Source organism: Columba livia, chromosome 11, assembly GCF_036013475.1.
Source record: "Columba livia isolate bColLiv1 breed racing homer chromosome 11, bColLiv1.pat.W.v2, whole genome shotgun sequence".
NCBI lineage: Eukaryota > Metazoa > Chordata > Aves > Columbiformes > Columbidae > Columba > Columba livia.
The window spans coordinates 21,880,237-22,015,180 of NC_088612.1; the positions used below are offsets into that span (position 1 = coordinate 21,880,237).

Below are 134,944 nucleotides of genomic sequence, written 5' to 3' on the forward strand. Positions count from 1 at the left end.
GGGTGACAATAAAACCCTGGCAGATGTATTGTTAACCCCCTCTCCCCCCCACTTCCCCCTTTTTGCCCCTCCCTCTCTCCCCCTTCCCACTCAGGACAGGTGATTGAGAGGGAAAGAAGGACAGAGAGAAGAGAGTTGGAAAAAATAACAACGTTTTACTAATGCTACTAATAAGAATAGAGAAAATAATACAAAATATACAAAACCAATCTTGAAAGTCTCAGCAACTGCAGAGCCGGCAACCAAAGTCCTGGATCGGACTCTGCAGCCAATCGGAGCTGGATTCAGTCTCTCACTAGGCCTCAGTTTGCAGGAACGACTAGCAAGGTCCTCTCCTAATGTTGGCCATAAGGAAAGAGGGAAAAGGGACGAGATCCTCGTGATCTCCCACTTTTATATGAAGTATGCTCGTGAATGGAATGTTATACACAGTTGTTCAGTTTCTTGGTCACTTGTTTCTCGTCGCCCCTCTCATGAGATGTGCATCCGTGCTTATCAATAAGTTTGCATTCTGTTGCTAGGTTTACCAAAACATGTGTCTGGTTCTCCAGGAAAATGCAGTTAATATGAAGGCTTTAGCTGACAGGCAAAATTCACTAAAAGAGAAACTTGTTTTTAACAAAACCAGGACATCAGTCCACCTGTCTTCCCTCTCGAAAGAGAGGAGAGAAGCAAAAGGGAAAGGGGAAACTCATGGATTGGCATAAAAACAGCATAATAAAATAACAAAATAAACTAATATACTCTTACTGCTATTAATTATAATGTGTCTAAAATAAAAATGAGATGGAAATCCTCTGTGAGTTTTTCTTCAACTGATTCATCAGTGAATAGAAAGGAAGGGCCCTCTAGCCAGAGGAAGACTCCATGCTGACGCCCTTTTTGTTGCTGTTGGAAGGGAGGGCAGCCTGTAAATGACAAAGTGCTGTTTCTGCACAGCTTCAAAGCACAACCCTGTGTTATTTACACCTGCTGGCCTAACATGGTAATTCCTGAAAGTCATGTGACTCTGACTTAACTTGTAAAGAACCAACATCACCTTCAATGCCCTAAGAAAATGATAAATTACAAGCACCTCCAGACACCAATCATCATGTACGAAGTATTTTCTGAGACAACTGGGATGGCACTGGGAAGTGCCTCTATTTTTCTGTCTTTTATAGAGGCAGTCTAGGTGTTAGACTATAGGTGTAGCCATATGGTTTAGACCATATGGAGTGTCCCAGTTGGGCTCTAAATAACATCACAAAGTTATAAGGGATCATCTTAAGTTCTGTGCCACATCCATCATCCTAGGATACCTTATCTTGTCAAGAATTGTACTACAGATCAAAGTTACCTTATCTTGTCAAGAATTGCACTACAGATCAAAGTTTACACAACAGTATCCAGTCCCTGTGCTGAAGACAGATAAGTTTGGAGATCTCAGTGTGGGGTTGAGTACAGACTGTGGAGCTTTCACTAAGCAGAAAGATACACTGGAAATCCTCTTTTTTCTCTTTAGTATTTATACATTGTAACAAGTCATAAATTGGGACTTATCTGTTGGCCAAAAAGTTATCTACATCTATCAGGCTTCACCTATAAGAGACGTTTGGCACCCATGTTCCTGACTTTTTCACTATTGTTTAGTTTAGCATGGTATGAAGAATTCAATTCAGCTCTTCTATCCATTTATCGTAATCCTGTCATTTAGATTTCCCATCTTTTTTACACTTCTTCTTTTTTTCTTTTGCAAAGTGGTAGGCAATGCATGTGTTCTACCTTGTGTATACTCTTGGTTTGGGGATCCATTATATATTGGCATGATGGTTTGAGGATCCATTATATATTTATTGTAACTAGAATATCCCTCTTCTGAAATACTGGTGTCATACAGAGAATTCTTTCCCCTCACCCCTGAATTCATAGCACTACTTTTTGGCAAACAGTTAGAGAATAGGGTTACAACCTGTATATCCTGTTTCTGAGGTTTTTTAGCTTTACCTTTCATACCTAACTACATGCACCACTATTTGTGTTGATACCATCTTTCACTAACAGCTGCATCCTGTACTACTTGTAAAAATCTGGAAATCATTTAATTTCTCAAGCAGACTACTTCCTCTCCTTTCACCTCCGTTCCCCTCTTCTCCTTCCTTACCTCTCTTCTCCTCTCTTAGCAGTATCCTTCAGGTCTTACCAGTGAAGTTCAAGTCACAGCACTCAGTCTCACCTGTAAGGCCTGTCTGTCAGCCTCAGCTATTTTCAGTGGCATGTAGCTGCGAGTACGCGGCTGAGGAAAACATGCAGGCTGACTCAATGTGAGTGATAAAGCATGATTCAACTTTATTGCCCGAAATAGCGCATATTTATACCAAACGCAATAATTATGCATACTTGTCTCTACCTAATAGGCTTAGCACTAAAAAGGTTACATTTACTTACTCCACCTACTTGGGTTTAGTTAACTATGCACATTCCGCATTTCTCTGACCCTTATCTCTTCAAGAACAATCCGCATTCCTCTGACCCTTATCTCTTCAGGAACAGACCCCATTCCTCTGACCCTTATCTCTTCAAGGATATGCAGACCCTGCCTTAGTCAGTACTTTTCCATTTCCCCCTTCACCACGGCCTAATATTCAAGCTAACTAAGGCCTACTTATGTCAACTAAAATGGGCTCTGCTCGTACAGTTGCTCAGTGGACTCATGTCCACGGTCCCTGAGTCAATCCCTGACATGTAGCCCCTCTGGATCCCACTGCTAGTGGGATTCTAAGTGGAAAAGGACCATAAAGACCTGGCCCACTGTTCACAAATGGCCTGTGGAGTTATCGCATGCATGTAACCCACCAACCTTTATCCTGTCCACCCCTATTTTCTCTCACTTGACAGGAACAGGATTACCCCAGTTCTTCCAGTTGCCGATGTAATGACATAGACAGGCGGATCGAGTGCACCCTCAGCAAATTTGCAGATGACACCAAGCTGAGAGGTGCACATGACATGCTGAGGGACGAAATTCCATCCAGAGGGACCTGGACAAGCTCAAGAAGTGGGCCCATGTGAACCTCATGAGGTTTAACAAGGCCAAGTGCAAGGTCCTGCATCTGGGTTGCAGAAACCCACGGTATCACTACAGGCTGGGGATGAAGGCATTGAGAGCAGCCCTGAGGAAAAGACCTTGGGGGTACTGGGGTATGAAAGGTGACACACAAGGCACCAATGTGCGTTTGCAGCCCGGACCAATTATATCTTGCGTTGCATCAAAAGCAGCATGGCCAGCAGGTCAATGGAGGTGATTCTGCACTCTGGTGAGAACTCCATGCAGTGCTGCATCCAGCTCTGGAGCCCTCAGCACAGAAAAGATGTGGACCCGTTGGAGAGGGGCCAGAGGAGCCACAGAAATGATGAGAGGGATGGAGCACCTCTCCTGTGAGGAAAGGCTTGGAGAGTTTAGGGTGTTCAGCCTGGAGACAGTTCCAGTGAGACCTTATTGTGGCCTTTCAGTACCTAAAGGGGCCAATAAGAAAGACAGGGATAGACTTTTTAGCAGAACCCTTTGCGATTCAACAAGGGGTGATAGTTTTAAACTAGAGGAGAAGAGATTCAGGCTGGACATGAGGAAGACATTTTTTACTGTGAGGGTGGTGAGAGCCTGGTTGGCCAGAGAGGTGGTGGATGCCCCATACCTGGAAACATCTCAGGCCAGGCTGGACGGTGCTCTGAGCAACCTGAGCTGGTGAAGATGTCCCTGCTCATGGCAGGGGTGGCACTGGGGGAGCTGGTAAGGTCCCTTCAACCCAAACTGCTCTGTGATTCTATGATTCCATGCTGGTAGACATGAAAACCTCCATCTAGGTTTGAAGGAGGCACTTGTGCCTTTACCTCTTGCTTCCTAGGACCCTCAGCATTGTCAGTGTATTTGCGTACTACAGTGTCTCTTTGAAGCTCTGTGTGGTGGTTTGACTGAAAATGAGTTATTTTTCTCCATGCAGTTAGAAACCTTTCTTTTTCAGTCTTTTTCTTTCTTTTTCTTTCTTTTTCAGTCGTTGTTTGAATTTAGTTTGAGAACAAGAGAAATCGCTCCAGGACAGAGTTACAGTTTTTAATTGCTCTGGTCTGTGAGTCAAGGACGTTCTGAGCTCTGCCTACAGGTGTGAGGTGACTAGTAAGGGGGGCATATGTCATTCTGCCATTTTGCATAGGCTTCTGACTCTTTCTGTTTTTTTTCTCTTTTCTCTCTCCGGGATTGCCTCTTCTGGACCAGGGTGCTGCTTCCTGGGACAGGCTTCTCAGTGCAGATGGAGTCTGCAAGTAATTACACTATCTTTTATTTTATATTCTGTTTCTATTCTAAATACATATATTTACTAGTAGTGTATTAATGTTTTGTTATTTTATTAAACTGTGTTTATCTCAGTCCAAGTTTCTCCTTTCCCTTTGAATTCTCTCCTGGGTTTCTGCAGGGATTCATCTTTTTTTGGAAGGAGGACTGGGGGTTGGTTGGTTTGGTTGATTTTAGGAACATTTTTGTTATAAGTTAATCTCTGTGGGAAACTTCTTTTTTTCTTTTCTGTTTTCTAGGGGGTCATCTACTCATTATGTTCATGCAACAATTTGTTGCTCTGCAACTCACCATTGATTCACAAATCTCCTCTCAGGAGACTGATGAAAGCAATAGGAAATTTTATTCCCACAAGGTGTTGATATTTTGCATGTTATGGACATGAAAAAAAGACTTTGTCCTCCTCTAACTAGGTCATCAGAGATTTCTGGTAGCATTTGCAAAGCTTCCTCCATGCATCCTACCTGAATAACTAGAAGCCCCTGAGAACTCATAGTAGTCATTGTCATCACAGTTGCAGTATTGATCTCTCAGATACAAGAATGCCAAGGAGATACCACAGAAATAAAGACAATAGAAATTCTCTTAATTCCATAAAATACATTGTTTTGTCCTCAGCTTTGCTTTCTGGCTCTCAATCAAAGGGTCCTACTGCAATGAGAAAAGTGCTGATTGATAGTGAAGTGAGGATTGTGAAGAACTAATTATTTTATATTATGCGATTTATATAGCTGGAAAAATAGGAAAACTCAGCATGAAAAATCTTGTCTTTGCATTTGTATTTAAGGAACAGTCTTAAAAACAAAGACTGGGAGAACTATTTTCTTTGGAACTGATGCACTCATCAGTTAATCAGAGAAAATATTAATCAGCATCTGGGAAACAGAAAGGAAGTGTTTAGAGAGAGAAGAAAAACAGATGTTCAGAAGGAAGAGAGGAAAGGGATTAGATCACCTGTGGTTGTCTGAGAAAAACAGGCAGAACCAGAGGAGGTAGTGGAACACACCTGAAGGAAATGCACTCTTTCTGCAGATGCATTTCAATGAGGAGGGCTTTGGAGCCTAAAGGTGGCAAATCACACGGAAGAAACCGAAGCATTAGTATTGCACAGAGAATGACATCTCTAACTCTTGCAGTGCAGGTGACACACTAAAATGTTGATAAGGCCGTAATATTATCAAATCTAATGTTTCCAATAGAGCTTGTTCAAAGATCAGACTAAAAGTATTTTCAGAGGAATATGGTCCGTGCACTCATATGTGTATAAATTACCTTTAGGTTATGTGCTTGTGTTCTTATATTGTGAAATCAGTTTAGATGTTCTGTGTTTGTTTCCTGTTTTCATGCTGAAAAACAAAGCTAAGGAAGTATGAGAAAAAAAGTGATTGGGCTGGACATCTCTCATAACGTCTTTCAAAAGTCACCTATTTTCAATAGAGGTATATAGTATGACAGAATAGATAAGACTGTGAAATGTATCTATATATGTGTTCTAACCTCTTTTCAAGACATACGTTTGAAGCAATTATGTTTTCATTAGTTGGATTCATCAATCTTAATCATCACTGCCTTGAACATACAGAAAAAACTACTCATTTTGTAGGATTTGCAGTGTCTGTTGTAAGCTAGAAATAGCTGTGCCTGCCTGCTCTAGTAAAATAACGTCAGGACTTTGTTCTTTGTTCTATAGGAAAAAAAAACGTGAAAGCAAGTGTGTACTCATCTGCATTTCAGAAGACGAACGATGGTGACAGAACTGACCGTGTTGTCTCAGTGGGCAGTATGACCGACTTTCAGTGGGATGAGCCCGTTCGTCTGGAACTTCCACCAAGTAAATCGTCTCTTGCAAGTTCAGTCTTGCTCCATCACAGTATTGTGGGAGATGACATCTTGGCTTTTGTCTCATTCATCTGCTGCTGAGCAACCTAGAGACATTCTTTAGGCAAAGTATACATTCCAGTAGCAAAACCAGTTTGTGATAATAAGCTCTTTCTTTATTCTCATCAGCATCCGTAAGAAATGCTGATGACTGTATGGTACCTTGGGGCACCTTCTCCTGGCTGTTGATACAAAATTGGAACGTGTGCAATTTTTCAGATCTCAGAACTGTCTGGAAGAGATGGTAACCATTAGAAATGTGAAAGATGAAATTGGCCTAATGAAATGTAGGGACAATAGTGGAAAGAAAGCATCAGAGTGATTTACATGATGAGTTAGAATTCATTGACGAGTTCACAGGTTTTAGCAGGAAGTTACAGATGAGCACAATTGAAATATGAATGTGGCTGAGGGTGAGGAAGCAGTCCTTTTTTACATCTTACATATTCTACTGTTAGGGATAGGTGGAATGCTTTATTTTAATATTCTCTTCTCTGTAATATTTTACTCTTTTATTGGTTCCAGACAGAAAGAAGAACTACATGAAATTTATTTTTGTACATGTTAATTTCTGAAGTTTGTACGCACCTTTTGTGTTTGGTTACGTGTGTTTCGTTTTGCTCTTTTCTGCATACGTCTGCATGAAAATTGCAGACAAAGAAATCATTTTTTTAATGCTATCACTACTCACAACTGTGGAACCTTGACATTTTGTTTTTGCTTCTTATTGTTCTAGCAGTGATGAACCAGACAGAGCTCAGCGAGTTCATTCTCTTGGGTCTCACTGATATCCAGGGGCTGCAGCATTTTTAATTTGTTTTCTTCCTGTTGCTCTACTTGACCAGTCTTCTGGGAAATGGTGCCATTGTGACCATGGTGATAGCTGAGCCCCGTCTTCACACACCAATGTACTTCTTCCTGGGGAACCTGTCCTGCCTTGACATCATCTACTCCACAGTCACTGGTCCCAAGATGTTGACTGGCCTTCTCTTTGGGCACCAGCCCATCTCTTTTGGTGGGTGATTGGCCCAGCTTCACTTCTGCCACTTCCTGGGCAGTACTGAGGTTGTGCTACTGGCCACCATGGCCTATGACCGTTACGTGGCCATCTGCAATCCTTTGCACTACACCCTTGTCATGAGCCCTCAGACTTGTCTGCTGTTGGCTGCAGCCAGCTGGTCCATTGGTTTTGTGCATGCCATGATACACTCAGTCATGACCTCTCAGCTGACTTTCTGTGGCCACAACCACATTCATCACTTCTTCTGTGACATCAAGCCACTGTTGAATTTGGCTTGCAGTAGTACCAGCCTCAGAATGACCCTCCTCAATGTCATTGCCACATCTGTTGCTCTAGGCCCCTTTGCCCTCACAGTCCTCTCCTACCTCTACATCATCTGCTTCATCTTCCATAAAGTCCAGTCCCAGGAAGGAAGATGGAAGTCCTTCTCCACCTGTGCCTCCCACCTCCCTGTTGTGGCACTGTTGTACATACCAGTGCTCTTCAATTACACACCACCCTCCTCAGGAAGCTCCCTTCAAAGGGATGTGCAAGTGTCTCTCCTGTACAGTGCTGTCACCCCAGCTCTGAACCCCTTGATCTACACTCTTAGGAACCAGGACATGAGATCTGCCCTGAAAAAAATGCTAGGGAAAAATTCATGTTCCTGGAGGAATGTGACTAAAACAAGGACAAGGCTCAGAATGTAGTTTACTCCACCTCTCCTGTTTCTAAGGAGAAAGCTCAGAAGGACACTGTATTGCAAGAGACTTCAAAACAACTGATTCTCTCATATATAATTTAACACAATTACAAGTTAATTGTGTAGGTCTAAATCAGGGGAGATATTCAAGGGCTTGGTGCTTCTTCCATCATATTTAGTTGCCACGTATATGGTAGCGTAAGTGGTCTCCGACTTCCAGTACAGAAGCATTTGTGTCTCTTGCAGGACTTGAGGCAGAGCTGACAGCCCCATGCAGGTGTCCTGGATGATCTAAGATAAGGCATGATTACTTGATGGCTCTGTTTAGGCAACTGAATGACCCTCTGGTCATTCAGAGCTCCTGTATAGCTGAAGAGAGCATGTGGTACATTTTGGTGGGCATAACTTGAGCATGATATTGTCAACATTTGACTTGAGTCAGCCCACTGGAGGGATGTGTTTCTTTCCTTTAAGTAGAAGGGGAACCTTACTCATGAACCTAGGTGTAAAATTTAAACATAAAAATGGATGGGAGCTTCACCTCCATGAGCTTCAGTAGCATGGCTTAACTTGCCTACATTTACATACTTAAACATTTTTATGTGCCTGGCTACTTTTCCAGACCTGAAGTACAGTGAATGATTAAACAATTGGTATTTACATGGACTACTACAGACTTGTTAAACGTCCTCGAGTATTGTACCCTGACTTTGCCAGTGAATCCAAAACCGAACACATTTTTTGCGGGTCCTTTGTCACACTTCATGCTTTTGCATTAAGGACGGTTCTAAGAGCACTAGATAACTACTTATACTTGGGCACCAGATCCCAACATTAATGTGGAGTGCAGCAGTTTATAAGTGCTTCATTTTGTGGTGCTGTGTGTCTTTACACAGACATGCAGCACCTTCAGTCTTAGCCTGGACTGCAGTTCCATATGGAGTTTGATGCAAAGAACTGCTGTGTCTTCCTTTTGGATTAATGAGAACAGAATAAAGGTGTACTCTGATCTGTCCACATAATGGCCTAGATGTAGAGAACGGAGTGAAACTCCTGGCTACAGGTGCAATTTCTGCAGGTAGTGCTGTGCATTGGCACTCTAGAGATTGTAGGAAGATTTTACCCTTTCCAGCATGACAATTCAGGTCCACACAATAGCATTAAGCATGGGATAGTGAGGCATTTAAAACAATAGTAGCTGTAAGAGCACAAATGTGACTTGGCTTCCTATGAAAAGGTGTCTCTAGGCATCATATGAGAGATTTGTGTGTTCTCCACTCGATGTTCTAGAAAGATGCAGGAATCCTGTTTCATATGTTGCAATCCTGTGGAACACGCAAGGTAGCAATGTAAGATGTGAACAGACTCCTGAATGCTGGCAACAGACCCTGAAGAAACCCATGGCTATACCTAGCTAAGCATCTAATTTCCATCAGGGTACAAATACCTCAGTGTAAGAGCTTGTTGCCACTTGAGAGGCAGCACACAGGAGATGGAAACAAATCAGGGATTTAGAAATTACATAGCAGGGAGTTAGAAGCACTTTCCGGCAATTTAGTTATCGAGTTAGGAAAGCCAAAGCTCAGGTAGAGTTTAGAGCAACAAAGGACATTGATGGCAACAAGAGCTTCTACTGCTTCCTTATTAGCCCTGGAGGTGAAAGGGAAAAATATTGGTGCCCAAGTAATCTTTTCCTCCATTCTACCAGTTGAATGAAAGAGGGAATCCAGAAATAGACCCATAATGCACATTAAATTCTGGCTTCGAGTCTGGTGCCGTCGTGAGGGTTTTGGCTGTTATGTCAATGAGACCTTCTTTTATGACTAGAATCTGCTAGGGAGGGATGTAATCCACCTGTCTAGAAGAGGGAAGGGAATCTTTGGCAGTAGGCTGGCCAACTTGGTGAAGCAGGCTTTACACCGAAGGACTTGTGGGGCAGGGTCCAAAGTGGTGATGCTCACGCCATCACATCCAACTGGGGAATAAGCCAGGCCAACCATAGCAGTGACAAATATTCCTTAGCTGCCTCCCAAGATGAGAACCAGAAGGTCAACCACCTCAACTGTATGTATGGCTATTGTGGATCCTTCTGCACCCCTCATGGGAAAACATGCTCGGGTACTTGTCTGAAGTGCCTGTGCACCAACATGCATAGCATGGGGAAAAAATAGGAAGAATTAGAGATCTATGTGCCATTGCAGGGCCATTATCTCATTGCTATTATGGAGACATTGTGGGACAGCTCATACGACTGGAATATTGTCACAGAAGGCTCTGTACTTTTTGGAAAGATAGGCCAACAAGGTGAGGTGGAGGAGTTGCACTTTATGTGAGAGAGCAACTCCAATGTATTGAACTCTGTCTAGTGGGGGAATGATGAACGAGTTGAGTCCTTATGGGTAAAAATTAAGAGAAAAGGGGCAAGGGGGAAATTCTCAGCCATACTGCTGTATCCCAGCAGAACAGCCCCGTGTCTTGGAAGCTCTGCTGTGCAACCAGGGGTTGATCATAGTAGCACAGAGGCAGGTGCTTTCCTGTCTCTGTAATGCAGGGTCACAGGTAACAGCCTCTACTCTGGTCCTTTGTTCCCTGCTTTTCCTGGGCAGACTCTCCATCCCTGGTGCTCCCCACTTTCTTTCCGAGGCATCCCAGATGAGGATTAGTGAGAAATGCTGGTACAGCATCAGGGTCTGTATGACTTGGACAACACCCACTGAGACCAGTGTATTCTTCCTGCTGAGATGGCTCTAGGCTGGGCTCAGGAGCAAGGAGACAGGGATTTTTGGACCAAACCAGAGCTCAACCTGTTGCTGCTGGTTGCACCTGGCAAGAAAAGCATGATGTTATGTCAGGGTAAAGATGAGGATCAGGAATGCCATGGTGGGGCCAAGGCATGTGCTGTATTTCATGAAACCAGGTTTGCCATTTGAGGGCACAGTGGGAGGATGACTGTTCTTTATATAATGTCTCATAGTCACACTGGAGTGAATTGTCCTCCATTTTTTCCATTTCTTCAGAGATGTCTTCAGCTGTCTGGTCAGCTGTGGGATTGCATTCACTTCAGAGGGAATGCTGCTATGTACAAGGCCTGTGTTCAGAGCATGATGTTATTTCATCTACAGCACATTTCCTGACAACAGATCCTGGTATGCACTGTAACTTGGTTTGAAATACTCTGTTTAACCATCAAGACTGTGTATCTTGGAGACCCTATGTCCCCAGCACCTGTGCAGAGCCACTGACCTACCTTGTCCAGAGACCTCCTGAAGTTTACTAGAAGTGGCTGTAACAATGTTCTTGTTAATTAAAAACTGAGACACCTCATTTCTCTTGCAACGTATAGCCCGTGAGCCAAGGGAAACACAAGGAGTCTCTCACAACTAGACTTCACATCAAGAATGTGAAGCTTCTCAAGTCTATGCTTACAGGGTTGCTCAAAGCAAAAAAAAACAAACGTATGGAGGCTTTAGGTTGGCACAGTGTTTTCAGACTCCCACTCTGTTATTCCTTCCAATTCAGGACATTCTATGATTCTGTGATGAGCAGTGCTACAAGAAGATGCAGTTACAAAGAGCAGGATCATGATGGCCCACACTTTCCTCCTTTCCAGTCCATTCCCGTCCCCTGGAGTTTATTTCCACAACACCAATGAATGAGAGAATCACAATGGCTGTTCTTCATTTGAAGTTTGCAAAAAACAGTGGAGAAGACCTGTCACAAGACCTGTATTGACATTCACATGTGGTCAATATGAACACTGGTCTTCCGCCACCCTCACAGAAAAACACAGTTTGTATGTGTGACATTTCCTTTATTTCCACCTCTGTCCATTTCTTCTTGCCCTCTCACTGGGCATGTTTGATAAAAGCTTGTTCTTATTAGTCTGCCTCTCCATCCTCCCACCCCAGCTGTTTGGAGAAATACATAAGGTGTCCCCTCAGCCTTCTCTTTCCCAAGCTACCCAACCCCAGCTCTCCCACCTTGTCATTTATGGCAAAAGCGCAGAATCCTTAATCACATCAGTGTCCCTGTGGCAGGGCTGATAGATCCTCTAGCTGTGCAGAAACGGCAATCAGCCACATGATGACACCAGTGGAGTCCCTGTAAGGGCACCTGGCATACATATGTCAGAGTCTCCTATTACAGAGGAAGGACACCTTGCAGAAACATTTCCACTTGCTGCTGGGAGCAGGTAGGAGAAAGAGAGAGAAAGCAGAAGCAATAGCGTTCAGTCAGGAGAAGACATGCACCTGCTACAATACTCATGCACCGGGAGAAGCAATGACTGCTGAGGGGGTTTCCTGAAGCAGCACCTAGGACAGAAATGCATCATCTGAAAGATTAAACAGACACACTGAATATTGCTTTGTTCTTGGGTACCTGCTTGCGTGCAGGAGGCCTTGGTTTGCTGCTGAGCACCTTATGTGCCTTATTCCTCCAAAACATCAGTGACTAGCAAGGTGAATCAGCAAAAGGAAAGAAGGAATAAACCTGGTTTCCAGACGCCAGGACTCAAGCTGAGATTCAGGCTCAGAAAGGCAAATTCTCCCCACCTGATTCTGAAGACGCCCTGCACAACTCATCTGAGAACATATCTGTTTTTTCCTGCCACTGCAGGAAGCATTGTCATCTCAGCACTGTTTATCAACAGGTTTCTGTTCTGTGCCAGGAGGTACTCAGGGCAGACTGTGATAAGTCGCTGCTTCCTGAGCACATGAGCAAGATGCACTGGGTACACTGGCAGAAGACATGAGATCAGCTCTTGAATGCTTTCAGTGCCACAGTCAAGACTGACCCTGAGAATAATCAAAAGGCTTGATAAGGAGGTTAAAGACTCACACTTCACTTCCCTGAGGCTTTTTCATTTTCCTCGCACCCGTTTACTTATTTTTGGTTCTCTAGTATGAGCCTAGCGACTGTTATCCACAACTAGTGTTAAGATAAGGAGAGAAGCCAATGCTCTTCCTTGCAGAGCAGATGAAAGTGTGAGGTAGAAAGAGAACAAACCACCATGATACTGCATCAGTGCTGCACAGAGTCTTTAATGAGAAGGAGCAAAAACAGTGGCACAGAACAAAGACCAAGAAACACAACTGCAGGGTTCAGGGAGACGCAGAGAACAGCCCATTTCCCAAGGACAAGGTCGAAACACAAAGTGCTTGCCATTCCCCGTTCTGCTCCAACTGCTGGCCATCCCAGCCCAGCAAGAGCAGTCCCTAACTCCAGCACCCTCCCCCAGCAAAGCAGAAGAGAACGAGCCCTTTCTCAAGGAGCTCAGAGCAAAGCAGAGCCAGAGGAGGCACAGCGAGGCCTGACGTGCAGCCAGGAGCCATGGGCACAGGTCCCTCCTGCCAGCTGGCATGAGGACACCCAGCCCATCTGCAAGGCCTGGCCACACTCCTGCTGTGCAGTCCCCATCATTCTTCCTGCTCCAGAAGGGACGATGCACCAGGTTCAGCAGTTCAGATGGCAGCGGGGGGGAGGCAGGCACAGCCCTGACCCCCCCCCAGACCAAGGGAGCCCCCAGAAGAGATGGGAACCCCCCCAGTGCTGAGGGAGCTCCCAACAGCAGCTGACAGAGAGGATCCCACAACTGTGTTCTGAGGGAAAGAAGTAAGGATGGGGCCCGGCAGGGTCACCACCTCTGGAGCCGCCTCAACGGCCACCGTCAAGTCACCACAGCGGGCGACACAGGGCTCACTGCAGCTGCTTGCAAGTGGGGTTGGGCCAGAGGAACCACAAGGTGGTGGGATACAGGGTCTGAAGCAAGACATCTCCAGGGGGGGAGGTAAAGCTGAAACATAGAGCACAGAGACAACACAGAACCCCAATTTCTGTTTTTCTTGTCCTCATTTCTCTCTGCAGATACACTTTATTGGCCTCCATCTCCATTTGGAGGTTCATATCTAGGAAGGGCCTGAAATTGATCTTGCTGACAGGTACAACAGGTGTGACATCTCAGCTTAGAGCTAGATTTGAATGCCTAGGACCAAAGAAGTGCCTAACTGATTGCTGATGTCACAAGGACCTCCTTATACATTACCCAGTGATATAGCACAGGTGAAGGCTCATACAACTAGTCCACCACAAATAGGCTGCGTGGAACAAGTGTCTCAGAAATGAGCTCTGGAGAACACACAGTGTGCACAGAGCTGCCATGGCCCTCACTGTGCTCTCTGAGCTGTATGGTCCAGAAAGGCTGAACCACTTTTGAGACAGGACCCAGCTGAGTGGATTTAAAGCCCCTGTGGAGAGCCTGATCATACCCCATCTCCAGAACAGGCAGTGCTGCATGGAAGGAGGCACTGGATGCACTTGGCCATTTGGTTAGAGGCCATCTGTCTAAAGCAGAAATTCTGCTGAACAGACCTCCCTGCAGCTGAGCCCCATTCATCCCCTTGTGCTTGAAAGAACTTCACTCTTCCCAGCTCTCCCCAACCAGCCCCATCAGAAGGGAAAGAGGTGGCAGTCCTTCAACAGTTCTAGTGCAGGGTCAAGCTGAGGCAGCCCAAGGATCCACCTGAGTAGCCACCATGACAGCAGTTTAGCCCATGGCGAGAGATGGAGTGCACAGAGGCTTAACTCCTTCCTGGAGGAAAGGGAGGCAAGAGAGGAGGATGCAGAGCCTGGAGCAGTGCAGGCTTTTATGCTGTGTCCTAGTGCTCTGTGGGGCCACAAACATTTCTCACTCATGAAGTATCTAAATTTAGAGTAGCTGTGTCTTGATGAGTCTTTGTTGGTGCTTGATTACTTGCTCCTTTTATCCCAAATACTGTGTTCCTGTTTCATACTGCTGGACACCAAAGTAATTAATCTGTGTCCCAGCTTCAAAAGGCAACTTACGTCTGAGGTCTAAGGCTAGTACTCAGGTAGATTGTTTGGGATTTTTTTGTGTGATATGGATTGTCACATTGCCTTCTTCATGGTGAAGTTCAGCTTTAAAGGACACCTCAAGTCAAGTCTCCAGTGTAGTCAGTGCAGACACACCATTTAACCTTTAGAGACATTCCTCTCCACAGTTCATTGTAGACACAAAGGACGCTGTGGGTAAGTTGTAACAGAACGTTAAGACTGTGCAAGCTCATACAGGATAACAGATGCACCTCAAAAAGGATGTGGGAAAGCTGAACAACAATGAAAGCCTGTTGTGGGCTGGAGGGAAGTCCCTTGTGGTCTGGAGTGACAGCCATGAGGGCCTTGTTCACATTCATCAGGCTCTACCATAACCAGGTTTTCTGATCAAAGAGGTGCCCTGTCCTTTCCTGAAAGAGACCCAGACTCAAATGGACATGTTTTGCCCCACAAGGGAACCCCAGAGCCCAAAGGCTTGCATCGCCTGCTTATGAGGACAGGTGCAGGGCAGGGAGCCAAATGCTCATGGCCATTTTTCTTGAGTCAGTAACGGCATGACCCATTCCATGCATTTCAGACTACAAAGGGACATTTGATCAGCCTTCCAGAGCACTGGGAAAAACCCTGAACTCCTGGAAAGGGTGAGCCAACCTGCTGTGAATTTCAGTGGACATGTTGTCCTGGCCTCAGGTGCACCAGCGATACCACAGCTGATAGCCTCATGAAAACACTGGTGCTTCTACGTGATCTTGAACTGTTGCTGTGTTCCAAGGCATGACTTTTGCTGGCTGCTCAAGGACTCCTGTGACAGTGTTAGGTTAACAGCTGGCTTGATTATCCTGAGATTGTCTTCCAACCAAAATGACTCTTTGATTCAGCATACCTGAGAAGTACAACAGTTGGAATGGGTGTCTGGAGGTCCTCTGCCCCAATGAACTGCTCCGAGCAGACTAAATTCCCTGATAACAGCTTCTGACCTCCTATCCTTTTGCAGTTACATTCATCTCCTGCTCCCCACCTTGCTCATTTTCACTAGACTCCACAACCCTAGTGGCATGAGCCTTACCCTATGCGCCATCTGCTCCATCCCTCATGTTCTGCCTTTTCCTCTGCCAGTACTTCTCTCCAGAAGATCCCAGGGTTATGGGGTGAGGTCTGACAGTGGATGGGAAGTAAAAACCATGATTAGGAGTGAAGGCTCCTTCCAGGCTTTTCAGTGAAAGTTCTGCTTCTACAGACTTTCCCTCTTCTTCCTGTCGCACCTGCTGCCCAGAAGGGGCTTCTATTCAATGACATGAAAGTGAAATGCGGATAAGGTGGCATTCACACATCCAGCAGTCATGGTCCTCATGGAGCACATTCACGTCTCTTGGTTCATTCAGATCTAACCTCTATATGGGTGGGTTTCAAAAGTGGGATGAAACAACCAGACTGAGAAGGAGAAAGAGAAGTGGTCATCCCTGAGGTGTCTTTATACTGGCCACATGAAAAAATCTATTCATCTCCCCAGACCTTTCTGTGTAACTGTTAAACAATGCTGGTACCCTCACTGCCATCTCCTGGTGGCCCGCAAGGGGCACATTGCAGCCCTGGATGTGCTGTCCTAGAGACAGTGACTTCTCCAATGGTGGCAGAGTTCCGAAGTCAATAGGACAATACCTCAGAGCTTCCTGAGGTTGTTATAGTTGAATTGAATTTTGTGGGCTGTGTTTTGATTGTGTAGACCGTATCCAAGATTCTTAGCTTTGATACTGTATCCAGGTTCAGAATGTGCATTCAAGCATGATTTTATATAGCCATACCCTATTCCTGAAATTGACATAGATTTATGACATATTCTTTAGAACAGGTAACTTAAAACATACCCTATTCTTAAGATTGATATAGATTTATGATATATTCTTTAAAACAGGTAACTTAGAAATAACTGATAAACATGCGAATGTTACTTAGCATTGCTTAGATAGATAATTTGTGTTAGAATAGGTGTGGAATATGCTAATGGTTGTCAAGAATTGTAATGCATATGTATGTGATCAAATTGTATAAATATGGTGTAAACTGAATCAGTGGCTGAAGCCAGCTTTGGGTGCGAACCCCTGGTTTCCCAGCGCTGAAATAAAGCACCGCATATAACTGCACCTGTGGTTATGTGTCTTGAATGCTAACATTTTTGGCGACCCAGATGAGACCTCGCGAGCATTGCTGAGGCGGATCGCGTCTTGATCCTGCTCCAGCTAGCACCGAGGTATTCTTGGGGAGCGCATCGGACGCGACCGACCCTCTGCTGCTCACGACGGACCTCTGACTGGTAAGAAGGTGCTTTATCTGGATTGTTGGGTACCCACTTGGTCTGGTTCTGGTCTGGTAGCCTGCTGGTCAGGCATCTGGTAGCCTGCCGGTCAGACGCGGCGAAAGCCACGCTCGGTTAGGCAGGGAGCTCCCGTGGTATTGCCTAGGCAGCCGTCCGTCAGACAGAGGGAAACCTCTGCAGGTTCGGCATCTGGTCTGGTTATTTGTGCCGCAGGCTCGGCACCTGGTCTGGTTATTTGTGCCGCAGGCTCGGCACCTGGTCTGGTTATTTGTGCTACTCAGCACCTGGTCTGTAGTTCTGGTGATTTAATCTGTATTTACTGTTGAAACCGGTGATTTGATCCTGTTTACTGTTGTTCTGGTAAAGTTACTGTGTTATCTTTCTGTGTTAGTTATCTGTATCCTTCTCTGTTGATATGTCCAATTCAAACGTATCGCCGTCAAATTGCTTTCTGAAACATTAGAAGAAGGCTGGGTTTGGACAGTTTATGCATAAAAGAAGTGTGATTGTGATCTGTTTTCATATTTGAACTCGGTATTCGGTTTGCATGTCTGAGCTCAGTATTTTAGTTTGTATGTTTGTATTTGGTACCAAAAGGATTTGTTTGGGGAAATAATTACAAAATAAGAACCGTTTCTGTTACTAAAGTGCCACCTTGCTCCCCCTTCAGATGCATCTTTACACATGAAAGTAAATTGAGTTAGCTGTATTGCAGTTAGTGTTGTTTTGTGGATAGACTGATTTGGATTTGGATCTAAAATTAATGTCAGGGATTGATGTTTAGTATGCTGTTTATTGACATCTGTAAGAAGTTACAAAAGGCAGGAGCTGAGGGATGTAACTATTGTTCAGCTAATTGGAATTACATATAAAGTTTATAATCACAGGAATTAAATGAAGAGAGAAAAAGGGCAAAAGGAGCCCAAACCTGTGCCCGGCAGCTTCTCCTTGATAAGCTGCAGAGAGAAGAAAAAAAAAAAAAAAAAAAAAAAAAAAAAAGAAAAAAAAAAAGGTGAAAAGCTGACTGTCTGCTAAAGCGGTGGGAAAGGGGGGGGGAGCGGCGGCTGCTAAGGCTGAAGCTGCAGCTCCTCTCCTCCGGGCTCGCCGCCCGCGGGGGATCATCAAACGTAATAGCACCCCTGCGGCAGGCAGTAGGTGTTGGGGGGGGGAACCAGTCTATGTAAAAGTCCCGTTTTCGCCGGGGGATTTAGTGATCTGGAAGCAAAAGTGACTAAGGTTGCAAAAGTGATTAAGATGATAATTAAGACGCAGAATCCTGATTGGGATAATTTACAAGTCATTTTAGATACATTAATGGACTCTACAGAAAATATGTGGTTATACAGGTTGCGAGGGATAAGGTGAGAGAAGATATTTGGAATGGGAAAGTAGAGGCTAACGTTGATGAGAACTTTCCAAAAGAAGATCCCCGATAATACAGGAGATACAGACAATACAGGAGGCGGGTTAAGCCGTCTCCGGAAGTATCAGGATTGGTTATTGATTGTTGTTCAAACTGCTATGCCGAAGCAAATGAATTGGTCGAAATTGTATAATGTAAGGCAGGAAAGGAATGAGTCTCCCTCAGCCTTTTTAGAAAGATTAAAAGAAGCTGCCAAAAGATATACGGATTTAGACGTAGAAACGGAACAAGCAAAAATTCAGTTGGCTCTAATTTTCTTAGGGCAATCTCAAGATGATATTCGAAAGAAGCTGCAGAAATTAGAGGGTGCACAATTAAGGGATCTGGACGTAATGTTGGAAACAGCTTGGAAAGTTTATAATAATAGAGAAAAAGAACAATCGAGACGCCACCAGCAAAATTTGTTGGCTTTGATCCAGGGACAAGGCAGGGGAATAGGGGTCCGGGGTAGGGGAGCTGGAAATAGTCGAGGAGGTGGTCGGGGACGTGGTTCGTGGAGTGCCCGAGGAACTCCCCTGAGACCCCTCATGAGGCTTGGTATAAATCAATGTGCTTATTGTAAGCAAGAAGGACACTGGAACAATGAATGCCCGGCTAGGAGCCCCGTGGGTCAGATGTCCGATGCGACGGGAAATGCGGTACAGACTATGGTGTTAGGGGAATACAGTAACAACAGCTGACTATATGAAGGCACGGAAGTGAAAACCCAGAATAAGGAGCCCTTAGTGACAATACAAGTGGGAGACCGGGATGTAAGATTTTTAGTAGATACGGGGGCTACTTACTCTGTATTAAATTCCTTACAGGGGGCGGTAGGTCACAGAGCTACAACAATTGTTGGTGCCACAGGGAAGGAGGAAGTACGGCCATTCCTGCAACCTTTGGATTTGTGTTTTGGAGAAAAGGAGCTAACCCACGAGTTCTTATATGTTCCAGATTGTCCAGTTTCTCTTTTAGGACGAGATTTGCTGACCAAATTAGATGCCACAATAACATTTGAGGATGGAAATTTGGTAATGAAAGTTCCGGAGTCAAAGGTAGGACAAATTTTACTATTAAAGGAAAATCCAATTGTGAAAATACCACAGGCAATAGAGGATGCAGTGATTCCCACGGTATGGGAAACTGACATACCTGGGAAGTCAAAGGCAGCTAAACCTGTGAAAGTAGAGCTGAAGGAAGGTGCTGAACCGGTACGATTAAGACAGTACCCATTGAAATTGGAAGCCAGATTAGGAATAGTATCTTTAATTGAGAAATTTTTGAAATATGGAATTCTAGAAGAATGTGAATCAGAATACAATACTCCAATTTTTCCAGTAAAGAAACCTGATGGTAGCTATCGACTAGTCCAAGACTTATGAGCAATAAACCAGATCACTAAGGACATACATCCAGTAGCTGCAAATCCGTATACCTTGTTAACATCTGTGAAAGAGAAATATAAATGGTTTACAGTACTTGATTTAAAAGATGCCTTCTTCTGCATACCCCTTGACCAGGAAAGCAAAAGCTATTCGCTTTTGAATGGGAGAACACACACAACGGGAGAAAAGCCCAATTAACCTGGACACGCCTTCCACAAGGATTTAAGAATAGTCCAACTATCTTCGGAAATCAACTAGCCAAAGAACCTGAGGAGTGGGCTACGAGAGGCTATATCGGAATTCCTCGACAATGGTATTTGTTGCTGCAATATGTGGATGATATTCTGATTGCTGCTGAGACCCAAGAACTTTGCATTCAGGTAACAATTGAAATATTGAATCAATTAGGAATGAATAGATATAAAGTGTCAAAAAAATAAAGCTCAGATTGCATCCACAACTGTGACCTATCTAGGATGCGAGCTTTCTCAAGGATAGCGAAGACTAAGTATAAACTGTGTACATGCTATCTGTGCGATCTCAGAACCGCGTAACTTACATGAATTAAGATCTTTTCTAGGAATGGCAGGATGGTGCAGGCTCTGGATCATGGACTATGGACTTATTGCCAAACCTTTATACGAGGCACAGAAGAATAAGACCTTGGTGTGGGAAAGACCACAACAAGAAGCTTTCCAAAAATTGAAACAGGCCTTAATGCAAGCGCCTGCTTTGGGCCTACCTGACCTGAGTAAAGACTTTCAGTTGTTTGTACATGAATGACAGAGACTTGCTCTAGGGGTATTAACCCAACGGCTGGGATCTTGGAAAAGGCCCGTCAGTTATTTCTCTAAACAACTTGACCCGGTAAGTGCTGGATGGCCGGCGTGCTTGCGGGCGGTGGCTGCTACCGTGACATTAATTCAGGAAGTCCGGAAACTGACTATGGGGAAAAGGATCGAAGTGTTTGTATCCCATATGGTGACTACTGTATTGGAACAAAAGGGGGGCCATTGGCTTTCCCCAAGTAGGATGATGAAATATCAGGCAATTTTAACAGAGCAGGATGATGTTATCCTAAAAACAACTAACCTAATGAATCCAGCTGTGTTTTTAAGCGCAGAGACTGAAGAAGAAAATCTGGAACATAATTGTGTGGAGGTCATTGAATATACCCACGCAAGTCGACCTGACCTGAAAGATACCCCATTGGAGAAGACGGATTGGGAGCTTTTTACTGACGGCAGTAGTTTTGTGGAAAGCGGAGTGCGGTATGCAGGATACGCGATTACTACTGCCAAAACAGTAATTGAAGCTAAATCCCTACCACCAAACACATCAGCACAGAAAGCTGAGTTGATAGCCCTAACTAGGGCATTAGAGCTCAGTGAGGACAAAAGGGTCAATGTTTGGACTGACTCAAAATATGCATTCAGGGTTGTTCATGTACATGGAGCTCTTTGGAAAGAGCGTGGACTACTCTCCTCCCAAGGAACAAACATCAAGTACCAAAAAGAAATATTGAACTTGATTAATGCCGTTCAAAAGCCATCACTAGTTGCCATCATGCACTGTAAAGCTCATCAGAGTGGGACATCAACAATTATTGAAGGAAACCGACTTGCTGATCAAACAGCCTGATCAGTGGCACGACGAGTCTGGATGATGGTGGGTCATGTCTCCCAAAAGGTAAGAGCAATTGATTTATTACCTACACCTTCAGAGGCACCTGAATATTCTACAGAAGATGAGAAATTGGCAAGACTAGTAAAAGCCGTCAAGGATAATTCTGGATGGTATGTAACCACCAACGGACAAATTGTGGTCCCGATCACAATTATGAGAGGGATACTTCAGGCGGAGCACCAGAAGTGTCATTGGGGTGCAGAAGCATTGGTAACTTATCTAAGAAAACAAATTATCTCGGTCCAGATGTTAACAATGGCAAAATCTTTCACAGCTAAGTGTGAAATTTGCTTGAGAAATAAGCCTTTAGTTCGAAGAAAAGTAGATATGGGAAAAATTAGGACAGGTGTACAACCAGGGGATTGTTGGCAGATAGATTATGTGGAACTCCCCAAAACTCGAGGATTCAGATATCTGCTAGTTGAGGTATGCACCTTTTCAGGATGGCCAGAAGCCTTCCCTTGTCGCACCAACCAGGCACAAGAAACTGTAAAATGGTTACTGAAGGAAATAATTCCTAGATTTGGAGTACCATTGGGAATATCATCTGATAGGGGACCGCATTTTGTTGCTCAAGTGGTAAAGGAAGTCAGTAGATGTTTGGGAATTAAATGGGAATTACATACCCCATGGAGACCCCAGTCTAGTGGCCAGGTGGAGAAAATGAATCAGACGTTAAAACGACAACTTAGCAAAATTTGCCAGGAAGCAAAAATTCAGTGGCCCCAGGCCTTACCAATAGCGTTATTGCGAATTAGGATTAAACCTAGGAGTGGAATGTCCGTAAGCCCATACGAAATTCTGTATGGCAGACCATATGAAGCACCTGATCCGAATCCAAGTGTACATGTAAAAGGTAATCAGGATGTGTACAATTATGTGTTGTCTCTCGGCAGGACATTGAATCGACTCAGATCTGTACTAGTGTGGAATCGCCCACTAGCACTTGAGAATCCGGTACATGATATAGAACCTGGAGACACAGTGTATATAAAGACTTGGAGAGAAGATCCTTTAAAAGAACGTTGGGACGGACCTTATCAAGTACTTTTAACTACATTTACCGCAATCAAGGTTGCTGAAATAGACTCCTGGATACATTACACCCGAGTGAAGAAAGTCCCAAAACTGTGGCAATCACGATTAGTGGGTCCAACCACACTTAAAATCACAACGCAGGATGTCTAACTTTTGTTACCGTTTTGTTTTTATAGTAGTTTATGTACCCAGACTGTATGCCACACTGATTTGCAAAGTCACTGGAGAACAATTATGTAAAACACGAAGGGCTATAGGAGATAGTGACGATACTCAAATGCCACAAGTAGTACAGAGTGTACAGAATCAGGCAGAGAATCTGATGATAGGACTAATTCGAGATTTTGCACAAACCCAAAATGTCAGTAGCATCACTGCTTGTCTTCCCATCCCGAAATCAGCTGAAGATCCGGTACAGTGGGGAATAATATCTACGACCTTACCAGAAGTAAATAAGACTGGTAAGATAGTGTGTGAGTCCCATACTAAAATAGAGCAAGTACCAATTGAACAACGGACAAAAGAGCTTGTTAAGAATGCCATGATAAAAAGAGGTGACTGCTTAAAGTTGCCAGGAGCAGAATTTGTAAAGATATGATGATTTCATAATATTGGGTATTGCACGTATGAAAAGTGGACCACCAAAACAGTATATGAAAAGGTTGAGCGAGCCTATTGGGAATGTAAAGATCAGGATAATCAGAACATAACTGAATCATGGGATAACATGTGGACGTTGAGTATAGTACAGCAATATCAATATAGCGAAGCATTTCCATGGTGTATACGATTGACCAATGTAACAAGAGGAGTAACAGTACCGTGGTGGAATTGCTCTCAAGTAATGACCTGCCAGACAGATGTGAAAGAAATACCTCTGTCCATCATTAAAGTTGCAGTAATCGCAGGTTGCATTTGTCAGAAACAATTGGATCCAAAGGAAGCAATCAAAATAGGCATTGATGGAGATAAGATAGATTGTAGAGGAACTATAGGTAGTGTGGGACATTTGGTTTGGGCCTTAAGTGATGGAACCTGGACAACACATTTACCGATAGCAGGACCAGTAAGGGAGGTTACTTTGGGGTTACCAACCCTATGTCCCATTTGGAAAAGGTCACCCTTGAAGAATAGGCAAGAACTCCTACAAGTTAGGTACAAACGAGAGATAGATGAAGATGATGTGTGGCATGAACCATTGGGTAGTGTTAAATTCGGCTGGGCATTAGAATCTTTCTTTGCACCAATCGCAGCCTATAGAAACAGAGAAATGATTGACAGATTAATTGGACAGATGGATCGATTGGCAAGGGTAACCAAAAAGGGTTTTCGAGAATTCAATATACAATTGCAAGCTACGACCAAAATGACTTTGCAGAACAGAATGGCACTTGACATAATGTTGCTAAAAGAAAATGGGGTTTGTGGATATTTAAAAGATAGGGTTGATCATTGCTGCATTCATATCCCAAACGTAACCTCTGAAGTGGAAAAAGATATTTCCCAATTAACCCAAACAGAAAAAGAACTGCAAGCGGAAAAACAAGATGTAGAGCAGAGCTGGGTTGGGGCCTTGCTAGGCAAATTGAACCTGAACCTGGGAGGATGGGTACATTAGTTATTGGAGAGTTTATTTTTGCTTGCCATTATAGTTGCTCTTTTCTTTTTGCTTTATGCTTGTATTAAGCATCAAATAAGTCAATCAAAGGCAAGGAACGACCGCATCTTTACTGTCCTTAGCAGATCCACTTTTGACAACCCTCCAGCTTATAAGGAAAATATAATGTAGTGAAAATGCATTGTCTAGGAATAGAAAAGCATTTTCAAAGGGGGGAAATGTTATAGTTGAATTGAATTTTGTGGGCTGTGTTTTGATTGTGTAGACCGTATCCAAGATTCTTAGCTTTGATACTGTATCCAGGTTCAGAATGTGCATTCAAGCATGATTTTATATAACCATACCCTATTCCTGAAATTGACATAGATTTATGACATATTCTTTAGAACAGGTAACTTAAAACATACCCTATTCTTAAGATTGATATAGATTTATGATATATTCTTTAAAACAGGTAACTTAGAAATAACTGATAAACATGCGAATGTTACTTAGCATTGCTTAGATAGATAATTTGTGTTAGAATAGGTGTGGAATATGCTAATGGTTGTCAAGAATTGTAATGCATATGTATGTGATCAAATTGTATAAATATGGTGTAAACTGAATCAGTGGCTGAAGCCAGCTTTGGGTGCGAACCCCTGGTTTCCCAGCGCTGAAATAAAGCACCGCATATAACTGCACCTGTGGTTATGTGTCTTGAATGCTAACAAGGTAAGTGGGAAGCTTTGTCTGCTCAGAGCAGGAGATTGGTCCAGGTGACCTCCTCAGGTCCCTTCTAACTATCATTATTTGGAAGAGCATGGAGTCTCAAGAGCCCTTGAGCAGCAAACGAATGGAAATGCCTTGAAAATGGCAGCAACACAGGGCTGCATAGAAGTACCAGCTGATGCAGGAATGATGTTAAAAGGTGTGGAAATTTCTTTGAGGAAAGCAGAACTTTCAGAGGAATGAAGCTATGACTCTGGTATCTCTGACATGCCTGAGGCTGGGGCACTTTGCCCACTGGAATCCACAGCATGATGACTCACATTTCCCTGGAGCTCAGGGTTTTTCCCAACTCTTTCACATCATGATGACTCCCAGGTGCCCTGTGAGACTGATCCAATGTCCCTTTGTAGTCTGAAATGTATGGAATGGGTCACCCTATCTGTCACCAAGAAAAAAGGCCATGAGTTTTTGGTTCCTTGCCCTTCGTCTCTCCTTAAAATCAGGCCATGCAGGCCTCTAGCCTCCGGGATGAAATTACTGAGCAAAACAGGTCAATTTGGATGTGCATCTCTTTCAGAGGTGAATGCGGGCATGTCTTTGAGCATCCTCTTATGCGCTGATATGCTTGTTTCCAGCAGGTTCTCCACTTCTGAAGCTCAACCCAGACCCCTGGTTGGAAGAAACATGAGGGCCTGGGCCAGTCATCAGGGGGCATAGCTGTGAAGATCCCATGGAGAGGTTACTTGAAAGAGACTTGCCTCACCCCTTCGTCTGCCCTTCATCATTATGAATCTGCCTTTGTTCCCTGGGCTCATGGGAAGAATAAACAGGCTGTGGCAGAGCCTGATAAGCATATTTGAGGACCTTGTGGTCCTCAGTCCTGATTGCAAGTGACTTCCCTCCAGCCCACAACGATCCTTCTCTGCCACTGAGCTTTGCCACATCCCTGGAGAAGTGGGTCTATGCAGACTTGAACCTTCCTGCTCTCTCCTGTGTGTCTATGGTGACCCACTGAAGAAAGTATCACACTCACAAGGCCCTCATCCTGATAGAGAACTTCAACCACCCAGATATCTGGTGCCAAAGCAGCACAGCAAACTGCAAGCAGTCCAGGAAACTACTCAATCTATTGAGGACAACTTATTGTTACCAATGATGGAGAGTTCATCCAGAGGAGAGGCACTGCTTGACACATTCTGGGGAGATTATACGGAAAAAGCCCAGAACTGCAAGGAGGGGATCAGGAAACCAAGGACACTATCTTCATGAGGGACATGAAAAATTACAAAATGGGTTTCTTCAGGTACATAGGACAACAAGGGTAGATGAAAGATACTGTACTCTCCTGATGAGTGAAAGGGGATACCTGGCTATATCTGACATGGAGATGACATGGAGTGGAGGCGCTAAACAACTTTTTCACTCCATCTTAACCACACATGCTTTAGTCATGATACATAGTTCAAAGAATGCAAAGGCATGGGCTGCAAGAATGAAGTATCAATAATAGCAATAACTGAAATGAAAAAATAAATATTTTTTAATAACCACATAAGAACAAACAAAAACTGAAGAAACAAACCAAACACACAAAAAAACCACCATACCAAATCCACATTTCAGCATCAGTGGATAATAGAAGAGTGTTCGAGGTCATCTACTTGTCTGGAACATTTATTACTGTTCCACACAGCATCCTTGATTCTATAATGGAGAGGCATGGATTTGACAGGTGGACCACTCGTTATATAAGGACTTGTCTGGATGGTCACACTCAAAGAGTTGCCGTCAATGTCTAGAAGTCCAGGTGGAGACCCGTGATGAGTTGTGTCACTCAGGGGTTTGTATTGGTACTTGTATTATTCAACATATTTGTCGGGGACATGGACAGTGAGATCCACAGTGAGTTTCATGATGAAACCAAGTTGAGTGATGTGCTTGGTACACCGGAGAAAAGGGATGTGATCCAGAGGGATGTTGAAAGAATAGAGAGAAGGGTTGTGTAACTGACATAAAATTCAAGAAGGCCAAGTGTAAGGTCCTGCACCTGGGTAAGTGGAATTAAAAAAAAACGAGTACAAGCTGATCCATGATGGGATAGAGAGCAGCCATATGGAGTAAGAAATTTCAGGTAAAGAGGTAAGGGCATCATCACCACAAAAACTTTGGAATGCAATAACTACTAGGTGATCAGATGCTTCATGAGTAAGGAATGTTTGTGGCCCCACGGGGCTCTGAGACACAGCACAAGAGCCTGGGCTGCTCCAGGCTCTGCATCCTCCTCTCTTGCCTCCCTTTACTCCAGGAACGAGGTAAGCCTCTGTGCAGTCCATCTCTCGCCATGGGCTGAACTGCTGTCATGGTGGCTACTCAGGTGGATCCTTGGGCTTCCTCAATGTGCACAGAAACAGAACTGTTGAAGGGCTGTCACCTCTTTCCCTTTTGATGGGACTTTCTGGGGAGAGCTGGAAAGAGGGGGATTCTTTCAAGCACAAGAGGATGAATGGGGCTCAGCTGCAGGGAGGTCTGTTTAGCAAAATTTCTGCTTTAGACAGATGGTCTCTAACCAAATGGACAAGTGCATCCAGTGCCTCCTTCCATGCTCTCCACAGGCTCTCCACAGGGGCTTTAAATCCACTCAGCTGGGTCCTGTCTCAAAAGTGGTTCTGGACCATGCAACTCAGAGAGCACAGTGAGGGCCATGGCAGCTCTGTGCACACTGTGTGTTCTCAAGAGCTGATTTCTGAGACACTTGTTCCACGCAGCCTATTTGTGCTGGAATAGTTGCATCAATCTTCATCTGGGCTTTTGCACTGGGTAATGTATGAGGAGGTCCTTGTGACATCAACAATCAGTTAGGCACTTCTTTGGTCCTAGGCATTCAAATCTAGCTCTAAGCTGAGATGTCACACCTGTTGTACCTGTCAGCAAGATCAATTTCAGGCCCTTCCTAGTCATGGACCTCCAAATGGAGATGGAAGCCAATAAAGTGTATCTGCAGAGAGAAATGAGGACAAGAAAGACAGACTGAAGTTGGGGTTCTTTGTTGCCTCTATGCTCTGTGTTTCAGCTTTACCTCAGTCACCGAGAGATGTCTTGCTTCAGACCGTGTATCCCACCACCTTGTGGTTCCTCTGGCCCAACCCCACTTGCAAGCAGCTGCAGTGAGCCCTGTGTCGCCCGCTGTGGTGACTCGACGGTGGCCATTGAGGCCTCTCCAGTGGTGGTGACCCTGCCAGGCCCCATCCTCATTTCTTTCCCTCAGAACACAGTTGTGGGATCCTCTCTGTCAGCTGCTGTTGGGAGCTCCCTCAGCACTGGGGGGGTTCCCATCTCTTCTGGGGGCTCCCTTGGTCTGGGGGGGTCAGGGCTGTGCCTGCCTCCCCCCCACTGCCGTCTGAACTGCTGAACCTGGTGCATTGTCCCTTCTGGAGCAGGAAGAATGATGGGGACTGCACAGCAGGAGTGTGGCCAGGCCTTGCAGATGGGCTGGGTGTCCTCATGCCAGCTGGCAGGAGAGACCTGTGCCCACGGCTTCTGGCTGCACGTCAGGCCTCCCTGTGCCTCCTCTGGCTCTGCTTTGCTCTGAGCTCCTTGAGAAAGGGCTCGTTCTCTTCTGCTTTGCTGAACCTCCTGGTGCTGGGGGAGGGTGCTGGAGTTAGGGACTGCTCTTGCTGGTCTGGGATGGCCAGCAGGTGGAGCAGAATGGGGAAAGGCAAGTGCTTTGTGTTTCAAGCTTGTCCTTGGGCAATGGGCTGTTCTCTGTCTTGCCCTGAACCCTGCAGATGTGTTTCTTTGTCTCTGTTCTGTGCTATTGCATATGCTCCTTCACTTTGTGCACAACATTTAATACTGCCCAACACAGCATTCTATTCTCTGAAATGGAGAAACAAGAATTTGAGATGTGTACCACTCGTATAATAATTGGCAGGACGGTCACACTCACAGAGTTGTGGTCAATGTCTTGAGGTCCAGGTGGAGACCCGTGATGAATGGTGTCCCTCAGAGGTCCATATTTGAATCAGTATATTTTAACACCTTTGTTGGGGAAATGGACAGTGGGAATGAGTGCACCCTCAACTGAGATTGCGGTTGACACCAAGCTGAGTGATACCATGCAGAGGGACCTTGGCAGGCTAGAGTGGTGGGGTGTGCAAGGATTATTAAGTTCAACAAGGCCAAGTGCAAGGTCCTAACCCTGGGTCAGGACAATCCCAAACATGGATACGGGCTGGGCCATGATGGGTTTGGGGCAACCCTGAAGAGGAGGACTTAGTAGTGCTGGTGGATGAAAAAAACAGACACAAGCTGCCATTGTGTTCTTGACGTCCAGAAAGCCAGTTTTATCGTGGGCTGTGTCAGCAGCAGTGTGACCAGAAGGTCAATGGAGGTGATTGTCCCCCTGTACTCCACTTTCTCCGCTTTTGTGAGACCCCACTTTGAGTAACAGACCTACTTGAGTGGCTCCAAGGAGAACACAAAGATTATCAGGGGCCTGGAGCAGTTCTGCTATGAGTATAGGGTGAGAGATTAATGGCCGAGGAGAGGACATGAGGATAAAGAGGGGGGAGGAGAGGTGCAGAGAGGAGAGGAGAGGAGTTAAATTTGGGAAGGAATATGGGATCTAATATGCTACCCTATAACTAACACCAGCCTTGGTTGTCTCCACAATGTTGCCTAGTCTTCTTCCCTGGAAGCAGCCAAGATGCTATCTGGGATGTGAAGTCAGCATCATCATGGTGGTACAGAAAACTAAGCAAAATACTCCATAACACTGTTTCAAAGTGTTAAAAATCAGGTATTTTATTGCAGTGCACCCGCTGCTCCAAGGATTGTTCCTCTAATCGAGCTCACCTGCAGGACTCACGCCTCTTGGTATTAATTGCACACATTAATTGCATATTCATTTGTTTCTACCGCTAAGCTAATATATTAAATGTAGATTATTTACATCATCAAGCCGTATGTCGGAAGTCCTTTTTTGGTATCTGAGGGTCTTCACCCGGGGTCTCTAGTGGCCCCCTGTGGTCTTCGCATCGTGGTACCCCTTAAATTACACGTGTCCACTTTTCGACCCAATTTCTTGAACACACGCATTGTCGTTTTGTTCTGCTACGCAGAAAGTACCACGTAGGTCTTCTTCATCTAGTGGAACATCCACTTGCTCACCTTGCAAACGAAGGGCTTTACCTCATGCCCACTCTCTACAGCCACTCAATTCTCTTTTAAGTTCCTGTTACATTATACCTGGACTTGCTACATTAGGCCTAGTGTTGTTACATTATGCCAAGCTGGGTTTCCAAAAGACTTTTGTTCCTTTCATCAATGGCAGGATATGCCAGAAGGCACTGGGGTGTCAGCCCTAGCCCCTGTGGTGACAGCTGTCGAGGCCTCTGGAAGCCTGCCACCTGTCCTGCTCAGTGAAGGGCCCAAATGCACGGCTTGGAGTGAAACCTGGCCCTGGAGCCCCCAGGGATCTGGGTGTCATTTCACGGGGCATGTGAGGAGCAGGGCAGAGAGGGCTGGAGCAGGTAGTTGTGGCCGAGTGGTGAAGGCGATGGACTAGAAATCCACTGGGGTTTCCCCGCGCAGGTTCGAATCCTGCCAACTACGGGCTGCAGTTCCCTTTTGGGCTGCCGGCAACTGACCATTCTGCAGCTGTGGGACTCAGCTCCACACTGGACCTGCTGCCCAGGGAGACAGTCATACCCCCTTGCCTACAGCACCTGTCCTCCTTCTCCACAGAACCTCCCAGGTGAAGGGGAAATCCTGCTCCCATTGCTAAGCTAGGCAAGCTGGGGGAAGGCAAAGGGCCAGTGCTGAGCAGGAGCCATAAAAGGGGCTCCATTGATGTCGGATCCTCAACAGAACCTTACAGCCTCATCTCACCTGACATCCCCAGCAGCACAGCCCCACTGGCTGTCTTCCCTACATCTGAAACTACAGCAGCTCATCTACAAAGAGAGCCTGCACACCATGGCCCTCACTGCTTTTAAAGAAGAGAAGACACCTCATGGTTCTGAGATCATACCGGCTCTCACAAGTGCTCCTTGCTTTAGGTGTCGTGAAGACAGACTGGTGTGACAGGTCGTACCTTGCATCCTGGGGGAATTCTGCCTGACACATCCCAGCGTTTGCACACATAGGCCGCTTTCCTAGGAGCTTTCCACATTGGCCCAAAGATGAGATGGGGAGTGGGAGTGGGTTTCTCCTGTCTCCTCGTCTTCTGGGAAAGACACAGAAGTGCAAAAGAGGATGCGGTGTGACTGTGGCATCAGGATACCCTCACTTTCCATTACAGACCCTGATGTGTGGATAAAAAAGAGCTGGAGGCTTCCCAGATGGCTTCTTTCAGACTCATTCAAGCTGCTACCAACAGAGCAGCAGTAGAGGAGGGGCTTCAGGTGTCCTGCCTGGGTGGGTTCTTGAAAGGAAAGGGATGCCCTGGGGGGCCCGTGCAGAGAGGGCCCAGAGAAGGAGGCAAAATCCCATTGCTGGTGCGTGGTCTGTTCAGCACAGCCATGAGAGTGAGGGTGGTGGAAGCAGCACAGGCCAAATGGAAGTTCAGGGAGGTTGGCAACATTGATGAAGAAGGAAAGGGGCAGTAGAAGAGCAATCTGGAGCTGAGCCAGGGACCTTTTGGTCTGCAGTCAACTGCTCTCCTCTGAGCAACAGCTCCTGCAGCAGGCAGGCTGCAGCTGCTCTCTCCATGCTCCCATCCACAGCCACACCCCAACCCTCTCCATCCTGCCATTATGTTTGTCTCCTCTGCCTGGGTGCTGTGTGCTCGTGTCAATGGATGGAAGAGGTAATGATCAAAAACATGCCCAAAGCTGCAGGTGTCAGCACTGCCACTCTGTCCCTCATCCTCCCCAACAGGTTCTACCAATTCACCCTGCCCAGAGCATTCCTGGGACAACTTGCAGCATCTAAGACTGGCTACCACCCAGTCCAGCTTTGCCAGCCCTGCCCTGGTGTGACTGGGAGCCACCTCCACACCCAACAGTGTTGTGAAAGAGCAGCTGAAGGCATGGAGAGGACAGCTTCCTCTGACTCCCTGGCTACCTGCAGTGTGAGGGAGCAGCAAGGGCAGGGCTGCACCAGGAGGGAGGACAAGGTGGGAGCTGTGCGACAGTGCAACACAGCATGGGCTGGGCAAGGCCCTGCAATCTAGTGTGAAAAACATGGCCCCAACTGCTATACAGCTTGGTTATAGGAGGCAACAGTGCCTAGGAGTAAGAGCTTTAACCTCAAGGTCTATGTGATCTTAAAAGCCAAACACAAACTTCTCTCAGTAGATGAGAACATCCCATACAGCACCTGTAGAGCCAGGTCAGGTGGTCAAAAATCAACTCCTAAAGAGGGGTTATAGGAAGGATATGTGGGGAGAAGTACAACACAAGGCCCTTGTCCTTGCCAGCCCTGGTGTGGGGGCACAGATGTTTCCAGGGAGAGCTTGTTCCTGCCTAGTGAAGGGTGCAGGGAAGAGGAGGGCAGGAGGCCAGAGCAGCAGCGCTGGTGCTGGCAGGCACAGGCAATATCAGGCAGGGCTGGGGAGGTCCCAGCAGAGCTGCTTGGGGGAGCAGAGTGGCGCAGCGGGAGCGTGCTGGGCCCATAACCCAGAGGTCGATGGATCGAAACCATCCTCTGCTACTTGCTTTTGGCCTCGCTCCAGCCCCACCAGACACTGCCTCTCCCTTGCAGCGTTCATCAGGTGCTCCCTGCACTGCTGCCCTCCTGCCCTCTGGACGCCCAGGGCTGTTCCACACCCTCATTCCACTGACACTTTCTCAGCAGAAACCACTCCCAAAATGCCCATCGATGGCCACTGTCGAGTCACCACAGCGGGTGACATAGGGCTCACTGCAGCTGCTTGCAAGTGGGGTTGGGCCAGAGGAACCACAAGGTGGTGGGATACAGGGTCTGAAGCAAGACATCTCTCGGTGAGGGAGGTAAAGCTGAAACGCAGAAAACAGAGACAACACAAAACCCAATTTCAGTCTTTCTTATCCTCATTTCTCTCTGCAGATACAATTTGCTCTCTGAGTTGCGTGGTCCAGAAAGGCTGAACCACTGTTGGGACAGGACCCATCTCAGTGGATTTAGAGGCCCTGTGGAGAGTCTGATCATACCCCATCTCCAGAACAGGTAGTGCTGCATTGAAGGAAGCACTGGATGCACTTGGCCATTTGGTTAGAGACCATCTGTCTGAAGCAGAAATTCTGCTGAGCAGACCTGCCTGCAGCGCAGGCATTTATGCTGTGTCCCAGAGCCCCATGGGGTCACAAACATTCCTTTCTCATGAAGCATCTGAGCTCCCATTAGTTTTTGCTTGCCAATGCCTTGCTGGTGTTTGAATCCGTGCCCCTTTCATCTGAAATATTTTACTCCCCCTTCATAACAACTGGAATGAGCTGTGAATCACAGAATGGGTTTTGATTCTAAAGGACTTTAAATATCACTTAGTTCTACCCTCCCTCATGTGGACAAGGACAACTTCCACGAGAAAATGTTTCTCAAAACCCCTTCCAACTGAGCCTTGAACACTTCCAAGGCTGGGGCAATCACAGCTTCTATGGACGGCCTGTTCCAGTGTCTCACCACCACCACAGGGAAGAGTTTCTTTCAAATATCTAATCTACATCTAACCTTTTTCATTTTAAAACATTACCTCTCTTCTTGTCACTGCACTCCCTGACAAAGTGTCTCTCCCCATCTTTCTTGAGGTCTCTGAAGAGTCTTCTATTCTCTAGCATAAAAACCCCCAAATCTGTCATCTTGTCCTCCTAGGAGAGGTGCCCAAACAGCTGATCATCTGTGTGTACTACTCTGGACCCAATTGAGCAGGTCCATGTATTTCCTATGTTGGAGGCCGTACATCTAAACACTGTACTCCAGGTGAAGTCTCATGGGGCTGAGTAGATGGACAGAATCACCTCCTCTGACTTTCAGGTCACCCTTCTTCTGACACAGCCCAGGATACAATTGGCTTTCTGGGCTGCAAGCATGCATTGGCAGCTCATATTCAGTTCTTCATCCACCAGTATGCCCAAATCCTCCACCACAGGGCTGCTCTCTATTCACTCATGGCACAGCCCATATCCATGTTTGGGATTGCCCTGACCCAGGTGCAGAACCTTGCATATGGCCTTGTTGAACTTCATGAGGTTCACCTGGACCCCCTTTCTAGCCTGTCAAGGTCCCTCTGGCTGGCATCCCTTCCCTTTAGAGTAACAACATCACTCAGCTTGGTCCCATCTGCAAGCTTTTTGAGGGTGAACTCAATCCCACTGTCTATGTTCTCAGCAAAGTTTTTAAATAATACCGGTCCTATTAGAGAACATTGATGGACATGACTGATCATTGGTCTTCCCCCGGACTTCAAGATGTTGACTGCAACTCTTTGAGTGTGACCACTCAGACAATGTGTAGAAGGCAGGTAAGTTTCTCAGGCACAGCTTGCCCCTGGGGAAACCATGTGTCGAGGGTTTAGATTTTGGCATGACAATAAAACCCTGGCAGATGTATTGTTAACCTCCTCTTCCCCCTCTTCCCCCTTTTGTCCCTCCCTCTCCCCGCTTCCTACTCAGGACAGGCGATCAGGAGGAAAAGAGTGACAGAGATAGAAGAGTTGCAAAAATTAAAAATGTTTTATTAATGCTACTAATAAGAATAGAGAAAATAATACAAAACATACAAAAACAATCTTGAAAGTCTCAGGAACTGCAGAGCCAGCACCCAAAGTCCTGGATTGGACTCTGCAGCCAACCAGAGCTGGATTCAGTCTCTCTCTAGGTCTCTAGTTTGCAGGGACGACTAGCAAGATCCTCTTCTAATGTCAGTCATAAGCAGAAGGGGCAAAAAAGGAAAAAGGACGAGATCCTCGTGATCTCCCACTTCTATATGAAGTATTCATGTGAATGGAATGTTATACACAGTTGGTCAGTTTCTTGGTCACCTGTTTCTCGTTGCTCCTCTCACGAGGTTTCCATCCATGCTTATGAATAATTTTGCATTCCATTGCTATGTTTACCAGAACATGTATCTGGTTCTCCCAGAAAATGCAGCTAATATGAAGCTTTAGCTGACAGGCAAATTCACTAAAAGAGAAATTTGTTTTTTAACAAAACCAGGACAACCATGTTGGCTGTCACCAATCACCTTTGTTTCCTTGTGCCTTAGACTAGTTTCCAGGAGGATCTGCCCCACGGTCTTGCTGGGTAAAGAGGTGAGACTGACCAGGCTGCAGTTCCCTCAGTCTTCTTTTCTACATTTTTTAAAAGTGGGGGTTATGTTTTCACTTTCCCAGAAATTTCACCAACCTGCCACAGCTCTTCAAATTTGATCACTATGGGCTTAGCAACTTCATCTCCCAATTCCTTCAGGATCCTTGGATTCATCTCATCAAGTCCCATGAACTTGTGCACATTCATGTTTGTTACATGGGCTTGAACCTGATCTTCTCCTGTGATGACTGGTACTTCATTCTCCCAGGCCCTGCCTTTGGATTCCATGAATTTGGCATCATGGCTAAAGCACGTGCTTACGAAGACAGTCCCAAAAACATTGTTAAGTACATTTACCTTTTGCATGTTACTTGTAGCCAGATGTCCCCTTTTGCTCATGAGGGGAGTACAGTTTCTTTTATCTTCCCTTGCTATCCTATGTACCTGAAGAAACCTGTCTTGTCATTTTTCATGATCCTCACCAAGTTCAGCTCCAGCTGTGCTGTGGCTTTCCTTATTCCCTCCTTGCACTGCCCCCACTGCAAAAAGCTTTTAGTTTTTTGTTTTAGTTTGACTAGGCAGTCTTGACTTGAATTGGGCAACATGGAGGTGTGGAGGCAGAGCTGCCACGAGCAGCAGGAGGAGCCGGGCTCTGTGGCTTTGACAAGGAGCATCTGAGCGGCTGCCAAACGCTCTGGCTCGCAGCGAAAGAAAAACGTCCTTGCGTTGGCCGGGAATCGAACCCGGGTCAACTGCTTGGAAGGCAGCTATGCTCACCACTATACCACCAACGCAGCTGGTTGCAATTGTGTCTACTGCTGCTGCACTTCACCACTTTGAAGTACACTGCAAGGGACAGGGTGGCAGTACTGAAACCTGCAACTTTGGGCAGGTTTTTGCTCATTGCCTCTTCCATCCATAGACAAGAGCACACAGTAACCAGGTAGAGCAGACAAATGTAAAAGCAGGATGGAGAGGGTTGGGGTGTGGCTGTGGAAGGGAGCATGGAGAGAGCAGCTGCAGCCTGCCTGCTGCAGGAGCTGTTGCTCAGGGGAGAGCAGTTGACTGCAGACCAAGAGGTCCCTGGCTCAGCTCCAGATTGCTCTTCTACTGCCCCTTTCCTTCTTCATCAATGCTGCCAACCTCCCTGAACTTCCCCTCGGCTTGCACATCTTCCACCACCCTCACCTTCATGGCTGTGCAGAACAAACCATGCACCAGCAATGGGATTTTCTCTCCTTCTCTGGGCCCTCTCTGCATGGGCCCCCCAGGGCATCCCTTTCCTTTCAAGAACCCACCCAGGCAGGCCATCTGCAGCCCCTCCTCTACTGCTTCTCAGTTGGGAGCAGCTTGCATGAGTCTGAAAGAAGCCATCTGGGAAGCCTCCAGCTCTTTTCTATCCACACATCAGGGTCTGTAATGGAAAGTGAGGGTATCCTGATGCCACAGTCACACCGCATCCTCTTTTGCACTTCTGTGTGTTTCCCAGAAGAGGAGGAGACAGGAGAAACCCACCCCCACTCCCCATCTGTTTTTGGGCCAATGTGGAAAGCTCCTAGGAAAGCTGCCTATGTGTGCAAAGGCTGGGATGTGTCGGGCAGAATTCCCCCAGGATGCAAGGTACGACCTGTCATACCAGTCTGTCTTCATGACACCTAAAGCAAGGAGCACTTTGTGAATGCTGGCATGATCTCAGAACCATGAGGTTTCTTCTCTTCTTTGATAGTAATGCGGGCCATGGTGTGCAGGCTCTCTTTGTAGATGACCTGCTGTAGTTTCAGGTGTAGGGAAGACAGCCGGTGGGGCTGTGCTGCTGGGGATGTCAGGTGAGATGAGGCTGTAAGGTTCTGTTGAGGATCCAACATCAATGGAGCCCCTTTTATGGCTCCTGCTCAGCACTGGCCCTTTGCCTTCCCCCAGCTTGCCTAGCTTAGCAATGGGAGCAGGATTTCCCCTTCATCCGGGTGGTTCTGAGGGGAAGGAGGACAGGTGCTGTAGTCAAGGGGGTATGACTGTCTCCCTGGGCAGCAGGTCCAGTGTGGAGCTGAGTCCCACAGCTGCAGAATGGTCAGTTGCCGGCAGCCCAAAAGGGAACTGCAGCCCGTAGTTGGCAGGATTCGAACCTGCGCGGGGAAACCCCAATGGATTTCTAGTCCATCGCCTTCACCACTCGGCCACAACTACCTGCTCCAGCCCTCTCTGCCCTGCTCCTCGCATGCCCTGTGCAATGACACCCGGCTCCTTGGAGCTTCAGGGCCAGACTTCACTTCTAGGCCAGCATTTGGGACCTCCCCTGAGCAGGACAGGTGGCAGGCTCCCAGAGGCCTTGACAGCTGTCACCACAGGGGCTAGGGCTGCACATCCCAGCACCTTCTCCTCACACAGGCTCCTGGCATATCCTGCCATGGAAAGATGGTTTCACTCCCCATATGGTGTTTGGTCTGCTTCCAGGGAAGAAGAGAAGGCGACTACGTAGGGACAGCCAGGGATGATGGTAGTTGTGGGGGTGGGCTTTTAGACACTGCTTTGCTTCTCTAATTTATCTGAGGGTGTCTCCAAGCCTCCTTTGATCACCAGGGTGTGGACATTCCTGCAGGGAATATGGTGACCTCCAGGCAGCACCTCCAGCCTCTTGGGGACATAGGGAGGTATCAGCTCTTGAACAAAGACTATGACATTTGCTGTGCAGGTTTCTGATGTGTAGGAGGAAAGGACAAGGGGCACCCTGGCTGAAAATAAGTGAGGTGGGTAAAAGTGAGAACAAAACAGTAGTTTGGTTCTCTGGGAGGGAGACAGGAGAGCTTGTTTTGGTGGAATAGCTGTGTCTCAAAATTATTTCTGGCACTGCAGGCTTTGTCAAATTCCTGAACATGGACCAAAATATTAAAAGATCCACAAAATCAATCATTTCCATCAGTATATGAAAAGAACCTCTATTCCCTTTCGGCTCTGTAGCAGGAAAACGGCATTAGGGACTCAGTGCTGAGATGGTCCACGTGGCAGTGCCTTTCTCCCCTTTCCCTTCCCCCAGCTTGCCTAGCTTAGCAATGGGAGCAGGATTTCCCCTTCATCCAGGAGGTTCTGTGGAAAAGGAGGACAGGTGCTGTAGTCAAGGGGATATGACTGTCTCCGTGGGCAGCAGGTGCAGTGTGGAGCTGTGGAGTCCCACAGCTGAAGCCTGTAGATTGGCAGGATTCGAACCTGTGTGGGGAAACCCCAGTGGATTTCTAGTCCATTGCCTTCACCACTCGGCCACAACTACTTGCTCACGCCCTCTCTGTCCTGCCCCTCGCATGCCTTGTGCAATGACACCCGTCTCCTTGGGAACTTCATGGTCAGGCTTCATTTCTAGCCCTGCATTTGGGACTCAATGCTGAGGTGATCCACGTAGCAGTGCCTGTCTGCACACAGAACACACGTGGGAGATGGTTGCAGTTGAGAGAGTGACCAGGAGGAGAGGCTTGAGAAAGTGTCTGGTGGGGGCTGGCAGGTGGAGGGTGGTCAGCCTGCTCAATGGAGGAGCAGGACAGACGCCAGGCTCTGATCTGGAGGAGCAGGAAGCTGATGAGGCTCTGATCTGGATGAGCAGGAGGCTGACGATTCTCTCATCTGGAGGAGCAGGCGACAGAACAGCCCACAGGTGGTGTAATGTTGAGCAGAGCTGCCTTCCAAGCAGTTGACCCAGCTTTGAGCCTGGCCAATGCTGACAAATGTCTCTTCAGCCTGGATCCAGGATGGGTGTCCTATGTGTTCTGCAGGCAGCCTCTTCTGCTTCAAACTAATCCCACCGCCTCCCTGCACTCTTGACACTGGGACTGGTATTTTCAGTATGCTGGGAAGACGCCAGGCTAGTACAGGGGCCAGGAGACAGGCATGTTTGGTCTGGCACAGAGCTGCACCTCCTGCGATGGTTGGTTGCACCTGGCAAGAAAAGCATCCTGCAATGGTGGGGGACAGATGAAAATTGACAACATCTAGGTGGTGGTCTAGGGACAGATGGTGCTCCATAAGCCCAGATATAAAACGGCAGAGTGTAGTTGGAGGACAAAGCTTCTCGAGTTCGGATTCCAGGCTTGCTTAAAGAAAAAAACCCAACTTCCTTTTCTGTGCTGTCAGTGTATGTGGGCTTGTGTTAGCACAGTATTTACCGACGCCAATTCTGGCATCTCCAACGCTACAAGAAGGTGGACTTATGAAGAGGGTATCATGACTGCGCATGCTATGTTCCCCACTGAAATGCCCAGTCTAACCCCACCTTGCAGTCACACTGCTTCTGCCTGGATCTGAAAAACAGATCGTTTCTCTATTACACTCCATACTCATCCCCTGGAGTTTATTCCAAAACACAAATAAAAGAGACAATTGAGATGATTGGTTTTCATACTAAGTTTGGAAACAGCAATTGAGAGGATGGAAAGTTAAGTCAAATATCTGTATGTTAATGTCAATCTGTATGTAACTACGAATCCACAACGAACAATTGGGAACTGATCCCGCAGAGCCGTGATCACCAGGTTATAGGCTCAGGGTCGATGTCTGAGTGTTTTCCGGGGGCTCTGGTATCAGTTCAGGGATCTCTTGCCACGATAGTGGTAAGATCAGGAAAGAAGCCAAGGCTCTTCCTTGTAGAGCAGATGGCTACGCCAGGGATGAGGAGAATAAACACCATCAGTCTCCAGCTATGCTGCAAAAAGTCTTTAATGAAAAGGAGCAAAAGCAGTGGCACAGAACAAAGACCAAGAAACACGTCTGCAGGGTTCAGGGCAAGACAGAGAACAGCCCATTTGCCAGGAACAAGCTCCACACAAAGCACTTGCCTTTCCCCATTCTGCTCCACCTGCTGGCCATCCCAGACCAGCAAGAGCAGTCCCTAACTCCAGCACCCTCCCCCAGCACCAGGAGGTTCAGCAAAGCAGAAGAGAATGAGCCCTTTCTCAAGGAGCTCAGAGTAAAGCAGAGCCAGAGGAGGCACAGTGAGGCCTGACGTGCAGCCAGGAGCCGTGGGCACAGGTCCCTCCTGCCAGCTGGCATGAGGACACCCAGCCCATCTGCAAGGCCTGGCCACACTCCTGCTGTGTATTCCCCATCATTCTTCCTGCTCATGAATGGACGATGCACCAGGTTCAGCAGTTCAGATGGCAGCGGGGGGTAGGCAGACACAGCCCTGACCCCCCCAGACCAAGGGAGCCCCCAGAAGAGATGGGAACCCCCCCAGTGCTGAGGGAGCTCCCAACAGCAGCTGACAGAGAGGATCCCACAAATGTGTTCTGAGGGAAAGAAGTGAGGATGGGGCCTGGCAGGGTCACCACCACTGGAGAGGCCACAATGGCCACCGTCGAGTCACCAAAGCGTGTGACACAGGGCTCACTGCAGCTGCTTGCAAGTGGGGTTGGGCCAGAGGAACCACAAGGTGGTGGGATACACGGTCTGAAGCAAGACATCTCTCAGGGAGGGAGGGAAAGCTGAAACACAGAGCATAGAGACAACACAGAACCCCAACTTCAGTCTGTCTTTCTTGTTCTCATTTCTCTCTGCAAATACACTTGACTCCCCTCCATCTCCTTTTGGAGGTCCATGTCTAGCAAGGGCCTGAATTTGATCTTGCTGGCATGTACAACAAACATCACATCTCAGCTTAGGGCTAGATTTGAACATCTATGACCAAAGAAGTGCCTAACTGATTGCTGATGTCACAAGGACCTCCTCATGCATTACCCAGTGCAAAAGCCTAGATGAAGGTTGATGCAACTATTCCAGCAGAAATAGGCTGCGTAGAACAAGTGGCTCAGAAATCAGCTTTTGAGAACACACAGTGTGCATAGAGCTGCCATGGCCCTCACCATGCTCTCTGAGTTGCATCGTTTAGAAGGGCTGAACCACTGTTGGGACAGGACCCAGCTGGGTGGATTTAAAGCCCCTGTGGAGAGCCTGATCATACCCCACCTCCAGAACAGGCAGTGCTGCATTGAAGGAGGCACTGGCTGCACTTGGCCATTTGGTTAAAGACCATCTATCTAAAGCAGAAATTCTGCTGAGCAGACCTCCCTGCAGCTGAGCCTCATTCATCCCCTTGTGCTTGAAAGAATCACCCTCTTCCCAGCTCTCCCCAGCCAGCTCCATCAAAAGGGAAAGAGGTGAGTAGTCACCATGACAACAGTTCAGCCCACAGGGAAAGATGCAGCACACAGAGGCTTACCTCGTTCCTTGAGGAAATGGAGGCAAAAGAAGAGGATGTAGAGCCTGGATCAGCCAGGCTTTTATACTGTGTGTCAGAGCCCCGTGAGGCCACAAGCGATCTTCACTCATGAAGCATCTGATCACCCAGTAGTTCCTGCTTTCCGAAGATTTTTTTGGTGGTTATGCCCTCACCTCTTTCATCTGAAATTTCCTGTTCCATAGGGCTGTCCTCATTTCCATCATATCTCAGCCTGTACCCATTTGCTGGAATTCCACTGACCCAGGTGCAGGATCTTACACTTGGCCTTCTTGGACTTCATGTCATTTGCACAACCATTCTCTCTATTGTTTCAAGGTTGCCCTGGATCGCATCCCTTCTCTCCGGTGTACCAAGCACATCACTCAGCTTGGTGTCATCTGCAAACTTCCTGTGGATCCCACTGTCCGTGTCCCTGACAAACATGTTAAATAATTCTGGTTCCAACACAAACCCCTGAGTGACATGACTCATCATGGGTCTCCAGCTGGACTTCAAGACGTTGATGGCAACCCTTGAGTGTGACCATCCAGACAATTCCTTATACAGTGAGTGGTCCTCCTGTCAAATGCATGCCTCTCCATTATAGAATCAAGATGTTGTGTGAGACAGTACTAAATATTCCAGACATGTAGATGACCTTAAACACTCTTCCGGTGTCCACTGATGTTAAAATGTGGGTTTGGTATGGTGTTCTTTTGTGTGTTTGGTTTGCCCCTTTTTTTGGGGTGTTTTTTTTTGTTTGTTTGTTTGTTTGTGGGTTTATATATATATATATATATTTTAATTTAATTTTTATTGTTATTGGTACTTCATTCTTTCACAGAATCACAGAATCACAGAATCGACTGGGTTGGAAAAGACCTCAGAGATCATCGAGTCCAACCCTTGGTCCCACTCTAGTTCGTTTACTAGATCATGGCACTAAGTGCCATGTCCAATCTCAGTTAAAAAACCTCTAGGGACGGTGAGTCCACTACCTCCCTGGGCAGGCCATTCCAATGCCTGACCACTCTCTCTGTAAAGAATTTCTTTCTAATATCCAGCCTAAATTTCCCCGGTAGAGTTTAAGCCCATGCCCCCTTGTCCTGTTGCTAACTGCCTGGGAGAAGAGACCAATCCCCACCTGGCTATAACTTCCCTTCAGGTAGTTATAGAGAGTGATGAGGTCACCTCTAAGCCTCCTCTTCTCTAGACTAAACAACCCCAGCTCCCTCAGCATCTCCTCATAGGTCTTACGCTCAAGTCCCTTCACCAGTCGTGTTGCTCTTCTCTGGACCCGCTCCAGCACTTCAATGTCTTTCCTGAACTAAGGGGCCCAGAACTGAACACAATACTCCAGGTGTGGCTTTCAGCCATGCCTTTGGATTCTGTGAACTATGTATCATGGCTAAAGCACACCATCTCCGTGTCAGTTGTAGCCAGGTATCCCCTTTCACTCATCAGGGGAGTACAGTTTCTTTCATCTTCCCTTGTTGTCCTATGTACCTGAAGAAACCCATCTTGTAATTTTTTACTTCCCTCACAAAGATAGTGTCCTTGGCTTCCTGATCCCCACCTTGCAGTCCTGCGCTGTTTCTGTATAGTCTCCCCAGAAGTGTATCCCTGCCTCCACTGCCTATGCATTTTAGTTTTGCCTCTTAGTTTGCCTAAGAGGTATTTGACAGGCTGGCCTCCTGCTTCCCCTGCACAACTTCTGGCACACCGAGACTGAGCGTTCCAGCAGTCTAAGAAAAATATCTTTCAATATCTGCCAGCTCTTGTTCACTTCTGTATCTCTGAGTGCAGTTTCCCAAGAGATCCCCTGCACAAGTGCCCCAAACAACTGAAAGATTTCCTTCCTGAGGTTTAGGGTCCTGACTCTACTTTTTACCCATCCTGCTGTATCTCTCAAGATGGAGAATCCCTCCAGGGCATGACTGCTGCAGCCTGGCCTAACTCCAGTCTTGACACCTTTGATAAGTTCTTCTACATTAGTACACAACAGATCAAGCAGTGCCTCTCCTCTGGATGAACTCTCCATCATTGGTAACAATAAGTTGTCCTCAATAGATTGAGTAGTTTCCTGGACTGCTTGCAGTTTGCTGTGCTGCTTTGGCACCAGATATCTGGGTGGTTGAAGAGAGAACTATCAGGATGAGGGCCTTGTGAGTGTGATACTTTCTCCAGTGGGTCACCATAGACACACAGGAGAGAGCAGGAAGGTTCAAGTCTGCATAGACCCACTTCTCCAGGGATGTGGCAAAGCTCAGTGGCAGAGAAGGATCGTTGTGGGCTGGAGGGAAGTCACTTGCAATCAGGACTGAGGACCACAAGGTCCTCAAATATGCTTATCAGGCTCTGCCACAGCCTGTTTATTCTTCCCATGAGCCCAGGGAACAAAGGCAGATTCATAATGATGAAGGGCAGACGAAGGGGTGAGGCAGGTCTCTTTCAAGTAACCTCTCCATGGGATCTTCACAGCTATGTCCCCTGATGACTGGCCCAGGCCCTCATGTTTCTTCCAACCAGGGGTCTGGGTTCAGCTTCAGAAGTGGAGAGCCTGCTGGAAACAAGCATATCAGCGCATAAGAGGATGCTCAAAGACATGCCCGCATTCACCTCTGAAAGAGATGCACATCCAAATTGACCTGTTTTGCTCAGTAATTTCATCCCGGAGGCTAGAGGCCTGCATGGCCTGATTTTAAGGAGAGACGAAGGGCAAGGAACCAAAAGCTCATGGCCTTTTTTCTTGGTCACAGGTGGGGTGACCCATTCCATACATTTCAGACTACAAAGGGACATTGGATCAGTCTCACAGGGCACCTGGGAGTCATCATGATGTGAAAGAGTTGGGAAAAACCCTGAGCTCCAGGGAAATGTGAGTCATCATGCTGTGGATTCCAGTGGGCAAAGTGCCCCAGCCTCAGGCATGTCAGAGATACCAGAGTCATAGCCTCATTCCTCTGAAAGCTCTGCTTTCCTCAAAGAAATTTCCACACCTTTTAACATCATTCCTGCATCAGCTGGTACTTCTATGCAGCCCTGTGTTGCTGCCATTTTCAAGGCATTTCCATTCGTTTGCTGCTCAAGGGCTCTTGAGACTCCATGCTCTTCCAAATAATGATAGTTAGAAGGGACCTGAGGAGGTCACCTGGACCAATCTCCTGCTCTGAGCAGACAAAGCTTCCCACTTACCTCAGGAAGCTCTGGGCCTTGTCCTGTTGACTTCTGAACTCTGCCACCATTGGAGAAGTCACTGTCTCTAGGACAGCACATCCAGGGCTGCACTGTGCCCCTTGCGGGCCACCAGGAGATGGCAGTGAGGGTGCCAGCACTGTTTAGCAGTTACACAGAAAGGTCTGGGGAGATGAGATGAATAGATTTTTTCATGTGGTCAGTATAATGACACCTCAGGGATGGCCACTTCTCTTTCTCCTTCTCAGTCTGGTTGTTTCATCTCACTTTTGAAACCCACCCATATAGAGGTTAGATCTGAATGAACCAAGAGACATGATTGTGCTCCATGAGGACCATGACTGCTGGATGTGTCAGTGCCACCTTATCCGCATTTCACTTTCATGTCATTGAATAGAAGCCCCTTCTGGGCAGAAGGTGTGACAGGAAGAAGAGGGAAAGTCTGTAGAAGCAGAACTTTCACTGTAAATCCTGGAAGGAGCCTTCACTCCTAATCGTGGTTTTTACTTCCCATCTGCTGTCAGACCTCATCCCGTAACCCTGGGACCTTCTGGAGAGAAGTACTGGCAGAGGAAAAGACAGAACGTGAGGGGTGGAGCACGTGGTGTATAGGGTAGGGCTCGGGCCACTAGGGTTATGGAGTCTAGTGAAAATGAGCAAGGTGGGGAGCAGGAAATGAATGTAACTGCAAAGAATAGGAGGTCAGAAGCTGTTATCAGGGAATTTAGTCTGCTCGGAGCAGTTCATTGGGGCAGAGGACCTCCAGACACCCATTCCAACTGTTGTACTTCTCAGGTATGCTGAATCAAAGAGTCATTTTGTTTGGAAGACAATCTCAGGATAATCAAGCCACTGTCACATGAGTCCTTGAGCAGACAGCAAAAGTCATGCCTTGGAACACAGCAACAGGTCAAGATCACGTAGAAGCACCAGTGTTTTCATGAGGCTATCAGCTGTGATATCGCTGGTGCACCTGAGGCCAGGACATGTCCACTAAAATTCACAGCAGGTTGGCTCACCCTTGCCAGGAGTTCAGGCTTTTTCCCAGTGCTCTGGGAGGCTGATCCAACGTCCCTTTGTAGTCTGAAATGCATGGAATGGGCCATGCCACTCCTGACCCAAGAAACATGGCCATGAGCATTTGGCTCCCTGCCCTGCACCTGTCCTCATAAGCAGGCCATGCAAGACTCTGGACTATGGGATTCCCTTGCGGGGCAAAACAGGTCCATTTGAGTGTGGGTCTCTTTCAGGAGAGGACAAGGGCATCTCTTTGATCACAAAACCTGGGTGTGGTAGAGCCACATGAGTGTTAACAAGGTCCTCATGGCTGTCACTCCAGACCACAAGGGACTTCCCTCCAGCCCACAACAGGCTTTCATTGTTGTTCAGCTTTCCCACACCCTTTTAGAGGTGCATCTGTTATCCTGTATGAGATCGCACAGTCTTGACGTTCTATTACAACTTACCCACAGCGTCCTTTGTGTCTACAATGACCTGTGGAGAGGAATGCCTCTAAGGGTTAAACGGTGTGTCTGCACTGACTACACTGGAGAGTTGACCTGAGGTGTTGACCTTTAAAGCTGGACTTTACCATGACTGGTGTTTGTGCTCACCATTAAGAAGGCAATGTGACAATCTGTATCACACACAAAAAAAAAAACCAACAAAAAATCTACCTGAGTACTAGCCTTGGACCTTGGACATTATTTGCCTTATGAAGGTGGGGCACAGATTAATTACTTTGGTGTCCAGCAGTATGAAACAGGAGGACAATATTTGGGATGAAAGGAGCAAGTAATTAACCACAAGCGAGGACTCTTCAAGACACAACTACTCTAAGTTTAGATGCTTCATGAGTAAGGAATGATTGTGGACTCACAGATAACTAGGACACAGCTCCACATCCTGCATCCTCCTCTCTTGCCTGACTTTCCTCGACAAACAAGGTAAGACTCCGTGCACTCCATCTCTCCCTGTGGGCTGAAGTGCTGAAATGGTGGCTACTCAGGTGGATCCTTGGGCTGCTTCAGCTTGAACCTGCAATAGAACAGATGGTCTCTAAACAAAAGACCAAGTGCATCGAGTGCCTCCTTCAATGCAGAACTGTTTGTTCTGGAGATGGGGTATGAGGAGGTCTCCACGGGGATTTTAAAGACAAACTGAAATTGGGGTTTTGTGATGTCTCTGTGCTCTGTCTTTCAGCTTTGCCTCCCTCACCAAGAGATGTCTTGCTTCAGACCCTGTATCCCACCACCTTGTGGTTCCTCTGGCCCAACCCCACTTGCAAGCAGCTGCAGTGAGCCCTATGTTGCTCGTTGTGGTGATTTCATGGTGGCCATTGAGGCCTCCCCAGTGGTGGTGACCCTGCCGGGCCCCATCCTCACTTCTTTCCCTCAGAACACAGTTGTGGGATCCTCTCTGTCAGCTGCTGTTGGGAGCTCCCTCAGCACTGGGGGGGTTCCCATCTCTTCTGGGGGGTCCCTTGGTTTGGGGGGGTCAGGGCTGTGCCTGACACCCCCCCACTGCCGTCTGAACTGCTGAACCTGGTGCATGAGTTGTGCAAGGCATCTTCAGAATTAGGTGGGCAGAAGCTGCCTTTCTGAGCCTGAGTCTTGGCATCTGGAAGTCAGGTTTATCCCTCCTTTCCTTTTGCCAACGTACCTTACGAGTCACTGATGTTTTGGAGGAAAAAGGCACATAAGGTGCTCAGCAGCAAACCAAGGTCTCCTGCATGCAAGCAGGTACCCAAGAACAAGGGAATATCCGGTGTGTCTGTTTAGTTTTCCAGATGATGCATTTCTGTCCTCAGTGCTGCTCCAGCAAACCCCCTCAGCAGTCATTGCTTCTCCAGGTGCGTGAGTATTGTGGCAGGTACACATCTTCCTCTGACTCAGTGTTGTGGGAAACACTCCTGGAAAGGGAAGAGTGACCAATGTCATCTGTTTGTGTGCAACATTTAATACTGCCCAACACAGCATCCTGTTCTCTGAAGTGGAAAGACATGGATTTGAGATGTGGACCACTCGTTGTATAAGGAATTGGCAGGACGGTCACACTCACAGAGTTGTGGTCAATATCTTGAGGTCCCGGTGGAGATCAGTGATGAATGGTGTGCCTTGGGGGTCCATGTTGGTATCAGTATTTTTTAACATCCTTTTTGGGGACATGGACAGTGGGAATGAGTGCACCCTCAAGTGAGACCAATCTGAGTGATGCCATGCAGAGGGGCATTGACAGGCTAGAGTGGTGGGATGTGCAAAGATCATTAAGTTCAACAAGGCCAAGTGGGTTGCCTGGGTTGCAGTGACCACGAGATGGTGGAGTTCAGCATCTTGTGTGGCAGGAACAGAATAGCAAGTAGAATTGCAACCCTGGACTTTAGCAGGGCTAACTTTGGCCTTTTCAAGCAATTGCTGGGGGAAATCCCATGGGCAAGACTGTTTGAAGGAAAAGGGGCCCAAGATAGCTGGATTGCATTCAGAGATTGCTTCTTCCACGCTCAGGATCAGAGCATCCCCACACGTAGGAAGTCAAGGAAGGGAGCTAGGAGGCCTGCGTGGTTGAATAGGGATCTGTTGGGTATGCTCAAGCAGAAGAGGAGAGTTTGCAGGTCATGGAAGCAGGGGCTGGCCACTTGGGAAGAATATAATGCTGCTGTTTGAGCATGCAGGAAGGCAGCTAGGATAGCCAAGGCCTCCTTAGAATTACAGCTGGCGAGAGGGGTCAAGGACAGCAAAAAGAACTTTTTCAAATACATAGCAGACAAAACTAATACCAGAGGCAATGTAGGCCCACTGATGAATGGGGTGGGTGCCCTGGTGGCAGAAGATACAGAGAAGGCAGAATTACTTAATGCTTCTTTGTCTCTGTCTGCTCTGCCGGAGGCTGTCCTGGGGAGCCCTGTACCCCTGAGACCCCGGATGAAGCCAGGTCAATGGAGGAGTTTGCTTTAGTCGATGAGGACTGAGTTAGGGATCAATTAAATAGTCTGGACATCCATAAATCCATGGGTCCGGATGGGATGCATCCGCGGGTGCTGAGGGAGCTGGCAGAAGTCATTGCTGGACCGCTCTCCATCATCTTTGCCAAGTCTTGGGAAACGGGAGAGGTGCTCAAGGATTGGAGGAAAGCAAATGTCACTCCAGTCTTCAAAAAGGGCAAGAAGGAGGACCCGGGTAATTATAGACCGGTCAGCCCCACCTCTGTCCCTGGGGAAGTAATGGAACAGCTTCTCCTTGGTGCCATCTCAAGGCATATCAAGGATAAGAGGGTTAATAGGGGCAGTCAGCATGGGTTTACCAAGGGTAAGTCATGCTTGACCAACCTCATAGCCTTTTAAGAGAATGTAAAAAGGTGGATGGATGATGGCAGAGCGGTGGATGTGGTCTATACCTTGACTTCAGTAAATCCTTTGACACAGTCTCCCACAGCATCCTCACAGCTAAGTTGAGGAGGTGTGGTCTGGACAATAGAGTAGTGAGGTGGGTTGCAAACTGGCTTAAGGAGAGAAGCCAGAGAGTGGTAGTCAATGGTGCGGAGTCTAGTTGGAGGCCAGTATCTAGTGGAGTGCCTCAGGGGTCAGTACTGGGGCCAATATTATTCAATATATTCATTAACGATTTAGACGAAGGAATAGACTGTACTATCAGCAAGTTTGCTGATGACACCAAGCTGGGTGGAGTGGCTGACACGCCAGAAGGCTGTGCTGCCATCCAGCGGGACCTGGACAGGCTGGAGAGTTGGGAGGGAAATAACTTAATGAAATTTAACAAGTGCAAGTGTAGAGTCCTGCATCTGGGCAGGAACAACCCCAGGTTCCAGTATAGGTTGGGAAATTACATATTAGAGAGCAGTGTAGGTGAAAGGGACCTGGGGGTCCTGGTGGACAACAGGATGACCATGAGCCAGCACTGTGCCCTTGTGGCCAGGAAGGCCAATGGCATCCTTGGGTGTATTACAAGGGGAGTGGTTAGTAGATCGAGAGAGGTTCTCCTTCTCCTCTACTCCGCCCTGGTGAGACCACATCTGGAATATTGTGTCCAGTTCTGGGCCCCTCAGTTCAAGAAGGACAGGGAACTGCTGGAGAGGGTCCAGCGTAGGGCAACCAAGATGATTAAGGGAGTGGAGCACCTCCCTTATGAAGAAAGGCTGAGGGAGCTGGGGCTCTTTAGTTTGGAGAAGAGGAGACTAAGGGGGGACCTCATTAATGTTTATAAATATATAAAGGGTGAGTGCCATGAGGATGGAGCCAGGCTCTTCTCGGTGGCCAACAATGATAGGACAAGGGGTAATGGGATCAAGCTGGAACACAAGAGGTTTAACTTAAATTTGAGAAAAAACTTCTTCTCAGTAAGGGTGACAGAGCACTGTAACACGCTGCCCAGGGAGGTTGTGGAGTCTCCTTCTCTGGAGACATTCAAAACCTGCCTGGACATGTTCCTGTGCAACATCACCTAGACGTTCCTGCTCCAGCAGGAGGATTGGACTAGATGATCTTTTGAGGTCCCTTCCAATCCCAAACATACTGTGATACTGTGATAATGTGAAGTGCAAGGTCCTGCGCCCTGGTCAGGACAATCCCAAACATGGATACAGGCTGGGCCATGATGGGTTTGGGGCAACCCTGAAGAGGAGGACTTAGTAGTGCTGGTGGATGAAAAAAACAGACACAAGCTGCCATTGTGTTCTTGACGTCCAGAAAGCCAGTTGTATCGTGGGCTGTGTCAGCAGCAGTGTGACCAGAAGGTCAATGGAGGTGATTGTCCCCCTGTACTCCACTTTCTCCGCTTTTGTGAGACCCCACTTTGAGTAACAGACCTACTTGAGTGGCTCCAAGGAGAACACAAAGATTATCAGGGGCCTGGAGCAGTTCTGCTATGAGTATAGGGTGAGAGATTAATGGCCGAGGAGAGGACATGAGGATAAAGAGTGGGGAGGAGAGGTGCAGAGAGGAGAGGAGAGGAGTTAAATTTGAGAAGGAGTGTGGGATCTAATATGCTACCCTATAACTAACACCAGCCTTGGTTGTCTCCACAATGTTGTCTACTCTTCTTCCCTGGAAGCAGCCAAGATGCCATCAGGGATGTGAAATCAGCATCATCATGGTGGTACAGAAAACTCAGCAAAATACTCCGTAACACTGTTTTGAAAGTGTTAAAAAACATGTACTTTTATTGCAGTGCACCCGATGCTCCAAGGATCATACCTTGAATCGAGCATGCGTGCAGGACTCACACCTCTTGGTATTAATTGCACACATTAATTGCATATTCATTTGTTTCTACCGCTAAGCTAATATATTAAACGTAGATTATTTACATAATCAAGCCGGATGTTGGAAGTCCTTTTTTGGTATCTGAGGGTCTTCATCCAGGGTCTCTAGTGGCCCCCCGTTGTCTTCACATCCTGGTACCGCTTAAATTACACATGTCCACTTTTCAACCCAGTTTCTTGCACACACACACACACACAGACACCCACACACACTCACACACACACATTGTCGTTTTGTTCTGCTACACAGAAAATACCACCTAGCTCTTCTTCATCTAGTGGATCATTTCACTTGCTCACCTTGCAAACGAAGGGCTTTACCTCATGTCCACTCTCTACAGCTACTCAATTCTCTTTTAAGTTCCTGATATATGATACCTGGACTTGCTACATTAGGCCTAGTGTTGTTACATTATGCCAAGTTGGGTTTCCAAAAGACTTTTGTTCCTTTTATCAATGTCAGGATATGCCAGGAGCCTGTGAGAGGAGAAGGTGATGGGATGTGCAGCCTTGGCCCCTGTGGTGACAGCTGTCAAGGCCTCTGGAAGCCTGCCACCTGTCCTGCTCAGGGGAGGTCCCAAATGCAGGGCTTGGAGTGAAGCCTGGCCCTGAAGCTCCAAGGAGCCGGGTGTCATTGCACAGGGCATGCGAGGAGCGGGGCAGAGAGGGCTGGAGCAGGTAGTTGTGGCCGAGTGGTGAAGGCGATGGACTAGAAATCCATTGGGGTTTCCCCGCGCAGGTTCGAATCCTGCCAACTACGGGCTGCAGTTCCCTTTTGGGCTGCCGGCAGCTGACCATTCTGCAGCTGTGGGACTCAGCTCCACACTGGACCTGCTGCCCAGGCAGACAGTCATACCCCCTTGACTACAGCACTTGTCCTCCTTCTCCACAGAACCTCATGCCAACACTCACAAAGTGCTCCTTACTTTAGGTGTCATGAAAGCAGACTGGTGTGACAGGTCGTACCTTGCATCCTGGGGGAATTCTGCACGACACATCCCAGCCTTTGCACACATAGGCAGCTTTCCTAGGATCTTTCCATATTGGTCCAAAAATAGATGGGGAGTGGGGGTGGGTTTCTCCTGTCTCCTCCTCTTCTAGGAAACACACAGAAGTGCAAAGGAGGGTGTGCTGTGGCTGTGGCATCAGGATACCCTCACTTTCCATTACAGACCCTGATGTGTGGATAGAAAAGAGCTGGAGGCTTCCCAGATGGCTTCTTTCAGACTCATGCAAGCTGTTCCCAACTGAGAAGCAGTAGAGGAGGGGCTGCAGATGGCCTGCCTGGGTGGGTTCTTGAAAGGAAAGGGATGCCCTGGGGGTTGTACATGCCAGCAAGATCAAATTCAGGCCCTTGCTAGACATGGACCTCCAAAAGGAGATGGAGGGGAGTCAAGTGTCCCTGCAGAGAGAAATGAGGACAAGAAGGACAGACTGAAGTTGAGGTTCTGTGTTGTCTCTATGCTCTGTGTTTCAGCTTTCCCTCCCTCCCTGAGAGATGTCTTGCTTCAGACCGTGTATCCCACCACCTTGTGGTTCCTCTGGCCCAACCCCACTTGCAAGCAGCTGCAGTGAGCCCTGTGTCGCCCGCTGTGGTGACTCAACGGTGGCCATTGAGGCCTCTCCAGTGGTGGTGACCCTGCCAGGCCCCATCCTCACTTCTTTCCCTCAGAACACAGTTGTGGGATCCTCTCTGTCAGCTGCTGTTGGGAGCTCCCTCAGCACTGGGGGGGTTCCCATCTCTTCTGGGGGCTCCCTTGGTCTGGGGGGGTCAGGGCTGTGCCTGACGCCTCTCCGCTGCCGTCTGAACTGCTGAACCTGGTGCATCGTCCCTTCATGAGCAGGAAGAATGATGGGGACTGCACAGCAGGAGTGTGGCCAGGCCTTGCAGATGGGCTGGGTGTCCTCATGCCAGCTGGCAGGAGGGACCTGTGCCCACGGCTCCTGGCTGCACGTCAGGCCTCGCTGTGCCTCCTCTGGCTCTGCTTTGCTCTGAGCTCCTTGAGAAAGGGCTCGTTCTCTTCTGCTTTGCTGAACCTCCTGGTGCTGGAGGAGGGTGCTGGAGTTAGGGACTGCTCTTGCTGGTCTGGGATGGCCAGCAGGTGGAGCAGAATGGGGAAAGGCAAGTGCTTTGTGTGGAGCTTGTTCCTGGCAAATCGGCTGTTCTCTGTGTCCCCCTGAACCCTGCAGACGTGTTTCTTGGTCTTTGTTCTGTGCCACTGCTTTTGCTCCTTTTCATTAAAGACTTTTTGCAGCATAGCTGGAGACTGATGGTGTTTATTCTCCTCCTCCCTCGTGTAGCCATCTGCTCTGCAAGGAAGAGCCTTGGCTTCTCTCTTGATCTTACCACTATTGTGGCAAGAGATCCCTGAACTGATACCAGAGCCCCCGGAAAACACTCAGACATCGACCCTGAGCCTATAACCTGGTGATCACGGCTCTGCGGGATCAGTTCCCAATTGTTCGTTGTGGATTCGTAGTTACATACAGATTGACATTAACATACAGATATTTGACTTAACTTTCCATCCTCTCAATTGCTGTTTCCAAACTTAGTATGAAAACCAATCATCTCAATTGTCTCTTTTATTTGTGTTTTGGAATAAACTCCAGGGGATGAGTATGGAGTGTAATAGAGAAACGATCTGTTTTTCAGATCCAGGCAGAAGCAGTGTGACTGCAAGGTGGGGTTAGACTGGGCATTTCAGTGGGGAACATAGCATGCGCAATCATGATACCCTCTTCATAAGTCCACCTTCTTGTAGCGTTGGAGATGCCAGAATTGGCGTCGGTAAATACTGTGCTAACACAAGCCCACATACACTGACAGCACAGAAAAGAAGTTGGGTTTTTTTCTTTAAGCAAGCCTGGAATCCGAACTCGAGAAGCTTTGTCCTCCAACTACACTCTGCCGTTTTATATCTGGGCTTATGGAGCACCGTCTGTCCCTAGACCACCACCTAGATGTTGTCAGTTTTCATCTGTCCCCCACCATTGCAGGATGCTTTTCTTGCCAGGTGCAACCAACCATCGCAGGAGGTGCAGCTCTGTGCCAGACCAAACATGCCTGTCTCCTGGCCCCTGTACTAGCCTGGCGTCTTCCCAGCATACTGAAAATACCAGTCCCAGTGTCAAGAGTGCAGGGAGGCGGTGGGATTAGTTTGAAGCAGAAGAGGCTGCCTGCAGAACACATAGGACACCCATCCTGGATCCAGGCTGAAGAGACATTTGTCAGCATTGGCCAGGCTCAAAGCTGGGTCAACTGCTTGGAAGGCAGCTCTGCTCAACATTACACCACCTGTGGGCTGTTCTGTCGCCTGCTCCTCCAGATGAGAGAATCGTCAGCCTCCTGCTCATCCAGATCAGAGCCTCATCAGCTTCCTGCTCCTCCAGATCAGAGCCTGGCGTCTGTCCTGCTCCTCCATTGAGCAGGCTGACCACCCTCCACCTGCCAGCCCCCACCAGACACTTTCTCAAGCCTCTCCTCTTGGTCACTCTCTCAACTGCAACCACCACCCACGTGTGTTCTGTGTGCAGACAGGCACTGCTACGTGGATCACCTCAGCATTGAGTCCCAAATGCAGGGCTAGAAATGAAGCCTGACCATGAAGTTCCCAAGGAGACGGGTGTCATTGCACAAGGCATGCGAGGAGCAGGACAGAGAGGGCGTGAGCAAGTAGTTGTGGCCGAGTGGTGAAGGCAATGGACTAGAAATCCACTGGGGTTTCCCCACACAGGTTTGAATCCTGCCAATCTACAGGCTTCAGCTGTGGGACTCCACAGCTCCACACTGCACCTGCTGCCCACGGAGACAGTCATATCCCCTTGACTACAGCACCTGTCCTCCTTTTCCACAGAACCTCCTGGATGAAGGGGAAATCCTGCTCCCATTGCCAAGCTAGGCAAGCTGGGGGAAGGGAAAGGGGAGAAAGGCACTGCCACGTGGACCATCTCAGCACTGAGTCCCTAATGCCGTTTTCCTGCTACAGAGCCGAAAGGGAATAGGGGTTCTTTTCATATACTGATGGAAATGATTGATTTTGTGGATCTTTTAATATTTTGGTCCATGTTCAGGAATTTGACAAAGCCTGCAGTGCCGGAAATAATTTTGAGACACAGCTATTCCACCAAAACAAGCTCTCCTGTCTCCCTCCCAGAGAACCAAACTACTGCTTTGTTCTCACTTTTACCCACCTCACTTATTTTCAGCCAGGGTGCCCCTTGTCCTTTCCTCCTACACATCAGAAACCTGCACAGCAAATGTCATAGTCTTTGTTCAAGAGCTGATACCTCCCTATGTCCCCAAGAGGCTGGAGGTGCTGCCTGGAGGTCACCATATTCCCTGCAGGAATGTCCACACCCTGGTGATCAAAGGAGGCTTGGAGACACCCTCAGATAAATTAGAGAAGCAAAGCAGTGTCTAAAAGCCCACCCCCACAACTACCACCATCCCTGGCTGTCCCTACGCAGTTGCCTTCTCTTCTTTCCTGGAAGCAGACCAAACACCATCTGGGGAGTGAAACCATCCTTCCACGGCAGGATATGCCAGGAGCCTGTGTGAGGAGAAGGTGCTGAGATGTGCAGCCCTAGCCCCTGTGGTGACAGCTGTCGGGGCCTCTGGAAGCCTGCCACCTGTCCTGCTCAGTGAAGGGCCCAAATGCTGGCCTAGAAGTGAAGTCTGGCCCTGAAGCTCCAAGGAGCAGGGTGTCATTGCACGGGGCATGCGAGGAGCAGGGCAGAGAGGGCTGGAGCAGGTAGTTGTGGCCGAGTGGTGAAGGCGATGGACTAGAAATCCATTGGGGTTTCCCCGCACAGGTTCGAATCCTGCCAACTACGGGCTGCAGTTCCCTTTTGGGCTGCCGGCAGCTGACCATTCTGCAGCTGTGGGACTCAGCTCCACACTGGACCTGCTGCCCAGGGAGACAGTCATACCCCCTTGACTACAGCACCTGTCCTCCTTCCCCTCAGAACCACCTGGATGAAGGGGAAATCCTGCTCCCATTGCTAAGCTAGGCAAGCTGGGGGAAGGCAAAGGGCCAGTGCTGAGCAGGAGCCATTGAAGGGGCTCCACTGATGCTGGATCTTCAACAGAACATTACAGCCTTCTCACACCTGACATCCCCAGCAGCACAGCCCCACCGGCTGTCTTCCCTACACCTGAAACTACAGCAGCTCATCTACAAAGAGAGCCTGTACACCATGGCCCACATTACTATCAAAGAAGGGAAGACACCTCATGGTTCTGAGATCATGCCAGCACTCACAAAGTGCTCCTTGCTTTAGGTGTCATGAAGAACAGACTGGTGTGACAGGTCGTACCTTGCATCCTGGGGGAATTCTGCCCGACACATCCCAGCCTTTGCACACATAGGCAGCTTTCCTAGGATCTTTCCATATTGGTCCTAAAACAGATGGGGAGTGGGGGTGGGTTTCTCCTGTCTCCTCCTCTTCTGGGAAACACACAGAAGTACAGAAGAGGATGCGTTGTGACTGTAGCATCAGGATACCCTCACTTTCCATTACAGACCCTGATGTGTGGATAGAAAAGAGCTGGAGGCTTCCCAGATGGCTTCTTTCAGACTCATGCAAGCTGCTCCCAACTGAGAAGCAGTAGAGGAGGGGCTGCAGATGGCCTGCCTGGGTGGGTTCTTGAAAGGAAAGGGATGCCCTGGGGGGCCCATGCAGAGAGGGCCCAGAGAAGGAGAGAAAATCCCATTGCTGGTGTGTGGTCTGTTCCACACAGCCATGAAGGTGTGGGTGGTGGAAGCAGTGCAAGCCGAGGGGAAGTTCAGGGAGGTTGGCAACATTGATGAAGAAGGAAAGGGGCAGTAGAAGAGCAATCTGGAGCTGAGCCAGGGACCTCTTGGTCTGCGGTCAACTGCTCTCCCCTGAGCAACAGCTCCTGCAGCAGGCAGGCTGCAGCTGCTCTCTCCATGCTCCCTTCCACAGCCACACCCCAACCCTCTCCATCCTGCTTTTACATTTGTCTGCTCTACCTGGTTACTGTGTGCTCTTGTCTATGGATGGAAGAGGCAATGAGCAAAAACCTGCCCAAAGTTGCAGGTTTCAGTACTGCCACCCTGTCCCTTGCAGTGTGCTTCAAAGTGGTGAAGTGCAGCAGCAGTAGACACAATTGCAACCAGCTGCGTTGGTGGTATAGTGGTGAGCATAGCTGCCTTCCAAGCAGTTGACCCGGGTTCGATTCCCGGCCAACGCAAGGAGGTTTTTCTTTCGCTGCGAGCCAGAGCGTTTGGCAGCCGCTCAGATGCTCCTTGTCAAAGCCACAGAGTCTGGCTCCTCCTGCTGCTCACGGCAGCTCTGCCTCCACACCTCCATGTTGCCCAATCCAGGGGGCAAGGGGGAAATTCTCAGCCATGCTGCTGCATCCCAGCAGAACAGTCCCATGTCCTGGCTCCAGGCTGGGCTCAGAAGCAAGGAGACAAGGATTTTTGGACTGACCCAGACAGCTCGACCTGCTGCTCCTGGTTGCACCTGGAAATGGGCCATTCTCTGTGTCCCCCGACACTCTGCAGACGTGTTTCTTGGTCTCTGTTCTGTGCCACTGCATTTGCTCCTTCTCATTAAAGACTTTGTGCAGCATAGCTGGAGACTCATGGTGGTCGGTCTCCTCCTGTCTGTTGTTCAGCACCCCTGCAAGAAAGAGGGGGAACCTACTCTTTCCCATGTCAATGCCTTTGGCCCCATTCAGGAACAGCGCCAGGGTGGGTGCAATTCACTGATATGACACCAGAACAACAAAAATAAGCAAGCATGCAAGAGAATGGAAGAAAAGTGTCAGAGAAATTCATTTCACAAGAAGCAGCTTGCAGTTCCTTCAGGAATATCCAGCTACTCCAGCACGGATGCTCCAGATGCCCAAGAGTATCGCAGATGGGTCAGTGCTGTGGTGGCACCTGAAAACAGCTGTGTGCAGCAAACAGACTGAGACAGAGAAAGCCACATGTGCTGGAGGCAATTGCATTGGTGTTTCCCAGACTAGGGGAAAGCAGGCTTGTCCTCCTCCCCATCTGCAGAGCCCTGAAGGTCCCCTCTTGTGTCTGGGAAACTGGGGACTGAGCTGCCTGGTGGGAAGGGAGAAACAGCAGTGTCCCCAGGACATCCCCTGCCTGCTGGGGTGAACTCTGAGCTGTGCTATGCTGCTCCACAGTCCCCTCTGCTGAGGGTGTAGGACAGCCCTGGGCAGCCCTGGGTGTCCAGAGGGCAGGAGGGCAGCAGCGCAGGGAGCACCTGGTGAATGCTGCAAGGGAGAGGCAGTGTCTGGTGGGGCTGGAGCGAGGCCAAAAGCAAGTAGCAGAGGATGGTTTTGATCCATTGACCTCTGGGTTATGGGCCCACCACGCTCCCGCTGCACCATTCTGCTCCCCCCAGCAGCTCTGCAGGGACCTTCCCAGCCCTGCCTGATGCTGCCTGTGCCTGCCAGCACCAGCGCTGCTGCTCAGGCCTCCTGCCCTCCTCTTCCCTGCACCCTTCACTAGGCAGGAACATGCTCTCCCTGGAAACATCTGTGCCCCCACACCAGGGCTGGCAAGGACAAGGGCCTTGTGTTGTACTTCTCCCCACATATCCTTCCTATGACCCCTCTTTAGGAGTTGATTTTTGACCACCTGACCTGGCTCTACAGGTGCTGTATGGGATGTTCTCACCCACTGAGAGTAGTTTGTGTTTGGCTTTTAAGATCACATAGACCTTGAGGTTAAAGCTCTTACTCCTAGGCACTGTTGCCTCCTATAACCAAGTTGTACAGCAGTTGGGGCCATGTTTTTCACACTAGATTGCAGGGCCTTGCCCAGCCCATGCTGTGTTGCACTGTCGCACAGCTCCCACCTTGTCCTCCCTCCTGGTACAGCCCTGCCCTTGCTGCTCCCTGACACTGCAGGTAGCCAGGGAGTCAGAGGAAGCTGTCCTCTCCATGCCTTCAGCTGCTCTTTCACAACACTGTTGGGTGTGGAGGTGGCTCCCAGTCACACCAGGGCAGGCCTGGCAAAGCTGGACTGGGTGGTAGCCAGTCTTAGATGCTGCAAGTTGTCCCAGGAATGCTCTGGGCAAGGTGACCTGATAGAAACTGTTGGTGAAGGTGAGGGACAGGGTGGTAGTGCTGAGACCTGCATATTTGGACACGTTTTTGCTCATTACTTCTTCCATTCATTGAGCAACACACAGCAACCAGGTAGACCAGACAAATGTAAAAGCAGGGTATCCTGATGCACCAGTCACACCACACCCACTAGATGAAGAAAAGCTACATGACTTTTTGTGTGGAGTGTAATGAAACAACAACACGTGTGCTCAAGAAACGATGTCAAAGAGTGGACACTTGTAATTCAGGGGGTACCAGGCTGTGAAGACCACCAGGGGCCACTACAGACCCAGATGAAGACCCTTAGATACAAAAAAAGGACTTTCGACATAGGGCATGAAATAAGTAGTAGAAAAAAAAGAATATGCAATTATTAAGTGTAATAAATACCAAGAATTGTGATTCCTGCACATGTGCTCTATTAGGGGAACGATCCTTGGAGCATCCAGTGCGCTGCAATAAAAATGCTTGCTTTTTAACACTTTCAAAACAGTGTTAAGGAGTATTTTGCTGAGTTTTTGGTATCACCATGATGATGCTGATTTCACATCCCAGATGGCATCTTGGCTGCTTCCAGGGAAGAAGGATAGGCAACTTTGTGGAGACAACCAGGGCTGGTGGTAGTTGTAGGGTAGCATATTAGATCCTTTGCCTACAGCACCTGTCCTTCCCCACAGAACCTCCTGGTTGAAGGGGAAATCCTGCTCCCATTGCTAAGCTAGGCAAGCTGGGGGAAGGCAAAGGGCCAGTGCTGAGCAGGAGTCATGAAAAGGGTTCCACGGGTGTGGGTTCTTCCACAGAATTTCACAGCCTCATCTCACCTGACATTCCCAGCAGCACAGCCCCACTGGCTGTCTTCCCTACACCTGAAACTACAGCAGCTCATCCACATAGAGAGCCTGCACACCATGGTCCTCATGGCTATCAAAGAAGGCATGACACCTCACGGTTCTGTGATCATGCCAGCACTTTACAAAGTGACCATCACTTTTGCTATCTCATGAAGGGAGACTGTTATGAGACAGGCTGGGAGATGGGGGAAGGGAAGCAGCCAGCACTGACTATGAGCCACAGAAATGGTCCTGCTTTGCATGCAGGGGCCTCAGTGCTAATGATGAAGTACAGACAAATCGTAAATCAGAGATCTTGCCTGACATAATGGCGGTTTTTGGCTGGACTTTTACCCAACCCTTGTAACCTTGGAAAAACTTTCCTGGAAATTTCCCATATTATACATACAGATGAGATCACCGGGAATGGGTTTCCCCTGTCTCCTCCTCTTTTGGGATAGATATTGAAGTGGAAAATAGGATTTGGGGTGACTGTGGCATCGGGAGATCTCCCCCTTCCATTATGGAGCCTGACAGGTGAATACAGAAGAACAGGAGGCTTCCCAGGTGGCTTTTCTGTTCCATGTGCAGATGCTCCCCATGTAGGTTCTGGAATAAGAGGGAAAGCGTGAGGGGACCACAGCCCCTGAGAGCTCTATTTCTAAGAAAGTTTCAACCCTCACCAGCTCACTACAGAGCAGCTCCTCTCTGTCCAGCAGAGCAGCAAGGCTGCCCCTCGCTCCAAGGTTTCCTGCAGAGCCAGGATGGGTGCTAAAGAACAAGTCCCCAAGAGAGGTTATGGGCAGGAGATGAGGGGAGAAGGACAAAGCAAGGCCCTTGCACTTGCTAGCCCGAGCACGGGGACACTGAGGTTTGCAGGGAGAGCTTGGTGCAGCCTGGTGAAGGGTGCAGGGAAGAGGAGGGCAGGAGGCCTGAGCAGCAGCACTGGTGCCGGAAGGTCCAGGCAGCATCAGGCAGGGCTGGGGAGGTCCCTGCAGAGCTGCTGGGGGGAGCAGAGTGGTGCAGCGGGAGCGTGGTGGGCCCATAACCCAGAGGTCAATGGATCAAAACCATCCTCTGCTACTTGCTTTTGGCCTCGCTCCAGCCCCACCAGACACTGCTGCTCCCTTGCAGCGTTCACCAGGTGCTCCCTGCACTGCTGCCCTCCTGCCCTCTGGACACCCAGGGCTGCCCAGGGCTGACCCACAGCCTGAGCCCCCTCTCTCTGCTACTGACACCTTCTCCTTTGCTTTCTCTGCAGGCACCACTTCCAAAGTGCCCATCAGCAAGGCAGAGGAGGCTGTGGACCAGCAGCCAGAGCACAGCACACAGTTCCCCCCAGCAGGCAGGGGATGTCCTGGGGACACTGCTGTTTCTCCCTTCCCACCAGGCAGCTCAGTCCCCAGTTTCCCAGACACAAGAGGGGACCTTCAGGGCTCTGCAGATGGGGAGGAGGACAAGCCTGCTTTCCCCTAGTCTGGGAAACACCAATGCAATTGCCTCCAGCACATGTGGCTTTCTCTGTCTCAGTCTGTTTGCTGCACACAGCTGTTTTCAGGTGCCACCACAGCACTGACCCATCTGCGATACTCTTGGGCATCTGGAGCATCCGTGCTGGAGTAGCTGGATATTCCTGAAGGAACTGCAAGCTGCTTCTTGTGAAATGAATTTCTCTGACACTTTTCTTCCATTCTCTTGCATGCTTGCTTATTTTTGTTGTTCTGGTGTCATATCAGTGAATTCCACCCACCCTGGCACTGTTCCTGAATGGGGCCAAAAGCATTGACATTGGAAAGAGTAGGTTCTCCCTCTTTCTTGCAGGGGTGCTGAACAACAGACAGGAGGAGACCGACCACCATGAGTCTCCAGCTATGCTGCACAAAGTCTTTAATGAGAAGGAGCAAATGCAGTGGCACAGAACAGAGACCAAGAAACACGTCTGCAGGGTGTCGGGGGACACAGAGAATGGCCCATTTCCAGGTGCAACCAGGAGCAGCAGGTCGAGCTGTCTGGGTCAGTCCAAAAATCCTTGTCTCCTTGCTTCTGAGCCCAGCCTGGAGCCAGGACATGGGACTGTTCTGCTGGGATGCAGCAGCATGGCTGAGAATTTCCCCCTTGCCCCCTGGATTGGGCAACATGGAGGTGTGGAGGCAGAGCTGCCGTGAGCAGCAGGAGGAGCCGGGCTCTGTGGCTTTGACAAGGAGCATCTGAGCGGCTGCCAAACGCTCTGGCTCGCAGCGAAAGAAAAACCTCCTTGCGTTGGCCGGGAATCGAACCCGGGTCAACTGCTTGGAAGGCAGCTATGCTCACCACTATACCACCAACGCAGCTGGTTGCAATTGTGTCTACTGCTGCTGCACTTCACCACTTTGAAGTACACTGCAAGGGACAGGGTGGCAGTACTGAAACCTGCAACTTTGGGCAGGTTTTTGCTCATTGCCTCTTCCATCCATAGACAAGAGCACACAGTAACCAGGTAGAGCAGACAAATGTAAAAGCAGGATGGAGAGGGTTGGGGTGTGGCTGTGGAAGGGAGCATGGAGAGAGCAGCTGCAGCCTGCCTGCTGCAGGAGCTGTTGCTCAGGGGAGAGCAGTTGACCGCAGACCAAGAGGTCCCTGGCTCAGCTCCAGATTGCTCTTCTACTGCCCCTTTCCTTCTTCATCAATGCTGCCAACCTCCCTGAACTTCCCCTCGGCTTGCACTGCTTCCACCACCCACACCTTCATGGCTGTGTGGAACAGACCACACACCAGCAATGGGATTTTCTCTCCTTCTCTGGGCCCTCTCTGCATGGGCCCTCCAGGGCATCCCTTTCCTTTCAAGAACCCACCCAGGCAGGCCGTCTGCAGCCCCTCCTCTACTGCTTCTCAGTTGGGAGCAGCTTGCATGAGTCTGAAAGAAGCCATCTGGGAAGCCTCCAGCTCTTTTCTATCCACACATCAGGGTCTGTAATGGAAAGTGAGGGTATCCTGATGCCACAGTCACAACGCATCCTCTTCTGTACTTCTGTGTGTTTCCCAGAAGAGGAGGAGACAGGAGAAACCCACCCCCACTCCCCATCTGTTTTAGGACCAATATGGAAAGATCCTAGGAAAGCTGCCTATGTGTGCAAAGGCTGGGATGTGTCGGGCAGAATTCCCCCAGGATGCAAGGTACGACCTGTCACACCAGTCTGTTCTTCATGACACCTAAAGCAAGGAGCACTTTGTGAGTGCTGGCATGATCTCAGAACCATGAGGTGTCTTCCCTTCTTTGATAGTAATGCGGGCCATGGTGTGCAGGCTCTCTTTGTAGATGACCTGCTGTAGTTTCAGGTGTAGGGAAGACAGCCGGTGGGGCTGTGCTGCTGGGGATGTCAGGTGTGACAAGGCTGTAATGTTCTGTTGAAGATCCAGCATCAGTGGAGCCCCTTCAATGGCTCCTGCTCAGCACTGGCCCTTTGCCTTCCCCCAGCTTGCCTAGCTTAGCAATGGGAGCAGGATTTCCCCTTCGTCCGGGTGGTTCTGAGGGGAAGGAGGACAGGTGCTGTAGTCAAGGGGGTATGACTGTCTCCCTGGGCAGCAGGTCCAGTGTGGAGCTGAGTCCCACAGCTGCAGAATGGTCAGCTGCCGGCAGCCCAAAAGGGAACTGCAGCCCGTAGTTGGCAGGATTCGAACCTGCGCGGGGAAACCCCAATGGATTTCTAGTCCATCGCCTTCACCACTCGGCCACAACTACCTGCTCCAGCCCTCTCTGCCCTGCTCCACACATGCCCCGTGCAATGACACCTGGCTCCTTGGAGCTTCAGGGCCAGACTTCACTTCTAGGCCAGCATTTGGGACCTCCCCTGAGCAGGACAGGTGGCAGGCTTCCAGAGGCCCCGACAGCTGTCACCACAGGGGCTAGGGCTGCACATCCCAGCACCTTCTCCTCACACAGGCCTCTGGCATATCCTGCCGTGGAAGGATGGTTTCGCTCCCCAGCTGGTGTTTGGTCTGCTTCCAGGGAAGAGGGGAAGGCAACTGCGTAGGGACAGCCAGGGATGGTGGTAGTTGTGGGGGTGGGCTTTTAGACACTGCTTTGCTTCTCTAATTTATCTGAGGGTGTCTCCAAGCCTCCTTTGATCACCAGGGTGTGGACATTCCTGCAGGGAATATGGTGACCTCCAGGCAGCACCTCCAGCCTCTTGGGGACATAGGGAGGTATCAGCTCTTGAACAAAGACTATGACATTTGCTGTGCAGGTTTCTGATGTGTAGGAGGAAAGGACAAGGGGCACCCTGGCTGAAAATAAGTGAGGTGGGTAAAAGTGAGAACAAAGCAGTAGTTTGGTTCTCTGGGAGGGAGACAGGAGAGCTTGTTTTGGTGGAATAGCTGTGTCTCAAAATTATTTCCGGCACTGCAGGCTTTGTCAAATTCCTGAACATGGACCAAAATATTAAAAGATCCACAAAATCAATCATTTCCATCAGTATATGAAAAGAACCCCTATTCCCTTTCGGCTCTGTAGCAGGAAAACGGCATTAGGGACTCAGTGCTGAGGTGGTCCACGTGGCAGTGCCTCTCTCCCCTTTCCCTTCCTCCAGCTTGCCTAGCTTGGCAATGGGAGCAGGATTTCCCCTTCATCCAGGAGGTTCTGTGGAAAAGGAGGACAGGTGCTGTAGTCAAGGGTATATGACTGTCTCCGTGGGCAGCAGGTGCAGTGTGGAGCTGTGGAGTCCCACAGCTGAAGCCTGTAGATTGGCAGGATTCAAACCTGTGTGGGGAAACCCCAGTGGATTTCTAGTCCATTGCCTTCACCACTTGGCCACAACTACTTGCTCACGCCCTCTCTGTCCTGCTCCTCGCATGCCTTGTGCAATGACACCCGTCTCCTTGGGAACTTCATGGTCAGGCTTCATTTCTAGCCCTGCATTTGGGACTCAATGCTGAGGTGATCCATGTAGCAGTGCCTGTCTGCACACAGAACACACGTGGGAGGTGGTTGCAGTTGAGAGAGTGACCAAGAGGAGAGGCTTGAGAAAGTGTCTGGTGGGGGCTGGCAGGTGGAGGGTGGTCAGCCTGCTCAATGGAGGAGCAGGACAGAGGCCAGGCTCTGATCTGGAGGAGCAGGAAGCTGATGAGGCTCTGATCTGGATGAGCAGGAGGCTGACGATTCTCTCATCTGGAGGAGCAGGCGACAGAACAGCCCACAGGTGGTGTAATGTTGAGCAGAGCTGCCTTCCAAGCAGTTGACCCAGCTTTGAGCCTGGCCAATGCTGACAAATGTCTCTTCAGCCTGGATCCAGGATGGGTGTCCTATGTGTTCTGCAGGCAGCCTCTTCTGCTTCAAACTAATCCCACCGCCTCCCTGCACTCTTGACACTGGGACTGGTATTTTCAGTATGCTGGGAAGACGCCAGGCTAGTACAGGGGCCAGGAGACAGGCATGTTTGGTCTGGCACAGAGCTGCACCTCCTGCGATGGTTGGTTGCACCTGGCAAGAAAAGCATCCTGCAATGGTGGGGGACAGATGAAAATTGACAACATCTAGGTGGTGGTCTAGGGACAGACGGTGCTCCATAAGCCCAGATATAAAACGGCAGAGTGTAGTTGGAGGACAAAGCTTCTCGAGTTCGGATTCCAGGCTTGCTTAAAGAAAAAAACCCAACTTCCTTTTCTGTGCTGTCAGTGTATGTGGGCTTGTGTTAGCACAGTATTTACCGACGCCAATTCTGGCATCTCCAACGCTACAAGAAGGTGGACTTATGAAGAGGGTATCATGATTGCGCATGCTATGTTCCCCACTGAAATGCCCAGTCTAACCCCACCTTGCAGTCACACTGCTTCTGCCTGGATCTGAAAAACAGTTCGTTTCTCTATTACACTCCATACTCATCCCCTGGAGTTTATTCCAAAACACAAATAAAAGAGACAATTGAGATGATTGGTTTTCATACTAAGTTTGGAAACAGCAACTGAGAGGATGGAAAGTTAAGTCAAATATCTGTATGTTAATGTCAATCTGTATGTAACTACGAATCCACAACAAACAATTGGGAACTGATCCCGCAGAGCCGTGATCACCAGGTTATAGGCTCAGGGTCGATGTCTGAGTGTTTTCCGGGGGCTCTGGTATCAGTTCAGGGATCTCTTGCCACGATAGTGGTAAGATCAGGAGAGAAGCCAAGGCTCTTCCTTGCAGAGCAGATGGCTACACGAGGGAGGAGGAGAATAAACACCATCAGTCTCCAGCTATGCTGCAAAAAGTCTTTAATGAAAAGGAGCAAAAGCAGTGGCACAGAACAAAGACCAAGAAACACGTCTGCAGGGTTCAGGGGGACACAGAGAACAGCCCATTTGCCAGGAACAAGCTCCACACAAAGCACTTGCCTTTCCCCATTCTGCTCCACTTGCTGGCCATCCCAGACCAGCAAGAGCAGTCCCTAACTCCAGCACCCTCCTCCAGCACCAGAAGGTTCAGCAAAGCAGAAGAGAACGAGCCCTTTCTCAAGGAGCTCAGAGCAAAGCAGAGCCAGAGGAGGCACAGCGAGGCCTGACGTGCAGCCAGGAGCCGTGGGCACAGGTCCCTCCTGCCAGCTGGCATGAGGACACCCAGCCCATCTACAAGGCCTGGCCACACTCCTGCTGTGCAGTCCCCATCATTCTTCCTGCTCCAGAAGGGACGATGCACCAGGTTCAGCAGTTCAGACGGCAGCGGAGAGGCGTCAGGCACAGCCCTGACCCCCCCAGACCAAGGGAGCCCCCAGAAGAGATGGGAACCCCCCCAGTGCTGAGGGAGCTCCCAACAGCAGCTGACAGAGAGGATCCCACAACTGTGTTCTGAGGGAAAGAAGTGAGGATGGGGCCTGGCAGGGTCACCACCACCGGGGCGGCCTCGATGGCCACCGTCGAGTCACCACAGCGGGCGACACAGGGCTCACTGCAGCTGCTTGCAAGTGGGGTTGGGCCAGAGGAACCACAAGGTGGTGGGATACACGGTCTGAAGCAAGACATCTCTCAGGGAGGGAGGGAAAGCTGAAACACAGAGCATAGAGACAACACAGAACCCCAACTTCAGTCTGTCTTTCTTGTCCTCATTTCTCTCTGCAGGTACACTTGACTCCCCTCCATCTCCTTTTGGAGGTCCATGTCTAGCAAGGGCCTGAATTTGATCTTGCTGGCATGTACAACAAACATCACATCTCAGCTTAGGGCTAGATTTGAACAGCTATGACCAAAGAAGTGCCTAACTGATTGCTGATGTCACAAGGACCTCCTCATGCATTACCCAGTGCAAAAGCCTAGATGAAGGTTGATGCAACTATTCCAGCAGAAATAGGCTGCATGGAACAAGTGGCTCAGAAATCACCTTTTGAGAATACACAGTGTGCACAGAGCTGCCATGGCCCTCACCATGCTCTCTGAGTTGCATCGTTTAGAAGGGCTGAACGACTGTTGGGACAGGACCCAGCTCAGTGGATTTAAAGCCCCTGTGGAGAGCCTGATCATATCCCATCTCCAGAACAGGCAGTGCTGCATGGAAGGAGGCACTGGATGCACCTGGCCATTTGGTTAGAGACCATCTGTCTAAAGCAGAAATTCTGCTGAGCAGACCTCCCTGCAGCTGAGCCTCATTCATCCCCTTGTGCTTGAAAGAATCACCCTCTTCCCAGCTCTCCCCAGCCAGGCCCATCAAAAGGGAAAGAGGTGAGTAGTCACCATGACAACAGTTCAGCCCACAGGGAAAGATGCAGCACACAGAGACTTACCTCGTTCCTTGAGGAAATGGAGGCAAAAGAAGAGGATGTAGAGCCTGGATCAGCCAGGCTTTTATACTGTGTGTCAGAGCCCCGTGAGGCCACAAACGTTCTTCACTCATGAAGCATCTGATCACCTAGTAGTTACTGCTTTCCGAAGATTTTTTTGGTTGTTATGCCCTCACCTCTTTCATCTGAAATTTCCTGTTCCATAGGGCTGTCCTTATTCCCATCATATCTCAGCCTGTACCCATTTGCTGGAATTCCACTGACCCAGGTGCAGGACCTTACACTTGGCCTTCTTGGTCTTCATGTCATTTGCACAACCATTCTCTCTATTGTTTCAAGGTCTCCCTGGATCACATCCCTTCTTTCCGGTGTACCAAGCACATCACTCAGCTTGGTGTCACCTGCAAACTTCCTGTGGATCCCACTTTCCGTGTCCCCGACAAACATGTTAAATAATTCTGGTCCCAACACAAACCCCTGAGTGACATGACTCATCATGGGTCTCCAGCTGGACTTCAAGATGTTGATGGCAACCCTTGAGTATGACCATCCAAACAATTCCTTATACAGTGAGTGGTCCTCCTGTCAAATGCACGCCTCTCCATTATAGAATCAAGATGTTGTGTGGGGCAGTACTAAATATTCCAGATAAGTAGATGACCTTAAACGCTCTTCTGGTGTCCACTGATGTTGAAATGTGGGTTTGGTATGGTGTTCTTTTGTGTGTTTGGTTTGCTCTTTTTTTTGGGGTGTTTTTTTTTGTTTGTTTGTTTGTTTGTGGGGTTTATATATATATATATATATATATATATAATATTTTTTTTAATTTTAATTTTTATCATTATTGGTTCTTCGTTCTTTCAGCCATGCCTTTAGATTCTGTGAACTATGTATCATGGCTAAAGCACACCATCTCCATGTCATTTGTAGCCAGGTATCCCCTTTCACTCATCAGGGGAGTACAGTTTCTTTCGTCTTCCCTTGTTGTCCTATGTACCTGAAGAAACCCATCTTGTAATTTTTTACTTCCCTCACAAAGATAGTGTACTCGGCTTCCTGATCCCCACTTTCACGGAGGCACCCTGTAGGTTAATTTAAGGGACAACAAGGTCCAAAACCAACTTTTATTAGACCGGCGAGGAACAGGGTTTTAGCACTCCAAAAGTGACTTAAATACAGGTTCGGATATTAGTTGAGGAAAGTTATTTGAGGGGCAGCAACTGATACAACCAACAGGCGGTCCACAGTGTGCATGCACGTGGCTTCACTCAAAACAATGCCGGAGCCATCCCCGAGTCCCGGAGGAGTACACACTTGCCTAAACACGGTGCGGGATTATTTTTAAAGAGATACACGTACTCGTAGTGAGTACGGAAAGTGTGCACTCGTGATTCCGCGAGAGTAAATTTATAATACGCCCGCAATCCTGCGAGAGTTAATTTACTTATACGTGCAAGTGTGCACGGAATCCTACACGTGCTTATGTGGAAGCACGGGAGGAGAGTACACTCGCGATTGTGCGAGGAAATAATCTATACACGTGCTCGTATTGGGCACGAAAAGATACGCATGCAAGTGTGCAAAGAAGGAGAATACACTCGCGATTGTGCGAGGAAATAAAGTACTCGTGCAAATGTGCATGGAAAGTTACTCGTGCATATGTGCACGGGAGGAAAATACACTCGCGATTCTGCTAGGGTTAATTTTACACGCGCTCATATGGAGCGCAGAAAGTTACACGTGCATATATGCATGAAAAGTATAAATATACTCGCAGTCCTGCGAGAAGTTTTACTTACACCCGTGGCGGCGAGGCAAGCGGAGTCTCCATCCCAGGGAGGGGGGGGTCTCCTGGTGGCAGTGGCTAAGCTCGTACTCTGAGAGACCCGAGGCAATGGGCGGAGTCTCGACGAGAGTCCCGTTTTTATACTGGCTGATCAGATCTGACTGTAGGCATTCTGGGAGCTTCTCTGCACCCCTACACTGTCTGTGGGTGCCCCTGAAGCCTCCAAACATCCCCCACACTGGGCACGGCTCAGTGTGCCTCGGCACTCCCTTCTCCTAATGACCCTGGCCAGGGTGCTCTGGGGCCAAACAAAAGAAGCTGTTAGCCTCAAGCAGCAGAGAAAGAGGGAGATGTGCCCACTCCTTCCATACTGAAGGAGGGAGGGGGAGAGAGGGGGGGGTTGCATTCTGCCACACCCACCTTGCAGTACCACGCTGTTTCTGTATAGTCTCCCCAGAAGTGTATCCCTGCCTCCACTGCCTATGCATTTTAGTTTTGCCTCTTAGTTTGCCTAAGAGGTATTTGACAGGCTGGCCTCCTGCTTCCCCTGCACAACTTCTGGCACACCGAGACTGAGCGTTCTAGCAGTCTAAGAAAAATATCTTTCAATATCTGCCAGCTCTTGTTCACTTCTGTATCTCTGAGTGCAGTTTCCCAAGAGATCCCCTGCACAAGTGCCCCAAACAACTGAAAGATTTCCTTCCTGAGGTTTAGGGTCCTTGTTGGGACATGGCTAATAGAGAAGGGGCATGGCTCTATTGATCCGTTGTATCAGGAGAATTTTGTTCTAAGTTAGCATGAGTAGGCCTCAGTTAGCATGAGTCTGGTGCAGTATAAGTGGAAAAGTACTGAGCGGTCGCTCTCTGGTTAGCTGAGCGTCTAAGATAAACAAGCTGGGGAATTATCTCTAGCAGGGTGAGAAGGTTGCATTCCAGAGAAACCACAAGAAGGTTGAGCTCATTATGTATACTATCCAATTAATAGAAGACAAGTAGGCATAATTATTGTATACTATCCAATTAATAGAAGACGAGTAGGCATAATTATTGTATGCTATCCAATTAATAGATGACAAGTAGGCATAATTACTGTAAGTCTTATATAAACCAGCTTAGTGTCTCAATAAAGTGAGGTATGCTTATCACTCATATTGGGTCGACCGCATTCCTTCCTCCGTCCCCTCGGGTTTGGAACTCTGATGAAATTTTTCTCTCGGCAGGTCCTGACTCTACTTTTTACCCATCCTGCTGTATCTCTCAAGATGGAGAATCCCTCCAGGACATGACTGCTGCAGACTGGCCTAACTCCAGTCTTGACACCTTTGATAAGTTCTTCTACATTAGTACACAACAGATCAAGCAGTGCCTCTCCTCTGGATGAACTCTTCATCACCGGTAACAATAAGTTGTCCTCAATAGATTGAGTAGTTTCCTGGACTGCTTGCAGTTTGCTGTGCTGCTTTGGCACCAGATATCTGGGTGGTTGAAGTTCTCTATCAGGATGAGGGCCTTGTGAGTGTGATACTTTCTCCAGTGGGTCACCATAGACACACAGGAGAGAGCAGGAAGGTTCAAGTCTGCATAGACCCACTTCTCCAGGGATGTGGCAAAGCTCAGTGGCAGAGAAGGATCGTTGTGGGCTGAAGGGAAGTCACTTGCAATCAGGACTGAGGACCACAAGGTCCTCAAATATGCTTATCAGGCTCTGCCACAGCCTGTTTATTCTTCCCATGAGCCCAGGGAACAAAGGCAGATTCATAATGATGAAGGGCAGACCAGGGGGTGAGGCAGGTCTCTTCCAAGTAATCTCTCCATGGGATCTTCACAGCTACATCCCTTGATGACTGGCCCAGGCCTTCATGTTTCTTCCAACCAGGGGGCTGGGTTCAGTTTCGGAAGTGGAGAACCTGCTGGAAACAAGCATATCAGCACATGAGAGGATGGTCAAAGACACGCCCACGTTCATCCCTGAAAGAGATTCACATCCAAATTGACCTGTTTTGCTCAGTAATTTCATCCCGGAGGCTAGAGGCCTGCATGGCCTGATTTTAAGGAGAGACGAAGGGCAAGGAACCAAAAACTAATGGCCTTTTTTCTTGGTCACAGATAGGGTGACCCATTCCATACATTTCAGACTACAAAGGGACATTGGATCAGTCTCTCAGAGCACCTGGGAGTCATCATGGTGTGGAAGAGTTGGGAAAAACCCTGAGCTCCAGGGAAACATGAGTCATCATGCTGTGGACTCCAGTGGGCAAAGTGCCCCATCCTCAGGCATGTCAGAGATACCAGAGTCATAGCCTCATTCCTCTGAAAGTTCTGCTTTCCTCAAAGACATTTCCACACCTTTTAGCATCATTCCTGAATCAAATGGTGCTGCTATGTGGTCTTGTTCTACTGCCGCCTTCCAAGACATTGCCATGCGTTTGCTGCTCAAGGGCTCTTGAGACTCCATGCTCTTCCAAATAATGAAAGTTAGAAGGGACCTGAGGAGGTCCTCTGGGGTAATCTCCTGCTCTGAGCAGGCAAAGCTTCCCACTTACCTCAGGAAGCTCTGGGCCTTGTCCTGTTGACTTCTGAACTCTGCCACCATTGGAGAAGTCACTGTCTCTAGGACAGCACATCTAGGGCTGCACTGTGACCCTTGTGGGCCACCAGGAGATGGCAGTGAGGGTGCCAGCATTGTTTAGCAGTTACACAGAAAGGTCTGGGGAGATGAGATGAATAGATTTTTTCATGTGGTCAGTATAATGACACCTCAGGGATGGCCACTTCTCTTTCTCCTTCTCAGTCTGGTTGTTTCATCCCACTTTTGAAACCCACCGATATCTAGGTTTGATCTGAATGAACCAAGAGACATGATTGTGCTCCATGAGGACCATGACTGCTGGATGTGTGAATGCCACCTTATCCACATTTCACTTTCATGTCATCGAGTAGAAGCCCCTTCTAGGCAGAAGGTGTGACTGGAAGAAGAGGGAAAGTCTGTAGAAGCAGAACTTTCACTGTAAATCCTGGAAGAAGCCTTCACTCCTAATCATGGTTTTTACTTCCCATCCACTGTCAGACCTCACCCCATAACCCTGGGATCTTCTGGAGAGAAGTACTGGCAAAGGACCAGACAGAACGTGAGGGCCGGAGCACGTGGTGTATAGGGTAAGGCTCATGGCACTAGGGTTGTGGAGTCTAGTGAAGATGAGCAAGGTGGGGAGCAGCACATGGATGTAACTGCAAAAGGATAGGAGGTCAGAAGCTATTATCAGGGAAATTGGTCTGCTCGGAGCAGTTCATTGGAGCAGAGGACCTCCAGACACCCATTCCAACTGTTGTAATTCTCAGGTATGCTGAATCAAAGAATCATTTTGTTTGGAAGAGAGTGTCAGGATAATCAAGTCCAGCTGTTAACCTAACACTGTCACATGAGTCCTTGAGCAGCCAGCAAAAGGTCATGCCTTGGAACACAGCAACAGTTCAAGATGACGTAGAACACCAGTGTTTTCATGAGGCTGTCAGCTGTGGTATCGCTGGTGCACCTGAGGCCAGGACAACATGTCCAGTAAAATTCACAGCAGGGTGGCTCACCCTTGCCTCCCTTTCCTCCAGGAACGAGGTAAGCCTCCGTGCCCTCCATTTTTCCCTGTGGGCTGAACTGCTGTCATGGTGGCTACTCAGGTGGATCCTTGGGCTGTCTCAGCTTGTCCTTTCAATAGAACTGTTGAAAGGCTGTCACCTCTTTCCCTTTTGACGGGGCTGGTTGGGGAGACCTGGGAAGAGGGAGGCTCTTTCAAGCACAGCGGGATGAATGGGGTTCAGCTGAAAGGAGGTCTGCTCAGCAGAATTTCTGCTTTAGACAGTCTCTAACCAAATGGCCAAGTGTATCCAGTGCCTTCTTCCATGCAGCACTGCCTGTTCTGGAGATGGGGCATGACCAGGCTCTCCACAGGGGCTTTAAATCCACTGAGCTGGGTCCTGTCCCAAAAGTGCTTCAGGCCTTCTGGACAATGCAACTCAAATATCACTGTGAGGGTCATGGCAGCTCTGTGCACAGTGTGTGTTCTGGATGGAGAGCAGGAAAGTGTATCTGCAGAGAGAAATAAGGACAAGAAAGACAGACTGAAGTTGAGGTTCCGTGATGCCTCTGTGCTCTGTGTTTCAGCTTTCCCTCCCTCCCTGAGAGATGTCTTGCTTCAGACCCTGTATCCCACCACCTTGTGGTTCCTCTGGTCCTACCCCACTTGCAAGCAGCTGCAGTGAGCCCTGTGTTTCTCGTTGTGGTGACTCAACGGTGGCCATCGAGGCCGCCCCAGTGGTGGTGACCCTGCCGGGCTCCATCCTCACTTCTTTCCCTCAGAACACAGTTGTGGGATCCTCTCTGTCAGCTGCTGTTGGGAGCTCCCTCAGCACTGGGGGGGTTCCCATCTCTTCTGGGGGCTCCCTTGGTCTGGGGGGGTCAGGGCTGTGCCTGCCTCCACCCCGCTGCCGTCTGAACTGCTGAACCTGGTGCATCATCCCTTCTGGAGCAGGAAGAATGATGGGGGCTGCACAGCAGGAGTGTGGCCAGGCCTTGCAGATAGGCTGGGTGTCCTCATGCCAGCTGGCAGGAGGGACATGTGCCCACGGCTCCTGGCTGCACGTCAGGCCTCGCTGTGCCTCCTCTGGCTCTGCTTTGCTCTGAGCTCCTTGAGAAAGGGCTCGTTCTCTTCTGCTTTGCTGAACCTCCTGGTGCTGGGGGAGGGTGCTGGAGTTAGGGACTGCTCTTGCTGGGCTGGGCTGGCCAGCAGGTGGAGCAGAATGGGGAAAGGCAAGTGCTTTTTGGGGCTTGTTCCTGGGAAATGGGCTGTTCTCTGGATCCCCCTGAACCCTGCGCACGTGTTTCTTGGTCTTTGTTCTGTGCAACTGCTTTTGCTCCTTTTCATTAAAGACTTCATGCAGCATAGCTGGAGACTCATAGTGTTTGTTCTCCTCCTTCATGTAGCTATCTGCTCTGCAAGGAAGAGTTTTGGCTTCTCTCCTGATCTTATCACTAGATGTTAAAAGACGTCCCTGGACTGTTACAAGAGCAAGAAATACAAGCAAGCATGCAACAGGTAAAGCAAAAAACCTCCAGGAAATGAAATGTGAGTCTCTAACCTCCCTGTCAAACCTTGTGATCTCTCTCAGGGTCAGTCTTGACTCTGGCCACTGAAAGCATTCTAGAGCTGATCTCATGTCTTCTGCCAGTGTACCCACTGCATTTTGCATGTATGCTCAGAAAGCAGCAACTTATCACAGACTGGTCTGAGTACCTTCTGGCAGAGGACAGAAGCCCGTTGATTAACTGGGCTGAGATGACAACACTTCTTGAGGCAATAGGAAAACATGGACATGTGTGCTCAGCTGAGTTGTACAGGGTGTCTTCAGAATCAGGCGGGGAGAAGTTGCCTTTCTGAGCCTGAATCTCAGCCCATGTCCTGGCATCTGGAAGTCAGGTTTATTCCTTCTTTCCTTTTTGCTGATTCACCTTGCTAGTCACTGATGTTTTGGAGGAAAAAGGCACATAAGGTGCTCAGCAGCAAACCAAGGCCTCCTCCACACAAGCAGGTACCCAAGAACAAAGGAATATCCAGTGTATCTGTTTAGTCTTCCAGATGATGCATTTCTGTCCTCAGTGCTGCTCCAGCAAACCCCCTCAGCAGTCATTGCTTCTCCAGGTGCATGAGTATTGTGGCAGGCGCACGTCTTCCCCTGACTCAATGCTGTGGTGGATGGTGGATCCTCCTGGAAACCTGGCTAAGGGACATGGAAAACAAAGAGGTGACTGGTGATAGCCCACATGGCTTCCCCAAGGGCAAGTATGACAGACATACTGAGTGAACACGTATGGTGGGGTAGCAACATCAGTGGATAAGGGAAGAGCAACCGATGTCATGTATTTGTGCGCAACATTTAATACTGCTCAACACAGCATCTTGGTCTCTGAAATGGAAAGACATGGATTTGAGATGTGGACCACTTGTTGTAACAGGAATTTTCAGGATGGTCACACTCACAGAGTTGTGGTCAATGTCTTGAGGTCCTGGTGGAGATCAGTGATGAATGGTGTGCCTTGGGGGTCCATGTTGGTGTCAGTATTTTTTAACATCTTTTTTGGGGACATGGACAGTGGGAATGAGTGCACCCTCAAGTGAGATTGCGGGTGACACCAGTCTGAGTGATGCCATGCAGAGGGACCTTGACAGCCTAGAGTGGTGGGGTGTGCAAAGATCATTAAATTCAACAAGGCCAAGTGCAAGGTCCTGACCCTGGGTCAGGGCAATTCCAAACTTGGGTATGGGCTGGGCCATGAAGGGTTTGGGGCAGCCTTTCAGAGAAGGACTTGGCAGTACTTGCAGATGACAAAACTGGACACAAGCTGGCAATGTGTGCTTGAAGTCCAGAAAGCCAGTTGTATCGTGAGCTGTGTCAGCAGCAGTGTGACCAGAAGGCCAATGGGGTTGATTATCCCCCTCCATTTTACTCCATGTTCCTGAGACCCACCTTGAGTACTGGACCTGGCTGAGCGGCTCCAGAGGAGAACACAAGGATTATCAGGGGCCTGGAGCAGTTTTGCTATGAGTATAGGGTGAGACCCTTCTTCCCTGGGAACAGCCAAGACGGCATCAGGGGCATGAAATCTTCATCATCATCATAATCACCATCATCATGGTGATACTGAAAACTCGGCAAAAATACTCCTTAACACGGTTTTGAAACCTTAAACAATAGGTTCTTTTAATGTAGTGCACCCGATGCTCCAAGGATCGTTCCTCTAATCGAGCAGGTGTGCAGGACTCACACTTCCTCGTATTTATTACACTTACTAATTGCATATTCATTTGATTCTTCTGCTTAGTTCATACATTAAACGTAGGTTATTTACATAATCACGCCCTATGTCTGAAGTCCTATTTTTGGGATCCGAGGATTTTTGTCTCCGGTCTCTCGTGGTCCTCAGTGGTCGTCGCAGCCTTGTGCCCCTTGAGTTACAATTATCCACTCTTTGATCCGGTTTCTTGAGCACATGCATGATCATTTTGTTCTACTATACAGAAAACGTCACATAGCTCTTCTTCATCTGGTGGAACATTCCGCTTGCCGGAACAGTGCCAGGGTAGATGTCCTTGCCTGATGTGACACCAGAACAGCAAAAATAAGCAAGTAGGCAAGAGAAAGGCAGGAAAGCCTCACAGCAATTGATTTCTCAAGAAGCAATTGACAGGAGAGGAAATAAACTTAATGCCAGCAACAGTGGTGGTCAAGATGGGGAAAAGGTTCCCAGCAAGGCTGTAGATTCTCCATCTTAGAAAATGTCCAACAGCCAACCAGACAAGGCCCTCAACAGCCTCCTCTTCTTGCCCCTGCTTTGAGCCAGGCTTGGCCTGCTTGATCTGCACCTCAGCTCTTGTGTGATTTGCTGAGCCGCTGCTGGATCCCCCATCCAGAAGCAGCCATCAGGAAGAAGGGAGCTGAGCTGGGGCAGGGCCAGAGCTCGGGAAACCTGCAGAGGTTTGTTGGGCACAGGGCAGGAGAAGGGGCACTGATGTCAGTGCCAGGGCTGGGAGCCCAAGAAAGGAGGGCTGATGGGAATGCATTAAAGTGACCCAACAGCAAGGCTGTGGAGTTGTGTGCATGCTGAGGAAAGCTCTGAGAGAGCTAAAACTTGAGGTCCCACTGAGATTTGAACTCAGATCGCTGGATTCAGAGTCCAGAGTGCTCACCATTACACCATGGGACCTGAACACCTGTTGTCTTTCTCCTGTGGCCAGCCTGGTGCAGCCATATGGTCCTGGGTGAGCCTGGCACTCTCTCCAGCCCCCCTGCCATCACCAAGTACAAACTCCCTTCCTCTAGGGCCACCAGCCACCCACTACTCACAGGGCTTTTCAAGGGAATGCCAGAGCTCTTTGCACAAGCCTCACATGCCTTCTGTTACAAGATCCAGGCTGCTAAGCCCTGAGAATCTTGCTTTCTCCTGATTGGACCTGGTTATGCAGTTTTCAACTTAACCACTTCAACATTGTCTTTCACAGAGTGCATTGATAGCCCAGAGATGGGTAGTTTGATGCTTGTACTTGTGCTCTCTGCTGCTGCTTCCCTGCACCCTCATGTTGGAGACCCTGCATGATCCGGACTGCTTTCCTCTGCTAGGATTGTCTTGGCGGACTTCAAACCCTGGTCCTTTCTTCCAGAGCACGCTCTTCCCTCTACTCCAAAGTAGCCTCTCCTTCAGTGAGAATGCCGTACATGTCCTAAGGCTGTTCCAGACTCAGGTACAATTCATTGTGAGCCTGAGGGAACTTTCCTTCATGCCCTTGGACCACCACACTCTCTGCACATGAAGGGTCCATGCACACAGCAGGGAAAAGCTGCCCTGGAGCTCTCCTGCTCTTAACAAGGGCTGAGTCTGTGTGTTGAGAGCAGGACCCTTCCTCCCAGCAGTCACACAGGAGGAAACACGGTTGGGGACACCCTCCTGAATCTCAGACTTATCCCTGAGACACCGAGGACACAACCTCCTGGTACCTTTGGACTACATTAAGCTCTGGGCTGGCATCTGATACTTCTGAACTCACAGCACAGACCACGTTGTCATGCCTAAGCCTTAGAGAACAAATGGCAGGTTACATTCAGAGAGGACATGAGAAACACCCAGTCACTGCAGAAGGGGTAAATCTCTACAGAGTCCCAACTCAGGAAGCATGTTCCAGAGAAGCAGCATTGCTGATGGCATTCCTCATCCATCCCTGGCAACCTCAGGACCCAGGGAGCAGTCTCTGGGAGCTGCAAAAGCAGGGCCCCGTCTCTGAATGTCTTGCAAAGAGCTGAAGGGATGACCCCTCTGGGAGCTGGAGCACATGGAAAGGGACAGCCCTTTCCCATGCAGGTGCTGTGCTGCTGCAGGAGGAAGGACGTTCCTCTGGGGCTGAGACAGAGTTCCTCCAAGCAATGGGGAGTGTTCCTGGGGCTCTGCTAGTCTCATCCAGCACTCACAGAGAAGGGATCCTGGGCCAGTGTGTTGTGAGGGCCAGTGCAGGCAGCTCCCTTGCTCAGGGTGTTTTGACCTTGGTTTCCATCCTGGCAGCAGTGTGTGCTGGGGCTACCATGGATCCCAGACCATTTGCTTCCCCAGCGTCATGGGAAATGTGTTTTCCACTGTAGTCTCCACTGCTGTTCCTCCCTGGGGGAGACATTATGTCTCCATTAAAGGCCTGACTGTAGTCTTTCTGAAAAATGCCACAAGTGCTTGTGCAACCTGTGGTGGTACTGTGTGACGATATCTCTGCTTGGTCAGCACTGTTGGAGAGAAATGCCCTAGAACCTGCGATGTCCCTGCTGGCCTCTTACGGGTGGGCCTTTAATCCCACCTGCCCCTCTCCACACTGGTGCTGGCTGCATTTCCCAGTGAAGAACTGCCACTTCACAGAAACTTTCTGGGTTGAAGCCCAGCTGGTCAAAGCCCCATCCTGACTGGCACCTACAGAATGTACCAATTTGCCTGAAAGTGAGAATGATGCATCTCAGAGGCTCTCCAGCTTCAGGAGAAGAGGGCAGGGGAGCTCTGTCATGACTATGGAGAGGGAAAAGTTGCTGCCATCTCCAAAAAAGGGAAGAAGGACTATGGAGCCCCAAGGGAAGGTGACAAAATAAACTGGAGCAAGACCAGTGGAGCGCAGGCTACTGGGTGTCTGAGCCTCATAGAAACCTGAGTGTGGTACCCATCTGTGGAGAATCTCCAAGTTCTCTGAGCACCTGCTCCTGTTCTCCAGCACTCCCTGGGAATCCCTGAATGGTCCAAAGCAGCTCCCACAGGCCTGGAAGTGCCCAGAGGCCTGGCCATGGGGGAAAACTGTGGGAAAGGCCAAGGGGAGTGGATCAGCTGCCTGAACCTGCAGAGGGAAGCTGGGTTGTTTTGGACCAGGACAAAGAAGGCACCGTGACGTTCCCCTTCTCCACTCACATCCGTGCCAGCTGTGCGTGTACTATGCAAGTGTATGTGTGTTTGCATGCATGTACCTGTGGTGGTTTAACAACAGCCAAACACCCACCCCACTGCTCACTCCTTTCCCCACACCTGGCGAGGTGCAGGGCACTGAAAACAGGGTGAGAAATCTCATGGGTCAAGGTAAACCCAAGGACAAGACTTAGCAAAAACTGTTGTTGGAAAGTCAGTCTTTGCTTGGGGAGAATTAAGTTTTTGCCAAATAAAAAAGATTCACGTCATGAGAAACAAAGACCCAAGCATAAAACACCTCCCTTTCCCCTGGCCCAGGCTTACCTTCACTTCTTCTCACTAGACTCCTTTAACTGCCTGAGCTGTACGCATCTTCCCTCTGCTCTTTCCCACTCGTTTTGTTCCTTCCTCCTCTCTCAGCCTGGCTTTTTCTGCCCTTTTTGGAATATGTTTACCCCCCTTCAGCCTTCCTGATGGGTACTTTGGGAGAGATGTCAGCTGAGAAAGCAAAGGAGAAGGTGTCAGTGGCAGAGAGAGGGGGCTCAGGCTGTGGGACAGCCCTGGGCAGCCCTGGGTGTCCAGAGGGCAGGAGGGCAGCAGTGCAGGGAGCACCTGGTGAACGCTGCAAGGGAGAGGCAGTGTCTGGTGGGGCTGGAGCGAGGCCAAAAGCAAGTAGCAGAGGATGGTTTCGATCTATCAACCTCTGGGTTATGAGCCCAGCACACTCCTGCTACGCCACTCCGCTCCCCGCAGCAGCTCTGCAGGGACCTCCCCAGCCCTGCCTGGACCTGCCAGCACCAGCGCTGCTGCTCAGGCCTCCTGCCCTCCTCTTCCCTGCACCCATTACCAGGCTGCATCAAGCTCTCCCTAGAAACCTCAGTGTCCCCGCACTCGGGCTGGCAATTGCAAGGGCCTTGCTTTGTCCTTCTCCCCTCACTTCCTGCCCATAACCCCTCTTTAGGAGTTGCTTTTTGACCACCCAACCTGGCTCTGCAGGCGCTGGTTGGGATCTTCTCACTCAGTGAGGGGAGTTTGCGTTTGGCCCTGAGATCAAAGCTCTTACTCCTAGGCAGTATTTGTTACTGTTGATATAGGGAATTAACTAACTAACACTTAAAGAACTAAGGAGCTAACACTTAGAGAGCTAACCCTTCACCCACATCACAATTGCCTAGCCTTGCTCAGCTTTGTGTAACTTATCGTATGAGAAACAGGAGTTCGCTGACAACTTCACAGGCCTTGCAAAGATAAAAAACCTAGGGTGCATCCTTGGGTGAATTAGATAACAGAAACTTGGGCACAGGACAGGTGATATGCCAGTTTTAACCAACTCATTAGTTTGAGTCCCAGCTAACTCAGCACACCAGGCCAGAGGTAAAAGTGTACAGTGAAGAAGACCCAAGCCCACAGTCACTGCACAGGTGCAACCAGGAGGAGCTGGAGGTGGAGACTATGGAAATTATTTCCTGCAACTAATTGTAATAAGAACTGCCTTCTCAGGGACAGGTTATGAATATGTATAGATGTTCCTAGAACTTTCACGAATATGTAACAGTTTACAGCATTTAACCAAGCTCACAGCTACAGGAAATTGGCATATGTCTTAGGTGGAATTATTCCACTGAGTGTCCAGTGCGGTAAATAAACATACCTCTTTACAACCTCCAACAAGGCAGAGGAAGCAAACATAAAGCAGGATGGAAAGGGTTAGGATGTGGCTGTGGAAGGGAGCATGGAGAGAGCAGCTGCAGCCTGCCTGCTGCAGGAGCTGTTGCTCAGGGGAGAGCAGTTGACTGCAGACCAAGAGGTCCCTGGCTCGGCTCCAGATTGCTCTTCCACTGCCCTTTTCCTTCTTCATCAATGCTGCCAACCTCTCTGAACTTCCATTTGGCCTGTGCTGCTTCCACCACCCTCACTGTCATGGCTGCGCGGAACAGACCACGCACCAGCAATGGGATTTTCTCTCCTTCTCTGGGCCCTCTCTGCACGGGCCCCTCAGGGTTTCACTTTCCTTTCAAGAACCCACCCAGGAAGGCTACCAGGCAGTCAGCCCTTCCTCTACTGCTGCTCTGTTGGAGCAACTTGCATGCATCTGAAAGAAGCCATCTGCGAAGACTCCAGCTCTTTTTTATCCACACATCAGGGTCTGTAATGGAAAGCGAGGGTATCCTGATGCCACGGCCACACCACAGCCTCTTTTGCACTTCTGTGTCTTTCCCAGAAGAGAAGGAAACCCAGGCCCACCCCCATCTCATCTTTGGGCCAGTATAGAAGCCTCCTGGGAAAGCTGCCTATGTGTGAAAAGGCTGGGATGTGTCGGGCAGAATTCCCCCAGGATGCCAGGTATGACCTGTCACACCAGTCTGTCTTCACGACACCTAAAGCAAGGAGCACTTGTGAGAGCCGGTATGATCTCAGAACCATGAGGTGTCTTCTCTTCTTTAAAAGCAGTGAGGGCCATGGTGTGCAGGCTCTCTTTGTAGATGAGCTGCTGTAGTTTCAGGTGTAGGGAAGACAGCCGGTGGGGCTGTGTTGCTGGGGATGTCAGGTGAGATGAGGCTGTAAGGTTCTGTTGAAGAACCCACAACAGTGGAGCCCTTCTCAAGGCTCCTGCACAGCACTGGCCCTTTGCCTTCCCCCAGCCTGCCTAGCTTAGCAATGGGAGCAGGATTTCCCCTTCACCTGGAAGGTTCTGTGGAGAAGGAGGACAGGTGCTGTAGGCAAGGGGGTATGACTGTCTCCCTGGGCAGCAGGTCCAGTGTGGAGCTGAGTCCCACAGCTGTAGAACGGTCAGTTGCCGGCAGCCCAAAAGGGAACTGCAGCCCGTAGTTGGCAGGATTCGAACCTGCGCGGGGAAACCCCAATGGATTTCTAGTCCATCGCCTTCACCACTCGGCCACAACTACCTGCTCCAGCCCTCTCTGCCCTGCTCCTCACATGCCCCGTGCAATGACACCCAGTTCTCTAGGGGCTTCAGGTCCAGGCTTCTCTCCAAGCATATCCTACCATTGATAAAAGGAACAGCAGTCTTTTGGAAACCCAACTTGGCATAATGTAACAACACTAATGTAAGTCACTCAAGTAGGTCAGTTACTCAAGGTGGGGTTTCACAAAAGTGGAGCAAAATGGAGTAGAGAGGGACAATCACCTCAGTTGACCTTCTGGTCATACTGCTGCTGACACAGTCCATGATACAACTGGCATTTTGGACTTCAAGCACACATTGCCAGCTTGTGTCCAGTTTTGTCATCTGCAAGTACTGCCAAGTCTTTCACACAGTATCACAGTATCACAGTATGTTTGGGATTGGAAGGGACCTCAAAAGATCATCTAGTCCAATCCCCCTGCTGGAGCAGGAACGCCTAGGTGAGGTCGCACAGGAACATGTCCAGGCGGGTTTTGAATGTCTCCAGAGAAGGAGACTCCACAACCTCCCTGGGCAGCCTGTTCCAGTGCTCTGTTACCCTCACTGAGAAGAAGTTTTTTCTCAAATTTAAGCGGAACCTCTTGTGTTCCAGCTTGATCCCATTACCCCTTGTCCTATCATTGTTGGCCACCGAGAAGAGCCTGGCTCCATCCTCATGGCACTCACCCTTTATATATTTATAAACATTAATGAGGTCCCCCCTTAGTCTCCTCTTCTCCAAACTAAAGAGCCCCAGCTCCCTCAGCCTTTCTTCATAAGGGAGGTGCTCCACTCCCTTAATCATCTTGGTTGCCCTACGCTGGACCCTCTCCAGCAGTTCCCTGTCCTTCTTGAACTGAGGGGCCCAGAACTGGACACAATATTCCAGATGTGGTCTCACCAGGGCGGAGTAGAGGGGAAGGAGAACCTCTCTCGATCTACTAGCCACTCCCCTTCTAATACACCGCAGGATGCCATTGGCCTTCCTGGCCACAAGGGCACAGTGCTGGCTCATGGTCATCCTGTTGTCCACCAGGATCCCCAGGTCCCTTTCCCCTACACTGCTCTCTAATATGTGATTTCCCAACCTATACTGGAACCTGGGGTTGTTCCTGCCCAGATGCAAGACTCTACACTTTCCCTTGTTAAATTTCATCAGGTTATTCCCCGCCCAACTCTCCAGCCTGTCCAGGTCCCGCTGGATGGCAGCACAGCCTTCTGGTGTGTCAGCCACCCCTCCCAGCTTAGTGTCATCAGCAAACTTGCTGATAGTACACTCTATTCCCTCGTCTAAATCGTTAATGAATATATTGAATAATATTGGCCCCAGCACTGACCCCTGAGGCACTCCACTAGATACTGGCCTACAACTAGACTCCGCACCATTGACTACCACTCTCTGGCTTCTCTCCTTAAGCCAGTTTGCAACCCACCTCACTAGTCTATTGTCTGGACCACACTTCCTCAACTTAGCTGTGAGGATGCTGTGGGAGACTGTGTCAAAGGCTTTACTGAAGTCAAGGTATAACACATCCACCGCTCTGCCATCATCCATCCACCTCCCTTCACGGCTCAGCCCATACCCAAGTTTGGAATTGCCCTGACCCAGGGTCAGGACCTTGCACTTGGCCTTGTTGAATTTAATGATCTTTGCACACCCCACCACTCTAGCCTGTCAAGGTCCCTCTGCATGGCATCACTCAGACTGGTGTCACCCGCAATCTCACTTGAGGGTGCACTCATTCCCACTGTCCATGTCCCCAAAAAAGATGTTAAAAAATACTGACACCAACATGGACCCCCAAGGCACACCATTCATCACTGATCTCCACCGGGACCTCAAGACATTGACCACAACTCTGTGAGTGTGACCATCCTGGAAATTCCTGTTACAATAAGTGGTCCACATCTCAAATCCATGTCTTTCCATTTCAGAGACCAAGATGCTGTGTTGAGCAGTATTAAATGTTGCGCACAAATACATGACATCGGTTGCTCTTCCCTTATCCACTGATGTTGCTACCCCACCATACGTGTTCACTCAGTATGTCTGTCATACTTGCCCTTGGGGAAGCCATGTGGGCTATCACCAGTCACCTCTTTGTTTTCCATGTCCCTTAGCCAGGTTTCCAGGAGGATCCACCACAGCATTGAGTCAGGGGAAGACGTGCGCCTGCCACAATACTCATGCACCTGGAGAAGCAATGACTGCTGAGGGGGTTTGCTGGAGCAGCACTGAGGACAGAAATGCATCATCTGGAAGACTAAACAGATACACTGGATATTCCTTTGTTCTTGGGTACCTGCTTGTGTGGAGGAGGCCTTGGTTTGCTGCTGAGCACCTTATGTGCCTTCTTCCTCCAAAACATCAGTGACTAGCAAGGTGAATCAGCAAAAAGGAAAGAAGGAATAAACCTGACTTCCAGATGCCAGGACATGGGCTGAGATTCAGGCTCAGAAAGGCAACTTCTCCCCGCCTGATTCTGAAGATACCCTGTACAACTTAGCTGAGCACACATGTCCATGTTTTCCTGTCGCCTCAAGAAGTGTTGTCATCTCAGCCCAGTTAATCAACGGGCTTCTGTCCTCTGCCAGAAGGTACTCAGACCAGTCTGTGATAAGTAGCTGCTGCCGGAGCACAAAAGCAAAATGCTCTGGTTACACTGGTAGAAGACATGAATGCTTTCCGTGGCCAGAGTCAAGACTGACCCTGAGAGAGATCACAAGGCTTGATAGGTAGGATAAAGACTCACATTTCGTTTGCTGGAGGTTTTTTGATATATCTCTTGCCTGCTTGCTTATTATTGGTGCTCTGGTATCAGCCCTATTGACAACTAGCGTTAAGATGCGGAGAGAAGCCCATACTCTTACTTGTGAGAGTAGAGGGACACAAACCACCGTGATTCTCTGTTTATGCTGCACAAAGTCTTTAATGAAAAGGAACAAATGCAGTGGCACAGAACAGAGACCAAGAAACACGTCCGCAGGGTTCAGGGAGACAGAGAGAACAGCCCATTTCCAAACGACAAGCTCCACACAAAGCACTTGCCTTTCCCCATTCTGCTCTACCTGCTGGCAATCCCAGCCCAGCAAGAGCAGTCCCTAACTCCAGCACCCTCCCCCAGCACCAGGAGGTTCAGCAAAGCAGAAGAGAATGAGCACTTTCTCAAGGAGCTCAGAGCAAAGCAGAGCCAGAGGAGGCACAGCGAGGCCTGACGTGCAGCCAGGAGCCATGGGCACAGGTCCCTCCTGCCAGCTGGCATGAGGACACCCAGCCCATCTGCAAGGCCTGGCCACACTCCTGCTGTGCAGTCCCCATCATTCTTCCTGCTCCAGAAGGGATGATGCACCAGGTTCAGCAGTTCAGATGGCAGCGGGGTGGAGGCAGGCACAGCCCTGACCCCCCCAGACCAAGGGAGCCCCCAGAAGAGATGGGAACCCCCCCAGTGCTGAGGGAGCTCCCAACGGCAGCTGACAGAGAGGATCCCACAACTGTGTTCTGAGGGAAAGAAGTGAGGATGGGGCCCGGCAGGGTCACCACCACTGGAGAGGCCTCAATGGCCACCGTCGAGTCACCACAGCGGGCGACACAGGGCTCACTGCAGCTGCTTGCAAGTGGGGTTGGGTCAGAGGAACCACAAGGTGGTGGGATACAGGGTCTGAAGCAAGACATCTCTTGGTGAGGGAGGCAAAGCTGAAAGACAGAGCAAAGAGACATCACAAATCCCCAATTTCAGTTTGTCTTTCTTGTCCTTATTTCTCTCTGCAGATACACTTGACTCCCCTCCATCTCTATTTGGAGGTCCATGTCTAGGAAGGGCCTTAATTTGATCTTGCTGACATGTACAACAGGTGTGACATCTCAGCTTAGAGCTAGATTTGAATGCCTAGGAGCAAAGAAGTGCCTAACTGATTGCTGATTCCACAAGGACCTCCTCATGCATTACCCAGTAGAAAATCCCAGATGAAGGTTTGTGCAACTAGTCCAGCACAAATAGGCTGCGTGGAACAAGGGTCTCAGAAATCAGCTTTTGAGAACACACAGTGTGCACAGAGCTGCCATGGCCCTCACTGTGCTCTTTGAGTTGCATGGTCCGGAAAAGCTGAACCACTTTTGGGACAGGGCCCAGCTGAGTGGATTTAGAGCCCCTGTGGAGGGTCTGATCATACTCCATCTCCAGAACAACTGGTGCTGCAATGAAGGCGCCACTGGAAGCACTTGGCCATTTTGTTAAACACCATCTGCCTCAAGCAGAAATTCTACTGAGCAAGCAGACCTCCTTGCAGTTGAACCCCATTCATCCCCTTGTGCTTGAAAGAACCTCCCTCTCCCTACCTCTCATCAAAAGTGAAAGAGGTAACACCCCTTCAACAGTTCTATTGCAGGGTCAAGATGAGGCAGCCCAAGGATCCACCTGAGTAGCCACCATGACAGCAGTCCAGCCCACAGGGAGAGATGGAGTGCACAAAGGCTTACCTCGTTCCTGGAGGAAAGGGAAGCCAGAGAGGAGGATGCAGAGCCTGGAGCAGCGCAGGCTTTTATGCTGTGTTCCAGAGCCCCATGGGGAATCAAACATTCCTTGCTCATGAAGCATCTAAGTTCCCATTAGTTGTTCCTTGCCAAAGCCTTGCTGGTGATTGAGTCCCTGCCCCTTTCATCTGAATTATTGTGCTCCCGCTTCATAAGAAGTGGAATGAACAGTGAATCACAGAATGAATTTTTGTTCAAAAAAACCTTAAAGATCATTCTTTTCTAACCTCCCCTTACATGGACAAGCAGACCTTCCACAAGAAAAGCTTTCTCAAAAGCCCTTCCAACTGAGCCTTGAACACTTACTAGGACGGGGCAATCACAGCTTCTCTGGAAAATGTGTTCCACTGTCTCACCACCATCACAGGGAGGAGTTTCTTTCAAATATCTAGTCTAAATCTATCCTTTTTAATTTTAAAAACGTTGCCTCTCTTCTTGTCACTGCACTCCATGACAAAGTGTCCCTCCTCATCTTTCCTGAGGTCTCTGTAGAGTCTTCTATTCTCTAACATAAAAAACCCCAAATCTCTCATCCTCTCCTCCTAGGAGAGGTGCCCAGACCCCTGATCATCTGTGTGTACTACTCTGGACCCAGCTGAGCAGGTCCATGTATTTCCTATATTGGAGGCCCTACATCTAAACAATGTACTCCAGGTGGAGTCTCTCAGGGCAGAGTAGATGGGCAGAATCACCTCCTCTGACTTTCAGGCCACCCTTCTTCTGATACAGCCCAGGATACAACTGGCTTTCTGGGCTGCAAGCATGCATTGGCAGCTCATATTCAGTTCTTCATCCACCAATATGCCCAAATCCTCCACCACAGGGCTGCTCTCTATTCACTCATGGCACAGCCCATATCCATGTTTGGGATTGCCCTGACCCAGGTGCAGAACCTTGCATATGGCCTTGTTGAACCTCATGAGGTTCACCTGGACTCCCTCTCTAGCCTGTCAATGTCTCTCTGGCTGGCATCCCTTCCCTCTAGAGTAACAACCACGTCACTCAACTTGGTCCCATCTGCAAGCTTGTTGAGTGTGAACTCAATCCCACTGTCTATGTTCTCAGCAAAGATTTTAAATAATACCCTCACTGAGAAGAAGTTTCATCCCAAATTTAAGTGGAACTTTTTGTGTTCCAGTTTGAACCCCTTACCCCTTTTCCTATCATTGGTTGTCACCGAGAAGAGCCTGGCTCCATCCTCCTGACACTCACCCTTTATTTATCTGTAAACATTAATGAGGTCACTCCCCGGTCTCCTCTTCTCCAAGCTCCAGAGCCCCAGTTCCCTCAGCCTTTCCTCATAAGGGAGATGCTCCACTCCCTTTAGCGTCTTCGTGGCTGTGCTGGACTCTCTGCAGCAGTTCCCTGTCCTTCTTGAACTGAGGGGCCCAGAACTGGACACAATATTCCAGATGTGGTCTCACCAGGGCAGAGTAGAGGGGAAGGAGAATTTCTCTTGACCTACTAACCACCCCCCTTCTAATACACCCCAGGATGCCACTGGCCTTCCTGGCCACAAGGGCCCAGTGCTGGCTCATGGTCATCCTGCTGTCCACCAGGACCCCCAGGTCCCTTTACACTGTTCTCTAATAGGTCATTTCCCAACTTATACTGGAACCTGGGTTTGTGTCACATGGATTGCCTTTGCCACATTGCCCTCTTGATGGTGAGCATAAACACGAGCCACGGTGAAATGCATCTATGATGAACACCTTGAGTTAGCTCTTGGGTGCTTTCAGTACAGTTACTCAAGCTAACCTTAAGGAGTGTTTCTTCAGTGGGTCACTGTAGACACACAGAAGAGAGCTGGATGGAAGCCTCTTGCAGGCAGGACTGAGGGCCACAAGGACCTTAAATACCAAGGTAAATTAAGAACGATGAAGAGCAGACCAGAATGTCAAGCAGGTCTGTTTCAAGTAACCTCTCCATGGAATCTCCATAGCCACATCCCTTGAAGACTTAACTAGATCCTCATGTTTCTTCCAACCAGGGATCTGGGCTCAGCTTGGGAAGTGGAGAACCTGTTGGAAACAAGCAAATCAACACGTAGGAGGGTGATCAAAGAGAAGCCCATGCCCATCTCTGAACAAGATCCACTCCTATATTGATCTGATGTGCTCAGCCTCTGGAGTCCAGAGGCCTGCATGGCCTGATTTCGAGGAGAGGTGCAGGGCAGGGAGCCAAAAGCTCATGGCTTTTTTTCCTGGCTCACAGATGGGGTGGCACCTTTTGATACATTTCAGAATACAGAGGGACATTGGATCAGTCTTGCAGAGGACCTGGGAGTCATCATGACATGGAAGAGTTGGAAAACCCCTGAACTCCAGGCAAACGTGAGTCATTTTGATGTGTACTTCAGTGGACAAAGTGCCCCAGCCTCAGTCATGTCAGAGAAACCAGAGTCATAGCCTCATTCCTCTGAAAGTTCTGCTTCCATCAAAGGCATTTCCACATCTTTTAGCATCATTCCTGAAGCAATTGCTGCTTCTATGCAGCCTTGTGCTGCTGCCACCTACCAAGGCACTGCCATTCATTTGCTGCTCAAGGGCTCTTGAGGACTGGGCAGAACACGAGGGCTAGAGCAAATGATGTATAGGGTAAGGTTAACAGCACTAGGGTTGTGGAGCATAGTAGAGATGAGCAAGGTGGGGAACAGGAGCGGGATATAACTGCAAAAGGGTAATAGGCCTGAAGCTCTTGAGTTATCAGGGGACTTGGTCTGCTCAGAGCAGTAGATAGGAGCAGAGGATCTCCAGACACCCATTCCAACTGTTGTAATTCTCAGGTATGCTGAATCAAAGAATCATTTAGGTTAGAAGGGAGTCTCAGGATAATCAAGTCCAGCTGTTAACCTAACACTGTCACATGAGTCCTTGAGCAGCCAGCAAAAGGTCATGCCTTGGAACACAGCAACAGGTCAAGATCACACAGAAGCACCAGTGGTTTCATGAGGCCATGAGCTCTGGTATCGCTGGTGCACCTGAGGCCAGGACAACATGTTCACTAAAATTCACAGCATGGTGGCTCACCCTTGCCAGCAGTTCAGGGTTTTTCCCAGGTGCTCTGGAAGGCCGATCCAATGTCCCTTTATAGTCTGAAATGCATGGAATGGGCCATGCCATTCCTGATCCAAGAAAAATGGTCATGAGCATTTGGCTCCCTGCCCTGCACCTGTCCTCATAAGCAGGCCATGCAAGCCTTTGGGCTCTGGGATTCCCTTACAGAGCAAAACCTGGATGTGGCAGAGCGTGATGAGCATGACCAACGTCCTTGTGACTGTCATTCCAGACCACAAGGGACTTCCCTCCAGCCCCAAACGGTTTTTCCTTGCTGTTAAGCTTTGCCACATCACTGCAGAGGTGCATCTGTTATCCTGTATGAGACTGTACAATCTTGATGTTCTGCTTCAACTTACCCACAGTGTCCTCTGTGTCTACAATGACCTGTGGGGAGGAACGTCTCTAAGGGTTAAATGGTGTGTCTGCACTGAAAACACTGGGGAGTTGACTTGATATGTCCTTTAAAGCTGAACTTCGCCATGACTGGTGGTTGTGCTTGCCGCCAAGAATGCAATGTGACAATCCATATCAGAAAAAAAAAACCAAAACAAAATAACAACCAAAAAAATCTACTTGAGTACTAGCCTTAGACCTCAGAAGTAATTTGCCTTATGAAGCTGGGACACAGATTAATTACTTTGTGTCCAGCAGTATGAAATAGGAGCACAATATTTGGGATGAAAGGAGCAAGTAATTAACCACAAGTGAGGGCTCATCAAGCGACAGCTACTATAAGTTTAGATGCTTCATGAGCAAGGAATGTTTGATTCCCCATGGGGCTCTGGGACACAGCATAAAAGCCTGTGCTGCTCCAGGCTCTGCATCCTTCTCTCTTGCCTCCCTTTCTTCCAGGAACGAGGTAAGCCTCTGTGCACTCCATCTCTCCCTGTGGGCTGGACTGCTGTCATGGTGGCTACTCAGGTGGATCCTTGGGCTGCCTCAGCTTGAGCCTGCAACAGAGCTGTTGAAGGGCTGTCACCTCTTTCCCTTTTTATGGGGCTGGTTGGGGAGAGCTGGGAAGAGGGAGATTCTTTCAAGCACAAGGGGATGAATGGAGCTCAACTGCAGGGAAGTCTACTCAGCAGAATTTCAGCTTTGCTCAGATGGCTCTCCACAGGGGCTTTAAATCCACTGAGCTGGCTCCTGTCCCAAAAGTGGTTCAGCCATTCTGGACCATGCAACTCATAGAGGACAGTTAGGGCCATTGCAGCTCTATAAACACTGTGTTTTTAAGACCTCTGATTTCTGAGACTCTTGTTGCACGCAGCCTATTTGTGCTGAAATAGTTGCATCAACCTTCATCTGGGCTATTGTACAGAAAAATGCATGAGGAGGTCCTTCTGGAATTGGCAAGCAGTTAGGTACTTCTTTGGTCTTGGGCGTTCAAATCTAGCCCTAAGCTGAGATGCACGTCAGCAAGATCAATTTCAGGTCCATGTTCTGTCTCTGCTCTGTGTTTCAGCTTTGCCTCCCTCACCAAGAGATGTCTTGCTTCAGACCCTGTATCCCACCACCTTGTGGTTCCTCTGGCCCAACCCCACTTGCAAGCAGCTGCAGTGAGCCCTGTGTCGCCCGCTGTGGTGACTCGACGGTGGCCATCGAGGCCGCCCCAGTGGTGGTGACCCTGCCGGGCCCCATCCTCACTTCTTTCCCTCAGAACACAGTTGTGGGATCCTCTCTGTCAGCTGCTGTTGGGAGCTCCCTCAGCACTGGGGGGGTTCCCATCTCTTCTGGGGGCTCCCTTGGTCTGGGGGGGTCAGGGCTGTGCCTGCCTCCCCCCTGCTTCCGTCTGAACTGCTGAACCTGGTGCATCGTCCCTTCTGGAGCAGGAAGAATGATGGGGACTGCACAGCAGGAGTGTGGCCAGGCCTTGCAGATGGGCTGGGTGTCCTCACGCCAGCTGGCAGGAGGGACCTGTGCCCACGGCTCCTGGCTGCACGTCAGGCCTCGCTGTGCCTCCTCTGGCTCTGCTTTGCTCTGAGCTCCTTGAGAAAGGGCTCGTTCTCTTCTGCTTTGCTGAACCTCCTGGTGCTGGGGGAGGGTGCTGGAGTTAGGGACTGCTCTTGCTGGGCTGGGATTGCCAGCAGGTGGAGCAGAATGGGGAAAGGCAAGTGCTTTGTGTGGAGCTTGTTCTTGGGAAATGGGCTGTTCTCTGTGTCTCCCTGAACCCTGCAGATGTGTTTCTTGGTCTCTGTTCTGTGCCACCGCATTTGTTCCTTCTCATTAAAGACTTTGTGCAGCATAGCTGGAGACTCGTGGTGTTTCTTCTCCTTGTCCTTCACATAGCCATCTGCTCTGACAGGAAGAATACTGGCTTCTCTCTTCATCTTACCACTTTTGCGGCAAGAGATCCTTTAACCAGAGTCCCCAGAAAACCCCCAGACATTGAGCTTCAGTCCGTAACCTGGTGATCACTGCTCTGTGGGACTAGCTCCCAAATTGTTCATTGTGGATTAATAGTTACATACAGATTGACATTAACATACAGATATTTGACTTAACTTTTACATCCTCTCAATCAATGTTCACAAACTTTGTATGAAAACTAGTCATGGTAATTCTCTGTTTCGTTGGTGTTTTGGAATATACTGAGGGGATGACTATGGAGTGTAAAAGAGAAAAGAATTGTTTTTCAGATCCAGACAGGAGCAGTGTGACTGCAAGTCACCTTACTGTAGCACTGGAGGTGCCAGAGTTGGCATCTGTAAATACTGTGCTAACACAAACCCACATACACTGACAGCACTAGAAAAGACAACCTGCAACCTGCACAGCAAGTGTCATACTCTTTGTTCAAGAGCTGATAGCTCCCTATGTCCCTGAGAGGCTGGAGGTGAGGCCTGGAAGTCACTATCTTCCCTGCAGAAATGTCCACGCTCTGGTGATCAAAGGAGGCTTAGAGTCCCCCTCAGATAACTCAGAGAAGCAAAGCAGTGTCTAAAAGCCCACCCCCACAACTACCACCATCCCTGGTTGTCTCTGTGCAGTTGCCTTCCCCTCTTCCCTGGAAGCAGACCAAACACCATCTGGGGAGTGAAACTATCCTTCCATGGCAGGATACGCCAGGAGCCTGTGTGAGGAGAAGGTGCTGGGATGTGCAGCCTTGGCCCCTGTGGTGACAGCTGTCGGGGCCTCTGGAAGCCTGCCACCTGTCCTGCTCAGGGGAGGTCCCAAATGCAGGGCTTGGAGTGAAGCCTGGCCCTGAAACTCCAAGGAGCAGGGTGTCATTGCACGGGGCATGCGAGGAGCGGGGCAGAGAGGGCTGGAGCAGGTAGTTGTGGCCGAGTGGTGAAGGTGATGGACTAGAAATCCATTGGGGTTTCCCCGCGCAGGTTCGAATCTTGCCAACTACGGGCTGCAGTTCCCTTTTGGGCTGCCGGCAGCTGACCATTCTGCAGCTGTGGGACTCAGCTCCACACTGGACCTGCTGCCCAGGGAGACAGTCATACCCCCTTGACTACAGCACCTGTCCTCCTTCTCCACAGACCCTCCCGGATGAAGGGGAAATCCTGCTCCCATTGCCAAGCTAGGCAAGCTGGGGGAATGGAAAGGGCCAGTGCTGAGTATGAGTTATGAAACAGGTCCTTCTGTGCACACATGGCCCTTGTTCATAGTGATGACAGCCTGCCTGAGTGGTGCAGCATCTTAAGAAAAAAGTAAACCCTAAGGGCCTGATGTGGAGAAAGCCCAGAAAAAAAAAAAAAGAAGGTGGTAAAATCGCATTTTTAGTCCATGGTTTGTGCCCCACAGCCAAGCCACTGGGAGTGGGGGATGCGAATGGTAAGGTGCTAAGTGCAACACGTCTTGCTTACAAGAACAAATGCTGTGTGAAACCATGAAGTATTATCCTAAGACTTGATATGACCTCAAGATCCAACCTAAACTGGCTCTTGCCTGCTGAGAACATGAAATACTGATGATAAAAGACTAGGAGATTTGCCTTAAAAAGCTAGGCTGATAAGTATGGCCTTAGTACATAATCAGATCTCCCTGACTGGTTATGCATGCTCACATCTGCACACCCAGCCCTCTCTCCCATGTCTTTGCTTTCTCTTCTCTGCCTGGCTCTGCATACTCTGGCATGTGGATGAGACAGAGAACCAGCAGACACATGCACAAACATGCAAGCATAAGCACGGCCACCTCAATCCTCATCTTCACCAGCAGGTTCTACCAGCTCAGCCTGCACAGAACATTTCTGGGACACCTGCCAACATATAAGACTAGACACCATGCAGTACTGCTGGATTGAACCTGTGTTGGGGGAACTAGGAGCCACCTCTACCACAAGAGATTTTGGTTAAGTCAGGCACAGAGAGGAGGGGTTGCTCTGACTGGCCTGCAGGGCTGAATAGTCAAAGGGGCAGCCCTCCAGTGTCACAGAGCAGAAAGGACAGGGCTGCACCAGGAGGAAGGGCAAGCCAGGAGGGCTGCACAGCATGGGCTGGGCAAGGCCCTTGTACCTGAGCACAGTCACAGAGACCCTGGGAGCTGGTTTCCCAAGCAGATTGCAGCACTCACGAGCTCTCTGCAGAGCACCTCCTCTCCATCCTGCAGAGCAACGGGGCTGCCCCTCACTTCTAGGTTTCCTGCAGAGCCAGGTTGGGTGGTAAAAAGCAAGTCTCAAAGAGGGGTTATAGGAAGGATATGTGGGGAGAAGGACAAAGCAAGGCCCTTGCACTTGCCAGCCCGAGTGCGGGGACACTGAGGTTTCCAGGGAGAGCTTGGTGCAGCCTGGTGATGGGTGCAGGGAAGAGGAGAGCAGGAGGCCTGAGCAGCAGCGCTGGTGCTGGCAGGTCCAGGCAGCATCAGGCAGAGCTGGGGAGGTCCCGGCAGAGCTGCTGGGGGGAGCGGAGTGGTGCAGCAGGAGTGTGCTGGGCTCATAACCCAGAGGTTGATGGATCGAAACCATCCTCTGCTACTTGCTTTTGGCCTCGCTCCAGCCCCACCAGACACTGCCTCTCCCTTGCAGCGTTCACCAGGTGCTCCCTGCACTGCTGCCCTCCTGCCCTCTGGACACCCAGGGCTGCCCAGGGCTGTCCCACAGCCTGAGCCCCCTCTCTCTGCCACTGACACCTTCTCCTTTGCTTTCTCAGCTGACATCTCTCCCAAAGTACCCATCAGGAAGGCTGAAGGGGGGTAAACATATTCCAAAAAGGGCAGAAAAAGCCAGGCTGAGAGAGGAGGAAGGAACAAAACGAGTGGGAAAGAGCAGAGGGAAGATGCGTACAGCTCAGGCAGTTAAAGGAGTCTAGTGAGAAGAAGTGAAGGTAAGCCTGGGCCAGGGGAAAGGGAGGTGTTTTATGCTTGGGTCTTTGTTTCTCATGATGTGAATCTTTTTTATTTGGCAAAAACTTAATTCTCCCCAAGCAAAGACTGACTTTCCAACAACAGTTTTTGCTAAGTCTTGTCCTTGGGTTTACCTTGACCCATGAGATTTCTCACCCTGTTTTCAGTGCCCTGCACCTCGCCAGGTGTGGGGAAAGGAGTGAGCAGTGGGGTGGGTGTTTGGCTGTTGTTAAACCACCACAGGTACATGCATGCAAACACACATACACTTGCATAGTACACGCACAGCTGGCACAGATGTGAGTGGAGAAGGGGAACGTCACGGTGCCTTCTTTGTCCTGGTCCAAAACAACCCAGCTTCCCTCTGCAGGTTCAGGCAGCTGATCCACTCCCCTTGGCCTTTCCCACAGTTTTCCCCCATGGCCAGGCCTCTGGGCACTTCCAGGCCTGTGGGAGCTGCTTTGGACCATTCAGGGATTCCCAGGGAGTGCTGGAGAACAGGAGCAGGTGCTCAGAGAACTTGGAGATTCTCCACAGATGGGTACCACACTCAGGTTTCTATGAGGCTCAGACACCCAGTAGCCTGCGCTCCACTGGTCTTGCTCCAGTTTATTTTGTCACCTTCCCTTGGGGCTCCATAGTCCTTCTTCCCTTTTTTGGAGATGGCAGCAACTTTTCCCTCTCCATAGTCATGACAGAGCTCCCCTGCCCTCTTCTCCTGAAGCTGGAGAGCCTCTGAGATGCATCATTCTCACTTTCAGGCAAATTGGTACATTCTTTAGGTGCCAATTAGGATGGGGCTTTGACCAGCAGGGCTTCAGAACAGAAGGTTTCTATGAAGTGGCAGTTCCTCACTGGGAAATGCAGCCAGCACCAGTGTGGAGAGGGCCAGGTGGGATTAGAGGCCCACCAGTAAGAGGCCAGCAGGGACATCGCAGGTTCTAGGGCATTTCTCTCCAATGATAAGAGGAACAAAAACTGTTTAGAAAGCCCTCGGAGTAATGTAGCAAGACGAAGCCTGATGTAGCAAGACTAGGCATAATGTAGCAGAAACCTAACAGAGAAACTATAGCTCTACAGAGGCCGGACATGGGGCAAAGCAGGTTGTCTTTGGCTTGCAAGCAGATGAAGTGGAATGTTCCACTGAATGAAGAAAGAGCTACGTGACTTCTGCTGAGTAGCAGCATAAAATGACAATATGTTTGTTCCAGGAATCAGATCAAGAAGCCAACACTGGGGGGGCATCAGCTGTGAAGACAGCTGGAACCACTAGAGACTGTTGATGAAGACTCTCAAATACCGAAGATGGACTTCTGACAAAGGGTGGGGTTATATAAATACTTTATGTTTTATCCCTTAACTAAGTGGTACAAACAAATGAATATGCGATAGGAGTGAGTAATAAATACCAAGATGTGTGAACCTTGTGCACGCTTGATTAGAGGAGCAATCATCTGTGTCTAGCAAGCTGTAATAAAAGTGCCAGCTTTTTAACACTTTCAAAAGAGTGTTAAATATCCTTTTTGCCAACTTTTCTGTATCACCAGCACTGCTGGCCAGAGAGATATATCATCACGCAACCCCACCACAGGCTGCACAAGCACTGGTGGTGCTTTTCAGAAGGACCACAGTCAGGATATTTATTAGGAAGAGGGAACGCATACGGTGCTATCATAGCATGCCGGAGCAAGTCATGATTGAGGGAGATGCTGAAGGAACTGGGTTTGTTGAACCTGGAGAAGCAAAGGTAAGAGGGCTTCCTCTGTGTGAAGGTGGCTCTCTGGCTGGCCAAGGCCTACTGGCAGCCAGAAAGCATCGAATTACACATTGCTGTCCAAGAATGCACTCTGAGAGGTGCAATGTTGAAGAGGTTAAGTTGGAAACTTCATAACCAGGTCCAATCAGGAGAAAGCAAGATTCTCATGGGTTACCAGCCAGATTCAGCAAAGAGCTCTGGCACTCCCTTGAAAAGCCCTGTGAGTGGTGGCCCTAGAGGAAGGGAGTTTGTACTTGGTGATGGCAGGGGGGCTGGAGAGAGTGCCAGGCTCACCCAGGACCGTATGGCTGCACCAGGCTGGCCACAGGAGAAAGAAAATAGCAGGTCCCATGGTGTAATGGTGAGCACTCTGGACTCTGAATCCAGTGATCTGAGTTCAAATCTCAGTGGGACCTCAAGTTTTAGCTCTCTCAGAGCTTTCCTCAGCATGCACACACCTCCACAGCCTTGCTGTTGGGTCACTTCTTTAATGCATTCCCAACAGCCCTCCTCTCCTGTGCTCCCAGCCCTGGCACTGACATCAGTGCCCCTTCTCCTGCCCTGTGCCCAACAAACCTCTGCAGGTTTCCCGAGCTCTGGCCCTGCCCCGTCTCAGCTCCCTTCTTCCTGATGGCTGCTTCTGGATGGGGGATCCAGCAGTGGCTCAGCAAATCACACAAGAGCTGAGGTGCAGATCATGCAGGCCAAGCCTGGCTCAAAGCAGGGTCAAGAAGAGGAGGCTGTTAAGGGCCTTGTCTGGTTGGCTGTTGGACATTTTCTAAGATGGAGAATCTACAGCCTTGCTAGGAACCTTTTCCCCATCTTGACCACCACTGTTTCTGGCATGAAGTTTATTTCCTCTCCTGTCCGTTGCTTATTGTGAAATCATTTTTTTCTGAGTCTTTCCTGCCTTTCTCTTGCCTACTTGATTATTTTTGGTGTTCTGATGTTATGTCAGGGAATTCCGCCCACCCTGGCACTGTTTCTGCATGGGGACACAGTCATTGTCATGGGAAAGAGCAGGTTCTCCCTCTTTCTTGCAGAGCGGTTGAACAACCGACAGGGGAGGAGGACAAACCACCATGAGTCTCCAGCTATGCTGCACAAAGTCTTTAATGAGAAGGAGCAGATGCAGTGGCACAGAACAGAGACCAAGAAACACATCTGCAGGGTTCAGGGCAATCCAGGGAACAGCCCATTTCCCAAGGACAAGGTCGAAACACAAAGCACTTGCCTTTCCCCATTCTGCTCCACCTGCTGGCAATCCCAGCCCAGCAAGAGCAGTACCTAACTCCAGCACCCTCCCCCAGCACCAGGAGGTTCAGCAAAGCAGAAGAGAACGAGCCCTTTCTCAAGGAGCTCAGAGCAAAGCAGAGCCAGAGGAGGCACAGCGAGGCCTGACGTGCAGCCAGGAGCCGTGGGCACAGGTCCCTCCTGCCAGCTGGCATGAGGACACCCAGCCCATCTGCAAGGCCTGGCCACACTCCTGCTGTGCAGTCCCCATCATTCTTCCTGCTCCAGAAGGGACGATGCACCAGGTTCAGCAGTTCAGTCGGCAGCGGGGTGGAGGCAGGCACAGCCCTGACCCCCCCAGACCAAGGGAGCCCCCAGAAGAGATGGGAACCCCCCCAGTGCTGAGGGAGCTCCCAACAGCAGCTGACAGAGAGGATCCCACAACTGTGTTCTGAGGGAAAGAAGTGAGGATGGGGCCCGGCAGGGTCACCACCACTGGGGCGGCCTCGATGGCCACCGTCGAGTCACCACAGCGGGCGACACAGGGCTCACTGCAGCTGCTTGCAAGTGGGGTTGGGCCAGAGGAACCACAAGGTGGTGGGATACAGGGTCTGAAGCAAGACATCTCTTGGTGAGGGAGGCAAAGCTGAAACACAGAGCAGAGACAGAACACGGACCTTAACATCATTCAGCCTTATTTCTTGAGTTGTCTCTGCAGATACACTTTACTCATCTCCATTTCTAACTTCACGTCCAAGAAGAGCCTGCAACTGGTCTTGCTAAAAGACTCAACAAGTGTGAGATCTCATCTTAGGGTATATGTTAAGGACTAGGATCTCCCATGGCCCTCACTGTGCCCTTCAAGTTTTACTGTACAGGAATGTGGAACCAGTTTTGGTACAAGACCCAGCACAGTGGGTTTAAAACACCTGGGGAAAAATTGATCATGCCCCATCTCCAGAACAACCATTGCTTCATTGAAGTGGTGCTGGATGCCCAGGACCATTTTGTTAGACACCATTCTGCTGAGCAGACCTCCCTGCAGCTGAGCCCCATTCATCCCCTTGTGCTTGAAAGAATCCCCCTCTTTCCAGCTCACCCCAAACAGCCCCATCTAAATGGAAAGAGGTGACAGCCCTTCAACAGTTCTATTGAAGGGACAAGCTGAGGCAGCCCAAGGATCCACCTGAGTAGTCACCATGACAGCAGTTCATCCCACAGGGAGAGATGGAGTGCACGGAGGCTTACCTCGTTCCTGGAGGAAAGGGAGGCAAGAGAGGAGGATGCAGAGCCTGGAGCAGCACAGGCTTTTATGCTGTGTCCCAGAGCCCCATGGGGCCACAAACATTCCTTGCTCATGAACCGTCTAAACACATAGTAGTTGCTGCCTGCTGAGGTCTCGCTGGTGATTAAGCCCTGCTCCCACTTCATACCACCTCAAATTATAGAATGAATCATAGAATTATTTGAGTTTGATGAGTCCTTAAAGATCATCTTGTTCTAACTCCCCTAGCAATGGGCAAGGATATTTTGATCAGGTTGCTCAAATTCCCATCCAAATGGTCTTGAACATTTCCAGGGAGGGACATCAACAACTTCCCTGGACAGCCTGTTCCAGTGCCTCACAACCCTTACAGGAAAGAAATTCTTCCTTAAATCTATCCCTCATCCTATCAGTACACTCTTTGATAAAAGGTCTGGCCCTATCTTTCCTTTAGACCTCCTCTAAGTCCTGTAATAAGGTCTAGTTTAGAGAAGAGGAGCCTAAGGGGGGACTTTATTAATGTCTATAAGTATATAAAAGGTGAGTGCCATGAGGATGGAGCCAGGCTCTTCTCGGTGGCAAACAATGATTGGAGAAGAGGTAATGAGATCGAGCTGGAACACAAGAGGTTCCACTTAAATTTGAGAAGAAACTTCTTCTCAGTGGGGGTGATGGAGCACTGCAACAGGCTGCCCAGGGGGCTTGTGGAGTCTCCTTCCCTGGACACATTCAAAGCCCACCTGGGCATGTTCCTGTGTGACCTCATCTAGGCGTTCCTGCTCTGGCAGCGGGATTGGACTAGATGATCTTCTGAGGTCCCTTCCAATCCCAAACATACTGTGATACTGTGATACTCTCATCTCTTCTCCTCTCTCACCCTATACTCTTAGCAGACCTGCTCCAGGCCCCTGATATTCTTTGTGGCCCTACTCTGGACCCACTCGAGCAGGTGCAAGGCCCTGCTTATATCTTTCTTATGCTGGAAGCACTCAAGCTGAATGCAGTTCTCCAGGTGGGGTCTCAGAAAAGTGGACTAGAGCTCCTCCTCTCCCTCTTTCACCTCACCTCACCTCACCTCACCTCACCTCACCTCACCTCACCTCACCTCACCTCACCTCACCTCACCTCACCTCCACTCATCTCCCCCCACCTCACCTCCCCTCCCCCAGATTTCTGGTTACACTCATTCTGATGCAGCCCAGGCTACAGTGGCTTTCTGGACTGTGAGCACACATTACAACTTGTGTTCATTTTTTTCATGCCCCAATACTCCCAAGTCTTTCTCTATGAGGCTGCCTCAATCCGCTCATGGCCCAGCCTGTACCATGTTTGGGATTGCCCCGGCACAGGTGCAGGGCCTTGCACATGGCCTTGTTGAACTTCATGAGCTTCCCGTGCCCTACATCTCTAACCTCTCAACCTCCCTCTGGATGGCATCCCTTCCCTCTAGAGTGTCTACCACACAGCTTGATTACATCAGCTTGATGTCATCTGCAAACTTGCTGAGGGTGCACTCAATCCCACTGCACATGTCCCCAGAAAAGATGTTAAATAATATTATTTAACATCTGAGGGACACCAGTTGTCACTGGTCTCCATCCTGACTTCAAGACGTTGACCACAACTCTTTGAGTGTGACCATCCAACCAATTTTTCTTATAATCAGTGGTTCACCTGTAAAATCTGTCTCTCTCTATTTCAGAGACATGGATATTGTGTGGTACAGTATTGAAAGTTTCACATAAGTCCAGGGAGATGACATCAGTCGCTCTTCCCTTATCTAACAATGTTTCTACCCCATCCTACAAGGCCACTCAGTTTATCAGGCATGAAATGCCTTGGGAAAGATATGCTGGGCATCACCAATCATCTCTCTGTTTTCCACGTGCCTTAGCCCAGTTTCCAAGAGGATCTGCCCCATGGTCTTGCTGGGCACAGAAGTGAGACTGACTAGCCTGCAGTTCCCTCAGTCTTCCTTTTTTTCACTTTTTTAAGATGGCATTAGTTTTCCCTTTTCCAGTCACTGGAAATTTCACCAGTCTGCCACAGCTATTCAAATTTGACGGATATTGGCTTAGCAACTTCGTCTGCTAATTTCTTCAGGACACTCAGATATATCTATCTCATCAGCTCCCATGGGCTGCTTATTAAGCCCTTGACTCATCCAAAATGTTTTACTCTTCATACCATCAAACATTGAGAAGATTCATCTGTGTCCCAGCTTCTTAAGACCAATTAACTCCAAGGTCTCAGGCTAGCTGTGCAGAGATTTTAAGTGGGTTTACATCATACATATTGCCTTTGTCACTTTGCCCTCTTCATGATGAGCATGCCCAAGAATCTTAGTGAAATTCAACCATGAAGGGCATCTTATGACAGCTCTCAAGGGCTTTCAGTGCAGGCACTCAGGCTAACCCTGAGAAACATTTCTCCCCATTGGTTCTTTTAAACACACAGAAGTCTGTAGGTAACTTCAAGCAGAAGATCAAGACCGCACAATCCCATACACGAGAGGAGACGGACCTCTCTGGGGATGTGGCAAAGCTCAACATCAAGGAAAGGCCATTGTGGGCTGGGGGAAGTCCCTTGTGAGCAAGAGTGACAGTAACAAGGACCTTGCTTATGCTCATCAGGCTCTACCATGGTTTTGTGTTCAAAAAGATGCCTGTGTTCTTTCCCGAAAAACACCCACACCCAAACTGATTTGTTTTGCTCAGAAAGTCCACCCCAGAGCCCAGAGGTCTGCATGACCTACTTTTGAGGAGAGGCTCAGGGCAGGGAATCAAATGCTCCTGGCTCTTTTTCCTGGGTCAGAGGTGGGGTGGCCCATTCCATACATTTCAGACTACAAAAGCATCAGTCTCCCAGCGCACCTAGGAGTCATCATGATGTGGTAGAGCTGGGAAAAACCCTGAACTCCAGGAAAAAATTAGTTACCCAGCTGTGGAATTCAGTGTACATAATGCCATCGTCTCAGGCATACAGGGATAACAGAGCTCATAGCCCCAAAGTGTCACTGTCCTCAAAGGCATTTCCTCAGGTTTTAGCACCATTCCTGAAACAACTGGTGCTTCTGTGCAACCTCATGCTGCTACTGCCTTCTAAGCCATTGCTTTTCAGTGGCTCCTCAGGGTCCCATGAGACTCAGCACACCCCAGAATAATGTGGGATGGATGGCACTTCTGGAATTTGTCTGGCCTAATCTCCTGTTCCAAGCAGAACAGGCTTCCCAGTTTCCTCAGAAGGCTCCCACCAGCTTCTGAACACTGCCACTGTCAGAGAGGTCACTGTCTCTTGAACAGCTCTTCCAGAACAACATTGCACTCCCAATCACTCATTTTCCCCTAAAGACAGCTGGTATATCCCTTGTTGCAAGTTGTGATTTTTGCCTCTTGACCTTTTGTGATCTTCCTCTCTGGAAAGTCTGGCTCCATCCTTTCCATAAAGTCCTGTAACTGGTGAGAGACAGCAGTTCAATGCTGTTCAATTTAGTGCCCTCAGCATGAGGCCTGGTCCCCACCTTAACAGCCAAGGGGTCTCACAGCTGAGCCTCCCAGACCCATAAGTTGACCACCAGGAGATGACAGTGAAGGTGCCAGCATTTCTGAAAAGATTCCAGGGTTATGGGATGAGGTCTGGAGATGGAATGGAAGTAAATACCAGGATTAGGAATGAAGGCTTCCTCTGGGTTGTGCAGTGAAAGCCATGCTGGGACAGACTTACCCTCCTCCTTCCAGCCCAGAAAGATCTATTGTTATTGAAAATGAAGTGTACAGGTGCTTCCTGTACAAAATCAGCCCTGGTGCTCTCCATGGATCCATGGAACACACACAGACCTCTTGGCTCATGCAGATCTAACCTAGAACTGGCAAATTTTAAAAGTGGGATGAAACAGCCAGGCTGAGAATGAGGTGGAGAAGTGGGCATCCTTGAGGTGTCATTATACAGACTACACGAAAACATTTATTCGACTCAATCAACAACCATGCCAAGAGTCAAGACATTGATGAAAAGGCCCTTTACTGCATACAGTCTTTTCCCCTAGACAGTGAATTCATCTGTCTGATGAGCAGAAAAACTGCCCACAATAGCCCTGTCTCCTAAGAATAACCCCCACCCACCAAAAACACTCACAAAGAAAACTTTAGTTCTCAGGCTTAAATTAAGATATACATGTGGTCTATGTGAATCAAAGGGTTTTATTTAAAACAGCAACAGCTGAAAAGAAATATACAGTCCTAGGAAAAGTGTTGAAAGGCAGTTTGCAGGTGTGTAGACCATCCTTCAGCTCAGTGCAGCGCTAACTGCAAAGACAGTGGAGGATCCTTGGTGCCTTGTCCAGCTGATTTTGTCCAGGAAGGGTCTGCCTCTGCCTTCTCTACAAACCATGCTTCACACAGTGAAAGGCTGCAATCAGTTGAGCCTCATCTTCTCTCCTCTGCGCTGAACAAACCAAGTTCCCTCAGCATCTTCTTCAATCATCACGTGCTTTGTGACCCTCCGATCGCATCCTGTGCATGTTCCCTCTTCCTCTTTCTGTGTGCACATGAAGATCTCTTCTGTGATTCACACTTCCTGACCATGGTCCATCTGAAAAATGCCACCAGGGCTCATACAGTCTGAAGTGAGATGTCAGGGGGTTTCTCTCTCCTGGCAGGGGTGTTGGAGAGAACTGCCCCAGAACCTGAGCTGGATGTGTGCATGGAATGTCACCTGCTCTGCATTTCACTTTCATGCCAGTTGCCATAAAATCCTTCCAGGTGAAAGGGCTGGGAGAAGGAGAGAAAGTCTGTCCATCACAGCTTTCACTGCAAATCCCACAGGGAGCCTTCACTCCTAACCCTGGTATTTGTTTCCCATCCACCTCCAGACCTCATCCCATAACCTATGCTGGCACACTCACTGTCATCTCCTGGTGGACCACTTGTGGACATGGTAGGCTCAGCAGTGAGACTTCTTGACTGGGACCAGGCTTGAAGCCCCAGCTCAGCTGAAAGTACACTCGTTTGGTGGAAACACGGTTAGAGTGCGTCAACTTGAAAGCTCCTTTCCAACACAAGCTCCTTGATTAAAGATGAGGGGAAGGAATGTTGCCCTTCCCTTGGCACTGCAGAGGTCATATCTGCAAGCAGATATGCATACACATTTTGGGCTATGTGCTTGTGACCTCCCTTGTACTTCATTGCCTGCTAGGCCAGCACCATGCATGTGGTTTGCATTTTAGTATTAAGGTCAGTTCTGTGCTGGTGGGATGTTTCTGGAATGGTGTTAAAATGTGTGGGAATACCCTTAAAGAAAGTGGAACATTGGGAGGAATGAGGTTATGGACTCTGATATCCCTGGTACACCTGAGACTGGGGCACCATGTCCACTGAAGTACACAGCAAAATGACTCATGTTTGCCTGGAGCTCAGGGTTTTTCCCAACTCTACCACATCATGATGATTCCCAGGTACTCTGGAAGACTGATCTCATGTCCCTTTGTAGTCTGAAATGCATGGAATGGGCCACCCCGTCCCTGACCCAGGAAAAAGAGTCATGAGCGTTCGGGTCCCTGCCCTGTGCCTCTCTTCAAAATCAGGTCATGCAGGCCTCTGGTCTCTGGAATGTCTTTGCTAAGCAAAAGGATCAATTTCAGTGTGGGTCTCTTTCAGGAAAGGACACAGGCATCTCTTTAATGACCCTTCTTCCTATGTGATGCTTTGTTTTTTTCCAACAGGTTCTCCACTTCTCAAGCTGAGCCCACTCCCCTGTTTGGGAGAAGCATGAGGGCCTGGTTAAGTCATCAAGGGACAAGGCCATGGAGATCCCATAGAGATCACTCAAAAGAAACCTGCCTAACCCTCTGGTCTGTGCATTGTGTTTATGAATCTGCCTTTGTTCCGTGAGCTCAGGGGCAAAAATAACAGGCTGTGGAAGAGCCTGATAAGTGTATTTAAGGTCTTTGTGGCCCTCACTCCTGCCCACAGGGGGCTTCCCTCCAGCCCACAACGATCTTTCTTTGTCACTGAGCTTGGCCAAATCCCCAGAGAAGTGTGTCTATTCTCCCATAAAAGATTGTGCAGTCTTGAACTAAACATCTGCCTGAACTTGACCACTGTCTCCTCTGTGTAGATGATGACCCATTGGAGAAATGTTTCTTAGGATTATCTTGAGTACCTGCACTGAAAACACCTGAGAGCTAACTTGAGGTGTCCTTCATAGATGCATTTGACCGTGACTGATGTTTACATTCACCATGAAGAGGGCAATGTGACAAAGGCAATCCATATGACACAAACCCACTTCAAACCTTGCTGCACGCAAGACTGAGACCCCCAAGTTAATTTGCCTTATGAATTTGGGACACAGATGAGTCATTTTGATCTTAGGAAGCATCATACTCACCAGAATCCGATCCTGATAGGGGACTTTAACCACCCAGATATCTGCTGACAAAAGCTCAAGACTGGAGGTAGTTTGGGCTGCAGAAATCATGCCCTGGAAGAATTCTCCATGTGGAGTGGTAGTGAAAGGGTAAAAAGTAGAATCAGGGCCCTAAGCCTCAGGAAGGAAAACATTTGGCTGTTTAGAGCCCTAGTGAGTTGGATCCCTTGGGAAACTGCCCTCAGAGTTACAGGAGTAAATGAGCTGAGAAATATTCAAAGACATTTTTCTTAGACTGGTAGAATGCTCAATCTCAGCATGCAAGATGTCATGCAGGGAACACAGGAGTCAAGACTTTTTAGTCAAACTAAAACACAAAACCAAAAAGCACAGGCAGTAGAGTTAGGGATACACATCCTGGGGAGATTACAGAGAAATCGCCTGGGAGTGAAAAGAGGGGATCAAGAAAGCCAAAGCACAGCTAGAGCTGAACTTGGTGAGGGACGTGAAAAATTACAAAAAGGGTTTGCTCAGGTATGTAGGATAACAAAGGAAGATGAAAGAAGCTGTACTCCCCTCATGAGTGAAAGAGGACATCTGGCTAAAACTGGCATGGACAAAACTTTTTTGTCACAGTCTTCACCAGCAAGTGCTTTAACCATGGTGCGTAATTCAAAGAATCTAAAGGCAAGGCCTTGGAGAGTGGAGTACCGATCACAATAGGAGAAGATCAGGTTCAAGACCATCTAAAGAACCTGAATGTGCACAGGTCAATGGGAATTGATGAAATGCATCCAAGTGCCCTGAAGGAACTGGCCAATGAAGTTGCTAAGCCACTGTCCATCACATTTGAAAACTCTGGCAGATTGGTGAAATTTCCAGTGACTGGAAAAGGGGAAACATAACCCCCATTTTTAAAGGGGAAAGAGGCTGATATGGGGAACTGCAGGCCAGTCAGTCTCATTTCTGCGCCCAGCAAGACCATGGCGTGGATCCTCCTGGAAACTAGGCTAAGGCACATGGAAAACAAGAGAGGTCATTGGAGACAGCCAACATGGCTTCCTCAAGGCATTTCATGCCTGACAAACTCAGTGGGCTTCTACAACAGGTTTACAGCATTGGTGGACAACAGAACACTGACTGACATCATCTACTTGTGCGAAGCATTTAATACTATCCCACAAAATAATCCTTGTGTCTTAAATGGAGAGACATGGGTTTCATGGGTGGAACACTCAGTGGATAAGGAACTGGCTGGATGCTTATGCTCAAAGAATTACGGTCAATGTCTCCATATCTGGGAGGTGGCTATTGATGGGTGGTGTCCCTCAAGAGGGGAAGGAGAGGAGAGGAGAGGAGAGGAGAGGAGAGGAGAGGAGAGGAGAGGAGAGGAGAGGAGAGGAGAGGAGAGGAGAGGAGAGGAGAGGAGAGGAGAGGAGAGGAGAGGAGAGAGAGAGAGGAGAGGAGAGGAGAGGAGAGGAGAGGAGAGGAGAGGAGAGGAGAGGAGAGGAGAGGAGTGGAGAGGAGAGGAGAGGAGAGGAGAGGAGAGGAGAGGAGAGGAGAGGAGAGGAGAGGAGAGGAGAGGAGAGGAGAGGAGAGGAGAGGAGAGGAGAGGAGAGGAGAGGAGAGGAGAGGAGAGGAGAGGAGAGGGGAAGAGAGGGGAGGTGAAGAGAGGAGAGGGGAGGGGAGGGGTATCAGGAGTGCAGGGCTAATCATTTTAAACTAAAAATGTGTAGATTCCTGTTAGATATTTAAAAAGAAACATGACCTGTGATGGTGATGAGACACTGGAAAAGGTCATCCAGAGAAGTTGTGAGTGCCCCTTCCCTCAAAACATACAATGCCAGGTTGGATAGGGCTTTGAGGAACCTGATCCTGTGGAAGATTACAACTATCCATGGCAGAGGAGTTGGAACAAGATAATCTTTAAGGTCCCTTTAAAACGAAAACCATTGTATGATTAATTCTATGATTCTAGTTGTTATGAAGTGGGAGCAAAATATTTCACATGAAATGGGGCAAAGACTTAATCACTAGTGAGACGTCAGCAAGCAGCAACTACTATGTGTTTAGATGCATCATGAGCAAGGAATGTTTGTGGCCCCACGGGGCTCTGGGACACAGCATAAAAGCCTGTGCTGCTCCAGGCTCTGCATCCTCCTCTCTTGCCTCCCTTTCCTCCAGGAACGAGGTAAGCCTCCGTGCACTCCATCTCTCCCTGTGGGATGAACTGCTGTCATGGTGACTACTCAGGTGGATCCTTGGGCTGCCTCAGCTTGTCCCTTCAATAGAACTGTTGAAGGGCTGTCACCTCTTTCCATTTAGATGGGGCTGTTTGGGGTGAGCTGGAAAGAGGGGGATTCTTTCAAGCACAAGGGGATGAATGGGGCTCAGCTTCAGGGAGGTCTGCTCAGCAGAATGGTGTCTAACAAAATGGTCCTGGGCATCCAGCACCACTTCAATGAAGCAATGGTTGTTCTGGAGATGGGGCATGATCAATTTTTCCCCAGGTGTTTTAAACCCACTGTGCTGGGTCTTGTACCAAAACTGGTTCCACATTCCTGTACAGTAAAACTTGAAGGGCACAGTGAGGGCCATGGGAGATCCTAGTCCTTAACATATAGCCCTAAGCCGAGATCTCACACTTGTTGAGTCTTTTAGCAAGACCAGTTGCAGGCTCTTCTTGGACATGAAGTTAGAAATGGAGATGAGTAAAGTGTATCTGCAGAGACAACTCAAGAAATAAGGCTGAATGATGTTAAGGTCCGTGTTCTGTCTCTGCTTTGTGTTTCAGCTTTGCCTCCCTCACCGAGAGATGTCTTGCTTCAGACCCTGTATCCCACCACCTTGTGGTTCCTCTGGCCCAACCCCACTTGCAAGCAGCTGCAGTGAGCCCTGTGTCGCCCGCTGTGGTGACTCGACGGTGGCCATCGAGGCCGCCCCAGTGGTGGTGACCCTGCCGGGCCCCATCCTCACTTCTTTCCCTCAGAACACAGTTGTGGGATCCTCTCTGTCAGCTGCTGTTGGGAGCTCCCTCAGCACTGGGGGGGTTCCCATCTCTTCTGGGGGCTCCCTTGGTCTGGGGGGGTCAGGGCTGTGCCTGCCTCCACCCCGCTGCCGACTGAACTGCTGAACCTGGTGCATCGTCCCTTCTGGAGCAGGAAGAATGATGGGGACTGCACAGCAGGAGTGTGGCCAGGCCTTGCAGATGGGCTGGGTGTCCTCATGCCAGCTGGCAGGAGGGACCTGTGCCCACGGCTCCTGGCTGCACGTCAGGCCTCGCTGTGCCTCCTCTGGCTCTGCTTTGCTCTGAGCTCCTTGAGAAAGGGCTCGTTCTCTTCTGCTTTGCTGAACCTCCTGGTGCTGGGGGAGGGTGCTGGAGTTAGGGACTGCTCTTGCTGGGCTGGGATTGCCAGCAGGTGGAGCAGAATGGGGAAAGGCAAGTGCTTTGTGTTTCGACCTTGTCCTTGGGAAATGGGCTGTTCTCTGGATTGCCCTGAACCCTGCAGATGTGTTTCTTGGTCTCTGTTCTGTGCCACTGCATCTGCTCCTTCTCATTAAAGACTTTGTGCAGCATAGCTGGAGACTCATGGTGGTTTGTCCTCCTCCCCTGTCGGTTGTTCAACCGCTCTGCAAGAAAGAGGGAGAACCTGCTCTTTCCCATGACAATGACTGTGTCCCCATGCAGAAACAGTGCCAGGGTGGGCGGAATTCCCTGACATAACATCAGAACACCAAAAATAATCAAGTAGGCAAGAGAAAGGCAGGAAAGACTCAGAAAAAAATGATTTCACAAGAAGCAACGGACAGGAGAGGAAATAAACTTCATGCCAGAAACAGTGGTGGTCAAGATGGGGAAAAGGTTCCCAGCAAGGCTGTAGATTCTCCATCTTAGAAAATGTCCAACAGCCAACCAGACAAGGCCCTCAACAGCCTCCTCTTCTTGACCCTGTTTTGAGCCAGGCTTGGCCTGCATGATCTGCACCTCAGCTCTTGTGTGATTTGCTGAGCCGCTGCTGGATCCCCCATCCAGAAGCAGCCATCAGGAAGAAGGGAGCTGAGACGGGGCAGGGCCAGAGCTCGGGAAACCTGCAGAGGTTTGTTTGGCACAGGGCAGGAGAAGGGGCACTGATGTCAGTGCCAGGGCTGGGAGCGCAGGAGAGGAGGGCTGTTGGGAATGCATTAAAGAAGTGACCCAACAGCAAGGCTGTGGAGGTGTGTGCATGCTGAGGAAAGCTCTGAGAGAGCTAAAACTTGAGGTCCCACTGAGATTTGAACTCAGATCACTGGATTCAGAGTCCAGAGTGCTCACCATTACACCATGGGACCTGCTATTTTCTTTCTCCTGTGGCCAGCCTGGTGCAGCCATACGGTCCTGGGTGAGCCTGGCACTCTCTCCAGCCCCCCTGCCATCACCAAGTACAAACTCCCTTCCTCTAGGGCCACCACTCACAGGGCTTTTCAAGGGAGTGCCAGAGCTCTTTGCTGAATCTGGCTGGTAACCCATGAGAATCTTGCTTTCTCCTGATTGGACCTGGTTATGAAGTTTCCAACTTAACCTCTTCAACATTGCACCTCTCAGAGTGCATTCTTGGACAGCAATGTGTGATTCGATGCTTTCTGGCTGCCAGTAGGCCTTGGCCAGCCAGAGAGCCACCTTCACACAGAGGAAGCCCTCTTACCTTTGCTTCTCCAGGTTCAACAAACCCAGTTCCTTCAGCATCTCCCTCAATCATGACTTGCTCCGGCATGCTATGATAGCACCGTATGCGTTCCCTCTTCCTAATAAATATCCTGACTGTGGTCCTTCTGAAAAGCACCACCAGTGCTTGTGCAGCCTGTGGTGGGGTTGCGTGATGATATATCTCTCTGGCCAGCAGTGCTGGTGATACAGAAAAGTTGGCAAAAAGGATATTTAACACTCTTTTGAAAGTGTTAAAAAGCTGGCACTTTTATTACAGCTTGCTAGACACAGATGATTGCTCCTCTAATCAAGCGTGCACAAGGTTCACACATCTTGGTATTTATTACTCACTCCTATCGCATATTCATTTGTTTGTACCACTTAGTTAAGGGATAAAACATAAAGTATTTATATAACCCCACCCTTTGCCAGAAGTCCATCTTCGGTATTTGAGAGTCTTCATCAACAGTCTCTAGTGGTTCCGGCTGTCTTCACAGCTGATGCCCCCCCAGTGTTGGCTTCTTGATCTGATTCCTGGAACAAACATATTGTCATTTTATGCTGCTACTCAGCAGAAGTCACGTAGCTCTTTCTTCATTCAGTGGAACATTCCACTTCATCTGCTTGCAAGCCAAAGACAACCTGCTTTGCCCCATGTCCGGCCTCTGTAGAGCTATAGTTTCTCTGTTAGGTTTCTGCTACATTATGCCTAGTCTTGCTACATCAGGCTTCGTCTTGCTACATTACTCCGAGGGCTTTCTAAACAGTTTTTGTTCCTCTTATCATTGGAGAGAAATGCCCTAGAACCCGCGATGTCCCTGCTGGCCTCTTACTGGTGGGCCTCTAATCCCACCTGGCCCTCTCCACACTGGTGCTGGCTGCATTTCCCAGTGAGGAACTGCCAGTTCATAGAAACCTTCTGTTCTGAAGCCCTGCTGGTCAAAGCCCCATCCTAATTGGCACCTAAAGAATGTACCAATTTGCCTGAAAGTGAGAAGGATGCATCTCAGAGGCTCTCCAGCTTCAGGAGAAGAGGGCAGGGGAGCTCTGTCATGACTATGGAGAGGGAAAAGTTGCTGCCATCTCCAAAAAAGGGAAGAAGGACTATGGAGCCCCAAGGGAAGGTGACAAAATAAACTGGTGCAAGTTCAGTGGAGCGCAGGCTACTGGGTGTCTGAGCCTCATAGAAACCTGAGTGTGGTACCCATCTGTGGAGAATCTCCAAGTTCTCTGAGCACCTGCTCCTGTTCTCCAGCACTCCCTGGGAATCCCTGAATGGTCCAAAGCAGCTCCCACAGGCCTGGAAGTGCCCAGAGGCCTGGCCATGGGGGAAAACTGTGGGAAAGGCCAAGGGGAGTGGATCAGCTGCCTGAACCTGCAGAGGGAAGCTGGGTTGTTTTGGACCAGGACAAAGAAGGCACCGTGACGTTCCCCTTCTCCACTCACATCCGTGCCAGCTGTGCGTGTACTATGCAAGTGTATGTGTGTTTGCATGCATGTACCTGTGGTGGTTTAACAACAGCCAAACACCCACCCCACTGCTCACTCCTTTCCCCACACCTGGCGAGGTGCAGGGCACTGAAAACAGGGTGAGAAATCTCATGGGTCAAGGTAAACCCAAGGACAAGACTTAGCAAAAACTGTTGTTGGAAAGTCAGTCTTTGCTTGGGGAGAATTAAGTTTTTGCCAAATAAAAAAGATTCACATCATGAGAAACAAAGACCCAAGCATAAAACACCTCCCTTTCCCCTGGCCCAGGCTTACCTTCACTTCTTCTCACTAGACTCCTTTAACTGCCTGAGCTGTACGCATCTTCCCTCTGCTCTTTCCCACTCGTTTTGTTCCTTCCTCCTCTCTCAGCCTGGCTTTTTCTGCCCTTTTTGGAATATGTTTACCCCCCTTCAGCCTTCCTGATGGGTACTTTGGGAGAGATGTCAGCTGAGAAAGCAAAGGAGAAGGTGTCAGTGGCAGAGAGAGGGGGCTCAGGCTGTGGGACAGCCCTGGGCAGCCCTGGGTGTCCAGAGGGCAGGAGGGCAGCAGTGCAGGGAGCACCTGGTGAACGCTGCAAGGGAGAGGCAGTGTCTGGTGGGGCTGGAGCGAGGCCAAAAGCAAGTAGCAGAGGATGGTTTCGATCCATCAACCTCTGGGTTATGAGCCCAGCACACTCCTGCTGCACCACTCCGCTCCCCGCAGCAGCTCTGCCGGGATCTCCCCAGCTCTGCCTGATGCTGCCTGGACCTGCCAGCACCAGCGCTGCTGCTCAGGCCTCCTGCCCTCCTCTTCCCTGCACCCATCACCAGGCTGCATCGAGCTCTCCCTGGAAACCTCAGTGTCCCCGCACTCGGGCTGGCAAGCGCAAGGGCCTTGCTTTGTCCTTCTCCCCACATATCCTTCCTATAACCCCTCTTTGAGACTTGCTTTTTACCACCCAACCTGGCTCCGCAGGAAACCTAGAAGTGAGGGGCAGCCCCGTTGCTCTGCAGGATGGAGAGGAGGTGCTCTGCAGAGAGCTCGTGAGTGCTGCAATCTGCTTGGGAAACCAGCTCCCAGGGTCTCTGTGACTGTGCTCAGGTACAAGGGCCTTGCCCAGCCCATGCTGTGCAGCCCTCCTGGCTTGCCCTTCCTCCTGGTGCAGCCCTGCCCTTTCTGCTCTGTGACACTGGAGGGCTGCCCCTTTGACTATTCAGCCCTGCAGGCCAGTCAGAGCAACCCCTCCTCTCTGTGCCTGACTTAACCAAAATCTCTTGTGGTAGAGGTGGCTCCTAGTTCCCCCAACACAGGTTCAATCCAGCAGTACTGCATGGTGTCTAGTCTTATATGTTGGCAGGTGTCCCAGAAATGTTCTGTGCAGGCTGAGCTGGTAGAACCTGCTGGTGAAGATGAGGATTGAGGTGGCCGTGCTTATGCTTGCATGTTTGTGCATGTGTCTGCTGGTTCTCTGTCTCATCCACATGCCAGAGTATGCAGAGCCAGGCAGAGAAGAGAAAGCAAAGACATGGGAGAGAGGGCTGGGTGTGCAGATGTGAGCATGCATAACCAGTCAGGGAGATCTGATTATGTACTAAGGCCATAATTATCAGCCTAGCTTTTTAAGGCAAATCTCCTAGTCTTTTATCATCAGTATTTCATGTTCTCAGCAGGCAAGAGCCAGTTTAGGTTGGATCTTGAGGTCATATCAAGTCTTAGGATAATACTTCATGGTTTCACACAGCATTTGTTCTTGTAAGCAAGACGTGTTGCACTTAGCACCTTACCATTCGCATCCCCCACTCCCAGTGGCTTGGCTGTGGGGCACAAACCATGGACTAAAAATGCGATTTTACCACCTTCTTTTTTTTTTTTTTCTGGGCTTTCTCCACATCAGGCCCTTAGGGTTTACTTTTTTCTTAAGATGCTGCACCACTCAGGCAGGCTGTCATCACTATGAACAAGGGCCATGTGTGCACAGAAGGACCTGTTTCATAACTCATACTCAGCACTGGCCCTTTCCATTCCCCCAGCTTGCCTAGCTTGGCAATGGGAGCAGGATTTCCCCTTCATCCGGGAGGGTCTGTGGAGAAGGAGGACAGGTGCTGTAGTCAAGGGGGTATGACTGTCTCCCTGGGCAGCAGGTGCAGTGTGTAGCTGAGTCCCACAGCTGCAGAATGGTCAGTTGCCGGCAGCCCAAAAGGGAACTGCAGCTCGTAGTTGGCAGGATTCGAACCTGCGCGGGGAAACCCCAATGGATTTCTAGTCCATCGCCTTCACCACTCGGCCACAACTACCTGCTCCAGCCCTCTCTGCCCTGCTCCTCGCATGCCCCGTGCAATGACACCCTGCTCCTTGGAGTTTCAGGGCCAGACTTCACTTCTAGGCCAGCATTTGGGACCTCCCCTGAGCAGGACAGGTGGCAGGCTTCCAGAGGCCCCGACAGCTGTCACCACAGGGGCCAAGGCTGCACATCCCAGCACCTTCTCCTCACACAGGCTCCTGGCATATCCTGCCATGGAAGGATAGTTTCACTCCCCAGATGGTGTTTGGTCTGCTTCCAGGGAAGAGGGGAAGGCAACTGCGCAGAGACAACCAGGGATGGTGGTAGTTGTGGGGGTGGGCTTTTAGACACTGCTTTGCTTCTCTGAGTTATCTGAGGGGGACTCTAAGCCTCCTTTGATCACCAGAGCGTGGACATTTCTGCAGGGAAGATAGTGACTTCCAGGCCTCACCTCCAGCCTCTCAGGGACATAGGGAGCTATCAGCTCTTGAACAAAGAGTATGACACTTGCTGTGCAGGTTGCAGGTTGTCTTTTCTAGTGCTGTCAGTGTATGTGGGTTTGTGTTAGCACAGTATTTACAGATGCCAACTCTGGCACCTCCAGTGCTACAGTAAGGTGACTTGCAGTCACACTGCTCCTGTCTGGATCTGAAAAACAATTCTTTTCTCTTTTACACTCCATAGTCATCCCCTCAGTATATTCCAAAACACCAATGAAACAGAGAATTACCATGACTAGTTTTCATACAAAGTTTGTGAACATTGATTGAGAGGATGTAAAAGTTAAGTCAAATATCTGTATGTTAATGTCAATCTGTATGTAACTATTAATCCACAATGAACAATTTGGGAGCTAGTCCCACAGAGCAGTGATCACCAGGTTACGGACTGAAGCTCAATGTCTGAGGGTTTTCTGGGGACTCTGGTTAAAGGATCTCTTGCCGCAAAAGAGGTAAGATGAAGAGAGAAGCCAGTATTCTTCCTGTCAGAGCAGATGGCTATGTGAAGGACAAGGAGAAGAAACACCACGGGTCTCCAGCTATGCTGCACTAGTCTTTAATGAGAAGGAACAAATGCGGTGGCACAGAACAGAGACCAAGAAACACATCTGCAGGGTTCAGGGCAACACAGAGAACAGCCCATTTCCCAAGAACAAGCTCCACACAAAGCACTTGCCTTTCCCCATTCTGCTCCACCTGCTGGCAATCCCAGCCCAGCAAGAGCAGTCCCTAACTCCAGCACCCTCCCCCAGCACCAGAAGGTTCAGCAAAGCAGAAGAGAACGAGCCCTTTCTCAAGGAGCTCAGAGCAAAGCAGAGCCAGAGGAGGCACAGCGAGGCCTGACGTGCAGCCAGGAGCTGTGGGCACAGGTCCCTCCTGCCAGCTGGCATGAGGACACCCAGCCCATCTGCAAGGCCTGGCCACACTCCTGCTGTGCAGTCCCCATCATTCTTCCTGCTCCAGAAGGGACGATGCACCAGGTTCAGCAGTTCAGTCGGCAGCGGGGTGGAGGCAGGCACAGCCCTGACCCCCCCAGACCAAGGGAGCCCCCAGAAGAGATGGGAACCCCCCCAGTGCTGAGGGAGCTCCCAACGGCAGCTGACAGAGAGGATCCCACAACTGTGTTCTGAGGGAAAGAAGTGAGGATGGGGCCCGGCAGGGTCACCACCACTGGAGAGGCCTCGATGGCCACCGTCGAGTCACCACAGCGGGCGACACAGGGCTCACTGCAGCTGCCTGCAAGTGGGGTTGGGCCAGAGGAACCACAAGGTGGTGGGATACAGGGTCTGAAGCAAGACATCTCTTGGTGAGGGAGGCAAAGCTGAAACACAGAGCAGAGACAGAACATGGACCTGAAATTGATCTTGCTGACGTACATCTCAGCTTAGGGCTAGATTTGAACGCCCAAGACCAAAGAAGTACCTAACTGCTTGCCAATTCCAGAGGACCTCCTCATGCATTTTTCTGTACAATAGCCCAGATGAAGGTTGATGCAACTATTTCAGCACAAATAGGCTGCGTGCAACAAGAGTCTCAGAAATCAGAGGTCTTAAAAACACAGTGTTTATAGAGCTGCAATGGCCCTAACTGTCCTCTATGAGTTGCATGGTCCACAGAATGGGTGAACCACTTTTGGGACAGGACCCAGCTCAGTGGATTTAAAGCCCCTGTGGAGAGCCATCTGAGCAAAGCTGAAATTCTGCTGAGTAGACTTCCCTGCAGTTGAGCTCCATTCATCCCCTTGTGCTTGAAAGAATCTCCCTCTTCCCAACTCTCCCCGACCAGCCCCATAAAAAGGGAAAGAGGTGACAGCCCTTCAACAGCTCTGTTGCAGGCTCAAGCTGAGGCAGCCCAAGGATCCACCTGAGTAGCCACCATGACAGCAGTCCAGCCCACAGGGAGAGATGGAGTGCACAGAGGCTTACCTCGTTCCTGGAAGAAAGGGAGGCAAGAGAGAAGGATGCAGAGCCTGGAGCAGCACAGGCTTTTATGCTGTGTCCCAGAGCCCCATGGGGAATCAAACATTCCTTGCTCATGAAGCATCTAAACTTATAGTAGCTGTCGCTTGATGAGCCCTCACTTGTGGTTAATTACTTGCTCCTTTCATCCCAAATGTTGTGCTCCTATTTCATACTGCTGGACACAAAGTAATTAATCTGTGTCCCAGCTTCATAAGGCAACTTACTTCTGAGGTCTAAGGCTAGTACTCAAGTAGATTTTTTTTTTTTTTTTTTTTTTTTTTTTTTTTCTGATATGGATTGTCACATTGCCTTCTTGGCGGCAAGCATAACCACCAGTCATGGTGAAGTTCAGCTTTAAAGGATACATCAAGTCAACTCCCCAGTGTTTTTTTCAGTGCAAACACACAGTTGTGGGGGTGGGCTTTTAAACTCCACTTTCCTTCTCTAATTTATCTGAGGAGGTCTTCAAGCCTCCTTTGATCACTTAGGTTGGGATATTCCTGCAGGGAAGATGGTTACCGCCACACAACACCACCATCTTCTGGGGGACATGGAGTGTTGTCAACCCTTGAACAAAGACTCTGACTGCCATGCAGGTATTGGTGTGTAGAGGTAATGGCTTGTAAGAGTGAGAGAGAGATATAGAAAAAACAAGGCGGAGCCTGACTGACAACTGAGGAGGGGCAAAGAAAAAATAAGTGGGTGATGTGGCGGGAGACAGGAGAGAGGTTTTTTTGGGAGAATAGGTATGTTTAAAGCTTTTTGCCCACACTAGGAAGGGATGCCCAATGCTTAAGCAGGAACAAGAAAGCCCAACAGTGTGCAAAAATGATCATTTTCTTCATGAGCTGAAAGTAAATGTAGTTCCCTTTTAACTCCGGAGCAAGAATACTTGGAAAATGGTTTTAAGGAGTCAGTGTGGAGGTGGTGAGGCAATGTCTGTTGCTGGGGAATTTTTGTTGCACCCCTTGTGGTAAATCAAATATACATTTGCACTTAAATATAGAGATTTAATGAGCAATGATTTGGACATGGTCCTACGTTCATAAGAGTTCCTACACGGAGTCTGCGAAGATGCAGTGTGAGCTGTGTCGTTTATACACAGTTGCATCAGCATGGATCATGTGTCAGTATGTGTTGTAGGAAAATAGGAAATTAGGATTTTAGGCCTATATCAGTGTTATAAGCTGTGCTGCTAAGGCTGAAAGTCTCAGCTTGTCCCCTGTATAGTCCTTACCCAGAACCACGAGCATGGTTACCTTATGCTTGCTTTGTACCCTTAGTTAAGACATTGATAAATGCTATTCTTAGGGTTGCTGATTTCTATCCTAGACTGGTGAACTATGGATAACAAATGAGACAGGTGGAACTTCAAAAGAAGCTAGCCCTGCGACCCGATGACCTGTTGTTCGGTACTTGCCAAGAAAGAAGAAGTGGAACCCGCAGACCACTGGAACGGAAGGAACCTGAGGATATTGACAGTGATAGATATCGACAGTGATAGACAGTGATAAATTTTGCTTAGTTGCATAATACCTGTTAGAACCCTATATAATGACTAGTTATACTGCTGTATGATTGTCAGTCTCTGAGGAGGTGACCCAACGCTGCTGTTCCTGTGAATCTTCTACAATAAATACTGCTCAGAGTAACCCACAAGAGTTCAAGTCTCTACCCAGCGCCTACCTACGACCTTTTTTCAGTATGAGGCACCTCAACCTGTCATTGGGTGCATCACTGGGCTGATGAAAGGGCAAAACCTACCCCTCTCTCATCCCTGTTACATCTGTAGGAAGGCATAACACCATCAAGGTTTGTGCAGCACCCCAGGAGACCTGAGCGTTGCAGGGCTCTGGAGGAGCTCAGCAGCACTAAGCCTTTCCTTCCCCCCACATAGTGACCATACCACACACTGCACTCAGGAGCAAAATACAGACCTGGCAACAATCACATCTTCAGGGCAAAGCCACAATCCCCAGGCATGTGCTTGTCTTAAAACCAGGGCTCTGGAAAAGCTGGCGGTGAAGACCCAGGACAAGCTGTCTCCGTCTGTTGTCTTCATTTATTCACCCCGTCTTTATTGGAAAAGAGCATAGTGGGAGACACAAAAAGTTTCTTATACCAGAGTATAAAAATAATTTTAGTTCCCAGATGCCATTGTGACTGGCGCCTCCCACTCCTAATCCCTGATCCTCAATTTTGTTAGGCAGACGACCTTAAGCCAGGGGTCATGTACCCCTTTCTCCTTTGAAGGTGTACTGGGCACCAAGAAGAGTCAAGATGACACACATTTGATTCTAAAAACATTCTCCCAAGGTTCCCTAAAAAGACTGCGTGTCCTGATGGTGTAGCATGACACCATTCACAAGGTGGTTTGTGAACATGGAGCCATGGGCCTTTTAGGCTTTATGAGTGATGGATGAGGTTACTGAAATTCTGGGTGATAACAAATGTTCAGATGTGAACGTTAATATAAATCTTTTGAGTTAACTTCTCAGTGTCTTCACTGTTATTTGCAAACTTCATGTGAAAAAGAGTCATGGAATAACCAGGTCTTATGAGGAGAAGACAAGGGCTTAGCAGCCTGAGTCTTGTAACAGAGGGCATGCCAGGCTTGTGCAAAGAGCTCTGCCACTTTCTTGGAAGGTCCTGTGAGTAGAGGGTGCCTGGTGGCCCTGGAGGAAGGGAGTTTTTACTTGGTGATGGCCAGGGAGCTGGAGAGAGTGCCAGGCTCACCCAGGACCACATGGCTGCACCAGGCTGGCCACAGAAAAAGAAAATAGCAGGTCCCATGGTGTAATGGTAAGCACTCTGGACTCTGAATCCAGTGATCTGAGTTCAAATCTCAGTGGGACCTCAGATTTTTAGCTCCCTCAAGGCTTTCCTCAGCGTGCACATACCTCCACAGCGTTGCTGTTGGGTCACTTCTTTAATGCGTTCCCATCGGCCTCAAGGCTTTCCTCAGCATGTCTACTCCTTCTCCCCTTGCCTGCTTAGTCTGCCGCAGTCTCCAGCCCACTTCCTTCCAGAAGTTGATGGCAAATGTTCCTTCCACCTCAACCTTCGATGCTACTCTGCCCTGGGTGACACTGCGGGGAGAGTACTTTGTGCCTCTCTTACAGGTTCAATGAATAGCAAAGATCTCACAGAGCTCCCCAGCACCTGGCAGCTGCAGCTCAGGCCAGACTGACCCTAACAGACTGACCCTCACAGAAGGCCAGACCACTTCTGGGCCCTGAATCCTTACAGCTAGCCCTGAAGACCAGATATACCTCATGCTCCCAAGTCTCCTTAACAGGGGTCCAGCCCCTGTCAGAGTGTTTCCAGCAGCACCGCTCCCTTGGGTAGCTGTACACATGTGGTTTACAGGCAGTAACTGATCTCAAGGATGCTACAAGTCCCGCTGGGCTGAGTCCTCTATGTCTGGACATTTGCCTGCTTCCTCCTTGGCCTTTTTTTTCAGGTTCTGGTTTTGTTAATGGGCCCAGTGGGGGTGCTGTTCTCTCAGAACTTGGAAAGTCTTTTTTTCTGATGGCAGGCCTTGGCAAGCTGGACAGTGGCTTGGTCATGTGCCTCTGGCCTTGCAGACTACCAGGAGCCCATTTGGGCTGAGATGTGGGTCATAGGAAGGTGTCTGCTGGGAGCCAAAGCTTGGGAGAACTTCCAGGGCTACACTTGGATACCCACAGGGGAGAAGCACAGAGTCATGGAAATTACCTCAGAGAAATCCTGGGAATAAACTTCAGGGGTTGAGTACAGAGTAGAAAAGAGGAAAGCACTGTTTTTCAGGTGGGCAGTGTGACTGCAAGATGGGGTTAGGGCGGGCATTCCAATAGGGAACCGAGCATGCACAATCACAATCCCACTCTTTGTAACTTCATCTTCTTGTAGCACTGCCAATGACAGAGTAGAAGTTTGTAAATTCTGTACTAAGCCAACCCCACATATGACCCCACTGCCTAGACTGGTGTTTTGAGTGTCAGCACAGTGAAGGCCAGAGTCTACCTCTTTGTGTTTCCCTTGGCCCACAGGCCATAAGTTGCAAGATAAATTAATGTGTCTTATTTTTAGTTACTTCATACTTAAACAGGAATTGAGGGCACTTCATACAGTGCTAGAAATCACGTGTTTGTAGGGTGGATTTATTTTTTTGTGTCCAGTCAGGAATTAGAGCTCTTTTGCCAGTGATGAGAAAATGCCCTGTACAACCCAATTCCACCCATCAAACTCTCTTTTTCCCTCCCGACTACCCACACCTAATATCTCTGTTGCATTTTCCCTCTTTCTGTGCAGGTTTAGCAGGCCTCAGAAGGCGTTGGTTAAGGTTGGAAAGAAAGGTCCCTTTGTCAGTCTGAGCAGCTGGTGAAAGAGCATCTGGAGAGTCAACAGCTGAGACAGAATAAAATGAAAACTCCATGGATGTTCTCTTGCTGCCATCCCATGGACATTTTGAGTATTCTCATTTCAGTCTGCAACAACTGAACTGAAGCCAAAGTAATTCTGCTGACTCCTTGTTGCACCACATCCTGGAAGGTTTCAGGGAATGCCTCTGTCTCTCATAAGTATCATTCAATTGTTCAGTAAAAGAAGGCACTACAGTGAATTGCAGGGAAGAGAAGGGGAAAAAGGGAGGACGAAGGTAGAAGGAGGAGGAGAATGCATAGGTCAAGGAGGATTGGCTTAAGTGCACTTCCAAAGCATGCCAAATTAATTACGTTTGTGTCTTTGCCTACTGGTCATTCTGAAGCTTTCACCCTTGGTGCTGTGGGGGTGTGCAGGTCCAGTGCTGTCTGTGCTCCTGCCAGAGTCTGGAGGGGCTTTGTGCCATGCCAAGAAACCCCATTGCAAACAAACATCCTCGTGGTGTGGCCTCAGACTGTTGACAACTTGTGCCCATAAAATTAGTCTCAGAGTCCTGATAGGCAGCAGTAAAGCTGCAAGAGCCTGAGCTGCCCATGGCTGCACCCAGGAAATCTCCTATTGCTCCCTAAGTAGGATGATGGCTGAGCACTTCTCCTCCTTCCATGGGGGTTGCTGTCTTCTTGCTTCTGGCAGAGGCTTTTCTCACATCCTGGCTCCCCTCATTCAAAGTTCCTGCATCCCTGACACTTCCTGTCTGCTTTTTGGCTAGTGCACGTATAGAGAAAATGTTACATTCCCTGGGGACAGCTGAAATTTTGTCTGCTGCTCACTCCTTCCTCAGAGCCAATGGATATCTATGATCAAGGCATTGGTGTCCCAGAATGAGTCCTGGCTGAGTCTTTGGGCTCTGCAACACTGTATAGTGGATTGTGGCCTTGGGAGGTCATATGTAAAGGGGCTGGTGGGCCTGGCATTCATTTCACCATGGGAGGTAAGGCTAAAGCACTTGGACAGATGGCATGCATGGTGTTGCACTCCCCTGAGTGGACACAGTGGTTCCGGGACAGGTTGGAGCAACCAGGACAAAAGCAGAAATGCCTTGAATCTCTAGGGGCTGATATGTCCACAGGTGCTGAACTCCCACCATGCTTAAAGACACATGAAAGAGCTGTTCACGTGGCAATCAGAAACTACCTCATTTCTGTCATTGTCCACCCCAAAATTCATGCTCTTCATGCATTGCACTAGCAGTCTTCAACTTCAGGGAGAATTTCTTGACCTGACCTCCCACCTTTAGATGAATCTGGCAAGGGCCATCAGGGGCCATTAAGTAAGATTTCTGCAAGTACATCCACTGCAAAAGGAAGACTAAAGAAGGTGTGGTCCCACTGCTGAATTGCGTGGGGAGGTAACAGAGGACATAGGAAAAAAATGAGGAGTTCAGCTTCTTCAGTTTAGTTCAGTCTTCAGTGGTAAGCTTTGCTTTAGGGAAACACAGGCTCTTGAGCCAAGTGGGAAAGCGTGGAACAATTAAGATTTACCCTTGGTAGAGGAGGAGCAGGTTAGGGAACATTTAAAAATGCCTGGTCTGCCCAAGTCCATTGGCCCTTGTGGAATGCATCCATGAATACTGAGAGAGCTCACCAATGCCAATGCCAGACCACTCTTGACAGTCTTTGAACAGTGATAGTAATCAGGAGAGGTTCCTGAGGACTGGAAGAAAGATAACATGATGCCTGTCTTCAAGAAGGGCTAGAAGGAGGACTCGGGGAACTTGAGATAGCCTCACCTCATTTTCTGGGAAGGTGGTAGAGCATATAATACTGCAAACCATTTCCAATCATGTAAAGCACAGAAAGGTGATTTGGAGTAACCAGCATGGATTTATGGGAAATCATCTGTGATATGTATACCTAAGCCTTCAATGAAGAGATTACTACCTTGGGGACAAGGGAAGAGCAAGTGATACTGGTTTTCTTGAATTTAACAAGACTTTTGCAGCTCACTCCCCTGATAACCTCACAGAAGAACTGATGAAGTGTCAACCAGATAAGCATATGGAGAGATGACTGAAAACTGGTTGAAGTGCCGGGCCCAAAGGGTTCTGATCAGTGGCACAAACTCCAGTTGGAGGCCAGGTACTAATGGTGATTGCCATGGGATTCTATAGTGTTTAACATTTTAAATTAATGGCCTGGACAATGGGGCAGAGTGAACCCTCAGCAAGTTGACAGGTGATACAAGTCTTAGAGAAGTGGGTGACACCATTCAAATGGCAGACAGATTATGCTAGCAGCAGTTGCATCTTGCTGAGAGGAACATGAGACTTGTGAGATAGCCAAGGGGTGGCTGGGGGGGGTGCTTCTGGCCCCTCAGCACTCTTGGGCTATGTGTTGGGGAGGGGTAGGCCAGGAGGCAATAGGTGTTCTGAAAGTAGAGGAGCAGGTGACATCTGGGTAGTGCTGGCTTGTCCTCCATACCAGTTCAAGACACAGAAAGGGGTATATAATTGGTTTCTAGGGAGCACCAGCGAGCAGGGTGTGCAAATAGGGAAGTGGCATCACTTGGGAACACTGTTGGCAGTTCATGCAGGAGGGGTCAGTTATGGGACTGCTGCCTGCTCTGCTCACCCACACATTTAGCCTGCAGCCCTGATGGTCATCCCAACTAACTGGCAGCTGCGCAAACCTACTTAGAAGCTTGAGATCTTTCTGGAATTAGAATTAGAAAGACAACATCTTTCAAAAGAATTACCATATTGTAAGCACACTCTCTAAGAACTATAGGGGATACTGTGAAGCTGAAAGAAAAAAAAAAAAAAAAAAAGAAAAATAGTGTAAAATAGTGTAATAGCTTTCTATTTCCATGTGTAAGAAAGAAGGCAAGGAAGGCAGGAGACCAGCAAGGAGACCAGCATGGATAAGTAAGGACCTGCTGGTTGAATTTAAGTGTAAGAATAAAATGCACAGACAGTGGAACCAGGGACTTCTATCCTGAGAAGAATATAGGAATGCTGCCTGGATATGTAGGGATGAGGTCAGGAAAGCTAAGGCACAGCTGGAGCTGAATTTAACAAGGTATGTGAAGAATAGGAAGAGCTTTCACAGGTACAATGGTCAGAAAAGGAAGATTAAAGAAAAGGTACCATCCCAATAAATAAGGCAGGTGAACTAGTTACAACTGACATGGTCTTCACTGGCAATCTCTCTTCCCACACCTCTCGAGTGGATGAACTACAGACAGGGACTAGGGGAACAAAGTGTCTCCCACTGTAAGGGAAGATCAGGTTCAAGATCACCTGAGGAACCTGAACAAGTCCATAGGATGTGATGAAATGCATCTGTGGGTCCTAGCAGATGCAGTAGCTAAACCACTCTCAATCTTGTTTGGAAAGCCATGGCAGGCAAGTGAAGCTCTCAGTGACTGGAGAAAAGCAAATATTCCACCCATTTTTAAAAGGGTAATAAGGATGACTCTGGAAACTACCAACCAGTCAACCTCACCTCCACGTCCAGTAACATCATAACTTCCTCCTGGGAGTTACGTTGTTCAGACTGGAGAAGAGAAAGGTCCAGGGAGACCTTCTTGTTTCCTTTCAGTACTTAAAGGAGGCTTGCAAGAAAGACAGAGACAGACTTTACCAAGGCTTGCAATGACAGGACAAGGGGCAATGGTTTTTAAGTGAAAGAGGGTAAGGTTATATTGGACATAAGGAAGTAATATTTTATTATGAAGGATTTGAGACACTGGGACATGTTGTCCAGAGAAACTGTGCATGCCCCATCACTGGAAGTATTCAAAGTCAGGTTGGACAGGGATTTGCATAACCTGGTCTAGTGAAAGATGTCTCTGCTCATGGCAAGAGGGGTGAACTAGATGATCTTTGATGGTTCCTTGTGACCCAAACCATTCTTTGAATTTATAATACAGAAGACAGTCATGCTGTCATTTAGGAGGACCTTGACAGACTAGAGAAGTAGCTTGACAGCAATCTCATGCATTTCAATAAGGAGAAAAACAGTTCTGTATAGAGGACAAAGATCCTGATGCACCAGTACACGGGAAGGGCTGACCAACTGGAAAGTAGCTTGACAGAAAGCAGACTGGGGGTCCAAGTGAAAGATGAGCCAACAATATGACTTTGCAGTTAGTGGCCAACAGTATTCAGTGTTGCATCAGGAAAAGTGCTGTCAACAGGTCAAAGGAGGTGATATTCTGATCTACTCAACAATGGTGAGATCACATGTAGAGTATGTCTCCATTTCTAAGCACTCCAGTACAAAAGAGACATGGACAAACAGGAGCATGTCCAGTGAAAGTCCATGGAGACAATAAAAGGACTGTTACATCTGTCACGTGAGCAGAGGCCAAGAGTGCAACGATTGTTTAGACAGAAGAGAAGACTCATGGGAATCTTATCAATGTGCATAAATAGCTGCTGGAAGGGACTAAAGAAGACAGAGACAAACTCTTGTCAGTGGTGCAGAGTGAAAGGACAAGAAGAGGTATGCATAAATTGGAATACAGGACAATTCCACATAAACAGAATTATTTTATTTTACTGAGAAGGTGTTCAAACACTGAAATAAGTTGCTTTGACAAGCTGTGGAGTCTCCATCTTTGGAGGTATTTAGAAAATGACCTGACACAGTCCTGAATGCATTGTAGTGGAACCAGCTTATAGAAGCAGGGAGGGGCTGAACTGGATGATCTATGGAAGATTCTTCCTATGTCAGTTATACTGTAACATGGTCTTCCTGTAACTGTGTTCCCATCAGCTCTGTGGGGGTCCCATCTCTTCTGAGGGCTCCTTTGGTCTGGAGGAGGACCAGGGTTGTGTCTGAATTTCCTTCCCCACTGTTGGAATCTGAAATGAAAGAAAAAGGAAAGGGCAAGAGGAAAGGGAAGGGCAAAGGGAAATAAAAGGGCTGGAGTAGGCAAACAAAGGGGAAGATATGGGAAGCCAGCAAGAAAGTGTGGTCGAGACTCCTGAGGTGCAGAAAAGAGTGGTTCCCCTGTAGGACTTAAAATCTCAACAACACCACACAGCTCCATCTTGTGAAAGGCACTCAGGGTAATCCCCATACCCAAAAAAAACCACAAAGACAACACCTCACCTAACCAAACCCAACTCAACCACATTCAGCTCAGCACAGTGTAGTCCAGTTCAACCTTATAAAACAATCCGAACACGAGCTCAAACTTTTCATTTATCTCTTCTTCTTTGGTGGTAGTTACATGAGAGAGGAGAAAAAAAGCAAACGGCCAGGAAAGATTGAGGGACACCATTTCCTGTTAAAGTTCTGTGGTTTCCAGTTGGGCAGTGAGGGAAAGTAAGACAGAAATACAAGGAGCACTTTACAAACTGTAAGAAAACATGCCGTGTTTTCAAAACATACCTGCCCTGCAGCCAGGCATTCCTGCTGCTCCCTGCCACCGCGTCCCCCTGCCTGGTGGAGTGCTCACCCAGGGCTGTGACACTTATGGATTTCTCTGTGTGATGGCCCCTCCAGGTACCTCTGCTCCACATCCACCCCTGCCAGTGCCCTTGCCATGATCTCACACAGCATGGGCCCCTGCAGACACATTGTGACCTATTCAGCACTGCCTGTAGCTAATCAGGTCCATGAATTCCACTTCTACATGGCCCATGGAAAGGCAAGGTCACAAGAAGAACCAGTCTCAAGGGAGACAGAGAGAGGGGTCCCAGTGCAGAAAGTCCCAGAGTAGACCTGACAGTGAAGGGCCTGTTGGCAGCAACTTCCGCCATGGGTCCTCCACAGGTACTGCTGGCAGAAGCAGGACCCTCCAAGCACAAGGTCCCCACCAGGTAAGGCAGGCAGGGAGTGAATGTGAAAGCACTCCTGTCTCAACCTGGGATGGCCTCCTTCCTTGTAGGCTGTTCCCAAGGGGATAGAGAATGTGCTGCAGAAATCCGTCTGAAAGATGCCCCCTGTCTTGGGACAGGTCTAAGGGCATAGCTGGCTCAGACCCTACTCTGGGTTCCCTGTGATGGGCTGGCCAGAAGCTCCTCTGGGCTCAGCAGCTGCAGTATCTGCTCCATGCAGTGGCTCTGTGGCTCCAGCCAGCCAATTTCAGGGACAGCGCTCTCCACATTGCCACCTTGCTCATCACAGAAACATAGCAGTGCAAAGCAAGACCTTGATGCTGTTTTCTAGGTACGTGCTTTGGCAATGTCCAAGCTGCCGTAAACCACAAAGTCTTGGCCTAGGGACAGGGCTCCAGGCAAGCTGGCCTCTCCCCTCTTGGCCACTGCCCACCCTCAGCAACACATTCAGTGGAATCGATCCAGGAAAGTCTCTGCATCTTCCCTTGTGACCAGCCCCTAAAGTAATGAGGCTCTGCAGGTGGGCTGTGGAGAGGTGCAGATGTTGGGCAGAGTATAGAAGGCAGAATGGACAGGAACCCTCTCCACCTCGCCCACCTCCACCTGTTGATGGTGGTCCGTGGGCAGCCAGCTACTCTTCAAGGCTGCTGGTGGATATATGTTAGATCATGTATATAGACAGGGCTGGGGGAGGTGGGAGATTTAGTGCTGTCAGAAACAAGCTTCTGGGCAAGATATGTTCCTGGCCTGAGGTGTAATGACAATGCCTGAGGTCACTATATGTGAAATGGGCGACTGGATATAGAGAAGTGGATTCCCCAACATTATGCCAATCACTTCCATGAAGGGAACACGCATTACCCAGATGGTCAAGTCCAACTGGTTTACACATCAACGGGAAACCTCTCTGTGCCCAATCATACTCTTAAGGAATCTTCTTCCACAGATACTTAAGAAGAGAAAGTAAGCAAGGAAAGAAAGCTACCTTTGCTCTTTTGCCTTTTCCACCAGAAAAGTCCTGTGAGGAGTACTAACTTCATCATGTGAAGCTGTGCTGTAAAGCAGCAACTCAATGAACAGAGCTGAATGAGCATGTTGAAAATTTGCAGCCAGGCACAACTGTTAGTGACATTAGACTACTCAAAACTCACAGAAAAAATGGGATTTTGAAACAGGGGTGGCATCATGGACAAATAGGATTTTTGAATATTTGGATGACAGTTGCAATCTGAAAGCGGAGTTTGAAATTGCAAGGCTTCTTGGTGCATAAAAATTCCACCTGTCGTTCAGGTCACCTCGTGCCTGCAGCCTGCAGGATGCTCTTAGGATGACTCATCGAAAGCGATACCTGTGAGTGAGCATGACCTTCATCAAACGATAGAAGTAGGACAACCTGGATGGGCTATGTCCCAGCTGGGGCTGACACGTCCCTGGCTCAATAAAACTGACTGCCACAATTCTGCCTCACCACACTGCAGGTGGCAAGAGAAAGAGGTCTCACCCTCTCCATCAGCAAGCCTACAAAAGCCCCTCCCTGCCTTTCCGTGATGGGCCTGCCCACTTCCATCCTCTTGCAGTCACCACGAAGGCTTGGAGGGAGACCAAGCGAAAGTCCATCTCAAAGTGATTGGCCTGCACGTGGCAAGGGATGAGGCAAGGGCAGTGTGGAAAGGCTGAGCAGGAAATTGTGCATCGACCTGTGGAGAAAATCACCAGCCCCACAGCACATGGTGCCCAGAACAAAGTTGCAACTTAAGGAGAAAGGAACACATGGAGGCTTAGGCTGGGATACACTCGGAAGAGCACTGAGCGTGAGAGGCCCAGGGCTCCCCAGGGCAAGAGGACATCACTTTTTGCAGTGGCATGCAAGGCACTCTTTTGTCTCCATTGCAGCCGCAGATGGTGAGAATCCTCTGCCACACACAGCAGGGGTGGGTGGAGTATGTTGCCCTGGTCATCAGCAAAAGCTTTGAAGCCCAGCAGCGAGGATGCGTGGGCTGCCTGGCAGTAGCAGGGAAAGCAAAGGAAGACTAAGAACAAGAAGGGCGTGGTGTCAAGGGATGACACATGGCTCCCTTCCAGTTAGAGCATGAGGATGAGGCAGGTATCTCATACGCTGGGAACACCCGGCATCTCCTGGGTCCTGGGTCCAGATCTCGTTTCTCCATTCCTGGTTGTTCTTCCCAAGGTGAGCGATCTGCTGGCCCTACTAGTACAGGTGGCAGGAACGCAGGGGCCCACACAGACCGCTCCCAAGGCCTGTGAATCTCCCAAAGCCAAGGGCTCCCCCGGAAGAGACGGGGACCCCTCCAGTGCTGAGGGAACTCCCAACAGCAACTGACAGAGAGGACCCCACGGCTGTGCTCTGAGGGAAAGAGGTGAGGATGGGGCACGGCAGGGTGACCATCACGGGGGAGGGTTCGAAGACGGTGGTGGAGTCAGCGCACCGCAGAACGCAAGGCTCGTTGTAGCTGTTTGCAAGGGGGGCTGGTCCGCAGGGGAAAGGGAGGCAGGGTCTGTAGCAAGACATCTCTCGGGTGATGGAGGCAGAGCTGAAACACAGAGCCGGGCATAAGCCCCAGATGGAAGCCGACACTGCCTCTTCCCTAGGAGATATCCCGTTGGTAAAGGCCATCCTTTCCTCACTGGGTATAACAGAAGAGCTTGGTGTCAAGGTGCCGTGCCATAGACAGGAGGGGCAGAGACAGACACCACTTCCTGCTTGTTTTCATTCCCCACTTCAGGCAGGACGGAGAGACTGCCTCTGCTTCATCTCATCAGGGTCTCTCCATGGTGATGCCTGGCTCTTCATCCACGGTGCTCTACGGGTTATCTCCTTCACGCTGCCAAATGAGGGTGCTCGAGAGAAACACTGATGCAGTGACAACTGCTTGGGGCTGAGACGGCTTGATCACAGGCAGCAGCTAAACCCCTGCACAGTCGCTAGCTCCCTCCCCTCACCCTCAGCCCAGAGGGACATCAGAGAGAATAGGAAAGGCTGGAAAATTAATGGCTCACCATACAGACATTTTAATAGGTGAAGGAAAGAGAGAAAAACATAATTATGTCATCCAAGCCCCAGGAGTGGATTGATGTGCAGCCAGTCTCCAGGCATCAGGTACTGTTCAGAGGCACCATGAGGTAGTGCTGGGACTCCTCCCTGCGTACTGGCAGCACGGCTGAGCTGCCAGGAGGTGCACGTTCTGTCCCACAGCTCAGTCCTGTCCTGATGATCCTAGGGAAGGACTAGGAAATCCCTCAGCTGTGTTGTCCCTCAAGATCAGCGTCTCACGTGCCACAGCTTTTCCTGTGCCGTCTCTTGTGAAGGCTGTGTTTGTTGGGCATGACAGAGAGATCACTCTGGATAACCAACATCAAGCCGTTGACTCTTTGAGTGTGACCATCCAGCCAATTCCTTATCCAACGAGTAGTCCACACAACAAATCTATATCTCTACATTTCAGAGACAAGGATTTTGTACAGGACAGTATTCAAGGCTTCACACAAGTCCAGGTAGGTGCTGTCAGTCACTCTTCCCTTATCCACCACAGTTGTAACACCGTCATAGAGGGCCACTCAGTTTGTCAGGCAAGATTTGCCCTTGGGGGAGGCATGTGGGCTGTCATTAAGCACCTCTCTGTTTTACATGTGCTTTAGCCTAGTTTCCAGGAGGATCTGCTGCATGGTCTTGCTGGGCACAGGGGTGAGACTGACCAGCATGTAGTTTCCCAGGTCTTCCTTTTTTCACCTTTTAAGAGTGTGGCTGTCACTGTGGACAGTCACTGGGACCCTCACCGGTCTGCCACAACTACTCACATTCGATGAGTAGTGCCTTAGTACTTTGACCTGTCAGTTCCCTCAGAGCTATCCTATAAGGCCCCACCAACTGGTGTATATTCGTGTTCTTTACGTGGTCTCAAACGTGATCTTCTGCTACGGTGGGGGATACTTCATCCTCCCAGTCTCTGCCTTTTCATCCTATGAATCTGGTGGCGTGGCTAAAGCAGTTGCAGGTGAAGACTGAGGCAAAAAGTTTTTGAATACCTCAGCTTTCTCCATGTCGGTGGTAGCCAGCTGTACCCTTTCGCTCTTTGGGGGAGCTCAGTTCCTTTCATCTTCCCTTGTTGTCCTATGTACCCGAAGAAAGAAAACCCTTGGTAATTGTTCAGGTCCCTTGCCAAGTTCAGCTCCAGCTGTGCCTTGGTTTTCTCTAGCCCCTTCTTGCACTCCCAGGCCATTTCACTATAATCTCCCAAGGATGTGTGTCGCAGCCAGCCCTGCCTGTGCATTTTGGTTTTGTGTCTTAGTTTGGCTAAGAGGTCTTGACTCAGGCAAGCTGGACTCCTGCCTCTCCTGCACGACTTCTTGCACATCCAAACTGAGAGCTGTAATGCCCAAAGCAAAACATCTTTCAAGGTCTGCCAGCTCCTATTTGCTCCTGTATGTCTGAGGCCAGTTTCCCAAGGGATCCCATCTACTAGTGCCCTAAACAGACAAACATTTTCCTTTCAGAGGTTTAGGGGGCACTAACTCTGCTTTCTACACATCCAGTATGCCTCAAGACTGAGAATTCTATCAGGGCATGATAGCTGCAGCACAGGTGAAGCTACAGCCTCACCCAAGGACTCAACCACTGACCATTTCACATCAAAAAGCAGAATACCTCCTTCCAGGGAGAGTCACAAAGCAGAGATGCAATTTGTCTTCAGTGCCTCAATTTGATTTGATTTGATTTGATTTGATTTGATTTGATTTGATTTAGTGTGGAATGGCACTGTTTGAGTTTGTGCAGTCTTTGCTGGGGAAGGCTGAGATGGGTTGCACTGTGCTGGCCTGGATGCAGCGGAGCTGAGTTCGGCTGGGAGATGTTTGGTTTGGTTTCCCAACAAGGACAACGGGCTTTGTATGTGTCCCTGTGTGTGCAGAAGGTGAGCGTGAGCATTCACATGGGGACACGGGCATTCAGTGAGGCCTGTGATGAGCACACTGTTCAGGAGTCCCTGTGGTTCACCCTCTGCCCAAGTCATACAGGCATCAGCAGTACATCAAAGGGGAGGACAAAGAGCTGAGCTGGTCATTCTCATCACAAAGGTCCAGCTGTTTCACTCCTGGACCTGAAGGTGCTGTTCCTAGGGGATGTCACCTTTGCTTTTCTTCTTCCCACAGGGCATATGAGCTCAGCTCGGAGGATTTATTGTTTACTGAAAAACAAGTCTGTCGAAAGAATGGTTAGGAGTTCGGAGAGCCTTATGACTCCTTGCCTAAAGGTAATTCAAGCCAAAATGGATTTGTTTTTCCCCTCGTGCTCATCCTGCAGGCCAACATCCTTTGTGGGATGTGGTAAAGGCAGGGATTCAGAGCTCCCAGGTGCTACTGGGAGGTCGGGGTCAGAGTGAAACAGTTGCCTTAGTGGGTCCAAAAAGCTGAAGAGTGCGAGGGCCGGGCAGAGGATGAGCCACAAAGACTTGGGCTGGCCACTGCCCAAGTGCCTAAGCCACCTGCTAAACTTGTGAGTGTCTGCTGCTCAGGCCAAGGCCCTGAGCTGGAAACAATAGCGAGGTGACTTGAGGTGCTGAAATCCTCAGTGCCCGAAGGGCAGCGTGCAGCGTGGAGGGGCGGTGGCTGTGGGCGTGCTCCAGGAATGGCCGTGGCCAGCAAGCCACTGAGCTTCTCTGAGAGCACCTGAGATGAGATGAACAACCACGTCCTCCAGCCTTAGGGGTCAGCATAATGACTGCTGCGCCTCAAAGGGCACACTTTGGTCTCCGTCACGTGTTACACGCGAGCAAAACCTCTCAGATGAAAGGGGAAAAATCTAATCATCCAGGAGACCTCTGCAAGCAAATACTGCTAGTTAGCAAAGTGCTTCATGCATGAAGAATGCTTCTGGATGCCCAAGGACAGGAGGCAGGGTATAAAAGTCCATGCGTCTCCAGGCCTGCCAAACACTGCCCTTGCGGCCATCTCCTCAGTCGCCTAGGTAAGTCCGAGCTGAGCACACACGGGCTCTTTCTGTGAGCACGCTTGTGCTTCTGACCCATCCTCTTCCCTCGGCTTCCATCTGGGGCTCATGCCCGGCTCTGTGTTTCAGCTCTGCCTCCCTCGCCGAGAGATGTCTTGCTACAGACCCTGCCTCCCTTACCCCTGCGGACCAGCCCCCCTTGCAAACAGCTGCAATGAGTCTTGCGTTCTGCGGTGCGCTGACTCCACCACCGTCATCGAACCCCCCCCAGTGGTGGTCACCCTGCCCGGCCCCATCCTCACCTCTTTCCCTCAGAGCACAGCCGTGGGGTCCGCTCTGTCAGCTGCTGTTGGGAGTTCCCTCAGCACTGGAGGGGTCCCCGTCTCTTCCGGGGGAGCCCTTGGCTTTGGAAGATTCACAGGCCTTGGGAGCGGTCTGTGTGGGCCCCTGCGTTCCTGCCACCTGTACTAGTAGGGCCAGCGGATCGCTCACCTTGGGAAGAACAACCAGGAATGGAGAAACGAGATCTGGACCCAGGACCCAGGAGATGCCGGGTGTTCCCAGCGTATGAGATACCTGCCTCATCCTCATGCTCTAACTGGAAGGGAGCCATGTGTCATCCCTTGACACCACGCCCTTCTTGCTCTTAGTCTTCCTTTGCTTTCTCTGCTACTGCCAGGCAGCCCACGCATCCTCGCTGCTGGGCTTCAAAGCTTTTGCTGATGACCAGGGCAACATACTCCACCCACCCCTGCTGTGGGTGGCAGGTTATTCTCACCATCTGCGGCTGCAATGGAGAGAAAAGAGCGCCTTGCATGCCACTGCAAAAAGTGATGTCCTCTTGCCCTGGGAAGCCCTGGGCCTCTCACGCTCAGTGTTCTTCCACCTTCCTTTAAAATTTAAACTTGGTCTTCTCATTAAAAAAATGTTGCATCCCAGCCTGAGCCTCCGTGTGTTTCTTTCTCCTGAAGTCACAACTTTGTTCTGGGCACCATGTGCTGTGGGGCTGGTGATTTTCTCCACAGGTCGATGCACAATTTCCTGTTCAGCCTTTCCACGCTGCCCTTGCCTCATCCCTGGCCACGTGCAGGCCAGTCGCTTTGAGATGGACTTTCGCTTGGTCTCCCTCCAAGCCTTCGTGGTGGCTGCTGAGGATGGACGTGGGCAGGCCCATCACGGAAAGGCAGGGAGGGCCTTTTGGAGGCATGCTGATGGAGACGGTGGGACATCTCTCTCTTGCCACCTGCGGCGTGTTGGGGCAGGATCAGGGCAGTCAGTTTTGTCGAGCCAGGGACGGGTCAGCCCCAGCTTGGACGTAGCCCATCCAAGTGGTGCCACTGTGACTGTCTGAGGAAGGTGATGCTCACTCACAGGTCCCACCTTCCGTGAACCGTTCTAAGAGTATCCTGCCTCATGAGTATTAGCCTCATCTAGGTGTTCCTGCTGCGCCAGGGGGATTGGACAAGGTCATCTTTTGAGGTCCCTTCCAATCCCTAACATGCTGTGATTCTGTGATACTCTCCTCTAGTTTAAAACCATTGCCCCTTGTCCAGTCGCAACAGGCCTTGATAAAAACTTTGTTCCCCATCGTTCGTATAAACCCTCTTCAGGTACTGAAGGGCCACAACAGGGTCTCCTGAGTGCCTTCTCTTCTCCAGGCTGAACAGCCCCTATTCTCTCAGCCTTTCTTCATAGGAGACGTTCTCCATCCCTCTCATCATTTTTGTGGCCTCCTCTGGAAGCCTCTCTAGGAGGTCCATGTCTTTCCTGTTAGCTGCCGTTGGGACTCCAGCGCTGCATGCAGGGCTCCATGTGGTGTCCCTTGAGAGCACAGGGACAGAATCACCTCCCTAAACCTGCTGGCCACGCTCCTTTTGATGCAGCCAAGGCTACGGTTGGATTTCTGGGCTGCGAGTGCACATTGCAGGCTCATGACTATGTCATGTAGATATTCATCAGAGACAGCTCTTCACGCTCTATCCATTTCTTGATGGAGAAGGCAACGCCTTCACCCTTCCTTCCTCACCTGCCACTTCTGAACATCCCGTAGCCGCCAATTGTGGCACTCCAGCCATGGGACTTGTCCCACTAAGCTTCCGTAACGGCCACTAGGGTGTAGCCTTCTAGCAGCACAGTGGCTTCCAACTCCTGTTTCTGGCCCATGCTGTTTGCATTGATGTAGAGGCACTCTAGCTGGGCTGTAATCTGCGTTGCCTTCCTAGAGGAACACACTTCAGTTGCTCTGAGGTATTT

General features: G+C 49.2%; 7 long non-coding RNA genes, 18 other non-coding genes and 1 pseudogene across 25 annotated transcripts; 13 read left to right on the forward strand and 13 right to left on the reverse strand.

Moving 5' to 3' along the window:
• Positions 1–4,094: 4,094 nt before the first annotated feature.
• LOC135580527 (olfactory receptor 12D1-like) lies at positions 4,095–9,304 on the forward strand (annotated as a pseudogene).
• Positions 9,305–16,453: 7,149 nt separating this feature from the next.
• On the forward strand, positions 16,454–29,879 carry LOC110365244 (uncharacterized). The gene is made up of 2 exons (XR_010475532.1): positions 16,454–20,247; positions 20,448–29,879. It is a non-coding gene; the product is annotated as an uncharacterized LOC110365244 (long non-coding RNA).
• A 572-nt stretch (positions 29,880–30,451) lies between these two features.
• TRNAS-AGA (transfer RNA serine (anticodon AGA)) lies at positions 30,452–30,533 on the forward strand. The gene has a single exon. It is a non-coding gene; the product is annotated as a tRNA-Ser (tRNA).
• Positions 30,534–32,501: 1,968 nt separating this feature from the next.
• TRNAM-CAU (transfer RNA methionine (anticodon CAU)) lies at positions 32,502–32,573 on the forward strand. Its single transcript has one exon. It is a non-coding gene; the product is annotated as a tRNA-Met (tRNA).
• Positions 32,574–35,868: 3,295 nt separating this feature from the next.
• Positions 35,869–35,940, reverse strand: TRNAG-UCC (transfer RNA glycine (anticodon UCC)). The gene has a single exon. It is a non-coding gene; the product is annotated as a tRNA-Gly (tRNA).
• Positions 35,941–37,248: 1,308 nt separating this feature from the next.
• On the reverse strand, positions 37,249–37,330 carry TRNAS-AGA (transfer RNA serine (anticodon AGA)). The gene has a single exon. It is a non-coding gene; the product is annotated as a tRNA-Ser (tRNA).
• A 995-nt stretch (positions 37,331–38,325) lies between these two features.
• TRNAS-AGA (transfer RNA serine (anticodon AGA)) lies at positions 38,326–38,408 on the reverse strand. The gene has a single exon. It is a non-coding gene; the product is annotated as a tRNA-Ser (tRNA).
• Positions 38,409–51,488: 13,080 nt separating this feature from the next.
• TRNAS-AGA (transfer RNA serine (anticodon AGA)) lies at positions 51,489–51,570 on the forward strand. The gene has a single exon. It is a non-coding gene; the product is annotated as a tRNA-Ser (tRNA).
• A 2,916-nt stretch (positions 51,571–54,486) lies between these two features.
• TRNAS-AGA (transfer RNA serine (anticodon AGA)) lies at positions 54,487–54,569 on the forward strand. Its single transcript has one exon. It is a non-coding gene; the product is annotated as a tRNA-Ser (tRNA).
• A 995-nt stretch (positions 54,570–55,564) lies between these two features.
• Positions 55,565–55,646, forward strand: TRNAS-AGA (transfer RNA serine (anticodon AGA)). Its single transcript has one exon. It is a non-coding gene; the product is annotated as a tRNA-Ser (tRNA).
• A 1,309-nt stretch (positions 55,647–56,955) lies between these two features.
• On the forward strand, positions 56,956–57,027 carry TRNAG-UCC (transfer RNA glycine (anticodon UCC)). Its single transcript has one exon. It is a non-coding gene; the product is annotated as a tRNA-Gly (tRNA).
• Positions 57,028–61,993: 4,966 nt separating this feature from the next.
• Positions 61,994–62,065, reverse strand: TRNAG-UCC (transfer RNA glycine (anticodon UCC)). Its single transcript has one exon. It is a non-coding gene; the product is annotated as a tRNA-Gly (tRNA).
• Positions 62,066–63,374: 1,309 nt separating this feature from the next.
• TRNAS-AGA (transfer RNA serine (anticodon AGA)) lies at positions 63,375–63,456 on the reverse strand. Its single transcript has one exon. It is a non-coding gene; the product is annotated as a tRNA-Ser (tRNA).
• A 2,496-nt stretch (positions 63,457–65,952) lies between these two features.
• On the reverse strand, positions 65,953–68,257 carry LOC135580528 (uncharacterized). The gene is made up of 2 exons (XR_010475302.1): positions 67,469–68,257; positions 65,953–66,734 (listed from the first exon to the last, which is right to left on the reverse strand). It is a non-coding gene; the product is annotated as an uncharacterized LOC135580528 (long non-coding RNA).
• Positions 68,258–76,931: 8,674 nt separating this feature from the next.
• On the reverse strand, positions 76,932–77,003 carry TRNAQ-CUG (transfer RNA glutamine (anticodon CUG)). The gene has a single exon. It is a non-coding gene; the product is annotated as a tRNA-Gln (tRNA).
• A 5,041-nt stretch (positions 77,004–82,044) lies between these two features.
• Positions 82,045–82,126, reverse strand: TRNAS-AGA (transfer RNA serine (anticodon AGA)). The gene has a single exon. It is a non-coding gene; the product is annotated as a tRNA-Ser (tRNA).
• A 2,902-nt stretch (positions 82,127–85,028) lies between these two features.
• On the reverse strand, positions 85,029–86,831 carry LOC135580616 (uncharacterized). The gene is made up of 2 exons (XR_010475534.1): positions 86,603–86,831; positions 85,029–85,819 (listed from the first exon to the last, which is right to left on the reverse strand). It is a non-coding gene; the product is annotated as an uncharacterized LOC135580616 (long non-coding RNA).
• A 3,573-nt stretch (positions 86,832–90,404) lies between these two features.
• LOC135580615 (uncharacterized) lies at positions 90,405–91,959 on the forward strand. The gene is made up of 2 exons (XR_010475533.1): positions 90,405–90,574; positions 91,178–91,959. It is a non-coding gene; the product is annotated as an uncharacterized LOC135580615 (long non-coding RNA).
• Positions 91,960–92,986: 1,027 nt separating this feature from the next.
• Positions 92,987–93,068, forward strand: TRNAS-AGA (transfer RNA serine (anticodon AGA)). The gene has a single exon. It is a non-coding gene; the product is annotated as a tRNA-Ser (tRNA).
• A 4,036-nt stretch (positions 93,069–97,104) lies between these two features.
• Positions 97,105–97,176, forward strand: TRNAQ-CUG (transfer RNA glutamine (anticodon CUG)). The gene has a single exon. It is a non-coding gene; the product is annotated as a tRNA-Gln (tRNA).
• A 679-nt stretch (positions 97,177–97,855) lies between these two features.
• LOC135580529 (uncharacterized) lies at positions 97,856–99,381 on the reverse strand. Its single transcript, XR_010475303.1, has 2 exons — positions 99,242–99,381; positions 97,856–98,639 (listed from the first exon to the last, which is right to left on the reverse strand). It is a non-coding gene; the product is annotated as an uncharacterized LOC135580529 (long non-coding RNA).
• Positions 99,382–107,326: 7,945 nt separating this feature from the next.
• On the forward strand, positions 107,327–109,201 carry LOC135580617 (uncharacterized). Its single transcript, XR_010475535.1, has 2 exons — positions 107,327–107,814; positions 108,418–109,201. It is a non-coding gene; the product is annotated as an uncharacterized LOC135580617 (long non-coding RNA).
• Positions 109,202–109,880: 679 nt separating this feature from the next.
• On the reverse strand, positions 109,881–109,952 carry TRNAQ-CUG (transfer RNA glutamine (anticodon CUG)). The gene has a single exon. It is a non-coding gene; the product is annotated as a tRNA-Gln (tRNA).
• Positions 109,953–113,989: 4,037 nt separating this feature from the next.
• TRNAS-AGA (transfer RNA serine (anticodon AGA)) lies at positions 113,990–114,071 on the reverse strand. Its single transcript has one exon. It is a non-coding gene; the product is annotated as a tRNA-Ser (tRNA).
• Positions 114,072–115,098: 1,027 nt separating this feature from the next.
• Positions 115,099–116,728, reverse strand: LOC135580530 (uncharacterized). Its single transcript, XR_010475304.1, has 2 exons — positions 116,484–116,728; positions 115,099–115,879 (listed from the first exon to the last, which is right to left on the reverse strand). It is a non-coding gene; the product is annotated as an uncharacterized LOC135580530 (long non-coding RNA).
• A 2,576-nt stretch (positions 116,729–119,304) lies between these two features.
• Positions 119,305–119,376, forward strand: TRNAQ-CUG (transfer RNA glutamine (anticodon CUG)). Its single transcript has one exon. It is a non-coding gene; the product is annotated as a tRNA-Gln (tRNA).
• The last annotated feature ends 15,568 nt before the right edge of the window (positions 119,377–134,944 follow it).